This window comes from Balaenoptera acutorostrata, chromosome 13, assembly GCF_949987535.1.
Source record: "Balaenoptera acutorostrata chromosome 13, mBalAcu1.1, whole genome shotgun sequence".
Taxonomy (NCBI): domain Eukaryota; kingdom Metazoa; phylum Chordata; class Mammalia; order Artiodactyla; family Balaenopteridae; genus Balaenoptera; species Balaenoptera acutorostrata.
The window spans coordinates 20,788,859-20,933,037 of record NC_080076.1 but is presented as its reverse complement, the minus strand read 5'-3'; the positions used below and the strand labels follow the sequence as shown (position 1 = coordinate 20,933,037).

Genomic DNA, 144,179 nt, shown 5'->3' with positions numbered 1-144,179 from the left:
GGGCAGGAGTGAAACATTTAGTAGAAAATATGAATATATCTCCCCAATCACTCCCAACTCCCTACTGCCACCAATCCTCACACAGATGCCAGACTGGAGGGAGGTGGGAGAGCCAGGTGGAGCCCAATAAGATGAGACTGGAAAGCAGGTTCGCAATCAGTATCCACAGGGCTCCAGTGGAACAAACCCCATCCATCTCCAGCCCCCGCCCCCAATCCTCACCCTTGTTCTGCATGTTATCCTTCCAGTGTACATCCATCCAGAACTTCCCTGCACCTGCAGCCAACAGAACAACACCTGTGGAGGTGTAGAAGGGAAAGTCTTCCTTCCACCTGAATGTGGGAGGAGCCAGCTCTAGATAGTTTCCAGCAACAGTCAGCTCTAGTTTAATAAAAGGGACAATAAATAGAAGTTAAAGGTAAACTAAATAACCAAGATTGTTGAAGGTAAGACCTGAATGGTCTTTAAGTGTCCTACTGGTTCTAAATTTCAATGACTCTATGAAGCAGTCCCATAATACTTTGCCTTTATCAAGCAAAATGTTTATAAATGAAAGCTTTAACTCTGTTTTCAAATAAATACTTTGAGCGTAATGGATGAGCTGACAAGTCAATGACAGCAAGATTTGAAGTGCCTAACTCCCAAGTCTGGGACCTGTGATTAGTATCTGTCACAGCTTCAACATGAAACAGTTCTTCAAGTGCCCCCAAATTAACAGTAGCAAAGAGGGATGAAGGCAGCCTAGGCCATTCAGTAGTGGGAGGGCTCAGAATGGGAAGGTAAGATGAGTGAGGAATGCTCTGACTCCAAAATATGATTCCATGTATCTAATTCTTCTGTATCTTCTTCCCTCTTACTGTGGTACCTAGATCTCCTTTTGTATTTAAGACAATAAACTGAATATCTCCTCCATCCTTTTTAAAAGCCATTCTCAGACAGACTCTGTTGGTAAGAATATTCTTCATTTACAAGAATATAAGCTCTGCTTTGTGCTAACTCCTCCCACTATTACTGAGAATCAAGCATGATGTCCTGCCTCTCCTTCTGTTCTCTCAGCACCACCTGGAGTCAACTACAGATGATATTTAGAGCCTCCCCAGCCCTTGAATGCCAGAGCCAATTTGGTAACCAAACAGCTCTTATTATGATGAAGCTTTATTAGGTACTATAGACCAGTTAATTCCATCCTTTCTTCCCTGACATTTGCCAGTGCTCCAGTGAAGCTCCAACTAGTGATCCATCTTCCATAGTCTCATCCCTCCATCCCTCATACCGACCTGTGGTTCAAGCCTCTCACTGCCATCCTCCCTTCCTATCTTTTCACTGTGTCCTTTTAAACTCCTATTCCATAATCAATAAATTCATTTATGCCCTCAGTCTCTTTGAAAGACACACAATACACCCTTTGCTTTAATTGAATTCTGACATTTTCCCCAATTTCCACCTCCCTTGAAGATCTCTCAAGTGGAGTCTATTGTTTCTCCCATGCCTACATGATAGAGTCGGCATTCTCCTAGTTGCCTATTTCCAATTCAAGGCCATTACCCATCAGCTTTATGAAAACCCCTCTCATTATTTGATATACATGCTGCTAGAGATTTGTCTTACCTCCAAGATCTATGGTCAATCCCAGCTCCCTCCCAGATTGATAGATTGCTGAATTATGCACAGACCTTTCATTACCTATCTGGCTTTCCACCTTAACTCCTCCACTATCTTGGGAAACATCAAAGGTGTATATGGATGACTTTCTGGAACCTCACAGTTTCTTGAACTTCTCTACTCTAATGACTTTTATCCTCACTCCTCTTTGCTGCACTCCCTCATGACCACACCTTGGATCTTTCAGGATAGAAAAAGAAATATTAAGTAAGAGCTAAATGAAATCCTAAAACTAAACAAATAGTATTTTAAGTCAAAAACTTTTTGGGTGGAATTAAGAGAAGATTGCATGCTATGAGAGAGTCAATGAACTTGATAAAAGGACAACAGAAATTATCAAAACTAAAACACGGAGGGAAAAAAGATTTAAAAATAATGAACACAGCTTCAATGGTCTGTAGAACAAAATTGAGCAGACTAATATATGTATAACTGAAGTCCCAGAGAGAAAGGAGGGACAGGAAATAAATATTTGAAGAAATGTGGATTTAAATTTTTACAAATTTTCTTTAAAATACCAACTCACATATACAATAAACTCAGTAAACTCAAACATGATAAAAACACACACAAAAAATCTCACACTAGGCATATAATAGTCAAACTATTGAAGATCAAAGATAAAGAAAAAAAATCCTTAAAGAAGTCAGAGAAAAAAGATACGCTGCACACACACAGAGAAATAATAATATAAATTATGAACAACTTCTCATCAGAAATAATTGAAGTCAGAGGTAATGGTACAATATTTTTAATGTGTTGAAAGAAAAAAAAACAGTCAACCTAGAACCCTATATCCAGCAAAAATATCCTTCAAAATTAAAGGTTAAATAAAAGTATTTTTCAGATCAACTGAAAGCAAAGAGAATTCATTACTAGCAGATGTACTCTACAAGAAATGCTAAACAAAGTTCTTGAGGTCAAAGTAAAATAATACCATATGGAAATGTTAATATATAGAATGGAATAATTCAGGAGAACTAAAAATTGTAATGATTTTGGCTAAATATATTTTCTTAAATATATTTAAGATTATGGTCTTAATATGTCCTTCTAAAATACAAAGAACATTTTAAAGCAAAAATGATGACATTATAAGGTGAGGTTTATAATATATGAACATGTAAAATATATAAGAACAATATCACAAAGTTCTGGAAGGTATAAATTATCATAAATTTCTTATATAAGTAGTCTAATAAGTAGTCAAGGTAGACCATGATAAGTTAGGGACACATATTGTAATCCCTAGACTAATCACTAAAACATAACCCAAATGGGTATAGCAAAAAAGCCAGCTGAGTGATTGGGAAGAAAGACTAAAAAAATACTCAAATAACCCAAAAGAATAAACAAAGAGTACCTGGGCTAAATAGAAAACAAGTAAGATAAATTCAAATATGTCAATAATCATATTAAATATAAATGCACTAAACACTCCAATTAAAAGGCTGATAACATGAGATTGAAGTTTTTTAGAAGTAACACAGTTATACGCTGTTTTCAAAATATGCATGTAAATGCATGCATGTAAATGTAAAGATATGGACAAGTTGAAAGTAAAATAATGGAAAAACACACCATGTAAACACTAAACATAAAATCTTTCTGTGGCTCCCTTAAGATCACACAAAGTAGACTTCAAGGCAATGAGTATTAACAGAGATAAAGAGGGATATTTCATAATCTTAAAAGAATCAGTTAATCAAGAGAGACATCATTCCTAAATGCATATGCATCAAATAAAAGAATTTCAAGAACTACTAAGAAAAATTTAACAAAACTAAAGCAAGAAATATACAAATCCATTTTACAGAGGTGATTATTTAATTAGCCTAATACAAGCTTAATTTTTATACTTACTGATAAAAGTTTGCCAGTTTCTATGATGTTCTGATACCAAAGTTTCCATAACTCCTTATTATGCAAGTAAAATGCTACAGTATTTAAAATAGAGGGAGAATATGAAAATATTACTAAAGGATGTAGTCTACTCATTGCTTAGGAAAAAGTGATGCCCTTCTCTGTATAAGGTCTCTATTGACCGCACACAGATATAGACTCTGAGCGCTTTAACATGAAAACTGGGTTTAATAAACTACTCTCTGGATTTAAGTTCTTAAAACAAGACCTATGTTATTTTTTAACAATCCCTAAATATAAAATATTTTCACTCTTTGAATTGGAGTCTCTACATAAAACATTTTTAAAATTAGCCTTCTTTTCTTCATTTCCAGAATCTAACACACAATTACCATTGTTTTATACTAGCATATCTTATTTTTACTTTGGAATAATGTATCTTTCAACCCCATTTATTTTATATGATTTGTTAAGAACATCAGTCTCATCAAATTAATTATCGTAGGCAAATGGCTTACCATAAAATTAATGTACTCAGCACCCCCCCACAAGTTAGTTATTATTCAAACTCACCAATTCTTTTTCTTCATGTATAATTAGTTTTAGACATGCAAATGAAGATGATTAAAAGTAAGTAAAGAATGAAGTTATGAAATTGATTCATATGTTCTACTTTTCAGAATCATTATTTCTTAGTCCCTTCAAAGCTGAAAGGACCATTATGCAGGCAGCGCCGTGACAGATGGCAATAGAGACAGCCGAAGGCAAAACTGACTTCAAACTCATCTTTCTAACCTCCTTCCCCCCTTTTTTGGCACTCCTCTTATACTTCTCCTTCCCCTCAGAATCCCGAGTCCTTCCACAAACATTTTTGTTCAATCAAACCACATGTCAACCTTTGAAGAAAAAAGTGATATTCTATAGGCTGAGTCCTGGTAGCACAGAAAGCATCAACTTTCCATTAGGGTAGAGGATCTAGGGAATGGCTACCCTTACTGCTTAAAATTTCACCTTTATAAAGAGCCTAGCTCTTTCCAAACACATTCACAGAGAGATGAATTCCAGTTCCCCAGCTATGCACCAACTATTTGACTGTGACAAGTTATTTAGCTCATCATCTGTAAAATGGTAATATCTTATCTAATTCATCAATGTTTGATTGAAGCCAGTATGAGTTAAATGCTTAGTCAAGAAGAAAACATCATACAGTGGAAAAACTGTATTATACAGCAAAAGAAATTATTATAAAATCCTATTTCTTGAAAAGTTTTTGGTGATAGTTTTGTAACTCAGATTTATACCATTCAACAACTACTAAGAAATTTTCCTGTGGCTTCTCTCTGTCCAGTTTTAGTATAATAGAAGGAATATGAACAGCAGGGTCAGCCAGACCTGGGTTTGAATCTCAACTCTGACTAACCCAAGTTGTCATATTGTAAAACAAGAACAATAATCCCAAACTTCTGAAGTTGTTCCAAGTGTGATGTAAGGTAATGTGCATAAAGTGTCTAGTTAAACAAAGGTCTGGCATATAGTAAGTTCTTAATAAATTGCTTTCAATACTATTTTCATTTATTCTGCTTCACCAACTATAGAGTAGGTAAAAACAAGGATTGTACCTTAGTCTTCTTAAAAAATTTTTGTCTTAGTCTTCTCTAAATACCCCCCTCAGAAACTGGAAAGTTGCCAAGACCACATTTGGCATAAAATAAATTCTAGGAGAAAAATAAATGAAGAAGGAGAGAGAACAAAGACATTTATGTAGCAAACAAATTTGCTCTAAGGTAATAGTAACTGCAATGGGAAAACCTGAGGACAAAAGCTGAGGCAAAAAGAAGAAGATTTACTTTTGGTTCTGACTTAAAAAAAAAAAATGCAACTCATTCAAAAGAAATGAGCTATCAAGCCATGAAAAGACAGGGAGGAAACAAATGCATATGACTAAGCGAAAGAAGCCAATTCAAAAAGGCTACATGTTGTATGATTCCAACTACATGACTGACATTCTTTAAAAGGCAAAACTTTGAAGACAGGACAAAGATCACTGGTTACCAGGGGTTGTCGGGGAGGGAGGGATGAATAAGTGGAGCATAGAGAATTCTTTGGGTAGTAAAACTACTCTGTATGATACCATAATGGTGGATACATGTTATAAATTTGTCCAAACCCATAGAACGTACATCACCAGGAGTAAACTCTAATGTGAACTATGGACTCTGGCTGATAATGATGTGTCAATGTAGGCTCATCCAACTGTAACAAATGTACCACTCTGGTGAGGATGTTGATAACAGGGCAGGCTGTGCATGTGGCGGTAGGGAGTGTATGAAAAATGTCTGTACCTTCCTCTCAATTTTGCTGTGACCCTAAAACTGTTCTAAAAAATAAAGTTTCTTTTTTAACATGCAACTGAAAATTAAATTTCTTGTTATTTTCTTTTATTGTTGTTGATGCAGACATGTAACATCTTCACCAGAGCCTGATACTTTATTTAGATAATTTAAGGCTAATGTTTTCTTCTAACACAACAATCTTGGATAAGCACCAGGTAAAAAATGTTCCCATGCTCTCCTAAATTAATTCTTTGTTCCTGTGGCCTGAGGCAGAATTCTGATTTGGATAAAACTTGGAGCTGACCCCCAGGTGACATTTCCCACCTTGTCAAGATAAATGTCTCATCAGGAAGCCGATGCCTCGGCATGTTGAACCTCTAGGTAGCCATTTAGCAGCGTAAAGTGCCATGAGTGGTGTCCAGAAAAATTATTCTTCTCAAGTGATAAGTTATATAAACCCAGCCTTTACCCCATGATGCCAAAGCCACCCTTAAAATTTTTTTAATAGATCAAATTGTTTATTTGGTGTACTGAGGGACATATCCCTTCCCCTGCCATCCAGAATAATCACTTAACTGAATTTAGCCACCTCTAGGAACATAATTGGACACACTATTTTTGTTTGTAGAAATACTCTTGCTAAACTTACCTGGGAACTTCAAGGAAGGAAATAGGAATTCTATAAATTCCTTGGAAAACATATTCCAGGTTCTTGTGTCTCTAAGTCTACATCAATCCCCCATAAAGTCATTAAGTGACTTGGGTTCATTGAAGGAGTTATCAGAATAATATGAGTTTCCTAAAAATTATCATTGACATGGCTCTCTGAATAGTTCAAGTAAATGACTTTTAAACGCTTATATTATCCTGATATTTACTTCAAAGATGCATCTTGGTTTTTTATATTAGCATCCAGCTTGAATTCATCTTATTGAAATCTGTTTTCTTCTCTTCCTCTCTTTAATAAAACAAGGAAATGCTATTCTCAAACATTTAACTGGGAGGATCACTTTGTATATGATATCAGATTTCTATGGGAGTAGCCAATCAATTCACTTTCCTGTCACTTATAACAGCTGAAGTTTTTAATTTAGGTTGACTTTTTCAGATCCTAAAAATAATTTTTTTTTTCCCCCAGAATTCTTTACCCAAGAATGTCTGTGCTATCTATCATGGACTGCTTTCTAGGGTATTAGAAACAAAACAGCAACACAAACATGCCTAAAGTTGCAGAGCAGTCGTTGTATTCTTCAGCTCAAGAAATTGCTATTAAGGGCTTCCCTGGTGGCGCAGTGGTTAAGAATCCGCCTGCCAATGCAGGGGACACGGGTTTGATCCCTGGCCTGGGAAGATCCCACATGAGCAACCAAGCCCGTGCGCCACAACTACTGAAGCCCACGCGCCTACAGCCCGTGCTCTGCAACAAGAGAAACCACCACAATGAGAAGCCCATGCACCGCAACGAAAAGTAGCCCCAACTTGCTGCAACTAGAGAAAGCTGGTGTGCAGCAACAAAGACCCAACACAGCCAAAAAATAAATTTAAGAAATTAAAAAAAAAAAAAAATCACCTCAGACTCAACTTTTTCAAAATGGAGGTCACTGTACATACTCAATAATGTTTGTTGAATGAATGCACAAAAATGGCAATACTCACACAAAATCGTTATCTGTGCAGGACAGATGAACCCAAAAGAGAGAGAGCAAGTTGTAAGAATCAACTGCTAAAAAAGCAAATCTCTGTGTAAAGAGGAGACATAATAGACTAAATTGAGTGATGTATACACATCTCAGTTGTAATGAGAACAATATAAACTGATAATAAAAATAATGGAGGTAAGGAAAAGGAGAAATGAATGACTGAAAAAGAGACTGTAACTTGAGGAAATAATAATGCCCAACTAAAGATGGAGCAGCTCACTGATATTCATCTGTTGATAATCTAGAGTGAACATCCAAATAATATCAATCAACTAATATCGGCATCCCATACATTGATTACAAATGATTTTCATAATGTTTCATCATCTTAAAAATGAATACATCTTCCTCCTTCCCATTCTCTAACATTTGCGGAACTTGGCACACAAGGCTTGGGGCCAAAAGAAGAAGGTAGCCAGGGAAGGTGATATACCTGTCAAGGTCAAGAGTTTGTTTACATGCAGGGAACTGGACCAAACAAGTAAACATACTGAGAATAGCAGGAGTAAATGTCTCACTGTCAAAGAAGGGAGTTATAAATATAGAAAGGAACAGTCTAGAACAAACCCTCTAGTGTTGGATTAGAATTGGAGGTAGCAAAGTGAAATCGTGGTTTTCAATCTCTACAGAAAGATATAAAAGTAAATATAGGCACCAATATATATATACATAATCTATATACATATTCTGGTGAGTGCTTATGTTTAAATATGACCATCCACCAATCCACATACCTCCCCCTGACACACACACATACACATACGTAATTTATCAATGGATCAGTAGTTTGTTTGTTGGTTGGTTGGTTGGTTGGTTTTTGGCCACACCCTGCAGCTTGCAAGATTCCCTGACCAGGGGTCGAACCAGGCCCCGGCAGTGAAAGCGCCGGGTCCTAACCACTGGGCTGCCAGGGAATTCCCAAGTCGTTTTTAAACTTAAGTGTGCATCATCAGAACCACCTCGAGGGTTTGTTAAAATACAAATTTCTGGGTCCCTCCCCCAGAGTTTCTGATTCAGTAGGTCTGGGGTGGAGCCTGATAAGTTCCTAGGTGATGCTAATGCTTTGGTCTACACTGGTTTACACTTTGAAAACCACCAAATGAATACACACACACACACAGATACACACATATATTTCCAAGCTCTATCCACTAAGAGGTCAAGAAGGAGTGACATCCAAGTTGTAATAAGCATGTCTAGCACCATATCCTGATTTTTAAAGACCATTTTCCACTAAAAGAACCAGGGCCCCTTGAAGAAAAGGCTGGTCCCAGAACTGAGGCAGGGAAAGTACGAGATGCCCCTGGAACATGTTTTTGTGGAAGAAAGTATGGAAGTGCTCTAAGAATGATGGGGTCATGTCAAAAGCGCACAGAAGCCAGCTGAAGGATCTAGGGCAATTTGAGCATCAAAATAAATAATGATAGCAAGTGATTAAAACCCACTGAATAAAATAGGAATGAATGAGTATATACTGATAGAGTTCTACCTCATAGTAGAATCCAAACTAAATACAATCACTTTTTAACTAGCAAGTAACAAAATCCTTATTAATGAAATTTTCAGTAGAGAAACCTGGAAGACATCATCTTAACTGAATGATAAGAGTTAATATCACCAGAAATGTGAGACTGTGTGTCTCCTGAAACAGTGCAGAATACAGCATCATATCTAAAATGTATAATCTCACTCATGAGGAAACATCAGATAAACCCAAATGAGGAAAAGCCTGTGATGTAATTGACCTGTACTCTTTAAAAAAGTAAAAACCACTATAGGTAAGAAAAGACTGAGAAACTGTTCCCAACTGAAGAAGTCTAAAGAGATATTAGAGCTAAATGAAATGTCTAATCCTATATGGGATCCTGGATGTCATTATGACAATTGGAAGAATTTGAATGGGTTTGCTGGATTCTGTGACAGCAATGTATCCATGTAACTTCTGATTTTGATGGCTGTACTGTGATCATACAGGACAGTCTTTGTAGGAAACGCACCCTAAGGTATTTAGGGGTGACAGGCAGCATACTCTCAACGGCTCAAAGAAAAATATGGTAACAGTGTGTATATGCATCTACAGAAAGAGAGCTAGAATGATAAAGCAAATGTGGTAAAATGGCAACAGTTAAGAAACTTAGTGAGGACATGCCAGAGTTACTGGCAACCTTTAAGTAAGTTTGAAACTTTCTAAAAAAGTAAAATAGCTCACAAAATCGTTAGGAACAGAAACTTCAACCTTCAGTTCACTCCAAGCTAGACAGTCCTATTCTTGACCAGATTTTTTTGAAAACCACTTTAAGGCACAGAGTAAGGTTAGCATGTGGTCTTGACATTTCAGGGGGGGTATGAGTTTTAAGCAGAATCCTGATGCTAACTTAATTTCTTTTAATCACGAGCTGATATCTTCATACCTAGATTTATTTTGAGGCAGAACACTAATGGAATTATTGTCATTAACATTTAAATGCTTATGCTTTCCAACTGTGACTCATAATTTGGAAGAAATTTTTCTTTCGCACATTTTCCCCTCATTAACAGTTTAGTTTTGTAGCAGAACAAGAAACATGCGGCATACAGATGGAGAAGTCATCTTCACTGTAGACAGAGAAAGCACCTAATCTTCTCTTATTTTTGGCAATGTGATCATTTAGAATTTTTCTTTCCCTTTGAGGAGAAATAAATGTTTCTGAAAAACAACCCAAAAATGCACACACTGCCAACTCCTGTATATCCTGATGATTTGCTAGTTTTCTCTTAATCATGTAGACAAATTTGTTCATTCTGCTTGCCAAAATATAGTTTTATTATGACTTGTAATGTAGTAACTTTCCTCAGAAAAAATGTTTACAGCCTTACCCAATCATACATCTTTATGCACCAAGCAACAACACAAATCACTGTCTGGGGAGTCACTGCATAAATAGAGATGTTAACACACTGAGTCAAAGATGCAATTGACAAATATTTCTTTGATCCGCCTTTTAGATCCTGCCCTTTTTCTGGTGCCTTCATGTCTGTAGATTACATTTCTGTAAATTTCACATCATGGCATATACTAAGGAATAACATATGCATGTGTATAATTGTAATTCATTGGAATAACATCTCAGCTGAAAGTATTCCTTTTTTCATTGTTTTTGTTTCCATTGTTATTATTATTAAGCTAGTAACATTTACTATTTTCATGACACTTAACACATGCAGAAGCTTCTCTACCCCCAAACATTCTCCTCCTTCTGTGTCCCCAGTCTCAACAAATTTTTCTAGCCACTTGTCCATAGGGAAACTTGGGAGTCATTACACCTTTTCTTTCTTCTTCTCCATCACCATGTCATAAAAGGCTTTTTTCTGTTGGTTCTGGTTCTGTTGGTTCACAATATGTCTCTCAACCAGTCCCTCTTCTTTATTCCCATTGCCCTGACTTTGCACAGACTCATTATCGCGCCCCTACATTAGCCATGCGTTTCCTCTCCCTTCCAGCAGTCTGCCCACCTTCACACTGGTGTCAGATTCGCAGCATTCTAGCGATCCTCTCAGCCCTTACTTAAACCTTTCAAGGACTCCCTTTCTCTACAACCTACACACTCCTTACCTGATCTAATTTGATTTCCATTTCCTTCCCTAATCCTGGTTCTTGCTATGCATAAAACCTTAATGCCCTATACCTTAGACCTCAGCCATAATGAACACCTTGCTTTTCCCAGAATATGTTCTACTTCCATGGCTGTGCTAGTCTCTCTGCAATGAAACCTTTACCCCCTGTCTTAGTCTAGGCTCTATAAAAAAGTACCATAGACCGAATGGCTTATTTTAAAAAACAGAAATTTATTTTTCACAGTTCTGGAAGCTAAAAGTCTGAGATCCAAGTGTCACCACGGTTGGGTTCTAGTGAGGACCCTCTTTGGGGTTGCAGACTTCTGTTTTCTCTTTGCATCCCCACATGACAGAAAGGGGGTGAGAGAACTCGCTGGGGCCCCTTTCATAAGGGCACTAATCCCATTCACAAGAGCCCACCCTCCCAACCTAATCACCTCCCTAAGGCCCCACCTCCTAATATCATCACATTGGGGGTTAGGATTTCAAAATATGAATTTTGGAGAGTACACAAACATTCAGTTCATCGCACCCCTTATCACCAACCCAAGTTCATTTAAACAGTTCTATTATCACATCATCTATTCTACTTTACTGCACATAGAAGGTAATATTGTGTTATCAACACTCTTAAATCCTTAACATCAATAACAGTACCTGGCATATATTAGTCATTCAACACATGTATGCCAAATTAATAAATTCTGGATCTCAAAGCCCAAGCTAGATGTTTTCTAAGTAAAACTCAGGCCAGCTGGGAACATAGACAGTGTCAATGTTAGAGGCACCAGAGATGCTCTACAAAGGACATTCAGCCAGGAGCAAGGACACCCAAAAATAACAGCTGAAAATTTTCAGCTGAGGAACAGAAACCCAGAAATAATAGTCAAGAATTTTCCAGGCAAAAATTCAAATGAGAAAGCAGGTAGGAACAGAAATTAAAATACATGCAAAAGATAGAAGCCACGGGATTGCACCAACCTGGGACAATGCCCTGGACCAACATGCAAGGCACAGACCAAGTATGGGACAGAGCTAAGAACCGTGTGTGGCCGAGAACCAGGAAACTGATAGAAGGAGATGGTCCAAGGGGTCAGAGGCAGCCAAGAGGTCAGGGAGTCTAAATGCAGTGACTTAAACAATCAGTATTTATATAGCTCTCAAGTGAGCTGGTCAGTGATTCAGACTTGTCCCAGCTGGATTAACACCCTTGCCTGGCAGTCAGCTGCAGTTCAGCTATTCCAGGAAGGCCTCTGCTGGGATGACTGGGGTAACTCAGGGCTTCCTCGTGTATCATCCTCCAGCAGTGCTCATGGGGGCAAGGGCGGAGGGTGGGCAGAGAATCAAGACAGCCAATGAAAACACATTACGGACTTTTTCAAGCCTCTGCGCACATACCATTTGCCAAATCCAGTTGCATAACTAAGCTCGGATGGAAGGTGGTGGATTTGGACTCCAGCTCTGTGGTGAGGGGAACTGCAGAGTCACATGGCAGAGGGCACAGATAAAAGCAGGGTGAAGAATTGAGGCCACAAGAGCCAGTGATGACTGTAACAGAAGGTCTGAGCATTTGCAGTGTGCAGGGCACTATTTTAAGCACCACACATCGTCTCTCTAATAATTCTCAGGGCTATTCTATGAGGTAGCATCTACCACCCCATTTTATAGATGAGGAAACTGAGGCTTAGAGAGGGTAAATATAGAGCAGTTAATGGCAGAGCCTAATTTAAACACTGGCATATCTGACTCCAGTGTTTTGTTTTTTTTTTCCCCAATTTGGACTTTAGAGAAAATTACTTAAAGGTAAAAGGCTGATTTAAAATAAAGTTTGAAAAACAATGAAATTTTGTATAAATTCCAATCATAAGCTCTATATTTATAAAAAGATGTTTCACAGCTATTCTTTAATAATATTTGTTCAATAGACCAAACCACTAAACATTATTGTTGAATGTAAATGCATCATCCTATTTGCAAAACCCTTAATGAGAATTCGTGAAAACAATGGTAAACCTAATATAAATACCAATTCTTTTTTTTTTCTTTTTTGCTCTAGAAGCTGGGAACTACTTTGAGTTTTACATTCTTGGCAAATGATGGAAAAGAGCCTGAGAAAAGGAGCTGATATGGTTTTACATGTACAAATTCAAGAAGATACTACAATTTATCTTTTTAAGCGAGATTAGAGCTTCTCAAGGAGCCAGAACACCACTGCATTGAATTTAGAAAACCTTAAGTGGGACAGTCACAAGCCATGCCATTTGTCAACACTGTCCATTACATTTTGCTCATTACCGCAGCACATTTATTACCAACAGTAATAAATCACTGAGAAGTACAGGAAAATCTGGCCTCTGACACAGTCACAGCAGCAAGATTCGGTAAAAGCTTCCATCAAGACAATCCCCACATGGCTAAGAAATTGTAACTCACCTTGCACAACAGTACCCTTCGATTTCCTTTCCATCTCTCTGTTCCTTAGAGCTCGTAACTGGGATTGTACGGCTTAGGTTTGTGCTACTCCCCTCTAGTTTACTAACAAAAGGCTAGGGGAGTTGGAAGAAGAAAACCCTAAGAGTCATGAATTACATGGTCTAGTAAGGAGTGCCTGAGCCAGGAAGGAGCCAGAAGGACTTTCAAGAAAGGGATTCTGCCCTTGGTTCCGTGGTTGGACATCTACTTAGGCAACAGACTGGTTGATATACCCTGCATTTCAGATGGTGAGTCTACTGCAGGGCAATCAGCATCCCCAAGGTTTAGCGGGACCAAGACAGTGTCCCATGGGCAACGTGGATACCTCAGATGGTAATTGGCTTTAGCACTCTTATCATAACTCACCCAAGAGGGTTGCTCATCAGCAAAGAGACCCCATCCAAAAAGTCTGTAGAATAGACCACCAGCCTTGGGAGGTGGGTGTGCTGACTGCATGGATAGCAAAGGACAATCCACAGCCCAATCTCGCAAGATCTCCCTAAATCCCCCAAAGAACTCACGTGTTTGCCCCCCAGGGAGCCAGCACTTGGACATCTGCTGCAGAGAGCACATTGAGCTCCCACACCCAACACAGGGCTGCAACCCACTGCCCAGTTAAGTTTAAAAACTAAACATCCTATTTCCTCCTGCCATCTCCAACCCCCAAGGAGCTAGAGACACAGTAGAGGGAGGAAGACTAGAGCATGTAACAGTCAACTGTGCCCTCTCTCCCCTTTTCAAGTCCTTCAGGACCAAGCCTGGTCCATGCTAGGAGGAGGTGGGGAGACAGACAGTTAAAATGTATTAATATTGTTTTAGATTGGCCTAGACTGGACTGGAGTCATTAATAACTGAAAGTGACTGGAAAGCTATGGGATAAACCTATTATGTCTTAGAGGGATGGAGAAGGGCGATTAGAGCTGAGCATGGATGAAAGCAACGATTGGAGAAAAATAAAACAATTTCATCCCTGTCCCCTTCCTAAATCAGACTTTTTAATTAACTGGTTACTTGTATCTGGGTCTCCATGTTCACCTCTAAAAATTGGAACTTTCCAGTTCTAGCATTCTCTAAGAGCCGAGCTCTTCATGACTGGATTTTTCATGTGACAACAGGATAGTCTGATGCTGTAGACAAGGTGTGAAATAGCCATGTTTCATCTTCCATTTCTGGTTCTGCTATAGTAAACAAACCCACCAAAATTCATATTTGAAACCATCAGAAATGAGTAATGAACATTCACCGGTGTTTCCATCATCATCGCAGACCTCCCTCCCTTACAGTGTGAGGCATTAATTCAGCTGTCAAAACATGATTAACTTTGGTCCTGCTTCAGAATAAAAGTAAGTTTCCTAGTTTCTCTTTCTCTCTCTTCAACCCAATATATGCAGTCAGGCCTGACAGTGACACTTTACAATACTCTATCTAAGTAGCTAATAATGCTTCCTGCATTGAGTTTTTCTTTTGAGGGTGTTTTCAGTTTTCAAGAGAGGCTATAAAGGGCCATTGGTCGCCTACTAATTATTAACAAATCACCTCTGATTTCACTTGTGACTATTTCTGTCTTTATTAAATAGCAAAAGCAGAAACTTTGTTCTAAGTTCTTAGAGGGCTCTAAGGAGCCCTTTCCTTGGTGAGCACGTACAGCTTTTTTGTAAGAGTTTAGCTAATTTAACAATGAATCAAGTTTATGTTCATGGTTGTGATTAAAAGGAAATCCCAAATGAAATTATTTTATAAAGGAAACCATCTCTAGTTTATTTTCTTGCCTATAAACTCTACTTCCCATTCATTAGGCTGCCAAAAAATTAAGTCCAGCTGATTTTTTAACGCTTTGTTATTGGCTGAGCCAAGAAATACCAGCACTTTCACTGCAGAGGGGGCTGTTCTGGAAGCAGGGGTCCCCCCCAGGCTCTGGGGTGGATAAAACAGAGCCCACTGGGAGGATAAGCCTGAGTTGTCTCTGCTTTCCCAAACCTAAAGCCTAAGATCTGACAAGGAGTTCATGGTAGCTTGGAAGACAGAGATCTTTTTAGCAGGCCAACCTCTGAACCAAAAAGAATTGAAAGGCTTAATGAGATTAATGTGAACTTAATGAGACAGGAGTAAGTGACTTAATAGACCAGCATCACATCCGGGGAAGTGTCAGAGCATCATGGGGGCTGTGTCATGGAGGAACTCATAGAGCCTGGGGATGGATGGACCATTGTTTTTACTCAGGTATAGGCAGGCTGTATACTGTGTAGTGTGAAACAATCCAGTTTGTAAAGTGATCTAAGTTTTACTTCTTTAAAATTCCAATCTAAATTATACTTGTTATATAAGTGGACTTTGGTTTACTTCCTACCATTTAAGCAAGTGATAACAGATAGACTCAATACATTTTTATTGAATGAACAGTTCACCCAGCCCTGGACCCTGGGCCAAAAAACTTTTTGCAAGAGTAACTGGGGAAAAAAAGATCTGTGTCCTACCTACTGGAGCTGCTGAGAGCCGGACTCACATATGCTTACCCCCAGCATTCTCTGGGAAGAATTCTCTTAACCACCAAAGGTCAACTCAATCAAGAAATCCATATCGCTCAGGGAGTATCAAACATTTTCCAAACATATAGCAATGGTTGGTAAAATACAAAAAATTTTTAAATGACATAAGCATGGTACTATGTGTATTACTGAAGAAGACTTCAGGTATAGTAGAGGATTAAGAAAGTACTCCAACCTATATATGACTTGCTGTTTAAACTCAAGGGATATCTTTTCATCCAAGGATACCTGATGATGTCAGTTCAAGGTTGTCCTCTGTCTCTTTTTGAGTCTCCCTGGGTCACTCTCAACAGTCACAAGGAAAGTACTGGCACATGATTTAGACCATGTATCTAAATCAATACCATAGGTGATTACCATAGGTGAGACTAAGGTGATTGGAGTCAGGTAGACAGATAGCAGGGGGAAAAAAGGATACTGTGAACACAGAGAGAACCAAGGGGCTATCGTCCCCTTAAAAGTAAAATTGTAAATGAGCAAGGCAACATCCGAGATCCTAAAATTCAACGCAGCTATCTGTTCAATGTACCAGATTACTGCTTCCAGAACTGTGCTTCTCGACCAGCATTCACCACTTGGGGGCACCCTTTTGCTTTGAAACAGGAAAAGCCCCATCAAGTGGCCTTGCACAAACAGTTTTTAGGGAATGTGATTCTTACCTATCCGGCCTGCCCCAAAGACGATGAACCAGTTGGTCTCATAGCTTCTCTCACTTTCCAACCTAGAATGCATCCATACCATGACCATCCAACTCTACCAAAACATGTGCTCTCTAAGCGCTGTTTAAAACCAATTTTTCAAAGCTTTTCATTGATTTTTCAAAATGAACCACAAAGAATAAGCAGTAAACCCATCATTCATCACTGGTGAAGCATATAGGGAGTGTCGCATCTAATTTGGGTGAAAGCCACACTTTAGTGGTGTCTGGCTTGAGTGCCAACAAAATGGAATTGAGTTTTAGTGCTGGAGGGGACACCCTCATTTCACGGGTGAGAAACCTGGGCTCCACGAGGGTAACGGGGCTCAGACAATGAGTGTGTTGCAGACACAGAGCTGGAACTTCGCTGTATCACCACTTACTCCTCAGTCCCTGCCTCCCTTTCAGGCTGGATCCACCTGTTCTCAGGTTAGGGTTACCACTTGTTACTCGAGAAGTTGGTCTGTCTTTTAAGCAAGTCCACCCTGCCCTGCAGTATATGCTGGCAGCTACATTATTGGGTCATCCTCTCCCTCTGCAGCCCATCACCATGCTTCCTTAAGTCTATAGATCGGAGCCTGTAAGGTAAGTGATGAAGGGTCATCTTTGATCTCAGCCCTCACTCCTCACCTGGCCTCACCAGATTTTTCACAACGTTGTGATTTAGCAATACCTTCACGTATTATTCTTTCATTATATCTTGTTTTGACTCTTGGATTCAATGAATAAAACTTTCCTAATTAGGCTCTGATTCCACATGACAGTAGGTTTCCAAGGGTTGTCTCAAATTAACACTCTTCCCAGACTGACCCTGTTTGGGGCTCATTTACCTGATCTTCCTGGCATGGTATTTTTTATTGGCACCCCGCCCAGATCATCTGTACTGGCTGATATGCCCATCCTCCCTGCTGGGAGTTTTAGAAGCAAATGGCTCACTGCTGCCCCCTTCCCTAGATAATTAACCACAAGTAAGAGCCACTTACCCAGGACGGGGGTAGCGGGGGGAGGAAGCCAAAGCCAGAAACTGATTCAGTGAGCACATAGGCCAGGCCATTTACCTCAGGGAGGGACAATTGTGGTGTGTGACTTGATTTTTTTTTTCTTGACCCTCTCTCCCCTCTGTGGACCATGACAAGACTAGACTTTCCCTGAGACCACGTCTTCACTGGGGGCCCCTCCTCTTCCTATCTTGCCCTTCTCCCTCTCTTACAGGTTCTTCTCTGAAGGGTTCTCCCTCATTAAATCCCTCTTATCCAAATCCCCGTCTTGGACTCTGCATCTCAGGAACTCAACATAAGACCCCCGACCTTGCAGGCCGGCTGCTGGCAGGGTCCACACCCCATGTAGTGAACCTTGGAGGGATTCAGATTCCAAATCCATTCTGGGATTTCCTAGCTACCTAAAATTGGCCAAACTATTTAACTTTTGTAAGCTTCAATGTCCTTATCTCTAGAAGGGGATACTAGCAAAGAACTGTTGTGAGAATTAAAAGTTATAATGTTGCTAAAAGTCACCACTTTAAACATGCCTAGGCTAGTGCTGAACATACTTTTAATATGTTAACATTAGTAATAAGAGTAGTTAATGTTTATTGGACATTTATAATACTATGTTCCAAACTCTGTATTAAGCATATTACATTCATTAGTTTATTTACTCTTCACATCAACCCTCTGAGGTAGTTCTGCTATCACCCCCACTGCACAGATGGAAACACTAAGACTGTAACTTGACCAATGCCTCACACTTTGTGACAGAACTCAGATTTGAATCCAAGTACTAGCCTGGCTCCAAAAGATGGCACTGCACATCGCCATCGGTAGCATTACATCTGCTTTCTTGCAGTCACGTCTTCCCTGTCACTTCCATTCTAAGCCCTTCAACTCCTGCTTCCCTTATGACACCCATTCATCCGTAGCATTTCACAATTCAACGCCCGCATACACTTGGTCTCCATCCCCCAACAAAACTTAACACTCCTATGCCATGTTCTGCCACAGCTGATTCTGAGGGTCCCAGGCTCACACAGTTATTACATGACTGAAGACTGAAGACATGTATGTATAGCAAGCTCAGCTAACCTTTGTGCTTTAAACTTGCCCTTCAATGACATCACCCTGAGAAGTACCTCATGTCATAATTGCAGGCATCTTGGTGGGTCAGTGGGAAAAAATATTTGTGAGCAGGAAGTTTATTCCCAGGATCTCATAAATCCTCCCACATGGGTGATTGCCACTTTCTCTCTGTAAAACATTCAGAGCCAAACCCGTGTCTCAGAGGATTACACACCTGATCACTAGGGGATCAGTTTTCCATTAGCCCACCTAGACAGCTCCTATTCAGTCACCACTACCATCAAACACATTATGTTTTTGGCTTTTTTTTTGACAGAAAACATGCTTCTATTTCTAAAAAGCACCAGGGTCAGCTGAAAAGGGGAAAGGGGGAGAGAGAAAGATGGAAAATAAAGATTAGATAAGATCCTCTCTTTTCTAATGTGTCTCATTTTATTTTAGTTCACTTGCACAATTATCTAAATTATGCTTAAGCAGCAAAGCTTCCTTCTTTTGTATTTTCCTTGCAGACTTCTGCATTAGGTAGAGGAAAGAAAGTTTCAGAAAAAGTTCCTCTGAACAAATGAGCCTTTAGATGAAACTTTTCATTAGGCACAAAGCTCACTGAATCTAATCGGAGAGATTCAGACGAGAGTCACACTTGACCTCAGCCCTCCTCCACTGGGGTGGAGAGTAGAAGCTCAGCCTGGCCTTCAATTTCAGAATGTCAATGAAAGCAAAAATGTCCAGAAAACATGCTTACGTGGATTATGCATAATGAAATGGGGCCTTTAAATCTGTTTCTTTTTTCTTTTTTGTCCCCATAGGGAACCCAGAAACTTTCCTTAATAATCAGAAAATATGCTTAGCAATTCAAAAAAGCATTCTGGGATCACATTTCAGATATAATGGCTAAAAACCACAGTGAATAAGCCAGAAAACAAGGGTTGCAAAGTGAAACAAAAGAAATCAGATAATAAAAGTTAATCTCCTTAGATCATTAACTGGAAAAAAACAACAACAACAACAAAAAACCCCGAGAAAAACAAAAAAGCAGACTTACAAAACAGCATACACAGTATCATCTCATTTTGGTTAAAAATTGCATATATGTACATATGCATTTGTTAAGATGTGGGAAAATATATGATATATATGTATGTGTGTATATATAGATATAGGTATAGATATAGCTATAGATAGATATGCATTTTTTTAAGATGTGGGAAAATATATGATAAAATATTACCAGTGATTATATCTGAGGCGTAGAAATATAATTGTTACTGGTTGAATCATTGTGTCCCCCAAAAAGATGTTGGAGTCCTAACCCTCAGGACCTCAGAATGTGACCTTATTTGGAAATAGGGTCTATCCACATGTAATTAGTTAAGAGAAAGTTATACTGGAGGAGGGGGTGTCCTTAATCCAATATACTGCTGTTCTTTTAAGAAGAGGAGAGAGAGAGGGACTTCCCTGGCAGTCCAGTTGTCAAGACTCTGAGCTTCTACTGCAGGGGGCGTGGGTTCCACCCCTGGTCAGGGAACTAAGATCCCTCATGCCATGAGGCTGGGCCAAAAAAAAAAGAAAAAGAGGAGAGAGGCACAGAAGAAAGACATACAGGGAGAATGCCAAGTGATGACAGAGGCAGAGATTAGAGTGATGCAGCTGCAAGTCAAGCAAAGCCAAGGATTAACAAGCAACTACCAGAAACTAGGAAGAGGCCAGGAAGGATTCTCCCCTACAGGTTTCCCTTTGAAATCCTTGTCAAAGGGGCATCCTGCCAACACCTTGATTTTGGACTTTTAGCCTCCAGAACTGTGAGAAAATTAATTTCTGTTGTTTTAATAAAGCAACCCAATGTATGGTACTTTGTTACAGCAGCCCTAAGACACTAATACAGTAATACTTTCCAAACTTTGGCTTATCTGTTAAGTTTTTACTTTCAACAAAGCATACATATTCATTTTGTAAGTTTTAAAAGGTCATTTTAATAAAAGAAGGAAGGAAGGGAAAGGAAAGAAAGGAGGAAGGGAGAAAGGAAGGAAAGATGGTGAGACTGATTTTTTCATTGTTAACCACCTTGGATGAGGCCATGGGGTGTATTTAAATAAAAGAATAATAAAAGTCATGGCTGACCACAGGAGCACTGAGATACCAGCAACACAGTTCATAGGGCTTTTCTCTGCATCCCTTGGTCACACCATTGACTGGTTCGTAATTGTGTCTTGCCCTCCGTTAAATTCTCCCAACTACAGGCTATGTGCCCCTGGTAATGTGCCCCTCCTCTTCCATCAGTCAAGCCCAACCCATTCTCAGTCCCACTGCCCCAGAGCCCTGCTCTCTGTATGCCATCCTTTTATTTATTCATTCATCAGTCATTGATTGAGCACTACTGTGGGCTGGGCAATGGGCTGGAAATGTAAAAGTAAATAAGAGCAGTCCTTGCCTACACAGAGTTCAAAGTCTAGTGGAGCAGAAAGACAAGAAATGGAAAGTTCATTAGCGTGTAGGCAGTGCCTCAATCTGGAGAGCCTTGCAGGGGTCCGGGAGCCTGTGCTGTGAGAGCCGGCAGTAAAGCCCCTTCACCCAGACTTGGGAGGGAGTGGGGAACTAGGGAAGGAGGCAAATTTTGAAGCACATATAAGAACCAGTCCAACAAAAAGAGGAGAGGGACTTTGCAAGCAAAGGAGGAAGCAAGACTGTGCTAATTCAGAAATTTGAGAGCCTCAGGGTCAATCTGGAAAAACCTTGGGATGCAAGTGGGGATTGGGGAGCAATGCTGCTGGGGTAGAAACCAGCACCCCATCGCCATGAGGGGTCAGAGATGCAAGGTGAGAGCTCTGAAAAGAGTGGATATGTGTATATGCATAACTGATTCACTTTGCTGTACACCTGAAACTAACACAACATTGTAAATCAACTATACTCCAATAAAACTCAAAAAAAAAAGATGAGAGCTCCAAACTTGGCTCTTCAGGCTTGGAGAAAACATTGCAGAATGTTAGCAGGACAGGGTTATATGATCAGAGTCATATTTTAGAAAGATTACCGTAGGTATAGTGTGGGGGGTTGTTTGGAAAGGGCAAGAATGCAGGCAGGTAGAATCATTGGGAGGCCAAGGTGAGGACCCTGTATGAAAACACTAGGGAGAGGGGAGGGGAGGATGGGCTGGAAAGGGTACAGGCAGCAGAGTGGATGAGAAGAGTAAATTCTAGAGCCCATCTCAGGCATGAATCCTAGTGCTGCCATATACATGCTGTGTAAAATTGGGAAGTTATTTAACCTATTTGTTGTGCCTCAGTTTTCTCACCTATAAAATGAGAACAATCATAAGATTTACCTCATTGGGTTGTGGTGAATATCAAATGTGTCAATGTAACAGAATAGTGAGAGGGCGTAGGAAGAAGGAGTAGACATGTCAGAAGAGACTGAGTCTGACGTCTTTGCCCTCTGAGGTGTTGCCCTGACATTTAGCAAAACCAATAGGAAATCTCTTATGGATGATGGGGGTTTTCACAAATTCTTTTTGTAGATGGAACTCTCTTGGAACCCCTCAAAAGACACCATGTGGGCAGCCATACTTCTAGTATACATCAGCCCATCTCTACTAGCTAATACTGACTGAGTGCTTACTATGCACCAGGGACTATTCCAAACTATGTACTGTCTTACTGAACCCTCGCAATAATAGCAGGAGGCAGGTCTAATCATCAGCTCCATTTCACAGATGTGGAAACTGAGGCACTGAGATCGAATCTGTTGTGGCTTTCTCTTAAACCATAATGGTAGCTCTCTAGATACATCAGAAAACCAAACTGTGGGGACTTCCCTGGTGGCACAGTGGTTAAGAATCTGCCTGCCAATGCAGGGGACATGGGTTCGAGCCCTGGTCCGGGAAGATCCCACATGCCGCAGTGCAACTAAGCCCGTGCGCCACAACTTCTGAGCCTGTGCTCTAGAGCCCGTGAGCCACAACTACTGAGCCCACATGCCATAACTACTAAAACCCACGTGCCTAGAGCCCGTGCTCTGCAACAAGAGAAGCCACCGCAATGGGAAGCCCGCGCACCGCAACGAAGAGTAGCCCCCGCTTGCCACAGCTAGAGAAAGCCTGCACGCAGCAACGAAGACCCAACGCAGCCATAAAATAATTAATTAATTAATTAATTATTTTTAAAAACGAAAAGAAAACCAAACTGTGTGGTTGCTAAAGCCAACTGTCCAGCGGATGAGGAGAGTCTCCAAGTTCATGAAACCCACCTGGTTTATATAAAAGGTCTGAGGGTTTTATCCGTTAAGAGCAAGGCCCTATCCTCCCTTATTAGAAACGCCTCTTCCTGACTTTGTTCGCTGGCAATTCTTCTCTGGCACTCATTCCTGGCAGCTGATTGAACACATTAAATCAGCCCATAGGAATAAGTCAAACTCTATTAGTCACTCTGTAAAAATGCTATGTCTATTTATTTATTATGAGTTATTCATAAACACCAAGACTAGACTCTATAATTTAATACCAGCTGCAATGATTCCTGAAAGTGGCAAGGTTTTACCAGTACAATCTGATTAATTGACCTGGTCAAACAGAGCTCCAAATCAAGCATAACTTCCCTTTGACAGAAGTACATTCATCTTCATCTAAAGGCAGCCTTCTTGACTCATCAGGGGAGAGCAAAACAGTGCATCACTCAGAACCAATTAACATCATCTGGATAATACGCACGTTCCACTAAAGAAATATTTATAAGCTTCTAATATTTCCTTTATATATATATATATATATATATATATATACATACACACACAAGGAAGTACACACTTTATGATGTCAACTACATAGTGTCTGAAAACACACAAATGTAGTATATGCTGTCAAAAGACAGGACAATGGCCTTTCTTGGTGCGAGGTGGGGAGACCCAACACCTGGGACGGGGCAGGAGAGGGGCCCCTAAGGGACTGGGTGTGTTCTGGGGGCTGGGTTCATGGCTGTGGTCACTCTGTGAATACTCTTCATATGAATACTGTATTTATATATGATATACTTTACTAAAATGTTTGCCAAAAATTAAGAAAAAAAGAAACTCATACTTAAGTAGCAACATAAGCCTGGCATTTAACTAAAAACGATGCTATCTCAACTCTCCCACATTCTTGAGGCATTTAGATGGGCAAGTCACATTAAATTAGCCTTGATTTGCTCACTTGTAAAATGAGAATAATATGTACGTGATAGATGGATTAAATATGACTAAATGTATAAGCAATACATGTATATACATGTTTACATATAAACAATATATATATACACAATTTGTCAACTTGTAACTTGCCATGCAAATTAAGCATTGTTACTATTATTGTTATAATTATTGCACAATCCTTGCTTTCAGCAATAATGCACATCACTCTTCCTGACAAGAGTCTGAGCAGAGAAGTCAACATGTTGATTTTTTAAAATTTTGTACTTGGTTCATCCAAATAGTAGTAAGAGGGTAAAACTAATTAGTTACCACAATTTTGCTGTTGTCTATGAGTCATGAAATCCCATTGTCCCTGAAATTCCCAGGCAGGGCCAGCCTTTTTCCTGGAAAAGTTAGCAGCCTCTTACACAGAATTTTTCAAGACCTTTTCCTCAAGCCTTGAACTAAAATTCAAACATGAGTCATTCCTTTGATTGACAATAGAGAACAACACTGTTCACAAGGCAATCCTTTGGAAGAGAGAATTTAGTAGACCATTCTCATCCATTAACACCTTTTCTTAAATTACTCACTTTTCCAGCCTCTCACCAGGGAAGCAGGGTCCTGGGGGAAGGAAAACAGGAAAGGTGGGTTTATATCTATAGAAGATCAGATGCTCCACCACTGTATGTTGGATGTGTAGGGACAGATATCTTGTCCTTTTAGTTCTTAGGTCACCAGTGTCTAGGGAGCCATATCCAGTTCTGAGGAAGAACACTGTAAACTCCTAGGATATTTTTTCCCAGCAGAAAAAAAAAAATCACACATTTTATGTGACAATTCTTTTCCAAGGTATCTCCAAGAGCTCCCAGGTGATGCCAATGCAAATGGTGCAGGGCCCACACTTTGTGAAACACTGGTCTACTTTAAAGGTGTATAAATGTGTCTGGCATAAATGATTCTGAAAGATCTTAAATCGGTTTGGAGGGAAATAATCTTAGAGACGTTGGTAGGATCTGAACTTCCATTTTAAGGCAACAGTAGATAGTTTCCATCAGTGTCCAGGGGCGCTCCCCAGGACCCAGGAGAAACAGTCAAAATAGCTAAAAGCAAACACAAGCTTGAGGTAGACGCTGAAATGGAAAAGAATTCATTTGCAAGAAGAAATTGCCATCACAGGGACAGTAAATACTTATGTAGCATGACTAGCCCACTAATCCTTTATGTAGACCTACAACCAAGATAAGGCCAAATCTGGAAAAAAAAAAAAAAAAAGCAGTGTATGCTTTCAATATTTAATGTACCAGTCTGGCTTGACACATTCATCTCATACAGTGGAAGCATCAATACTCAAAATCCAGAATCCTCTACATTAAACTACAGTAAGGATATAGCCTTATTCTTGGGACCAGAAATACTCAAAGGCTAAAACCCTCCCAGCTGGACATGTCCAACGTGTGCTGTTAAGACACCACTTTTCTTGTATTTCCACAGACAACTGCCTTCAGATTGTCCCACTCTAAAAAAAAAATTAAAAAAAAAAAGATTGTCTCATTCTTTTCAATGATATGGTAATGCAGTCAAATCATTTACATTCAGCAACATTCATGCCACAAATGATTGTGAATACGTGTCAGGCGTTGAAGAAAACCCCTTAAACTCCCTCCCCTTACTGGGCTTACAGTCTAGAGACTGTAAAAGGGTTTCACGGTCAGGTAAGTACAGTCAATACTGCATCCAAGATCCACTTATCAGAGATTCACAATATTCCCTAGGAGTAAATAAACCTGTATCTCTCTTTTATCACCATGTCTCAATCTCATTAGATGCTTTTAGCATGGAATACACATGAACTCTTCTGGAACCCTGAGAAACAAGTGATATGGATTAAAATAGCTCCAAGAATTAAGGAAAATAAGCCAACAGTAAAAATGGTGACAGAAAGGCTTACACAGAGAAAAATGAGAAGTGCCTGCGTAACTTGGTGAAATTCAGCCTCTGTTCTACTAAATCCTCCAACGTAAACAAGCTTGGAACTGAACTGGCTTCCCAAGGACACGCTTGACCCAAGCCTACCTGCATTATAGAGTAACCATGTCTATCTCTTGGACCTTCTAGAATGAAGCGGGAATCTGGAGGAGGAGGCTTAAAGAGGAAGAGCAGAAGATTCTGCAGATGAATGTGGCCCATTTCAGGATTTCATCTAAAGCTGGTCTGGTGGCCACTGGGCAGCCACTAACACCCAGGATTCCAGGAGCTAACATGCCTCCCACCAAACGGAAGATGCAGAAAATCACATTCTCATCTGGCAAAATCTAGTTTGATTACTTCAAATATGCTGACAAATCTCATAAAAGGATAGAGCTATTCATTCACTGGGAAGAGGTATTTTCTTACTTAGCAGCAATTCCATGATCCCTCATTATTCTACTTTAGAGTTTTTCTGCCTAAAAAAGACCTTAAACACTATCTAGGGCTTCCCTGGTGCTGCAGTGGTTAAGAATCTGCCTGCCAATGCAGGGGACACAAGTTTGAGCCCTGCTCCGGGAAGATCCCACATGCCGCCAGCAACTAAGCCCGTGCACCACAACTACTGAGCCTGTGCTCTAGAGCCAGTGTGCCACAGCTACTGAGCTCGCGTGCCACAACTACTGAGCCTGCGTGCCACAACTACTGAAGCCCGCGCGCCTACAGCTCCCGCTCACTGCAACTAAAGAAAGCCCGTGCACAGCAACGAAGACCCAACACAGTCAAAAATAAAATAAATAATTTTTTTTAAAAAGGAAGCACACACATGCACACACACACATGCACACAATCCAAAGAAATAAATGGAAACCAACTTTATAAAAAAAAAAAAAACACTATCTAGCGCAGTGTTGATAAAACTTGATTGCAACCACCTATGAGTGAAATGAATTCAGTGAGTCTCAACCAGCATTTTGCTCTAAATGAGATAGAATGGAATGAAATGAATTAGAGGATATCAGAGCATCAGACACAGCAGGAGTGATTTTTTTTTGCAAAATTTTAATTTACATTTATATATCTATTCATATATGTATATATGTACAGTTTTATAATATAAAATATATTTCTTACTGTGAGCTGTAACCAGAAATGTTTAACAACCAGTGATGCAGCCTAATGCCCTCATTCTATGTCTAAGTATATTGAAGCCCAGAGAAGTTAAGCAACTTGCCCAAAGACACACAGCTAGAAAAAGCCATACTTAGAATCTAGCAACTCTGACTCCTTGTTCAATATTCTTGGCATTCTGCCAACTAATTTTGTTCAAAAAACAAAATTATACCTCATTTCTACCTTTTAAAATAGAACAATCCTGCCTATAAGGCTTGTTTAAAGATGCCTTTTCAATAACTCTCCACTCATTGCCTTAAACAAAACTCTAAACAAAATAGTAATATTGACCTTCGCTGAGATCTATGCCAGACAAACATGAAGCCTGAGGCAAAACCTGAAGGTGTTTAATGTTTTGCCTTGTAAACTTCCTCACTAAATATGACAGAAGGGAATATAGCTAGAAGCGCTATAAAATTCCTATTAAACAATGTATCTCTTAAGTAGGTACTGCTTACAAAATAAACCATACTGTCCCATTTTCTCCTTTATGATCTAATTTTCTTGTCATCAGAGCTTAGATATTTTTTTCTGAAGAAGAAGGAAAAGATTACTTCAGCAGCAGTAGTGACCTTCCCCCCAACCAATGAGAGCTTGTTATAAACAATAACAATGAGACCCTAAAGTTTTATGATAGCCTTTAAATTTCACAGAACTCTCTCAAGGGCATTGAGTCAGACATAAAACCTGAAAACGTAGTATTTTCAATGAAGCTGCAGATGGGCAAAATTGGTAGAGAAAAGGAGAAAAGTGGATATGGCAGAGGGGAGGGTTTGTTTCTTTTTCTTTAATTCTTTTACAAATAATTATACAAGGAACTTCAAGCCACTCAAATTGAACTCAGAGATGGCAAAAAAAAAAAAATTGTGCTCGTGGTTTTGAAAACAATTCTCTACAATAACTGGCACATAGGAAGATGCTTGCTGACAGATGTTTCAAAGACAACTTTTATTTTTGTTTTGTTTTTCCCCTGGGGCAACTTTGCGAGCCATCATTCTTCTTGAAGGATTTCTCTCCCCTGAGGTGTTCCACATATATGCCATAATAAGAAAGTGAAACAGACGCAATTCAAAATGTATGTAAGGGAGAATGTGGACAGAATAGATTTTATAGTATCCCATGGTACTAGCTTGAGTGATGGGAAGATTTTCCACTGAAATGCCCGAGTCCACTGATTTACGTTATATTCAGAGGAATAAGAATTTCTTAGTATCCATCCTGTACCTAGTTTGTGGGTCCACAGAGCAATTGGGTTAATTAATATGACAGAATGACCTCATATGAATCATTCATTAGGCCCTGACACATCTCCAATGAAGTCAGGTCCTGACTTATCAACATTCACCTTTCACGTATTGGCTTTTAATTCAGCTATTTGCTACTAAGCTCTCGTTTTGCCATTTAAAAAGTGTGCAGTGCTCACAATAACAATCATTGTAATTGTAATATATATTAAATAGTTTCTTTATGTCAGCCATTGTTCTAATTGCTTTACATGTTTTAACTCTAATTTTCACAAGCTGATAAAGTAGATGAGGGTAAGTTCTAAGAAGGCAAAGATTTTTGTCTGTTTTGTTCACTGCTTTATCTCTATCACTGAAAATAGTTGCTGGCATACAGTAGATGCTCAGTAAATGTCCCCTTTAGGGAGCTGAGAAAAGTGAGGTCTAGAGAGGTCTGTTGACCAAGGTTAAACAGGGAGGAAGTAGCAAAGCCCAGACGTAAAATGTGTACCTAATGGCTCGTAGTGTTAGTCAGTGGTGACTTGCTATTCAGTTATTCCTCGTGCTGTATTTTTCAAAACATCCAATTTTTAATTGAATGTTTCTAACTTAAAAGTTCTTTTTATTGAAAAGTTTTAAAATTCTGAAGATATACACAGAAAACAAAAAAAATGTATCCCACTAATTGGATGATAACCACTGATAATGTTTTGGAGTGTTTCAAAATCTCTGATAAATTTCTATGAATGTACTTATGAGATTAAAGGATATGGTCTCCAAAATATGCATTCTGAGTTTGGATATTATATGACCCACCAGTTTTTATGCCCACATAAAAAACAGCAGAGTTAGCCTTGCCCAGATGGAAAAGGTCTGTAGGTGCCAATAATTTGCTAAAAGTGCATTAGATACAACTTTATAACAAGATATTACAATTATATAATATAAAAATATAATGTTACAATGTGTTCTATCTCCTACAAACAGAGCTACCTTCGCCTGTAGTTGGGACTCAAGAGTCTCCCAACAACCATTCATGTGTAGGAGCCCAAAAGTTCAACAACAACCCACCTAACCAGGAAGAAGTGAACTTGGATGGCCAAGTAACTGGGTTCAAGTTACGAGGAAATTAAATCGGTATGAAGATGTTCCCAGAAATCAAGGAAGTGCGTGAGAATGCCTAAAAGAGATAGCCTAAGACAAAATCAGACTGGTGGCCTCCAATTTTCCTTCGTTTCACCACTATCAGGAAAAGTATTTTAGCATATGCTTTTAATATAGGGGGTTTTATTATAACATATATACATGTATCACTGTATTGGTATATTCTAAACCACAGGAAAAATAAATATTTTTAATGTGATGAAATTAATTTAAAAATAAATGTTAATGGGGACTTCCCTGGTGGCGCAGTGGTTAAGAATCCGCCTGCCAATGCAGGGGACACAGGTTCGAGCCCTGGTCCAGGAAGATCTCACATGCCGTGGAATGACTGAGCCCGTGTGCCACAACTACTGAGCCTGCACTCTAGAGCCCACGAGCCACAACTACTGAGCCCATGTGCCACAACTACTGAAGCCTGAGCGCCTAGAGCCCGTGCTCCACAACAAGAGAAGCCACTGCAATGAGAAGCCCATCCACCACAACGAAGAGTAGCCCCCGCTCACCGCAACTAGAGAGAAAGCCGGTGTGCAGCAACGAAGACCCAACACAGCCAAAAATAAATTTTAAAAAAATTTAATTCCTTTAAAAAAATAAAAAATAAATGTTAATGTTATTTTTCCACATACCAATGGATCATTGCACATCCTGGAATATTTTCACTCTCTTATATAGAAACTACTGATGAGTTGACTGAGGCAGTCTATGTTTTTAAGGATTGTACCTGCTTCTTTTCAATTCAGGCCATTTTGCCTTACGGTGGTTTTGCTCATGGTAGTAAATAAAGTCTAATTTTTTTTTTCTGTTCACAGTTTTGCCTGATCCAGATTTTTTTTCACACAAAAGTCAATAAAAGACTGATAATGCCCAAAGTGCTGTGCTTGGTACCATATCACAAAGTCATTTCACGTCATTCCCCTAAACCAAGAGAGATTAAGAAACTTCTCTTTTCAGATGAAAGGATAAAGAAGATGTGGTATATATATAGACAATGGAACACTACTCAGCCATAAAAATGAATGAAATATTGCCATTTGTAGCAACATGGATGGACCTAGAGATTATCATACTAAGTGAAGTAAGTCAGAAAAAGAAAGACAAATACCATACAATATCACTTATATGTGAAATCTAAAATATGACACAAATGAACTTATCTATGAAACAGAAACAGATTCACAGACATAGAAAACAGACTTGTGGTTGCCAAGGGGGAGGAGGGGTGGGGGAGGGATGGATTGGGAGTTTGGGATTAGCAGATGCAAACTATTATATATAAAATGGATAAACAATAAGGTCCCGCTGTATAGCACAGGGAGCTATATTCAATATCCTGTGATAAACCATAATGGAAAAGAATATGAAAAAGAATATATATATATATATATATATATGTTTAACTAAGTCACTTTGCTGTACACCAGAAATTAATACAACATTGCAAATCAACTATACTTCAATTTTTTAAAAAAATGATCACCTCAAAAAAAAAAAAAACAACTTCTCTTTTCACAAATCAAATGAATAAGTAATTAACTGCAGGCATTAATAGGCAATTCAAAAAAGAAATAGAAAAATTAATCAAATCATTAAAAGAATAACCAAAACAATCTTGAGAAAGAACAAAGTTGGAGTACTCATATTTTCCAATTTCAAAACTTCTCCAAAGCTACAGTAATCAAGACAGTGTGGTATGCTAACACATATATATGGAATCTAAAAGAAAAAGAAAAAAAGGTTCTGAAGAACCTAGGAGCAGGACAGGAATAAAGATGCAGACTAGAGAATGGACTTGAGGACACAGGGAGGGGGAAGGGTAAGCTGGGACAAAGTGAAAGAGTGGCATGGACTTATATATACTACCAAATGTAAAATAGATAGCTAGTGGGAAGCAGCCGCATAGCACAGGGAGATCAGGTCGGTGCTTTGTGACCACCTAGAGGGGTGGGATAGGGAGTGTGGGAGGGAGACGCAAGAGGGAGGAGATATGGGGATATATGTATATGTACAGCTGATTCACTTTGTTATAAAGCAGAAACTAACCCACCATTGTAAAGCAATTATACTCCAATAAAGATGTTTTTAAAAAAATGTGGCTGTTTGTTCTTAAAGTCAAAAACAAACAAACAAACCCAGACCTGAATAAAGTGAATGTTCCCAGCAAGTACCACGTCTTCATGGGTCAGCTATTTCCCAAGGAAGAGGAAGAGGACTGCATGTCACGTAATTCCAAGAATCACTAATGCAGAAGCTTTACCTTTTTATTCTTTTCCACTCATGAGAAATCTGGTGCTCCTGGACCATTGCATATGCAGACCTTCCACATTTCACCTCCATTATATTGTATCTTCTTTTGTATTCTGTCCTTCTGAATTCTTCTTGCCACCAACTCTATTTTGAAACCCTATGGGTTATTGGGTATGGTATTTTTAAAGAGAATCTCTACTTGGCTGACACATTTGGGAGAGGGAGTTATTTAATGTTGCATGGGAAACACCTGGGTGCCCATATTTCTGTCCAACAGGAGATCCATTTTCAACTCTACTTCTGATCAGAAAGCTAATTTTTCCATCAACACCAGTGAAATCCTCTTCTTCCAAGCACTAAGTGTAGCTCATGGAAAACACAAGAGCCAATGGCCAAAGCCTTGAGAACAATTGGAGCAGAGGATGAGAAAACTATACGAACAAATAGCTATTATCCCATTCTTGGGATAATAATAATCAATAACCAACAGTTTTGCTGAAAGTAATATTCATCAGGAACAGAGTGGATAAATACTGTAAGTAAAATAATTTGGGGCCTCTTCTTAGAAACAAAAACGTAGTATTTTCAACTAGCTAGGGCCATGATAGAAGCAAGTGAAATCTCTGGTACACAAATATGGAAAAAGTACAGTATAAAAAATACATTAGAGGATAACCAAGATTTATGTAATGGTGGGACAGATGTCCAGATTAGACAAGAACAGGGCCATTTCTCTTTACATTCACTCATCATTTCCTTAAGAGGAAGAATCAGACCACAACCCTACTCTATATCACTTTTAATTGGTTGTCCATAATTATTTTAAGGGTATAGAAAACCTGTGTTGCTTTCATCTCGAAGTATGAGTTCAGTCATTATGAACTAATACATCGTCACAAATTTCTGAATTAAAGACTACCTCCAGATAGCATGAAAAGGGGATATCTGAATATGGTGGACCCAAACGACTATGGCAGTCAGGATTTTTGTACCTGGTGGGGAAGGCACCAGCTACATAAAGAATAATTCTAGAATGTCACCCTCTTCTTAATATGTTACCTTAGCAGGTATTTAATCTAAGAATACTCTTTGCATTTAGTTTGGTACTTAGATGACAACGATGTGATTCTGATTCTTCTTTCTAAGCGAGGCCTAGAGAAAAGAAGTCCTATATTTTAAAACCTGATCTGCCTATGTGAAGAAGCAAGGTTTCCAGCAAGTGGAGTTCTCTTTACTGACTTAAGTGACTTAGTGTACAAGGGGGGGTCAGCCACTGAGATAAACAACAGTCTCAGGAGTAACTGTATAGTCAAAGCATTTCAATGAAACAGCCACAGTTTTCTTCCTCCCCTTCCTCCCCTTCCTCCTCCGCCCCATCTGCCCTCCTCCTCCTCCTCCTTCTTGTCTTTTAGTGATTCCAATGCTTCATAGTTATTAATATTCAAATATAGTCACAATTTCTAAGTCAAATACTAATTTTTAGTATCTGATATTTTAGATGAAACATGTTACTGCTGCCTCCCTGAAAAGAGAGAACCTATCAGTGTTTCACCCACTTTTTATAGACTTTGCTCAGATGTCAAATCCCTGTTCCTTTCTAAAGGTATCAGTAACTGTGCAGGTGATTCCCAAGTCTTTCATGCAACAAGCTTGTGTGAAATACTCCTATGTGCTAGGCCCCAGGTGCATAAAGATGAGAAAAACAAAGTTCCCACCCTCCAAAACTTTTAGGGGAAACCATCAAAAACACAGATTGCACTATAGAAACATAAGTAACATAATAGAGATCTGGACAAAGGCATGAGAACATGGAGGAGTTGATGATCTGAGTGTCTGTTCCAATGTGGTTTACCAGCTGTAGATAACATTCTGGATCCAAGAAACAGTTCTGTGCTGTTGTTCAGTGTTCTTCAGGAATGTATCTGCTTTCCTTTTGCAGGATTTTACTACCAGAGAGGATTACAGGCTCAAACCAAGCATAATACCACTATTACTATTCATCACGCTAAAGGGTCATTTTTCTGGGATTCATCTTTAGGTGTCTTCTCTGCTAATTCAATCCTGGTGAAGTCTTTGACTTCATAGGGATGTGAAGTGATAGATTTATATGAGTTGGTAGATGAATAAAAAGAAGTCATTCCAGGTTATAGACTTAAAGAAATTAGAATGAAATGGAGAAAAGAAATGAAACGGGTGGTCAACAGCTCTTTCAGAAATGTATTAATAAGATGCCCAAAACTACTATCTGTGCAATCATGTCTCAATTTATGTATTACATGCCATCTCAGAAATTGGACTGTGAATCAACATTTGAGTCAAATTCTATTTGAAATGTACCCCAGGGCAATTTAAAGAAATAATTTAGTGTATCTCCTTCTAAAGCAGAGATTCTTAAAATGTGAATAATCACTTCCTCATTTTATGTCTTGTAAGTTGGAGTTTTGTCAAGTTTACTTAATGCAAGGCAAACTGCACATTGCAGTTTATGTAAAAAAAAAAAAATTACTATGAAGGAAATGGCAGCACACTGGCTGACTTTATCTCCATATGCATTCTAGTCACTAGGTTCATGAGATCAGTTGTTCTAGTTTTTAAATCACTTGTACCAGGTAGATGAGTATCCCAGGACAGAGGCAGAATAGGAAGAGGAAAACTGAGTTGCAGACAACAAAGGAAAGGAAAGGAAAGGAAAGGACAGGAGAGGAGAGGAGAGGAGAGGAGAGGAGAGGGGAGGGGAGGGGAGGGGAGGGGAGAGGGGAGGGGAGAGGGGAGGGGAGGGGAGGGGAGAGGGGAGGGGAGAGGAGGGGAGGGGAGGGGAGGGGAGAGGAAGGGAAGGGAAGGGAGAGGAAAGGAGAGGAAAGGGAAGGGAAGGAAAGGGAAGGAAGGGGAAGGAAGGGGAAGGAAGGGGAAGGAAGGGGAAAGAAGGGAAAGGAAGGGAAGGGAAGGGAAGGGAGAAAAAGAAAGGAAGGAAGGAAGGAAGGAAAGAAGGAAGAAGGAAAGAGAGAAAGAAAGGAAGAAAGAAAGAAAGGGAGGGAAGAAGAAGAGGGAGGAAGGAGGGAGGGAGGGAGGAAGAAAGGAAGAAAGAAAGGGAGAGAAAGAGGGAAAGAGGAAGGAAAAAGGGATTATCTAAGCCATCACTTCTCAAAATTTAATGCACACGTGAGTCACCTGTATTTTGTTAAAATGCAGATTCTGATTCAGGGGTCTGGGGTGAGGCACAGAGGTTCTGCTTTCTAACAAGTTTCTGGGTGATGCCAGTGCTGCTAGGCCATGAACCATACTTTAAGTAGCAAGGATCTAAACTGAGTCTCTAAAATAATGGTTAGAAGCATACCTTATACTATGCAGTTTATCAGCAACTTGAACATCCAGGCAAAATGACTTTGAGGTCTTCAAACCATATCAGCGAGGGAAAAAGATCAAGAGAAAAAGGGAACTCACTAAGACAATATTTCCTGTTCCTCATTTTTTTTTTTTTTCTATTGCACTCCCAACCCCACCCTCTCTTTTGCTGGGGAGGGCTTTATTTGAAGCAGGAAGTCAGCTACCATAACATTTTTCAGAGAAGTCCTCATAGTATTTCATAACAGCAATGAAAAGGCAGGGCATTGTGGGGCTGGTCAAAGGTTTTAGCTTTGATCTCACGCAATATCATTTCACTGAGCCACCCAAGCTCAGTCTTCGAGCAAAATTAAGGCAGTGTCTTTTACTCTGGCTCTCTCCCCCTCCTGAGATGTCTCCGGAACAATAGTGCTGTATATGTAAAGTTTTTCCTTTGAACTAAGGCAAAGGGAGTACATAAGCCCCAGAACACCTTTGGGTTCCAAGCACTGTATCAACTTTGAAACTAACTATGAGACTATAGCTCTACATTTTTAGAAACACATATTTACTGAAAAATTGTAGGTATGCTATTGCACCAATTTTTTTTAAAAGCCTTGGCGCAAATAAAAGCTTATAAAGAACTTCCCCTTATCTGGGCCTCAGGATAATTTCTACACCTTGGTTTTCTCAACAGCCAAAGAGAAATACATAATTAGTTGTACTTCACATTGCCATTATAAGGCTTCCATTTCTACATGGTTTAGAGAATTCCCTAAAACCACAAATCAGCCATAACATTCACTATGATTTAACTTCCTACATAGTAGAAGTAAATTGGCAAAAAGGATACTCAAAATCAAAATAGTCCCACTTAGAAATTGCACATAGCTCTTCTCCAAGCTGATGAAAAAAAAATCTTGAAGTAGAAATAAATCAGTATATCAGAATTGTTATTTCAAGTATATATCAGGCAAAACTAGGATATGACAGCAAATGTTCTTGCAAAATGGCATGCCATGCCAATTAGTTCTACATTTATTTCTTCTTAAAATCTCCTGTGATGTATGTTCTATGCTTCAAAGGAAATCTGGGGTAACACAAACCAATTTCTATTGCTAAATACCCTTTCCAGGTCCATAAAACCACTATAAGTGAAAGTAGAAGTAAAACCACCATAAGACTATACATATTCACTTAGGATAGATATCAGTGTTATACATACTAATATACCCTATAGAAGCTTATAAGTATTAAAGATATAGAGAAAGATACAGGAACATAATTTTTACATTACATTTTTTATTAACCTGGTCTTTCTTTATTGCAAAACATACCCTGAGTGTTTCAATAGCTATGACATATCTGCCCTCTGGTGGAAAGATGGGTTTAGCATGTCAGGCACCACTGTTCTGGATCCTGCAACAGAAATTTGCCTGCAACAAGAGGGACATCTTTATTGAACCAGCAGAAGAGTATAATTCCATCCTGACTTGATGTTAAAGACACATCGAGGGGTGTCTTTCAGAATAATCAAGTCAGCTCTGCAGAGATATAGTTACATGAGAAATGGAGAAACCCTGGGTAAGAAAGAGCGAATCCTATGGGAAGCCAACAGACCCTTATACTTGGTTGCATGACAGTGTCCTAGAGTCTGAGGGGAGGAAGAATTTTGAGTACGGCAGGTATCCTTCACTCAGATGGTCCTATGTTAGGGTCTTAGAAAGCTAAGGGCTGCTTACAAAAACTGAAAGATCTATTTTCAGTATTATTTGGGAAGCAGAAGGTAGCCCTGCCTTGGAACCAAGAGGATGCAGCAGAAAGCTAGGGAAAGGATGTCCCCTCACTTCCTCTGTCCATGCAGCATGGCACTGTCACATCGAGGGGGCTGGGCATCAAATGGCTTCAGCAGCATCAGTGCTTTAGCACAAGGCAACGCTGCAGGGCCCTTTGGGGTTGGCACAGCACAACTTCAGGGCCATCAGCAGATGTTGGTACCCAGAGCATCTCCGCCAGCAGCAGCACCGGAACCAAGAGCATCACCTTGGCAGAAAATGTCGGGATGTGTCATCAAAGAGAAGAGACATGAGGATGCCTTGCACAGGCTGAAAAGGATTCTATTCATGAGCAAATGAGATTCTCAGAAGACCCCTAGAAATAACTGGCTGTTGGAGATTTTGAAATTGGAGGAGAGGAAAGAGCCGGAAGAGTAGTATTTACTATTATCATCAGCATCTTTTTAAGCTCAAACTGATGTGGCCTGATAAAGTTACAACAGTCTTGTGTACAGCTGAGAACCTTTAGACGATGTCATGGAATTAGCCTTGTCACGACTCACTGATATTCAACATAAATACTGTTGCTGATAAAAGAACAACAGTTCTGATGAGTGAACGTAGATCAAGAATGAAGGAAACAGAAGAAGGCTGGGAGAAACTAGTTTAGTTAAGGATGGAACAACCCAGCCTTCACAGAGAATAAACCCTAGAGAATCTTTAGTTGTATAAACTTCAAACATGCAAGCAACCTGTCAGCATCTTCACTGTATTTAATTGTTCCCACCACTGGAATTCATGTTTGGTGAGTATATTTCAATAGGGCTTTTCATTCAGGTATCTGATTTCTCCGTTCTGTAAACTCTATCACAATTTCTGTGATACTGGTCCCATAAGTTTCCACCTGTAAATCTTTCCTTGCTACTTCTTAATGTCATTTCCTCCACAGTGCCTGGCACAGATTAAGGGACCAATATGTTTTAAACAAGCACATTTTTATGAGTGAAATACTTTTTAAAACACAGAAGGCAAACCATTTGAAAAACTCCCATAGAAATCAGGTTTACCTTCACCCCTCCTGCTGTTCCATCTATTTCTTTAGAATTAATAGGCCATCAGGAATATCCCAGGAATGGGATGCATCAGCATCACAAGATGCTGAAATTCTCTTCCATAATTCCAGCATTATCCAGGTTTTCTAAAGTAAGCATGTAGTTACTCTTAACATCAAAAGCAAAAGCATTTCAAATTCTCCCAGCTTAATTATTTTCCCCCAAACCATTTCCATCTACTTTTTTATTCTCTGTTAACTTGGGGCCACCACCCTCCCAGTCACCTACTATCCAAACCTCAACTTTCCCTGGATCTTTCCTCTTTCCATTGCTTGCCTCCCCTATGCAAAACAATCTTCAGATTTCATTTGTTTTGTTCCCCTCCACAAAGTCTCTTGCAAACATCTTTCTTCCCATTCCTCTGCCACTCAACATCCTTATGACCTAATCTAGACTCCAGCTCCATCCTGAAAAAACTGCAAAGTTAACCTTAATTTAAATATATATGTATACGCATTTGCTTTGTTTTGAGCTAATCACTCCACTCAAAACTGTCACGGCCTTGAGTAAGACATCCAAATGTTCTAGCCTGACAGCTTGGCTTTCACCTTCCCCTCTGGCTTCTACACCCCACCACTCCACTCCAAGCATCACCACCTTCTGGGAACCCCCTGATCCAGGCAGATGGATCTGCTCTTGGCTCCTTTATACAAACCCTTGGGTCTTCCCTCATTATATTCACGTTCACCCCCTTTTCCACACTTCAACATTTTCTCCTACCTCCTCTCACCGTACCAAATCCTCCTCTTCCTTCAGGTCCTATAACAAGGTGCCCCTCTCCAGAGATTCTGTGACCCCTCACCTCCTAATGCTTGCATTCTCCTCTGAAACTCTGACATTTATAGTTCACGTTAAACATCTGACAGCTTTCCTTAGTGTGACTGTATGTCCCGGTGTGTGTGGGACACTCCTATTTTGCATCTATATTTCTGGTGAAATACTTAATAGCGCCCCCTTTCATGCTCAAAAATGTTTCCGTCCAGATGATAAAACATGATCACCCTACTTATCAACCCAGCTTTGCAAGAATCTTGCCTCCTGAACAGGACTGTCCATGACTCAGTGATGAGAACTTCACCACATTCCTCTGACACCTCTGCACGGGCTGCACATTTGCCCAAAGTAGCAGCTCAAACAGCCCCTGAAAAATCAACTGGTCTTATTTGACAGTGGGCAAGCCAGGAATGCTTATTTTGCTTATCAACAGTCTGCCCAACAGATAATTCTATGGGGAATTACCTACTCTACTCCTCACCACCCTCCCCTACACACACACACACTCACACACACACACACACACTCACAGTCTGGCCAGAGTACATGTCTGAGTTCCTTCCACAGACACTATCTTTACTGTGTGCCTCATTCCAGATGGGTGGGGCTAGGGGCGCCTTTGTGTCTTGCAAAACCCAGAACTTCTAGATTGTAAATATCTTTACTAAGGATTGGTCTGAAATATAATCCTAACAGTTTGTCGCTGATGACACTCATTTCCTGTTTTAGCACATCCACTGCCTCCTTCATTCACAAAACAATTGATGGGCATCTGCCATGTGATAGACACCATGCAAGGTGCTGCGGACTCAAAAAATAAGCAGACGTCCTTCCCTGTAGGAACTTAGGATTTTGGTGGCCGAAAAGACACCCAATCAGGACTCTGCATGGCACGTGCTATTGAGAAATGTATAATATCATATGCTAAGGGGACACAGAGCAGAGAACACCTAATTCTGATTGGTCTACTTGGATGAGTTGGAGAAGGTTTCACAGCAGTGATCTTTGAGCTGGGGGAGCAAACAGAGAATTACGAAGAAAAGCTACACCGGCAGATAGCTGCAAGAACAATGTCCTGCACGAGGAAGAGGAAGGGTAAGCTGGGACGAAGTGAGAGAGTAGCACTGACATATATACACTACCAAATGCAAAATAGCTAGCTAGTGGGAAGCAGCTGCATAGCACAGGGAGATCAGCTCGGTGCTTTGTGACCACCTAGAGGGGTGGGATAGGGAGGGTGGGAGGGAGGCTCAAGAGGGAGGGGATATGGGGATATATGCATACGTATAGCTGATTCACTTTGTTATACAGCAGCAACTAACACACCATTGTAAAGCAATTATACTTCAATAAAGACGTTAAAAAAATGTCCTGGAAACATGAACTAATTCAGTGTATAACGACCATGCCAAGCATGAGGGCTGGATGTGAAGGGGGAAAGGGCAGAAAATATGGCTGAAAATATGGACTGAAGCCAGGCAGAGCCTCAGATAACATGCTCAGAGTTTTGGGCTTTACCTTACAGGCAAAGAGAAACCAGTAAAGGTTTATTAAGTTGGGGAATGGTGTGATTAGATTTATGCTTTCTTGCAGAGAACTCCAGAATTCATATACAAGAGGCTAAGGGCTGCTTTTCTGTAAGGAGAGGTTGGATAAGTATACTTAGAGTGTACGTTTTCAGGGTATGACTGGTTGGGAGCGGTGGTTTAATAAAGAGTATGGAGAAGCTAAAGCCCTTCCCACCAAATAATTACCCATTCTACCCATTTGTCATTTATCATATAGAGTCTTTGTTACTGGGTGGATTTTGAGGGGAAAGCAGTAGTGATGTGGGGAGTAGGAATGGGGTGGGGGGAGATTGAAAAAAAAGAAGAGAAGCTTCTAGCTTGGGCCACTAGATGGATTATGATGCCGTTAACAAAGTTGGAGAATACAGCAGACCCAGATTTGGGAGATATGATGATGAGCTTGGTTTGGGACATGCTGAATTAGAAGCACTTGTAGGCATTCCAGATGGGAAAATCTAATAGGTTATAGAACTATCAGTGTTAGGGGTCAGGGGGAAGATGTGTTCTGGAGACAGAGATTGGGGTGTTTTCAGCATATGAGTACTCACTGGAATTGTGGGAAGGGATGATGTCATCCAGGGAAAGGATGGATATCAAAAGGAAATGGAATCAAGGATTGTAGGAGAGGCACAATTAAGGCAGGCTGAACGGGAGGTATCATCCATCCTGCCTACTTTGATCAACTGGCAGTGTCTGCTTGGAGCCCCGAGAGAGCATGCTAGGGCCACAAACAGGTGCCAGGATGGATTCACAAGGTCGTTAGTGGGGAACGAAGTGGTGGCACCGGTACCATGAGGCTACCATGCCAGGTTTAGGAGGTTGTGAAATGCAAACGTGCAAAAGGCCAACAAGAAAGCACATCGGAAAGAAATGTTCAACACGAGCAAGTGCCCCAGGGAGAGCTAATAGAATTAAGGGCTGAAAAAGGGATGCTGGAATTTGGACCTTTGTGATTTGAGAGTAGTCTCAGTGATGTAGTGGGGGCAGAACTGAAGAAGGTTGTGGAGTAAACGGGAGGAGTTGAAACTACTTCAGTAAGGAGAGACTACGGCTCAAGAAATTCCCAGCATCCTTCACACGCTACAGTGCCTGCCCAGGGATCTCAAGTTCTCCACCGCCACCTGCTGTTTCAGTGTGTCCTGTGCCTGTTTATCATTCTCTCCCGCAACACTTCCACACCATCTCCACTGCGCTCTAAAACTGAAGTATCCTTTGATAACATAACAAAAGAAATTAGGACTTTTCAATGTTGAAAAACAAAGGCCAAAATGACATATGTATACAAAAGGGAACACGCACGCACACACACACACACACACACACATACACGGGTTCTTTTACTACAAGGGAAAAAAGGGGGAGTTAAAGTGAGGTGAAAGGCCAACAGGCTTCTGCCCACCCTGGGGGTGAAGCTTTGAGAGGACAGTGGGCAACCTTCCAGGTTCAAACAGAACAGGTGAAAAGCAACATATTTGAAAACAGCACAAACGGTCCTGAATTTCAAATTAGAGCTGCCTTTGATTGTACATGTTTAAAGTTACATTAAAGGAAAATGGCTATCTGGGAGATTGTTCTGGAGCCAGCCTCGGCAGGAAGTAATGGGACGGGTCCCTCATTAGGATGAAATAGGGACCAAGCTGTGATTGAAATCTCTGGGATTCAGCTCAGCTGCGAGCCTTGGCCATTTTTTACGTTGCACTGACCCCTAGAGGTTCTTCATTTCCTTCAGAACATGCTAGGCGTTTGGCCCAGGGGAAAAGAAATAATAAAGTATGGGAAAATGTTGCTTCGCTTTCTTAGAATCAAAAAGGGTGTGGAGAGTAGCGGTAAAGCAGAGAGCGGGATCTCACTGCCAAGTGCCATCAATTAAAACCGCCTTAATAGGAGCAAACTTCATCAGCGTTATTTCTCATGACCCGAGCGCCAGCGGTTAAGCTTGCTGCTGTATTAGTCAGACAGATTGGAAACAAGCGCTTGCATTTTAAATGTGCAACTTTGATTTCCTGCCCCGTGTAGCAGCTGAGACCCTAGGCCAGCTGCCAACCACCGCAGTCCCTCCAACACAGGGAAGGCAACGGGGAGCTGCGTCCCTGCGTGGAGGCCCCGGGGTGCCTGGGATGCGGCATCACTCGCATCACCCCGTGCCTTGCTTCATTCCTCATCTCGAAGAGAAGGTTGAGTCACGCTAGGTTGAAATACCAGCGCTGCCACGGAGGCTGGGGGCGCGGCGGACGCAAGTTACCGCATTGCCGCCGAGTGGGGGGAAAACAGCTGTGGCGTGTCAGCTTCTCCCAGGAATCTTAATGACACACTTCTGGCAACGGAAATTTTGATTTGTCATACACAGATCACCCAGGGATCTGTCCCCATACACAGGGGGATTGAAGGAAAAGAAGCACATGGAACACTGAGGGAGCTGAGATTCCGAGTCTGCGAGTCTAACTTTGAGGGATGGGCGATTTGGGGGGTGCATTCTAGGGTTGCAGTAAGGAATGAACCCCCCTAGGGGCAGACAGCCCACGTCGATCAGTCTGAAAGGAACAGGGGTTGTACTCTGAAATTCAAATGATCCGCAGTTATGGTCAGGGTCACAAATAGGGACAAAGGAAAAATATAAGGAACTTTGGAAACAGCTCCAAAACCATAGCTCGATCACCCTCTAAACGTCATGTAAAGCCTCCTTATCCTTGAAGCAGCCCAGACCTACCTAAAGGGGTCCTCCCCTTCCAGGACATCTCTGGTTTAAAGCGGCTTTGTTTGCACCTGGTCGTACATCGGGGCTCAGGGCTACCTGATTGGAACTGGAGGATGCTCCCCAAAGGGGTTGCCAACTAACCTGGAGAGGTCATGGCAGTCCATGGGTGAAGCAGCAGAGTGTCCACTCCTCGGTCCTCGATTGTCTTGGTCTGAGCAGGCAAGAGTTCGGATGAGGTTTCCAATCTATTTTCCTCTGGGCAATAATACTCTCACCTACAAGATCACTACCCTAAAGCTCCTTTCCTCAGCGGTGGTAATCGTTAACATCTCAAACAAAGCCAGCCTCTCCAGAGCATACACCTGGGAAGAGGCTGAATTTATTGAAAAATGGTGAGTCTGAGAAATATAACCACAGATAAATCTCTTTATCCCTATGAACTGTGGAAGAAGGAATTTTAAGCCGGTATATACGTAGGTGACTTTTTTTCTTTTTAAAAATGAATACCTGTGGGGGGAGAGGAGATGACTTCTCATGTAGACACTTGATTTGACACCAAAAACAGAAACATAGACGGTAATTAAACAACTCGTGTCTTGTGGCTAAACCAGTTACCCATTTCATGAAAATAACAACTGTTAGTGTCACTATCCTTGACATTATCCATTTGGAATTTCAGGCTGTCTTTACTACTGATAGTCTAATAATTGATCAGGCAGTGATCTGATTTGATGGGTGACTAGCTGAAATAATTGGATTGACAGTTTCCACAGATGAGGAGCTTACACACCATCTTTTGCCCATTAAGATCTCATGCATTTCCTTCAGTAGATCCATAGAGCATCATAATTATTCACAAAATTTTCCAGTGCCCTACTGCAGTTGTCACTCAAAAAGTATGTCCAGAAACCAAGGAAAAGAAATACATAAGTATGCGAGCATTTATCAAATGTATCCACCTTACTGCCAGTCTAAGGGTTCCCACTTTCATATACAAGGAGTCCTGATGCAGTCAGTCCTAAGACTTACAGCACTGATTGTGCCTTCAAATACATCCCTTTTCCCCATGTGTAGCTTGAGTTCTAAAAAAGTATCAGAGCAAGCACTTGCTACCAACTTGTAAGCCTTCATAGTTACGTCTATAATTTCTAAAAAAAAACCTGGGAGAATACCAATCTTCCCAAATTACAAGAAGATGTGATTTATACTTACTTTCCTTTTCAATTGTGTTTTGTTAGTTAAGCACCTTTTGCCCAAGGGAATGAGGCATTTCTAGTTGTCCTCTGGGCTTGGAAGGTAGAAGAAAGTAGAAAATACAGCGGCTAAGTAGGCGGGAAAAGCAAGTGCTAGTTGGCTAACTCCTGTACCCACCCCAGTCCAAGGATGCAATTTCTCCTTTAATTTCATCTTTTGGACTGGAAATGATAGAATGTTGTTGGTTTGCATTCTCGGGAGTTCCCCTGGTGAAATTCAAAACCGGCCCCAGTATGCAGAGGACAAGGAGTGACCATAGGCAGGCCACTCCAGATTGGTAGGTGGCAGGTGTAATAAGCAAGAGAACTTACCTACAAGGCTTGTCTTGAGCCGCTGCAAGATGAGTAACTCTCCACACCTGCCCACCAGAATCTTAAGTTTATATAAAGCCCTTAATGGAGTTCAGTCACATACATGGTCCAGGTGGTCTCAATCAGACATTACTCTCTCAAGACTTGTTCCTTGCAATGGCTGCTGATATGAGAACAGTGGACGGGTGGAACATACACCCCAAGGACAGGGGACGGGGTGAGGAGTCTCTGATGTCATGGTCAGCTAGTGGCCATATCCTCTCTGTGACCTCCTGCAACTGTATTTAAAGAAGCCTAATGCATGGACATATATACACTACCAAATGTAAAATAGATAGCTAGTGGGAAGCAGCCGCATAGCACAGGGAGATCAGCTCGGTGCTTTGTCACCACCTAGAGGGGTGGGATAGGGAGGGTGGGAGGGAGATGCAAGAGGGAGGAGATATGGGAACATATGTATATGTATAGCTGATTCACTTTGTTATACAGCAGCAACTAACACACCATTGTAAAGCAATTATACTCCAATAAAGATGTTAAAAAAAAAAAATATTACCTTCCTCACAGTGTCCCTGTGAGGATTAACTGAGTTCATATGTGGAGCACTTGAAAGAGTGTTGGGTACGTTATAAGGGCTGTACAATGTTGTGTATGCATGTGTTGAATGTGGAGACAAAATGTAGAGTGCTTGTTATTTATGGGAAAGGTATTCTAACAACACCACCCGTATGTCAACCATTAGACCCTAGCATTTTTTGCACTACAAACGCACTAAGAGTCTGATGGATGTGTGCTCATAATGTAGGACACAAGTTTGCTTTATGATTTCAGCATGTTTATGGACCCCAAGTAGTCCATGGGCTCTAGCCTCGCCTTATGCTGAAATCAGGTTTACAGTGAAAACGTGATGGCACAATGAGCATTAAGATATTTTTAAAACTTCACCATCTAAGATGTGGTATCAAGGATGTAGGGAGTTCTGGACTGAACTGTGTCCCCTCCCCCAAATTCATGTCCATATATCTAGTCATAGATCCCGGTACCTCAGAAAGTGACTCATTTGGAGATAGGGTCTTAAAGAGGTAAATGACTTAAAACGAGGTCATTTGAGTTGACCCTAATCCGATCTGACTGGTGTCATTATAAGAAGAAACTGGACTCAGCCATATAGAGAAGGAAAATGATGGGAAGACACAAGGAGAAGATGGCCATGTACAAGTCAAGGAGAGAGGTCTCAGGAGAAATCAAACCTGCTGACAGCTTGATCTTGGACATCTAAGCTCCAGAAATGTGGGAAAATAACATTCTGTCGTTTAAGCCCCCCACTTTGGGGTGCTTTCTTATGGCAGCCCTGGCAAACTAACACACAGGGTAATAGAAACAGTGACAGCATTGGGGTGTGCTGAACAAAAGAGCTGAAAAAGTTGCAAAAAAGAGAGGGAACACTTATTCCTTTACACTTAGATGTGTGAATATGGAAAAGAGGTGAAGAAAAACAGTTGCGATTATGAATTTTACTGAGACCTTGTTTGAAATACTACATCCTTGTTTTGAAATTCTCAAACTGCTATCCCACGCGAGACTCTATGAGACTATCCAAATGAACCAACAATAAATACAAAACCTTTGTATCCGGATGAATTTAATTACGTGGCAAGAGGAAAAGATTCCATAGACAAGTGTATACAAGCATGAATGATGTAGATGCAGGTGTTATATTTCTGATGGGGGAAAACTGTCTCTGTCCTTTGTCAAAACACTAGTCACGTTTGGCCAGAGAGCAGAGATTGAAATCTCCCTGTACAATACTCAAGCTACGGCCATGCATAATTGAGGGTAATGGTAGGGCTGCTACTGCAGGCAGAAAGGACATGAATGTTAGCACCAAATGTTGTTTCTAGGAAAATAAGAGCCCAAGTCTGTGAGCCAGGTTGTTTTTCTCTTTTAGAACAGGTCCTGAAACAAAGCCCTGCATGCCATGGTGATGACTAAAGAGAAGGAAAAGGAAGGGAGAGAAAAAACAAAGAAGGAAGAGCAGCCCCACCATGTAAAGGCTTCCCTTCCATCCAGGCTGGGCAAGAATTGCCTACTAGCTCTGGAAAAGACTCAGGACAAAATTCTGAAAGAATATGGTAAATGGAACCTCAGAAGAGTTCTCTTGGAAACTCAGCACTGACTTTTCAACACGTGCTTCTTGGAGCACATTTCATTGTTAAGTATTTCGTGGACATTGATGCATGAGCTGGCAATGCTCCTCTTAAATTTTCTTGAATAAAAACAATTCAGGAACTAGCTTGCCTACATTTTGTATATGATTTTTAGAAAGAATGTAGCATTCAGGAAATATATTACATTGATGACTTATTCCCAAGAGTACAGAAAGTTTCCCATTTACCCTGCCTGGGTCATTACCTCGGCTTGGCCCATCTGAACCTGAGCTATCTCGACAGCCAGTAAAAAAATGAAGGTAATGAGGCTGCTTCTCCAACCAAAGGCTAGGAGAAGTGAAGCATTAAAGAAATAAAGCATGCCATTTGAGTGAAGATGCAAAATGCTGAAGAAGCAACATTTTCTAAAATATCTAAATGTGACTTCTTTCAACACGGGACTCTTGCTCCTGTTTTCTTGCAGATTTTGACACAGGCTTTTTCTTTACAATTTTCTTTACCATTCCCTGTTTAAAAAAAAAAAAAAAAAAAAAAAAATATATATATATATATATATATATATATATATATATATATATATATATATATATTATTTTCTCACCTTTTCTCATTCTTTTCTCATTCCCAGGTCCACTACTCCACTCAAATATCCCTACTTTCCACTCATTTGAGTTCATGCCATTTCTCTCAGTTCTGGGGTTTTTACAGGAATGTTGCCAAAAAGGTTGTTCTCCCACTTTAACATAATCCATTCCTCTCTAGAATTGGGGCACTCCCTCATGCTGTTCTTCCTGTGAATATGCTAACCCGATCCACAGAGACAGAATGGAGAGGTGAAAATGGTGTCCTGAATGGACTCTGGCACCAGCTGGGTGGCCTTGATGAAGGTCCTCTAAGACTCAGTTTCCTTATCTGCAAAATGGGGATAGTAATGTCTTTCTTGCAGGGGATATTGTGAGTCTAAAATGAGTGTATGCAGACATCTGTCATTATTATATGTTATCTCATAAGCTATTTTCTGGGAGTTCTCCAACTCAGTAAGAACTGATAAGCCTTTTCCATGGAAAGAAAAACAGATTGTAATAGGAAACAGAGTAATGCTTCTCCTGGAAGTGTTCGGTCTGTGTCACTTCCCTCTGTGCCAGCAGAACCACATGGAAGAAGGTCCAGTCACTGCAAAGATCATCTCCCTTCCTTACATGGCATCTGAATGTGATCACAAGGGTGACCCTGGGCTTAGGCCCCATGGATCCTTACCCCCGCTCATTTGTATCTTCATACACAGTTCTAAACATAATTGGATCTTTTGAAGGCCCATCATTGGGTCAAATTGAAAGTTAGTTATTAAGTTCACTAGTCCAGCCTGCCAATTTTCCATTAAACACCACCATAGAGTGTGAAGTCAGAAGTCAGCATTTTTCTTCAGGAATTAACCAAAACCGCCACCAAAACCGTCCAACAACAGAAAGAAACTGGTCACAAGGAAGGAAAGAAATTAAAAACTGAAATTTACAATAAGGGAGATGCTATGGTAACATAAGTTTCATATTTGACAACTGTTGACCAAGATCCATCTGGAAAGTCTGCCTCTTCACGGAGATTCAGGAGGGTCACACACTGATAGATGAGAAAGGCAACACACTCCTTTCCAGCCAGATCAGCTGGATCCACCCTCTGGATCTACCCTCTGGATTAGCAGTATAGGAGATGTTGCAGCCAGAAAGCCCTCCTATCCATGTTTGTTTAGTACTAGAGCAGCCAAAGAAATTCTGATTGCCAAGGGTGAAAGTAGCTAAAACAAGAAAAATGTCACTCAAAATACTTGGTAGGGAAATGTTCAGATGAATATACAGTTAGGATTCCAAAAGAATATCATTAAGGTTATATGATAGTGTTTTTTCTTTTCCTCTTTAGACCCACAATGGCTGTGATTACCAAGCAAACAGCATTCCCATATTATGTTGGGTTAGGCCAGAGGACAAAGAAGGTGTCTAACTTATGTGTTGCATTTGGAGAGTATTTTGTACATTCGTTACTGTATCCAGCACAATCCTGAGCATATATTAAAGTGCAACTCTCTGAAATAAAAAGCAGAATGATTAAAAACAGAGCAATTGTCTCCTATTTGAATTTGACTTACATTGAATTTGGAAGTTCACTATCATAGAATATGATGCTACTCTTTTGTTTGATCCTCTCCACCATAAGATGTGTTAAGATGATCAAGTTTTGATCCTAAAACAAAGTGGAGTAATGTCCTTCAACAGATGAATGGATAACCATGGATAAACAAACATCCACAGCAATAAAAGAATGAACTTTCAATACATGACTTATTCTCAGATGTATCATGCTAGGTGAAAGAAGTCAGTCCTGTAAGGCTACATACTCCATGATTCCATTCATATGACATTCTGGAAAAGGCAAAAGGCTATGGACATGGAGAACAGATCAGTGGTTGACAAGGGTTTGGGGTAGGGAAGTGGTTAACAACAAAGGAATTCGGAAGGGTGATGATGATAGAACATTTCCGTATCAACTATGGTGGTGGACATATGACTTTCTTCCTTTGTCAATATTCACAGGCCTGCACATCAAAAATTTTAGTGTATATAATTTTTAAAATAAATATTTTTTAAAACCAAAATGATATGTAATCCTCTAGGCAAGCAGGAGCACTTTAGAATTCTCTACCCACCCACCCATCCACCAACCCCAATTCACATCTAGAGAGTGACATTTACTTGAAAGGCAAAATAAAATGCTCAGATATATCCACATTTTGACCATATGTATTTTGGACCCCCCAGAGATCATGACTCTATTGTAGAAAGAGTGTGTCAAGACTTGTTCTCCTGTCCTATAACCTCACTTATTGGTTTATCCCTTTTACTAGATTTTTATGACTAGCACCGTAAGATTAGCATCAAGAAGGTTCTAATGTGATATAGATGAAAGGATGGATTTTTTAAAAGGTCTAAAAAATATTGAATTAGGGGTAGGAAAGACCTACGACTTTGTAATTGCTGCAATAATTATTATTGTTAGAGTTTAATGGAGATTATTGCTTTTTCTTTCTAGGAGGTAAAGTGTTTGCATGATTACTCAGTCTGTGGCCTTGTTGTTTATTCCTACACCATTTATTTGCTCCAGATTAAGAAAAAAGAAAGCAATTATGTCTTAAGTATCTTATATAACTTGTGAAGAAAAAGCAACAGAGAGATACTCTTGCTTATTTTACATTACAAGTGCAAGGAAGTATTTCTGTATAATAAGAGCAAAGTTGAAAAATAAGGTTTTAGTGGAATGGCACAAAATGCTAATTGCTCTTCAAGTATGATCACTCTATAGCGTATCTAAATATTAATTTGATTATCACAGATCTTTGCTGAAGGCTCTAGTAATAACCAGGTTAGTATTTGTTATTACTAAAATACTTACCATGAAGTGTGTAGTAAAGAATTTGGCCTTGCCTGGAGAGAAGAGTGGCCATTGCCCTTGGCTTCCGGGAGGTAATCTATGTCATACCTGAAGGGAGTCTCTCTTTTTACGGGAAGGCCTGGTCACAATAGATTTTAGAAGGGGGCTGACCATGCCGCACTGTCTTGGGGGGAGAGGGGCTAGCCACACCAGGAAGAACCAACCGTGTGACTTGGGTAGAGGCTTTGGGTCAAGCAGTATCGTGGAGACAGAGTTTGACCATGTGGGCAATCAATCAATCAGCCATGCCTAGATAGTGAAGCCCCAGTGAAACAATGAACCCTGAAGCTCAGGTGAGCTCTCTGGGTTGGCAATAGCCGGTGCCTTTTATCACGTTGATGCTGGGAAGGTAGTGTGTCCTAACTCAGCAGGGAGAGGACAATGGGGATTTTGCAATTAATGCCAGGTATTAAATTGACGAACTCACCCCCAAATTCACCGCTCACATCCTGGAGGAACTTAACACCTAGTTAAGATGAGAAACATCTGAGGAAGGCGCCATATGCAGTCACATACAGTGTGTCAGACAGAGTCATGCTGTCTGGAAGGGATAGATCGGAGGGAGGGATGCATGAGAAGCACTCCGGAAAGCAACGCGATGTTCTCGGGCTTAAAGACAATGTAGGACTTGGACAATTGTGAGAAAAACAAGCTGGTTTTTACAAAGAAACAAGTAAAACTGAAAGCACAAATGTGGGGAAAGCATGACACAGAAGAATAGTGAGTCGTCTGAAGCAGGTATTGTGGTTGACTCCTAACAGCCATATCACTCCCATATGATTAATCTAAGCCATTTGGGGTAATTCCAACCCCCTTTTTCAGTGACTAGTTTAGGAATGGGCAGGTACCCAAATCCAGCCAGTGAAGTATGGAGGAAAGTGTTTGGGGCTTTTAAAATGCAGACGTAGGAAGAAACAGTCTATCTTCTTCCTCTGGCCACTGTCCTGTCTAAACATGTCATCTGGAACCATCCTGCTACTGAGATGAGGATGTAGCTAATACGTGGAGGGGAGGCCAGAATCAGAAGACTACACAGAAGCAAAGCTGGGGGGCAGCGCTGATGGTCTGCCCTGGGTGTCTGTCCTCCACTAGGCTTGTCTTTAATATACATTTAATATTTAAACCACTTAAGACTGATTTTTCTGTTACTGGTAGCTAGCAGTATGTGACAGACAGAATGGCCCCTTCAAAATGTCCACACTCTAATTCTTAGTAGCATCAAAATATTAGGTTCCGTGGCAAAAGGGATTTTGCAGATGCAGTTAAAGTTGCAGACCTTAAAATAGGAAAAATTATCCTGGATTATCTGGGTGGACTCAGTCTAATCAAATGAGCTCTTAAAAGCAGAGAACTTTCTCTGGCTGGAGTTGGGGACATGAGGCAGAAGGGGAGATGAGAGAGATACAAAGCATAGAATGGATTTGACCCGCTCTTACTGGCTTTAAAGATGAAGGGAGTCATGAGCCAGGGAATGTGGGCAGCCTCTAGAAGTTGAGAATGATCCCTGGCTAACAGTCATCAAGGGGGACCTCAGTCCTATACTGCATGTACCTGAATTCTGTGGACAAGCTGAATGCACCTGGAAGCAGATCTCCCCCAGAGCCTCCAGATAAAATCTCAGACCAGCCAACACCTCCATTTCAACCATAATACTCTGAGCAGGGAACCAGCTTGTCACACTGTGCTGGGATTTCTGACCCACAGAAACTATGAGATGATAAAGAGGTGCTGTTTTAAGTTTCTAAAACTTTGGTAATTTGTTACCCCAGCAGCAGAAAACGAATACACAGTGTCTGAGCTGATTAAGGGGTTTAGTTGGGAGTATCTTCAGGTAAGGTATGTCGACCAAGGGCCAGACGTCATTTGAGGAATACACACCTGGTCCAGAAGGATAGAAGCCCACTGTAAACATGACCGAGAACATCAGATCATCTAAGAGGTATAGGCGAAACATCTGGCAACAATAGGCAAAATGGAATGGAGCTGGAAAAACTAGAGGCAGGGACAGCAGATAGAAGTCACTGCAGGAATCCAGGCAGGGGTTAACAAAAGCATACAAAACCATGAGACTGAGAAGGAAAACTGGGTGGGGCTTCCAGTGACTAATTGAATATGAGTGTTCACAGCTGAGTCTAAAGTTTGGGTCTGTACTAATTAGCAACGGCTGCTGAAGATCTAGGCATCCGATCTTAATTAGGAGCGTAAGTGTGGCACCAGTACATCTGTGAATGGCTGTCGGGTTAGCCAGCCTTCTCTGTGTGCCACACATCACATGGTTAAATAACCAAATAAGAGGTTTCCCTTTTTTGGGACTTCCCTGGTGATGCAGTGGCTAAGACTCTGCACTCCCAATGCATGGGGCCCAGGTTCGATCCCTGATCAGGGAACTAGATCCCACATGCCGCAACTAAGAGTTCTCATGCCGTGACTAAAGATCCTGCGTGCAGCAACGAACCCCGCGTGCTACAACTAAGACCAGGCATAGCCTAAATAAATAAATATTTTTTTTTTAAAAAAAAGAAGTTTCCCTTTTTATTTGAGAATATGAGCCAAGATTTTTATAGATATTTGAACTAATAAGCGAGTGCTAAGTAGACATATTTGTGAGAGTGTACATTTCTTCATTGTCACATTTGTTTCTTCCCCAAATGTCCTCTGCAATATCTCTGTGCCAGGTAGAAATCTCCTGGAGTGCTTTGAGTTATCTCTATTCTTTACCTCTCACCTGTATTTCCTCTTGCCTCTCAATTGGTCTTTAAGGATATGGCAATGGAGCCTATCGGATTTCATTAAAAGAAAAAAAAATTCAGAAGAACAAAGATTGTGACCATTCCTTGAATGAATTTAAAGTTCCAGGAAAGTTGTGCGTGTTTTTGACTCATTGAGTAATACTGCATTTCTCCCCAGTGTTAAGTGTTTTCAGGGTTAGGTGACTAATCCATCCCCTTCTCACAGCAGATTCTGATAAACTAAAATCTGGCTTGCTACAAAGAGCCACAATGTTATTTTTTAAAAAATAACAGTCATAGCCCGTAAGCCCGTGGTTTTCTCATTTACAACATTATACTAAGTGCCTTTATGTTCTGGGGGTGACAGAAGAAAGAAAGGTTTTAAAAGAAGGCATTTATTCCCTTCATAAATAGAACATTCTACCATGCTGCTATTCATATCTTTCCCTTTAAGTTTCCAAATGTTTCTATTTTCACACAACTAGCTATTGTTGGGTCCAAGGCTCTTTAGTGTAAATCATGCTGCGATCAACAAGGCACTCTGACAGCTGGGCACCAACCTCCCACCAACCCCCCAGTTTGGCTCTCTCTTGCTCCAAGAGGTATCTGTCAAGTCAGCAAAATTCAGGATAACTCCCCCCAAAGCAGATTCCAATCCTGAAAAAAATCATTGGGGTGTTTTTTGAGGGAAGGGGTTGGTACCATTTGTGAAATACGGAAACGGTGATATGTATTCCCTACTGAGAATTTTATGGAAGCTCTGGATACTAGCCCAGGAGGAGGGCACATCGCCACAAAACTTGGCACTTGATGCAAGAGGTTGGTGGGCTCCTTGACTCCAGGGTGCATGAACCCCAGATGCGGAGTCCTGCACTGGAGTAGTGGTCTCAAAACTCTTTTAATAGGGCTTCCCTGGTGGCGCAGCGGTTGAGAATCTGCCTGCCAATGCAGGGCACACGGGTTCGAGCCCTGGTCTGGGAGGATCCCACATGCCGCGGAGCAACTGGGCCCGTGAGCCACAACTACTGAGCCTGCGCGTCTGGAGCCTGTGCCCCGCGACAAGAGAGGCCGCGACGGTGAGAGGCCCGCGCACCGCGATGAAGAGGGGCCCCCGCTCGCCGCAACTGGAGAAAGCCCTCGCACAGAAACGAAGACCCAACACAACCAAATATATAATTAATTAATTAATTAACTTTTTTTAAAAAACTCTTTTAATAGTAAGAGTTTAATAACAAACCCTTTTAATAATAACAAGCCCTTTCAAAAACAAAAGTATATGTCCCCAATTTATGGATATTTACTTATAAATCATATACATGTACTACTCTGCTGATGTATTATATCTTTAATTAAATACTCAAAAATTAAAATCTCAAACAGATGAGATGAAAACAAATAATAAAAGGTCAGATACTTTCCTGTAACTGAGCAGGACCCTTTGGGGCCTTCTTGGGACGGATCCCCTCCTCCATATCCTCGGCTGCAGCTCCTCTCTGAAGTATCTAGAAAATAGTATCTGACGCAGATTTCCTGAGTTTTTCAGATGCTAAAACCACCACCAAATGGAAGAAATTAACTACTTGATGATCATAAGCATGTAGCCCCCATACCTACTGGCACCTAAGGATTGATAATGTTAACCCTTTTGACACTGCCCTGTTACCTCACCATCCACAGATCAGAGAATTGTGCACAAGCTGATCACATACCCTGGGACATTGCCAAAAAAAAGGCCATGAAGAACCTAGTGGCAAGACAGGAATAAAGACACAGACCTACTAGAGAATGGACTTGAGGATATGGGGAGGGGGTGGGGTGAGATGTGACAGGGTAAGAGAGTGTCATGGACATATATACACTACCAAATGTAAAATAGATAACTAGTGGGAAGCAGCCGCACAGCACAGGGAGATCAGCTCGGTGCTTTGTGACCACCTAGAGGGGTGGGATGGGGAGGGTGGGAGGGAGGGAGATGCAAGAGGGAAGAGAAATGGGAACATATTGTATATGTATAACTGATTCACTTTGTTATAAAGCAGAAGCTAACACACTATTGTAAGGCAATTATACTTCAATAAAGATGTTTAAAAAAAAAAAAAAAAAGTGCTTTGCTGAAACCCATCAGGGAGTTTGGGTGTTTTGAGCACTAGTTGCCCTAGACTCCTTGTCTAGCACCCTGCAATAAACATTGCACTTTGCCTCACCAAGACCCAGTGTCAGTAGATTGGCTTTACTGCGCTCGGGTGGGCAGACCCAAGTTTGGTTCGGTAACATTCCCACCCCCACTGAATGCCTTTACACAACGCCTAGATGCACGTGCCCCACTTTGCAGCCCCTTCCCCAGGCCCTGCGGTCCAGTTGCATCTTGATGCCACACTTCTCACAGCATCAAGCTCATGAAGCAAAAAATAGAAAGTACTACAGCAGAAAGAAAATGCTAACCCCCTCAGATAAAAATAACTCCCAACGTTCTGCGACTGAGAAGCTGCACCTCTTCTCACCTCTTATAAAAGATTAATCTTAGTAAAGATTTCTCAGCAGAAGAATTCACTGGAAAAGCTTTGACTATTCAGACTGAAAAGAACCAAGTTTCCCATAAAGAGTCACTCTGCCCTGTGTAAGCTTTCAGGCCACAGTCACGCTGTACTTGATAAACCAAACTGTTTTGTTCTCTGTCACAGAGAGAAAGGCAGCTTCAGATGTGAGTGGAGAAGAGTGTTGGAAGGTTGCATGGCGTTCTAGAAACAGAAGCCCTCTGCATGCAAATGCCCCTCTCTGTACCTTACCGGCTTGAGTACGGAAGTCATTAAACCTGTCTGCTTCTTAGATTCCTCAGATCTTAAATGGGGGTAATAGCATGCGTATATGACATGCCTTATATGTAGCTTGAAATTCAAACATGCCATTCATGGAGGTAAACATGCTCTATACATCATAAAATGCTATATAAATGAGAAGAAATAAAAACTTGTGTCCTCCTGTCATAAAAACAAAAGCCAAATAATTGACAGAGTAACTTACATGTGCCCTTCTGGAAAAATCAGTATGCAACTGGAAATTTTAAAGTCCACCCCAGACCCTTTGAGACATGGAGGTTTGATAAGCCACAGCTGCGATTCGCAATCCCATAGCTAATGCTATTCTGACTGATGTGATGACTCCACAGGTGGATTCGGTAGCCACTGAAGTAGATTTCATATAGGGGTCACATATGCATCCCAGCAGTGAAGGCGGGCAGGACAAGGGAGCTAGGACAGTCTTAGTGGAGGTTCGGAGGCTATGGCCTCACGAGGTCAAGTGTGGCCGCCACCTGATTCTGTGGAGAACCCTTCCAGACCTTTCTGTTCACTAGACATGCCAGCAGCATGACTGAGCAATTTGTCTCAGTAACAAATGAAAGCAGTATCACTGGATAAGCTTGAAAGCTTTGGGGCCCTAACCCCAGTCTGAAGCCCCTATGTCTGGGAAACACAGGTCCTAGATGTTCTCCATAGATTAAGTCATTGAAGATAACTTACACAAACATTTTTAAAGCTTCAAAATTTATTGCTGTACATTTTCGCATAGCATTTACTATGGAAATACTAATAGTGCAAATATTTATTTTGGACTTTGTAGCATTTGAGGGATCACAAAGCTTTTTGATATCTTTTGCAATCATTTATGAAGATCTATATTGTCCAACTTATTTTAGAAATTCAAACAAGTCATCTTCTATTCAAAGAGATTACATAATGCTTTCTAGATCTCCTCTCTAGCACAAAAAACTACCCCGGAAGCCGCCAGGGGCATCCCTTTCTGTAATAATACATACGTCTTGCAAGATTTTTCCAACCGCAAGACGCTTTGTTCACTAATTCATTCAACAAGTATTTATTGACAAACTGTTATGTGCCAGGCACAGCGCTAGGCTCTGGGGACATGAGGATGAGAAGATGCAATCTCTGCTTTCACTGTGCTTACAGTCTAAAAGTAGAAACAGACATCCAAACAAATTTACAATACAATACAGTAAAGTGCTTCCGTGGAGGTATTGACAAAGTGCAGTGGGAATTTGGAAGAGGGGAAAAAGAACATCTGCCTGGAGAAACCAGGAACAGCTTCACAGAGGAGGGAGCTGTGACTTGACCAGTGCTCAGGAATTGGCCATGTAGACAGGCAGGCAAAGGGAACGACAGGTGCAAAGACACAGAGGCCCAAGGGGCACTTCAAAGGAGCAGGTGATGTGGTTTTTCTTGAGCCGAAGGTGCAGTGGGGACAGTGGCAGGATGAGCTAGACAAGTAGGCGGGCATCAGATCGTGAAGAGGCTTTTGATCATTCGTCCATTTATTCAACACGCACTTATTGAGTGCTCACTGTGTGCCAAGCACTAGGCTAAGCGCTGGGGTTATAACAGGGAACAAGACAGACACATCCTTGCCCTCACGGAGCTTACATTCTAGTAGATAGACAGACAAAAAGTCAACAAATAAATAAAATACAGATTTAGAAGACTTCTACAAAGGGAATAAACAGAGTGCCAAGGCAGAAAATAAAGTATTGCGGGTATTTATAAAGTGGAGGGTAGTTAGGGTTATCAGCGAATGCCTCTTGGAAGTGACATAAAATGACACCTGCAGAGATAATAGCGAGAGCGCCCGCTCCAACAGGAGCCCTCACTACGCGCCAGGCACTGTGCTAACACTTGACAGACAGTATCTCCTTTAGTCCTCACAACGACTCTATGAGGTAGGTATTATTATTCCTATTTCACTGAGGACGAACAGTCTCAAAGACATTAAGTAACCTGACAAGTCACACAAATGGCAAAACCAGGGTTCAGACACAGGTTCTCTCCATTTCAAAGTGCTCATTAAGCATGATTCTAAACTGCATACACGGAGAAGTGAGGAATTTCAAGCAGGGAAATGATAAGGTCACATTTGCTTCCAGGACCATTCTGATGACTATATGGAGGAGAAAAAGGAGGGATGGAGAGGGAAGGAGAAGGGAAAGGGGACAGGTGAAAAATAAAAGGAAGCCGCTGAAGGAGCAGAGGAGAGGAGAGGAGGCAGTGGTTGCAGGAAAGGAGAAGAGATGTAGATGAAGGTGTGAGAAACGTGGTTAACAATTCTAACAGGATTGATGGGATATTGGAGGCAAGGGGAAGAGTGGCATCTGGGATCACTCCTGGGCTTCTGCCTTGGGCAACTGGATCAGATGATTTGCTTTTACACAAGTCAGGAATGCAAGATGGTGGTAGGTTTGGGGGATAAGACAATGCATTTATTTTTGGACATGTTCCGCGGGTATACTGGGAACACCTGGACTTATGGGATAGTTCCCAGCTAGACACCATGTAACGGCTTTCAAACCTTGTTCTCTACCTGAGCAATGTATATAAGGACAAAAATCAAAGTTTTGTACGTGCATGTTTTTCCTTTTACAAAATTTGTTTATAAAGGCATGTACGTCTTGGTTGGATTGCTTTGTGAAAAGAACATACGATCACCAAGGTGAAGTTACCCCAAGCTTGATTACAAATGAAGACTCGTGACTTTGAGGAGTCTAAGCAAAGCCTTTGGACATTCATTCTAACTAGTCATAATAGCTCTTAAAAAGAAATCAATATTATTTTGACTTCCCACTGCCACCCCAACTGGGACAGTCGGAAGGGCCCAGAGCAGGTACCCTCTGCCACTTGTCTTCCCAGAGTCTGCAAGTATCTCTGCTTATTTGCCAGCAGGATTACTCTGTGGAAACTGGTGGCCTAAAGCCCAGAGATCAAAGTTGCATGTAAATCAGGAATTCCAAGAAGGTGATACCTAGGTAGTTTTGCATAAGGTCCACAGAGACAGCAGCTCAAACCTAGCCAGTCATATTGCTTTCACTATTTTCTTTTCTCTCCCCTCCTCGGAAACCGGAAGGGTGCTGGAGGTAGTGATAAAAAAATGTACAAGTGACATTTAGAGGGGTTTGGTCACGTCCTTGATCGCATCATTCTGCGTCTGATTTTGAAAGAACTCAGAGTTAAGAAGTGCATAAACCCTTCGTACAGAAAGATAACATGTTTGCTCTATTTCTCAAAATGTACTTAAATTTGCTTATAACCACTCCCTCCTTTTTTTGGCATCAGATTACCTTAAGTAGGTTTTGATTTTTAAAACTCATTTCTCAATGCTATGCCAGTTTTAGTAATTAGATATCAAGGAATTTAACTGGTAATGAAGTTAACGTTTGTGGGTTTCAACAGAAAAAAGATGTTAATACTTTGGAGGCCGGCTAGTAATTAGCAAAGTATTACAATCTGGTTCATTAAGCAACTCTGCCCAGAAAAATGCCTCTCTTTGTGGCAAAGGGTCTGACCTGCACCTCTTAACTCTGTAAGCCAGTAGACACTGGAAAATGTAAAATGTTCTAGAAAAACAGACATGGACTTCCAGTAACATCTGAAGCGCACCTGTGTACCTAACTCACGCCCCAGGGAAGAAAATGCCTTATTTTTATAGAACTAACAAAAGTACTCGTTACAGGCAAGGGGAAAAAAATTACCCATGCTACACGACAACTTACAATTCTGGTGAAAGCAGCGCAATTCTCATGATATCCAGAGGCATACTGCAAATGTATGAACTATTTGCTACTACCTCCATTCCAAACCTAAGGCCCAGGGATCACAGTTGAATGTGAACCAGGAATCCTAAGGAGGGGCTATGTATTGTGTGCTCCTTAACAGAAAGAATTCCAATCAGTCTGTGAATAGAATCATTTATTTGTCTTTACAGTGATGATGGAAGAATGTACAGGTGTCCTCTTTCAATAAAGTATAAAAATCTGTTTATATACAGTGAAGTCACAATAAGCTTTCATTGGGAAATTTATTTGGTACTCCTGATCCGTTCATATTAAAATTGCGGGGGAGACGAATATTTCACGTTAAGTGCTACATTTCCAGTAGATTGCACCTGGCATGAAAAGCTCAGCTTCATCTTCAGGGTCCTGCTTGATAGATATTACAAAAGGCTAATTTTAAGTCCTGGGACTCAAAATAAACATCATTTTTGAATAATAGATATATACATCAAAAATACATCTAAAAAGGCATTGGTTAGTGCTATTAAAAAGCTCTATGTGCTCGGGTGCATTTTTTTCTTACAGGCAAAACCCAGTGGAAACGTTTTTGTTCAATTCTAGGAATTTTCTCTTGGGGAAAGTCTGTCGAAAGTTACCTGTAAGAAAAAACAAACAAACTTAAGTAATTCAGTGATTTCTCAGGTGAGGTCAGCAAAACCTGGAAAAGCAGTTAGAGGTCAAATTTCACTTAGAATAGGATCTTTAGAGCCTTGATAGCATTTAGTTACAGCACTTTGTACATAAAAAGTGCTCAACATTTCCCTTCATTGTTTCAAGTGTTTTATTTTGAAAATAACCCTTAATGCTCACTTCATTTTCAAATAAATCATATGTACCCCTTTGTATGCTTATGAAAATATTTTCTATCATTAATTAAATCAGCATAAAAAGAGAAATCACAGGGCATACAAACGAAGAAAACATAATAGACGTAGCCAAATCCAAACATACCTTGAGAAAATTTAGGAAAATTTCTAACAATGATTTATTTTATTTCACAATAATTTATTTTACTTCCCAGAATTTACAGATGACAGAAATGTACTGAAGTTTTATTACTGCTTAACTTGGGTGAAATGGTACTGTGCAATTGGCAATTCAACTATTTATGTATTTGATACTCTAGCTCATTTATAGCTAAATGTTTTAACACCTTCGTTTTTATAGTTATCTTCTTCTTGCAGTCACTCCTGGGCACTCCTCTTGAGTGTAAAATCTTAAGTAACACAGCAAACCTCAACCTGCTATTGATGGTGTGCATGTACACACACACTCACACACACACACGTGCACACACATACACGTGCACACACACACACGCACGCCTGCTCGCCCTGATCAATAACAGCCTCAGCTCTGTCCTCCCTGATGGGCTCCTGTGTTCCAGCAATCTCTGGAGCAGATTCTGGCGGGAGGAACACATGCAGAGGTGGGCTGAAACCACAACTGAGCCCCAGGGGCCGTGTGACTAAGGAAGAAGAGCTGAAATCTCTTCTTGTGACTGCACGAAACTTGGAGTTACACCTCCGCTGACAGCTTCCTAAACTCTGCGCCTGCCAAATATATATATATATATACACATACAAATTAAGGTCCATTTTGCTAATAAGGACCATCAGAAAGAGCATCCATGTCATAATGCGGTGAACAGACCTAAACAGAACCGCATGTTACGGGTTCCATCTCTTAGCAGCCATGTGAACTTGGCCATGTCCCACCTTTACTCAAGCTAAGTCCTACCTATTCCACAGGTTATTATGAACACCTAACTAAGTCATGTGGCAGTGCTCTGGTTTATTAAACACTTTAGGTGTACGTGGGGCTAAATTAGTGATTTAGGTAAATTTAATTTTGATAATTAAGAAGTACATCTAAATCTTCCATAACCTACAAGTCTAATGGCCTGGTCTAATAATACCATTCTCAAGTTTAGAGTATGATACACGTAATGCAGATCTCTCCCTAGCACATGACAAAGTGATGGCTACTCTTTAAGTACATAAAGAGTACTTTAATCCCTCAACTTTAGTTTGTTCGTGCATTAACCACAGGCTCGCTTACATAAATTAGGGTGCTGACCTGACGTCAACCTGCAAAGTAATCTGCAAAGTAAGTGAGGGTCTCGTAAAACCTCAACTACATGACCCTTGATTATTCTAAATTGTTTTCAGGAAAAAAGTCTGAAAAACAACAAAAAGCTCTGGAGAAGAAGAGGGCTTTCCCAGAGTCAGTTCTGATGTGGTGCAGGCGCAATGGTCCAGATTCCCACACTGCACTGAAGTCTCTGGAGAAAAGAAGCACGCTGCAGACTTGCCTCTGAGAGACTTCACACACATTAAGTACGCTCATCAAAGTCCATAAAACACATCCTGATCGGAGTGGAAAACAAGATTCAGGGTCAACACGGCACCTTCCTGTCCTCGACATGGAAAACAAAACACAACCACTTAAAATAGCCCTGAACTCGATTTAAAAGGTTCTGCGTGGTCAGGAAACTGTGTGACCGAACGTTGCTGCGGTCACTGACTATGTAAATGGAAGACACTGTGATTATCACCTGATCTGTGTCACTGTGGCATGGGCCACTCCCTGAATTGAGACAAAGCACGGATGGGAAGGAAAGATTGTGTTAACAATGAATTCATCCCCCCTGCATGCAACACCCTCAGTAGGACCCTCTACCAAACAGGACCCCTCCCATCCACCCAGTGGCCCCAGTAAAACACCTGGAGTCACCCATCCCACTCCCTCACCCTCCCTAACAGTCCGTCACCCGGTCAAGTCGGTTCTACCTCCAAATACATCTCAATTCGGCCTTTTCCTCTTTTTCTCCACATCCGCTGCCGAGACCCTCGTGAAGCCACCATCACCTCTTGCGGGACTACGGCAGCCTCCTAACTGGTCTCCCTGCTTCTAAGCTTTCCTTAGAAAGGACATCCTTTTTCATGCAGCAGCCGTGGGGATCTTGTAAATAAGCACATCTAATCACTTTACGAAGCCTTCAGTCGATTCCCAGTGGTTTTAATGATAAAGCTCAAAATCCTTAACAAGAATCCACAAGGCTCACCATGATCTGATTCATCTCCACACTTTCTAACCCTACCCAGACTTCCTACATTCCAACCATAGTGATCTTTCCCTTGGTCCTGAAAGGAACCGAGTTGTCCCTGCTATTTCTTTTGATGAGAACACGTTTCACCCTGACTTCTCCTGCTCACTCCTACCTGCCTTTCAGGCTCACCGTAAATGCCATGTCCCCAGAGTCTTGTTGGCCCTCACATGGCATTAGCTCCCCTGCCGGCAGCTCTCCCAGCACCTTCATTTTTCCTTTATCGCACTGATCACAGCTGGTGATCATACAGTTATGTGAGCATTTGTTTCATACAACTGTACGGTAAGTTCTGTGGGCGCGGGGACGTCCCCAGGACCCAGCACTGAATGCAAGACTGACTCTCAGGACGAGGTGTGAGGGGCAGAGACAGGGCTCCAAGACCAGCATGGGGTTAGAACTCCCACACCCTCCGCTCGCTCTCCTTCTCGGTCCATCCCTTTCTCTTTCCCTCCTAACACCACCACCCACCGCTCAGTTCTGCCTTCAAAGGACGCAAATAAATAATTGGCTTGGGGGTGGCAGAAAGACATGGCCCCCAAAATGAAGCAGGATAGAAGCTGGGAAGCAAGGTGCCACATAAACCCTTGGGGATTGGAGTGTAATCCTCTACAGAGAATATGTACCCGATGGAACAGAGACTGGGAGACTCCTACGTGAGTTCAGGACAGGATCATAATTTGTATTTTTTAAAGTAAATTATTTATCATACTTTAAAATGTCCTTCTCATTCTCCCTGCATCAAGTCTGTGCTAGAGAGAACAGAAACGGAGGGAAAAAAGGAGGGATTTTTGCCTACTTTGTGACCATAATTTTACAGAGGGGACAAGAGACCCCAGAGAGCTACTGTGGTAGAGGCGACGGCGCCTTCATCTCCCCCAGCCGCTCCTCCCTCCCCGGCAGAGTCCTTTCCTCCTTCTTCTGCTTTTCTCTAGTGACACCTTGGAGACCAGATCCCTTGCAAGTGGCTGCAGGGGTGTGAACATCTTCACATAATGAGAACAAAAGGATGCACACTTATATGGCCCTTAAATATAGAAGGGGCCAAACAACAGCACATGCACAAGATACGCAGAGGAGAAGGCTTTGTAGGCACTGCTGAATCAGGCTACAAGGGCAAAAGCAAGGAAATAAAAGACCTTAAGTTCCACGTCTCTCTGGTGTTGCTTTACCTGATGCTAATCTTAGGCTTCATCTCCACTGTCCATTTCAATGCCCATCTCCTCCGTATCAGCAGCTCGTGACAAGATGTCTGCCATCAGTGCTTCTTCCAATTTCTTACGTACTTGTTGTACTCGCTCTTCCTGTTTCCTTTTTAAAAACAGAGTAAAAAGATACTAATAATTTAGCAAGTATTGGAACAATGAAGCTACCGAAATGGTTTATCTTTACTTCAAAGTCATGAAAATTCCGGAGAAACATACATTTCCTTCTCCTTAGACTTTGCAAAAGTTGCTTCTACCCTCAAAAAACCAAGTCACATGGGGGATGAACTTTGTCCAAAAGAGGGACATTCAGACAGGCAGATAGCCCTCATCTCACAGAGAATTCCGGCAGGAGTAGATTTATTTCAGTGACCTTTTCTACAACTTCACAAACTTCAAATATGTGAAGATTCAGGGTTATTCCTATAAAGGATAATTAGAAATAACTTAAAAGCAGGGAAGGAATACAGAAAATAAAGAAGGAAAAGAGATTTGCTCAGTGAAGCACTGAGAAAGATGGAGGAGGTGGAGGCATGATGAGCTGGGATTTCGTTGGCATTCTCTGGCTGTGTCAGGGGAAAGGTAGTTGGAGTTCTCCCTGGGTTCCCCGGCCTGCTGGGAGCAGGCCATCATGAAGGAACCAAGAGCACATGATCCTGTACACCAAGGACAGGGAATGAAAAGACTCTTGAACCGAGATGAGCTGAGTAGGTTAAGAATACACCACAAGTTTCCCTGTGTCTTGGGGACTCTAAAGGAACCTCAAAAGTGAGAGTTAGTAACACCGAGTCATAAAAAAGTTCAGAACCATTAGGTGAATATTAAAGCACAGGAAGAGAGGCTATTGGTATACAATTCATCTTAAAAAAGCAGGAAAAAACAGAGACTAGCTCCTTGACAGGGCAAGAGAGGGATTCCTAAAACAGTTCTAGCAAATGAAGATGGTAAATAGAAATTCGCATCCAGAACCCAGTGGAGAGGCAATGGTTGAAGACACAAGGGAAGGGACAAGACTGGCTAAGTAAAAGACTTCGAAAAAAGCAAGAAAGGGAGAGAGGCAAAGGCCCAGGTGGAAGGATGAGCCCCTTGATTAGAAAACAGGACGAGTCACCTCCTGAGACCAAAGGAAAGGTGGTTAGGATGGATACAGAATGGGAGACGGAGCAGCCCTGGGACAAATAAGAGATGCAACAAGGAATACTGATGGCTCTACTGAAAGAAGAAGTGATTTTCTCCATCAGTAGTTGAGGAAGACAAATTGTAACAATGCCCCAAACCTGGGAAAGCAGAAGGGTAGAGGAGCAATGTTCCAGAAGACGCCACTAAGATGCCCTGAGTATTCACCCCTTGGGCACTCAACCAGCTGTAAAGTCGTGTTTACTGTAGTCTAGTCCCCACGTCTCTCTATCTCATGAGACTATGTCCAAGGTAGTAAAATTAACATATACTGTGTAAACACAGTAACTTTAGACGTCATCTTTACTAAACTCTAAAAACAGCACAAAGAGATAAAAAGTTTGGACTTCTACCTTTTAAATGAATTTCAAAAAGAGGGGATCTGTCACTGAATTAATCGGGCTCTGCAGCCTCGATCATATTAACAGAAACTGAAGTTCAACCGATTTTCATGCAGTGGAGCAGAGTCACGAAGAACACAATGTTTATTTCTTCTACAGTTAGCCTTGCCTCTGGCTCAGTGACTCCAGCTTTATGATAAACGTCGTATCAGTCTCATGGCAGTCTCTCATGCCTAGTAACAGAGTATGAGAGTCTACACAATTGCCCTAAAGTCACCCCATCAGGAAGACAAAGAAAATGGAAGGAATGGTGCTTCTGGCTAGAGAAGTATATCTGAAACTCTTGACATTGGCCACTGCTTCTCTTTTGTCTTGAGCACTGCTTCCCACATTTATGAAAACTGAAATTAAAGCATCTGCTGGATGTGGTAGGCAGAATTCTAACACAGTCCCCAAGATGTCCCCACCTGCTTACATTGCTAGTATAATTCTCTCCCCTAAGGGCAGGCAGAACTTATGAATATGATTGAGCTATCATTCTCTGATTAGGTTACTAATAACTGACCTTGAGTTAATCAAAAGGGATTATCACAGAGGGCCTGATCTAATAAGAAGAGGCCTTAAAAGGGGCTGGGCCCTTCCAGAAAGAAGCAGGAGAGGGGATGTGAAGGGAGCCATGGGGCAAGGAAATGCTGGCAGCCTTTAACCGCTGCGAACCGCCTCACCCCACAGCCAGCAAGAGAACGGGCGCTTCATTCTTACAACTGCAAAGAAATGAATTCTGCAACAAACTTAGGAGGAGCCCAAGCTCCAGAAGGCCTGCGGTTCCACTGACACTTTGATTTCAGCTTTGTAAGACCCCGGGAAGGGAATCCAGTCATGCCTGTCCCAGACTTCCAACCTACTGAACTGAGAGCTATAAACAGGTATTGTTTTAAGCTGTGAGGTTTGTGAGAACTTGTTACTCAGTATTAGAAAACAAATACACCCGTGGGTGAAAATAGCATCAAGACTGATGAAAATATATATGCTTAATGTTGAGATTCTTAGTTGAAGGTTTAATACAAACAGATTACTGGCTATCCAATTGGAGAAAGGGTAACAATTCCATTTGCAGTCATGTGTTTTGAACCTGTACTAATTCAACAAGACATGTTTGCTTAATAATTTGTTATGACAATGAAATCAAATGGACAATTTGTTAGACAAGTTTACCCTAAAAGGAAAGCATCCAGGTCTGGCTTTGAGACAGCTTCCTCCACTGTCAAAAGATCTGGTGTTGAAGCCGTCAGCATTCCCATGACATCACTCAGAGAACCTCAGTCAACCCCCATAATGACCTAGCGGAATCCCTGCTGATTAACTGGGTACTCATTCCAAGACAGATAGGAACTTGTCTCCTGAGTAATTTCCTTCCTCAAAGGTAAGAATTGTCCAAAGAGCAAGTTGATTCCTTTCCTTGATTTTACATTTTGTTTTTCTTAAAAAAATAACACTGATCGTAAATTCTATGTAATAAAGGCATCTGAATGCAACTTTGCACCATTCTACATCTTTGCAAAAGGAACTACTTTAAAACCCAGGAACGGCTTTCCAATTATAAACCTAGCTAGACTCAGGCATTTAAAAACATTCTCATGCCAACTTTCATGGATTTAGAAAAAAAAATACAAATATAATACATGTTTTTTAATTCAAAAGTACCTTCTGCTGGTTTGGTTTAGGAATAATACTCCAGTACAGCTTTCTGGTTTACATTCAGAGGACAGAAATAGTGAACTGTACACACTGCCCTATATTTAAAGAAAATACAGTATACTACACAATCATTCTAGAGTAATAATACTGAAGTTCATAAATCCCATATAAGAATTTCTTTGTGGTCTTAAATATCTGGAATAGTTTTGTTTCTCCTGAGCAATGGTTTGCTTATACTCCTTGGGCATTATCAATCTGAGCTATATGTCTTCCTTTCAAAATCTGCTGCTAAAAACCTAATTTGTGGCCCAGCCTTAGAAAGAGTGAAAGATGTTAACAGATGCAGTTGTGTCCGCTCCTCATTCCTGGCTCTGTTTCATTGCTTTACGCTTTGCTTTGTCTTTCTTCTCATTTGCTTCTTATCTGGCTTCACTGTGGTGTGTGTGTGTGTGTGTATCTCTCTGTGTGTGTCTGTGCATGTGTGTGTGTGTGTGTGTGTGTGTGTGTGTGTGTGTGTCTCTTTGGAGCCACCTTAAATCTTTACTTGAAACAAGTTGAAGTAGAGATAAATAAATCTCTAAATTGAGCTTAAGTGAGGTAAATATAATCAAGATAAGTAAACTGAATTTTGAAAACACAACCGAACTTAAAGTAGCACGGCAATGATCTGCTACTGCAGACAAACCAATGCAGTCAGCGATCACAGAAGGCATAACTGAATGAAGGGGTTCTTAGAGCAGAAAGGCAGAACCCCAGATTTCATAAGACACTGCAAAAATGATGTGGAGAGAGTACAACTGATCTGTCCTTTGGACATCATCGTGATGATATGCTTATACACAGCACTGCTACCTTTTTCAAGCATGTATTTGTTTTAAACGTTCTCTATCACCTTTCATTAGTTTCACAAAAGCTCTGTAAAAAAAAAAAAAAAGTATAACTTTCTGATTGATTCATCACTTACTAGATATGCCACGGAACCTAACAGGCAGTATAAAATGTAACAAGTGTAAAAGACAAGCTTTTGAAGTCATGTTAAGCTGCCTTACCTAATGTCTTCATCTGTGACAATGAAAGCCTTGCAGAGGGGTTGAGATGTGTTAAGCCAAACAGCGGGGTTCTTTTCCACAGCAGCGGAGACTTGCCCTGTGATCGGTGCAGAGCTTGTGTGCAAAGCACTGGCAACAGCAGATAAAAGGGTCTCATCATTACTACCTGGACCAACTCCTGCAATTAGAAACATATATGAGTTAAAGGAAATTTCTAGATGTGCTGAGCAAACCTTGTGTAACCTAAAACAACTGATATCTTTATATTCATTTGGGATCAGCTATTTAAAACTGACACAAGCCAAAGCAGCAAAGGATAATAGCATATCTATTCAGTTATTATACACCAAAGAACTAACATTAAAGAAACAGTAACAAAACACCTGAGTATTATAATAAAACTTTAACATAACTTAAAAATACATTTTCCAAAGTATTAAACTTTTTAAAAGTTGGCTACATTTCCACAAGCAAGTTCAATTATGTTAATGATCTAAGTCCCTTCTAAGGTCATATTACACTCCAGTATCCCTATTAATGTGTCCCTAGGATCCTGGAATAGTTTCCCCTGTAGCTGTTTAACATTCATTTCTAGCCATATCTCAAAACTTATCTTTTTTGTGTAGGGATTTCAAAGGAAAAGCCAATGCAAGTATGCTGTACCTGCACCTTTAACAGCTTTTTCAAATACCTAACGAAATATCCAAATTAACAGAATTAATAATTGCACACCTTGACTACACGTAGGAGACTGGAACCGTGGCTATTATTTAAGTGCATTGCTTAAAGTCCTAAACTTGTTAAACCAGTTAAAGCAATAATTTCCAAGAGCATAGAGGGATGAGACAATATTCTAACCATGAATTATGAGGATTTCTGAGCAATCCACAATGTATCAAGTTTTAGAAGCCAAAGTTCTAATACTTGAAAAATAATGCTTCTCTACAAGTTGGACTTAACATATGATATGACAAGCACACCAGCAGCTGAGGTCTCCACCCCAGCTCCCACTCACTCCTCTCCCTGGACCAACGGGCATCTGCTCCCACTGCTACTTGCAGCAGCAGTTTGTGGAGGGAGAGACAGAAGGAGAGCTGTTGGCTGCTCTTTTGATAAGAGCATGTGCTGGGGCCAGATGCTGCTTTGAGCAGGAAGCTTGGGACATTCTGTCATTCAGCTGCATTTGGTTCTAAAAGCAGCACATGGGTTAATTTACATGATGTACCCAACTAACCTAAAGCCAAAATGTACACGCAGAAAAACATCTTAAGTAAGACGCTGCCCCGACGCATCCCTGCAACATACAAGCTTTTCAGGTACATTTCCTCTGGGTTTACTAAAACCCAAGAGGTACCTCATCCAGCAAGGTGTACAGTCCCCAAAGCAAAGACTTGTCTCAATCATGTCTGACTCCACTGCACCTAACACAGTGCCTAGCACATAGTAGGTACTGCTCAACTGAACTTGGATAATACCTTGAAGACCTTTAGGTAGTTCCATGGTTTTTATAATTTGTTCAGTTACATCTGATGCACTAAGTCCTTGTAGCCTCTTCTCCCAGAAAAGCTGTAAGGCAAAACATCACTGTTAATAGATACATTCTTGGGACAAGAAAGTAGCGCATCGATGCTGTTGAATAATGAAATTGAAATCATTTCAGTAGTTTCCTAATTTCCCCACTTTTTCCTTACAAAAAGCTAAATGATATTCCAAACATAACTTCAACACATCATAATTCTTTCAAGTTATATTCCTCAAAAACTTTTGTTTTGTTATTCTATGCAAACTATTCACTTGTTACATACAATAGATTGTTATGTGCTATGTACTATATATAGTCCTTTATAAGGTATCTTCCAAAGAGTATAACTTGAATTTTTTAAAGATTCATTTGTCATGAAAATTTAATGTTATAATTTATCAGGAAAGAGAAAAACTATATTATGTAATACCTCTTAATCCAATATTGTTTGGGAAATAACTCCTCCACCTATGTGATTTTTCCAAGACACTGAAGTTTAGCCCTTTAGCATACTTTAAGGGGAAAAGGGACATTTTTTAATGGAAACTTTCCTAAAATGTCTTACATACTTCCTTGCTTTTTAAACAGGATGTGATGTTCATGAGTGACTCTCTTCCTGTTGCACAGAGCCTGGGTCGCCTTAGCCACTCGGGGGCCCCAGGTCATCCTTCTGGTACCAGTGAGCACACTGAAGTCTCTTCACACCCTCTGGGGCTAGTGAGGTACGCAATTGCTTATTCAAACACTAAATGGTCCAGGACAGTTCTGTTTGATTTTATACCCTTCCTATACTTAGTTTTCTCTCCTAGTTGGCTATTACTTCTCACTCATATCATTCATCCATTTGACATGTATTTATTGAGCTCCTACTATGTGCTGTGCTTGTCCTGTGGATGCAACAGTAGATGAGATAGACAGTGTCTTTGTCCTTAAGTCTCATCTCTTTTCTAGTCTGTTTCATATTTACTACAGCCCAAAAAACAGATAAAGGAATTCCTCAGGATTCGATATACCTGTCTTTAACCCTGGATACCCAGGGCCTGTCACGTGGTAAATACTGAAAAAATATTTGTGTGAATGACTGAATGTGGGAGTAAATGGACTCAGAATCAGGAACTTGAGCGACACACAAAACCAAGTTGAGAGCCCAGCTATAGATGTATGACCCTGGACAAGTTCTATAACCTCCGAAGTTTCAATTTCCTCGTCTGTAAAATGTGGCAGCAATGACTATCACAAAAGATTACTGTGGAGATTAAATAAAGCAGTATATGTAAACACCTGTCACAGAGTAGGAATAAGGTTCATTACATTTACTTTTAACAAATTTTGACCACTCTGAGGGCTTTTCAGGCTTATATTCTAACTTCAGGATATATGAAAAGTATCAAATAATCGCCTTCCAGACAAATGAAAAGATACAGTAAAATACTTCTATTTATGGCAGAACAATAATATGTTAGATTATATAATAACCACAATGCTAGCACCAAGAGTAACCTGCTTCACTGTCCTTTGAAGATCTCTGGTATATGGTTAACAGCTCCTTGTATCTCCACACAAATTACATCAGCAGCAGAATATGTGGTCAACACATATGAGGACATGAATATATCAACCGTCATGAGAAAAATAGTTAGGTGAAGGTAATAATTAATGAATGTGATAAATGTCCCAAGAAAGTCTGCCTGCTTTTCCTCTTTGGGGAAATAACAATCATCTATGCTTTGAATATCAAAACTACAGGAAAAAAAAACAAGAAAAACGAAAGTGCAGTTAATTCCTAATGAAAAAGCATACAGAGGGAGTCAGTGAATATGAGATTAGTAAGTGCTTTTATAATAAAATTATATATATATATATATAATCTGTAAAAATAACACTGCCAAAAACCAAGTTTGAAAACCTTGTACAGAGATGATTACCAACAAATTACATCTAAAAATTCCAATTCTAGATAGCAAAAGTTAAATTGTTTACCCTCTATAATTTTTAATGTTTAAATTCCTATTAATTTGAAGGAAAACAAAAATGTAGAAAGAAAAATTTTGCAAAATAAATCTTGGATTGAGAAACAAGTGTACAGCTCTAGATTACAAACCCTGGTACCACTACGTGTCATCTGATAGCCCTCAACTAAATGTGAAGTTGAAATTGAAAGGTTGATGAGCTCTTTATAAATGAAATGCTTATGCCATGAAAATGGAGATACATGTATTTATGAATGTATAAGTGTGTATGTGTGTATTTCTCCCTGCCCCTACCCCACCCCCCCACCCCAAGAAGTAGGGAGGTAGTGGGAAAGTTCAGAGCAGGAAAGGAGGCTAGTTTGAGAAAAGAAAATATTTAACTGGTCAAGGGTACCACTGCCATCCTCTCCATTCTGTCCACCATGCGTTCAAAGCGAACAAACTTGCCTAGGTTCCATGAGGACTGGAGCCATCTTCACGAGCTAGGTGTCTGTTTACACTTCAATACGTCCCTAACTCACTTTCTCTACACCCATCTTCTCCGGGTCCTACTTGTTTTGTTTTGGAGAGGGGGGATTCTTTGTACTTTAAAATATGTTTAAAATTTACACTGGGGGCTTCCCTGGTGGCGCAGTGGTTGAGAATCTGCCTGCTAATGCAGGGGACATGGGTTCGACCCCTGGTCTGGGAAGATCCCACATGCCGCAGAGCGACTAGGCCCGTGAGCTACAACTACTGAGCCTGCGCGTCTGGAGCCTGTGCTCCGCAACAAGAGAGGCCGCGACAGTGAGAGGCCCGCGCACCGCGATGAAGAGTGGCCCCCGCTCGCCGCAACTAGAGAAAGCCCTCGCACAGAAACGAAGACCCAACACAGCCAAAAATAAATAAATTAATTAATTATTTTTTAAAAAAAATTTACACTGAGCAGGCATTATGCTAAGTGAAGGAGTCCCGTCTTTTACATATTGTATGATTGAATTTATATGACATCCTAGAAAAGAAAAAACTATAGGGATGGTTGCCAGGGATTAGGGGTGGAGGGAAGATCTCACTGCAAGGGGTTAGCGCAAGGGAATTCCTTGGGGTGCTGGAATTGTACTCTCTGTTTTTTTTTTATAAACATAAACTTTATCCCGCTGATACAATTACCATTTTTTTTCCCAAGCCAATTGCTCAAGGAATGATCAACATGCACTATCTCCATTCTCCCAGACCCAGTTCAACTTTATTACCCCACCCCCTTTGCCATGAATTTCCATTAAATTTACTGTAAAACTTAAGTCAGCTCCTCTCACCAAGTTCAGTGACTTTTTCTCGGTATCTCTGGTCACTTTATAGCCCTGAATGCTTTGGAGGGGTGCAGGGAAAGGGAGAGGTCTTCCTCTGCCTGAAATTAAAATTTCTGATCTACTCTACTCATTTATGTATTCCATGTGTTTACTAGGTGATTAACTGTGGTCATCTGGAGTTCTTTTTATTGCATTTCCATTAGAAATCTAAAGATAGAAATATCAAAACATGAATCTCCCTAAATTTGTAAGGAGTCCCCCACTAGGATAGCTGTCTTGTCCACCATACTTTCATGAACACTATTGCTTTCATAAATCCTAACCTACCCAATGAAAATCTGATTTCACCTGCCAAATCCAATAGTTTTCATGGCTTAACCTTGCTGCCTTGTGTGAGGTCAAATAATCAATGTAATACTTTTAAGGATCTAACATCTGGAGAAACTCCCTAACGTGCTATCACTCTCAGTTACTACATCCCTTTCTAATCCCCACTAATCAGACCGTCCTCTAATATCATGTTTTCTTTGTCACCCTCCAGTATATAAGAGAACTGGATAGGTCCCATGTGTGCATCACTTTATATTGCCAACGATCTGGGCAATGCCCTATCCAACAAGCCAGTTGATAGAGAAGCACAGGATGGGATTAAAAGTCGTCCAAAACCAAAAAAAGTGCCTAAAATATCACTGACAGGGACAGTGCAGCTTTGGAGAAACCATCTTACTGGAAAGTGGAGCTCATCTCTACACCTTTGCTCCTCACATGAATGTAGGAAATACCTCTATGACATCAGTGGAAGCACAGCTGCAAGTGCTTTATCTATCTTATAGAGTCCCAGAGGACAAGCATGATGATGTGTTATAAAAGCTGCTTCATATGATCAAATCTGTTTCCTGAAAGTAAAACCAACCCAGAATACAACCGTATCATTTTCTTTTTTCAATGGCTGCAGATTTAACTGGGACTTTGGCAGACTCTTTCAACGTGCCTTACAAATGGTATCCAAAGATGAGGACGAGGAAGAAACGGGGATGTCAAACAATTCCTCGTATCAAACACAAACACACATCCCAATTCTGATGTGCTGGGAACTAAGGCTGATCACGTTTATGAGGACTGTCCTCCGTCACCCTGAGCTTAATAATACGTACTCTGAAGGGATTTGTGCTCTTCGGAGGAAGTCAGAACAGAAGGTTTTATTGGAAAAAGGCAGTAGAGAATCAATCCAAATTACAGATACTCTTTTAGTGCCCATTATACACAAAGCATTTTGCTGGGCACCAGGGATAGTTATTAGGATAACTGGCAATCAGGCAATCACTGCCCTCTAGCTGCTTACTGTTTGGTGAAAAACTAGCAAAACTCTATGAGGTAGACTGTAATAATTGCAATAATGAAGATACAAAATTAACTTCAATTTGGGAGAATCTGGAAGGGCTTTTAGGAAGAGGTAGCATTCGAAAAATGTATAAGAATTCTATCGAAGAGGAAAGACTACTCCAAGCCAAGGAAATAGCTTAAGCAAAGGCAGGGGAGTGAGATGGAGAGTATGGGCCAGTATTTCTAAATGTTTTTTATACACAAGAATAACCAGGGCGGCTTATTTTATATGCATGTTCTAAGACCTCAGCCCCAGAGATTCTGTTCAGTAGGTCTGGGGTTAGAGAGCTGGCTTTTATTTTATTTTTTTAACCAGTGTCTTAGGTGATTCTGATGCAGGCCGGGGATCTCAGTTTGAAAAAGGCTGGTCTGGTCTGTGCTGAGAGAACGGCAGTACACACAGAGGGCTGTGTACACTGATCACCGAGACCCCCCGAGTTATTCCTGATTCTACCAGAAGATAAAAAACACATCATGCTATCCTCTCCTCACAGAGAACAGGAGGAAGATATTTGCCTTTCTATTTTTCACTGCAGGAGGACGTGTGTCAAAGTATATTTAAGAGTATAGCAAATTATTTAGGTGTAAACAGAAAAAGGGCTTGCCCGAAGTTCTGTTTATGCCCAGGCATATTCTCTTGGTGGAATAAGAGGAGGAGGAGGAGGAGGAGGACAACTCCCACTTACCCACCAGGCCCTTTCCTTCAGCCTGGCGCTGTACTCAGGGCTTTACATACAGTAATTCGGTTAGTCTTTCCTACAGCATTTTGAAGAAGACATCATTGGTCCCGCCTACAGTAACTCACCAAAGGTGCACAACTAGTCAGCGGTGCGGCTGGAATTAACACTCAGGTCAGTGTGATTAAACAGTCCTGATCTTAACAGTAAAAGCTCTGGAAGAGCATTTACATGCACGGCTCTGTGTTAATAGTAACAGGCCTGAGACCCCTGTAGTCATGAAATCAAAGGCAGATGAAAGATCAGTAACTGCTAAGAAAACTGTCAAGTTGCTCTTAATCCATTCACCTACTAGGTAATGCTGTGTAAACTGCCCACTGTAGGTGACTGGTGCCGACACCTGCCTCCTCCTCATGTAGGATTAAGAGGCCTGGCCGTGTAATGTATTTTGGCTAAAGCTGGCACAGGGTTTCAAGATGATATCAAGGGACATCCCTGGCGGTGCAGTGGCTAAGACTCTGCGCTCCCAATGCAGGGGGCCCGGGTTCGATCCCTGGTCAGGGAACTAGATCCCATATGCATGCCACAACTAGGAGTTCGCATGCCACAACTAAGGAGCTGATGAGCTGCAACTAAGGAGCCCGCCTGCCGCAACTAAGACCCAGTGCATCCAAATAAATAAATAAATATATATATATTTTTTAAATTTTTATTTATCTATCTGTTTATTTATTTATTTTTGGCTGCGTTGGGTCTTTGTTGCTGCACGCGAGCTTTCTCTAGTTGCGGCGAGCGGGGGCTACTCTTCAATGTGGTGCACAGGCTTCTCATTGCAGTGGCTTCTCTTGTTGAGGAGCATGGGCTCTAGGCACGCAGGCTCAGTAGTTGTGGCATGCAGGCTTCAGTAGTTGTGGCTCACGGGCTCTAGAGCACAGGCTCAGTAGTTGTGGCGCACGGGCTTAGTTGCTCCACGGCATGTGGGATCTTCCCAGACCAGGGCTCGAACCCATGTCCCCTGCACTGGAGGAAGGATTCTTAACCACTGCGCCACCAGGGAAGTCCCCAAAATAAATAAATATTAAAAAAAAAAAGATGATACCAAACCATAATGTGGGGTAGCTCACATGATAAAAACCAAAGAATTGGTATAAAATATATTCTCTACAAATTAGCTTTCTTAGAATTAATTGCAAATATCGATGACATTGAACACCACATTTTTTATTTGGTGGATAAAAATTAAAGACAGAAACCCGTACTCCAAGAAAACTCTTTCAGATAAGTCACACTAACAATGGAGTGTTAGCTCCAATGGATGTTTCATAAAACAGGAGAGACGGAGTGATTTACGAAGCTTATAGAATTGGAAGACTTTTGAGTTTTTTCTGTAAGAGTACTATTTTTGGTTACTTATGCGAATATCTATTTCTCATGAACACAAGGAAAAGCATCTAGATCAAATACACATTTTCATCCACCATTATATTTAATTTGAAAAGCACTGTGTAGTGTTTTAAAAGAATTCACTGATTAAAAGAAATTGACCTCCAATGTATGCTCATGACCTCAACTTGAGAGTCAACTGGACAGTAGGAAGATTGAACTTCTGAGTAGCTGAGTGAACGGGACTGGCCTTCAGAGTCAGACCGACCTAGGTTCAAATCCATTCTTTGTCATTCACTAGCTTTATAAACTTAGACAAGTAACATAGCCTGTTTCAGCTTCCTACCCTATGGAATGGGACAATAAAAACAATCTCAAATTGTTATGGACACTACATGAAGAGGTTTTATAAACACTTGAAGATAACCCATAGAGAGCAAATATCAGTATACTACTTAGTTTTACCCACAGCGTCTAGCACACTGTTTATCACACAATAGTACCTAGTAAGTAATTGGTCATCTTATTAAAATTAACAAGTATAAACACAGCAAAAAGAGTTAGCTCTGAAAGGTGCGTATTTACAAAGGAAGACGGAGACGTGCATTCCAGTCTGGTAGTCCCGCCCAGATTTTCAGCGGGGGCACTTTCTTGCTACTCTAAGTATCTTAAAACCCTTCCCCTTCCTTTTCTCATCCAAGCCAGTCTGCGCCCCTCCAGGGCCCAAGGTTGGCTGGGAGAACTCTGGCAAGCAGGAGAGCTACACAGTTTGCAAGGCCCAGTACAAAATGAAAATGTGAGGCTCTTGTTCCGAAAGTTATTAAGACTATTTCATGATGACAGCACAGCATGTGACCAGGCACGGGCCCTAGTAAGGAACTGCTCAGGTCACACGCCCAGGGAGCCAGAGGGATGGTAACTACGTGCCGGGTGGAAAGGAGGAGAGACCAGCAGAGACAGGAGACCCCCGTGCCGTGCAGCAGTACTTAGGGAAACGCTGTGGTATAATCTCACTCTGTGAATTCCTTAAAAGTAGCAGGGCAACAGAAAATTGTTCTGGCCGGATCTATGCAATAACAAAGGAAACTTCCCCTCGCTCCGCGTCAAAACAGTCCAAGGATTTCTCTTCCCTCTTGCCACTCCTCATTTGGAAGACTGGAGCGAGGACCCCTGCCAAAGCCTCTGTGAGTGAGCTGTACGGTAGGCAGAAGGGAAGCCCAGAGAAAGAGGAAATCATAATGGGGAAGAAGGACAGAAGCCGAAAGAGGGATGAGAATTTTGTTCTATTTAAAGGACAGTGGATAACATGGAAGCTTTTCATTAAGATTTCCTGAAACTGTAATTTTCTTGTTATTTTTACTCCATCTATTTCCATCTTGTGATGATAGTAGAGCCCTCAGAGAAACCTCAAAAGGCTATAAGCTTGTTTCAAGAACAGAAGGCAGAAAAGAAACTGGAAACAAACGACAGTTCTGTTCCTCAGTGAAGCAAGAAGGCAAAAAACTCAAACCAGTAGCAGTAGCCTAGCGCCGAGTTTCTCAATCTTGGCATTATTGACGTTTCAAGTTGGATAATTCTTGGTTCTCAATGTTTAGCGACATCCTTGGTCTACACCCACTAGATACGAGTAGCACCACCCCAGTTGTGACAGCCAAAATGTCTCTGGACACTGCCAAATTTCCCCAGGTATTTGGGGTCGGGGCGGGAGGACAAAATCAGGTCTGGCTAAGAACCAGGGGTCCAGAGAAAGAGAAAGGGGAGAGGAGACAGGAGGTTTACAGTGGCAGGGGCCCAGATCTCAGAGCTGAGACAGAAGGGAGACCCTTCCCTGGCATATGCATCACCACACCAGCCCTTCTCGACTTTCAGAGAGTCTCTATCCCAGCTCTCCATTCCCGGGCCTTACCAGAACCACACTAAGTGGCCTGGAGCTGTCTGCCTCTTTTGTCACTGCCAGACAGCCAGGGGGTGAGTACGAGAAAGCAGAAGTGGGAGAAACGCTTCTTACCTTAAGACCTGAAATTGAACACACTTCCTGATAGAAACATGGTTATAAACAGTAATTATTTTTAGTAATTCAGACACACTTTAGATTTAATTGTCTTTTATAGGCTGGTCTAGGACACTAGAACCATTTATAATATCATTTCTATTGGAAGATGTGGGGTTCCAAATGACTGAAACACGACATTTTATATCCCAACCTGTAAGCTGAAAAGCATCTGTGTGTACAGATTTTAGAGGGAGTTCTCTGTTATTACCACAGCATCAGAGACCACATGTATGTGCAAAGATGTCACTGACTACTGAGAAAAACACAGCTCCATTCAGAATGACTTTAGGTGTTCAAATACAGGTATGGTAACAAAATAGAACCATGGGTTGATCTTGAACATTTTAACTTCCACAAATTCTTAGTATGTAGCTATCAGTAGGGTCTGGCCAATATTAAATTAAAAGCCCAGGGAAAAAGCATCCCGCCAAACTGAGCCATACAAAAACTTAAAACTTAGATCTTCATATAATTTTCATATCTTGTCTTAAATTACATCTTCCCTTCCCTTTTGAAATGATAATCTCCATTAGAAAAAATCAAACTGACTATATAGAACACACTGAGATTTCAATAGTGAAACTAAATTCATCTAAAACTGCGATATATCCAAACCCCAGATTTCTTGAGCTTTCCTCCCTGCCCCACAGATGGCCCCTGGACCATTTCACCCTTCCTTTACTTTTCTCCTGTCTCAGAGGACTAAGTACCCTGCTGTCTTTCTAAGAGCTTCTCTACAGTGATGCTTGGTCATATCTTCTCCTGCCTCCTTCTGATCCTGCCCATCGATTTACAATATCCTCCTCTCACACTTTCCATTTTACCCCTTCCTCTCCTTGGGCTTCTTCCCCTGAAGTGACAGATACACTGGAACATGGCTAACATAAAAAGTGTCCTTATTTAACTACATCTCCTTCAAACCATCTGTCTTCCTCCTTCCACTAGGAGAGAAACTTTCTTGTTTCCTCACCTTCCATTCATTCTTTCCTTCTAACCTCGACTCTGCTCCTACTATTATATTAGCACTGACCTGCCCAAGGTCACAGTAACCTTCTAATTACCAAATCCAATTCCTGATTCAAGCCTCCTTTGCCCTGCTTCACTGTTGCCACTGCCTGCTGTCAGAAGACTTATGAAAGTCTGCCTTTTATGATGCTTCTCTGTATGTTTCTGTATTTTCTATTACTGTTAGGCAACAAATTAAGACTTCTAACAGTAATTGTCAAAGAAATAAGACTATAAGCAATTTTTCTAATAAAAACAAATATTTAAAATGTATGAGATGAAATATACCAGGACTTTCCTGGTGGCGCAGTGGTTAAGACTTCGCATTCCCAATGCAGGGGGCACAGGTTCAATCCCTGGTAAGGGAACTAGATCCCACATGCATGCCACAACTAAGAGTTCACATGCCACAACTAAGAGTTCGCACTCCAGAACTAAGGAGCCCACCCGTGTGCCGCAACTAAGGAGCCAGTGAGCCACACCTAAGGAGCCCTTGAGCTGCAACTAAGGAGCCTGCCTGACGCAACTAAGATCTGGCGCAACCAAATAAATAAATAAATAAATATTAAAAACAAAACAGAACAAAACAAAATAATTATCAACATTTAAAAACAAAAGATGTAATATACCTTTTAAAGTATTTGGGCACAGAAGTGTTAATACTTTGTAAAGTAGAAGAACCAAAAGTTACCTTTAAAATTTAACCATTTTATGAATTTTAACTTGCACAGTCTTGATCTCTGTCAAAAGCATGATGCGAGACACTCAAATTTCATGGGATGAATTTGTGGCTAAGTAGAGGGAATACAGGGTAACAGGAAAACCACTGGTTTGGAAGTTTAATGCTTTGGTCCTGACTCAACCATTAAATAGATGTGCTGTCTTAGGGAAGTCACTTAATCGCCTTTGGATGTATCTTCACTAGTAAAACTAGAAATACTAATAACTGCATTATCTACCTCTGAAGATAAACACTGATAAAAAATGAGGAAGGGCTTCCCTGGTGGCGCAGTGGTTGGGAGTCTGCCTGCCGATGCGGGGGGTCACGGGTTTGGGCCCTGGTCTGGGAGGATCCTGCATGCCACGAAGCGACTGGGCCCGTGAGCCACAATTGCTGAGCCTGCGCGTCTGGAGCCTGTGCTCCGCAACAAGAGAGGCCGCGATGGTGAGAGGCCCGCGCACCGCGGTGAGGAGTGGTCCCCACTTGCCGCAGCTATAGAGGGCCCTCGCACAGAAACGAAGACTCAAAACAGTCATGAATAAATAAATAAATAAATAAATAAAAGAACGTGAATTTCTTTAAAAAAAAAAAAATGAGGAAGTTCTTTGAAAACATAAAAATTTCATTGTATTGTTTAGAACATTTTCCAATGTTAGGATTCCATAAATTCAATGAATATCTTATTCACTTTTCTAAGGCTTTTGCTAAATCGAATCAAAGAACAAAGGATCTTGTCATGTATTTGTAGACTAAACCAAACCCCAAAAAATGTACACTTTATATTCAGTGATTCATGAAAAGCTAAATATGCAAGACACTGGGTTAGGGCTACACAGAAGAACAATGTTTCCTGCCCAGAAGGAATTTGCTTTCCAGTTTATAAACTGCTCTATTTCAAATCAACCCCATATGATATCTGAGTTGCTAGTTTTGGTCAGCAAAAACAACTTAACTTAAATACCATGGCCTGCAAACATCAAAAGACAAACATGAGCTACCCTTTTATTTTGGGGGAGTGGGCTAGGAAGAAAGGGCTAGATAATGACAAGAAAATTATTACGTAAATCAAGGAAAAGCTTGACTCATGTGGTTGTGCAAACTACAGTGAGATCGTTTGTTAAGGCAAAAGATAACAATGTGGGCTGGAGAGGATGGAAGGATGAAGCAAGAGGCAGTAGAGCTGAGGAGGATGGAGGTGCAGTAACCGCCCGCTGCAGCTGCTCGTCTGAACTCTGTCATGAACGCCACTTCACTTACACAAGTGGGTAGGTAATACTTGCCAAGTACCTGAAAAGGTACTGTTACCCTAAGATAACCATGGAATAAGAATACTTGCTCATGAGGCCTATAAGTTTTTCATGTGCTACTCCCACAGGAAAAGTGGTAACAATTTTCTTATCAATATGTAAGTCCATATAAGGATGTAGCTATGTTCCTTTATTTCTTGTATATCATATTTCCACACAGTTGAAATTATTTGTTCAGTGTTTGTTTTCCTTATTAGATTGGAAGTTTTATAAGGAGAGGATGCATGACTGATTTGTGTGTTTGTACAGCACCTGTAATAGAAGCAACAATATACTCTGTTTAATAAATGAATTAATGATTTCAAAACCCACTTAAGTGCAAGAACTTTAATCTCTGATAGAGAGCTATCACTAGTTGTTTATCAGAAGAGAGGCCCTTCAGAAGAGCTTCCCTGAAACTAATTTCAATAGTATAAAGTAATTCCTCATTGTTATAGTGGGACATTAATAGATACTATTTCCTTTTTAATATCAATAAATCAAGAAATAGACGTACATACGTACTATTTAAAACATGACATTGAGCAACGACTAGAACTAAAATCAGGTTACAAATCCTCAAAATTATCAGAAGTATGAATTTAAGTGGAAAACCCAGACCTCAGAACAAAAATATTAATACCAGAAAATGACAATAAAATATTAAAAACAGTATATAAATAGAATGATAGAATCAAGACCAAACATATCTATAAAATCAATAAATGTAATGGTCAACTCGGCTATAAAAGAAAAAACGACCCTCAGATCAGATAGAAAAAAAAAAAAATCAACTGTATGTTTCATGGAAAAAAAAAAATTTCTAAAAATAAAGGGACTCAAAAAATAAAAAATAAAAAAAAATAAAGGGACTCAAAAAGCTAACAATAAAGAGTAAAGAAATAGAAAGCAAATATAGACAATGAGAAAACAAAGGCTCCAATATTACTAGAAAATTACTTCAAGGCAGTAAGTGTCAAATAAGACAAAGCTTAACCCATTATAATTAACTAACTTCCATAAAATAAATATTATCTTAATAAATTTGATGATAAAATTGGAGTTTGGTTTTCCACGGGGAAATGTGCATGTATAGACTGAGTTCAAAACTTGTTAAGAAAGCTCTCCCCAATACTTCATTCCACCTTTCACCTAGATACTACCAACATCAGAGAAAAGAGTGTATCACAGATACTACAAACATTAAAAATATTACTAGAAAATATTATGAACATCCTTATATCATTAACTTGAAAATTATGAAATGCACAAATTCCTAGAAAAACATGTTCTCAAAGTTGGTATAGGAACTATGAATATTCATCCATGTACTCATTAAATAAATTGAATCTGCAATTTCAAGGCCTCCCACTTAAAAACAACAACAACAACAAATTAGGCTGAGATGACTTCACAATTAAGTCTTCCCAACATTTAAAGAAAAGTACCAGTCTTCCACAAATTCTTCCAGAGAATATTAAAAGAGAGATCACCTCCCAGCTTATTTTACAAGGTCAGTAAAACCTTGATACTAAAGCTTGAGAAGAAAATTATGAGAAAAGAAAAATGCACATCAATCTCTCTTGTGACTATAAATACAAAAAATCCTAAACAAAATAACACCAAATCTAAACAGTGATAACACAACATGACCACACTGAGCTTAATCCAGGAATTCAAGGTATGTTTAAAGGTTTTTCCATTTAAAAAAATCAAGCCTTGCAATTTACCACATCAACCAATCACTGTAATTCACCCTATTAACAGAAAAGAGATCATTATATCATTTAACTAGGTAGGGAAAATAATTTGATAAAATTCAATACCCATTCATGAAAAATATTCTTAGTAAACTAGGAATATAGTGAATTTCCTTAATTTGACAAAGGGTATTTACCAAAAAACCTACAGCAAGCATCATATTTAATGGAGAATGATTAAAAACGTTCCCTGGTATTACAATAACAGACAAGGATGTCTGCTATCACTTTTATTCAAGATCATATTAGCATTCCAAGCCAGTGAAATAAGACAAGGAAAAAAAAAAATCAAAGGTTTAAGGATTGGCAAGGAAGAAATAAAACTCTCGTTTGCAGATGATATGTTTGTTCATGTGCAAAGTTGGAGAGACTCACTATCTAATAAGTGAATTCAGGAAGATAACTGAATACGTAGTCAATATACAAAATTCAGCTTATTTCTTCATATTAGCAACAGATAACTAGAAAAAATTTAAATGTAATCAGAATAGCATCAAAAAACATCAAATATCTAGAAATCAATTAAAGATGTAAGATGTCTAGACTGAAAACTATAAAATCTTAATGGTGGGATATACAAGGTTAGTGAATTTTAAGACTTAATATTGTAAAAATGTTAATTCTCCCCCAAATTGATCTATTGATTTAAATCCTGGCAGGTTTTGAAGAAGACTGGACAAGCTGAGTCTAAAGTGTATGTGGGGGACTTCCCTGGTGGTCCAGTGGTTAAGACTTCACCTTCCAATGCAGGGGGTATGGGTTTGATCCCTGGTCAGGGAGCTAAGATCCCACATGCCTCGTGGCCAAAAAAAACCAGAACATAAAACAGAAGCAATATTGTAACAAATTCAATAAAGACTTTAAAAATGGTCCACATCAAAAAAAAAAAAAAAACCTTTAAATAAATGAATAAACAAATAAAATAAAATGTATGTGGAAATGCCAACAGCCAAGACTAACCAAGATAATCTTGAATGAAGAATAAGAAAGCTGGAAAACTTACACTACCAGACATCAAGACTTTTTATAAAACTACAGCAATTAAAAAGAGTGCAGTATTGAGAAACAACAAACAGACCAATGAAATAAAACAGAGTGTAGAAACAGATTCACATGTACAAATAGGGCAAAGGAGCAGAACAGACCAAAAACAGACTTTCACACTTACACATTTCATTTATGACAGAGGTGACAACACAAAGCAACAGAAAAAGAATGGTCTTTCAGTAAATGGTGCTGGGTCAACTGGATATCCATACGGGAAAAAATAAGTCTACCTCACATCATACACAAAAGTCAATTCCAGATGGATCATAGACCCAAATGCAAAAGTAAAACAAAGCTTTCAGAAGATGACATGGGGAATATATTGATAACCTTGGGGTAAGCAAAAATTTCTTAAACACGTCACAGAAATAAAAGGAAATAAAAGGAAGAGACTGATAAGTATATCCTTTACTTTTTGTAAATCATCATTGAAGTATTACATACAGGAAAGTGTAAAAAAAACATAAGTATACAGCTCACTGGAGTTTCATAAAGTAAACACTCATGTAACTACCATGCAGATCAAGAAATAGAATATCACTAGCACCCAAGAAGCCCCCACCCCACACTCTCCCAGTCTCTATCCCACCTCCCAACTCTCTTAAAATTATGAACTTACATTTACCAAAAAACGCCATTAAGGAAGTGGAAAAGGTAAGTCACAAACTGGAAGAAGATATGTGTGATAGATATATCTGACAAAGTACTGATACTCAGAATATACAAAGAACTCCCACAAGTCAATGAAAAAAAGATAAACAACATAACAGAACAATACATAAAAGAGTAGGCACTTCAAAAGAAAGGATATCTATGCAGCCAATAGACATACAAACAGTGCACAGTATCATTAAACACCAAGGAAATGCAAGTTAAAACTGTTAACAAATACACCTAAACACATACCAGAATGTTCAAAATTTTAAAGACTGATAATACCAAGTGCTGACAAGAATTTGAAGCAACTGCACACTGCTGGTAGAAGGGTAACTTTGTATAATCACTTTGGAAAACTATATGGTAGCATCTAATAAAGCTGAACATATGCATACTCTATGACCCAGCACTCCTCTATAAGCTCAAAACCAAAAACACATACTGGAATATTCACTGAAGAATATCCATAATAGCCAACAAGAAAGACAGAAACTAAAATAACAGCAACAGAATAGTCAATGCAGGGAACAGAGAAAAAACAAATATCATACAAATAAAAAATTTCCCTATAATTAATAGATTCAGAGAAGAAAGAGTAGAGGTTGTATCCATAAAACAAGAACAGCAAAATTTTATATACAAAAGCCAAGAAACAGCTGCTGGAAATTAAAAATATGATCACCAAAATCAAAAAATCAAAAAAAGGACTAAAAGTAAAATCAAGAAAATATCCCAGAAAGTAAAACAACAACAATAATAAGACGGAAAATACAGAAGTAGAAATAGTAGAAAAAGTAGAAATAGATGGCTAATACACAACTCACACAAAGAGAATGGAAAGTTAGGGGATTCAGGAGAAAATGGGAAAAAATGACACAGGAAAATTTCCCACGCAAAGGATAGTAGTCACGTCTATCACCTACTAAGTGCCTGGTGAATGAAAAAAGGCCTACAGGCACATATCAGTGAATTTTTTAAAATCATAAATATACTGAACTTTTTAAGAGAGAAAAAAGAAGACCATAAAAGAGGAACAGAGATTGAGCATGGCACTGAACTTCTCTTTGGCAACTCTAAAGCTAGAGAACAATGAAGCAATGCCTTCAAAACTTCAGGGAAAATGGTTCTTAATCTAAGATTTCATACCCAGACAAACTGGGTTGTGTCCAGCTGGAATAAAGTTTATTTCCAATGTGCAGGTTCTCAACTTTACGTCCCATTTTATTTTATTAGAAAGCTACTAGAGGATTTGTTACAAACTGAAGGCATCTACTGAGACAGAGGAAGACAGAACTCCAGAAAACAAACTCTCCACACAGAAGCACAGTAAAGAAAATCCTCAGAGCTACAGCTATACAGCAAGGCCAGAGAATGCATTCAGACTGAAGAGGAGCAGAGGTGATTCCAGGAAAGACACAAGAAGGAACCCCACGGATTTCAGCATAAGGAAAGTATTATTGATGGGCATGTAGCAGAAACAAGCATGAGGAAAGATTAACTCTGTTATAAAGAAAACTTAGCATACAATTCCTAAGACTGACAACAATAAAGAATTCTGATGCTGATGATAAGACATTACTTGCCATAACCATGAATAACTTTCAGTCATAGTAATGTAAACCCTGACTATTTAACCTATTTAACTAAAAATATGGTATAACTATGTTGGGAGCATGAAGCAGAGAGAGAACTATGTACTCATGTACCATTGTGGGAAGTCAAGAAATAATGTCTAAAATTAATAAATAAAGAAATAGGATAATAAGTTTATTATTCAGAAATATAGAGGTAATTATAAAGGGAAGTGACCAGAATTGAGATTAAATGCTTCTGGAAATGGAACTAAAAGACACAAAAAGTAGGAAACTACTGTTTTGAAACACAAGTTTTTAAGCATTGATTTTTTTTTTCATCTATATTCCTACGTTTCTTAGAGAAATACAAAAATCTCAAAAAATGCCATGGACCTCCCCATATCAGTGAAATATTTTTAAGTGATCTAGAGAAATATATGATGATTAAAGGTCACTATGAATGAAAAACCTATGGATTCATTATTTTTTTTTAAAAAAGTCACATATCATCTTTCAGCTGCAACTCTTACCCCCATAAAACTGACAAGTCACCAAACCGGTTTTCTCTATAGGGCTCCAACCCATCATACTTTACCTGGATCTTTTACTTTCCACAACTGCTTTAAGAGTATACATTTTCTAATACTTATATTCATATTTTATTATTTAAAAAACATTTCCACATTCCAGTCAACGACATTGTTTTCCCAGTTACGTTAAATTTTAAAACTCTCCTCATAGGCATAGCTAATTCATAGATAAATTTTGTCAATTATTTTATGACCAGCATGAAACCAATCTTATCATCTATGCCCTAGCTTCCTATACTTTCTTCAACGGTCTCCTGGCCTTAAGTCAGTTATCATATTACATACAAGAGCCAGATTAAAACCTCTGTCTAGGGACTTCCCTGGTGGCACAGTGGTTAAGAATCTGCCTGCCAATGCAGGGGACATGGGTTCGAGCCCAGGTTCAGGAAGATCCCACATGCCACGGAGCAACTAAGCCCGTGCACCACAACTACTGAGCCTGTGCTCTAGAGCCCACGTGCCACAACTATGGAAGCCCATGCGCCTAGAGCCTGCGCTCTGCAACAAGAGAAGCTACCACAATGAGAAGCCCAGCACCGAAACCAAGAGTAGCCCCCGCTCACCGCAACTAGAAAAAGCCCGTGCGCAGCAACGAAGACCCAAAGCAGTCAAAAATTAAATAAATAAATAAATAAATAAATTTAAACCTCTGTCTAGAATGTCCTCCCCATACTTCTCTTCTTTCAAAGACCATATATTCTCTCACTCCTCTGCTTTTTGTTTTCATTGCATTTACCATGCCATGACACATTATATATGTATTTATCTGTTGTCTCTCTCCCTATCACTCTAGAAAGTAAGTTCCATGAGAGCAGGGACTTGGTTTTGCTCACTGCAGTATTCCCACCACTTAGAAACGTGCCTGCCACAAGTTGAGGGCTCAATTTATGATTTTTGAATTAAAAAAAAATTCATTCATTCATTAATGCGACAAATATGTGTTAAGCACTGACGTAATGGAGACACTGTGGATAAAGCAATGAACAACCAATACAGTTATGATCAGAAAAGGCGAAAGGAGAAGCGCTAAGGAGGGTCTCTAAACCTAGACTTCATGAATCAGGTTTCTTGAACAGATGAAGTGATATCTAAGTTCAGACTTGAGGGATGAGTAGGAAATAGCTAATTAAAGTGGGAAAGAAAGCAGCAGGAAATATGATCAGGGAATGCAAGGGCAGGGTGCAGAGGGGGAGATGAATAGCACATTCATAAATCTGCAGTTTCACATGATTCAGTTGTAGAACAAGGGACGAATGTGAGGCCAGAGAGATACACAAAAGCCAAATCATGAAGGACTTTGTAAGTTATGTTAAGTGTTTTGACTTTAAAAGTCATGTTTAGGGGGCTTCCCTGGTGGCGCAGTGGTTGAGAATCTGCCTGCTGATGCAGGGGACACGGGTTCGAGCCCTGGTCTGGGAAGATCCCACGTGCCACGGAGCAGCTGGGCCCGTGAGCCACAACTACCGAGCCTGCGCATCTGGAGCCTGTGCTCCGCAACAAGAGAGGCCGCGATGGTGAGAGGCCCGCACATCGCGATGAGGAGTGGCCCCCGCTTGCCACAACTAGAGAAAGCCCTCACACAGAAATGAAGACCCAACACAGCCAAAAAATAATTAATTAATTAATTTTTTAAAAAAAGTCATGTTTAGTTTTTTTTTACCTACAAACTAACACGAATCATTAAAATGTTTTCAGCAGAATAACACTATTAGATCATTATGTCAAACAGATCTTCAGGATGCAATATGAAGAAAGAATTGAAGAAAATAAGAGAAGAAGCAGAGAGATGAAATGAGAGTTACTTGGTAGAGAGATGGAGCAAGTGAATATTTAGGAGGTAGAGTCAACAGGACTCGTTGGCTAATTAGATTTGGGGGTAAGAGATGGGAAGAGTCAAGGGTGATGCTCACTTTCTGGCTTAGGCGGCCAAGTGGGCAGTGGTATATACAGTGAGATAAAGCATACAGAAGAAAGAGCTGGTTTGAAAGGAATGATGATGAAGTTTGGGAAGATGAATTAGAGATACTGGTGAGACTTCCAAGCAAACGATGTTAGTAGATTGAGTGATACAAACAACTGAAGCTCAGGATAAAGATGTAAATTTGGAAATCAGTAACATATAGATGATAACTGAAGCCATGACAATGAGTGAAATCATCCATGGAGGGTTTACATCCAGAGAAGAATGCACAGTATTCCCCAGGAAACCCCACTGTTTTGAAAGATAGACACAGAAAGAACATAGGATGGGGACTGAGAAAAAACAAAGAAGGAGGAAAACCAAGAGAGTACAGTGTCACAGAATAAAAGACAGTATTTCAGAAGGCAGGAGTAGTCAAGAGTGCCTAATACTAAAACAGGTCAAGTAATGTAAGGGCTGAAGTTTGCTCAACCAATTTAATTAGGGTCATCAATAATCTTGATGAGAACAGTTCAAGTGGCATAGTGAGAACAAAAGCAGTATTTCAGAGATATAAAAATTAAAGAGGTAAAGTAGATAGTAAATACACACAACTCCCAAGAAGTTTGACTGTAAAGGGAAAAGAAAGAAAATGAATTCTAAAGGAGACACAGAGTAAAATAAATAAATTTTTAAGATAGGGAAGATTTGAATATATTTAAATGCTTTGGGGAAGAAGCCAGTTTAGAAAGAAGTTGAAGATGAAAGGTAGTTGACATAATCCATTGAGTGAGCTGTCTGAGAAGGTAACAGGGAATGTATCTGGGAAGCACAGATACTGGTATTAGCTTTAGGTCACAAGATATGGTCAAGTTCAGTTCAGAGGGGTAATAAAAAAGCTACTCCCTTGTTCAAATTCTTTAATCACTTCTCATTTGCAAATGTACACACAAATGCCTTAGTCTGTTCAACTTCATGAATATTCAAATAAGTGCAAATTTAAAATGAAATACAGTTTTTATATAATGAATTACCAAGAAGAAGAAATATTGATAATAATACCATAGAAGGTAAGCTGAAACTGAATTGTACATAATTTGTCAATAGACTTTTAATTTGGTACAAGTCTTTGGAAATCAACTTGCCAGTACGTATCAAAAATCATAAATATTCATACTAATTATATTTCTGGGAATCTAGCCCAAGGAAATACTGAAAAATATAGGAAGGAACTTACATACATAAGGATACTCACTTGAGTACTACCTATAATGGTGAAAAATTGGAAATAATATGGAAATGATAAAGTAAATTGTATGCTAGTACAATGCACAGTTTTTGGAATAATATACAGTTAATTATAAAATTATAGCACACAAATTATATAAAACATGGATTAAATGTGTATAATACAATGTTAGGTGAAATGTTTTAAAGTATGTATATATACATGGCATCTTTCCAACATCACCCAGAATAATGCTTTTAAATAATACTGGACAACATACCATCTATTTCTTCTGCCCAGGCAGCCAATTTATCTGTCTAGAGACAAGGAATATAATATCCTCCATGGAACTCTGTGCTTTAGCTTATCTATTTCTCAATCATAAAAGCATTATACTAAAGACTAAACTAGAAATAATAGTCAGGGGTCAGGAAGAAGTAAATGTGAAAATGCCCGGAATGAACAGCAATTTTCAGGATTATAATAACTGAATAATAAAATATTTTATAAACTTTTCACACACAATGTCTTTAAAGTGCACATTTTTAAAATCTATCTTTCACCTAGAAAGTTTCTTCTAACATGTAAAAATAGTCACTCTCGATTATCAAAAAGATGAGATTTACGTGCTGGCAAGGATGTAGAGAAAAGGGAACCCTCATGCACTATTGGTAAGAATGTAAATCGGCACAGCCATGATGGAAAACATTTGAAGGTTCCTCAAGAAATTAGAAATAGAACTACCATATGATCCAGCAATCCCACTTCTGGCTATATATCCAAAGGAAACGAAATCAACATCTCAAAGAGATATCTGCACCCCCATATTCACTGCATCTTTATTCACAATAACCAAGTTATGGAAACAAACTAAGTGTCCATCGATGGATGAACGGATAATGTGTGTGTGTGTGTGTGTGTGTGTGTGTATATATATATATATATGTATGTATATACACACACACAATGGAATATTATCATCCATAAAAAAGAAAGAAATCCTGCCATTTGTGATAACATAGATGAAACTTGAGGTCATTATGCTAAGTGAAATAAGTCAAACAGAGAAAGCAAACACTGTGTGATCTGGCTTATATGTGGAATCTCAAAAAACCAAACTCACAGAAACACAGAGTAGAATGGTGATTGCCAGGGGCTGAAGGTGGGGAAAATGGGGAGATGTTGATCAAAACGTACAAACTTCCAGTTATAAGATGAATAAGTTCTGGGGATCTAATGTACAGCATGGTGACTACAGTTAACAATACTGTATTATACACCTGAAAGTTGTTAAGAGAGATCTTAAATGTTCTCACAATCACCACCACAACAAAAAAATGGTAATTATGTAAGGTGATAGACGTATTAACTAACTTTTTTCTGGTAATCATTTTGCAATGTATACATGTATCAAATCGTCACATTGTACACCTTAAACTTACACGATGTTATATGTCAATTACATCTCAATAAAGCTGGAAAAAAATCATTTAAAAAAAAGACATTTCTGGAAGGGAGTAAAGGAAAGTTTCATATCCTTTGAACAAAGAATTAGCTAACAAAATAAAAGGGAAAAAATCTAGGATCAAATGGAAGATTTAAATCCACTTCTTCGGTGATTTAAATGTTTACTTTTGGGTAAAAAAAAGAATATTCTGTAAGAAATGTAATTAATATTCAAAGACTATCAGAAACACCTAAGCCTATAGGCTTTAATTAAAAGGAAGAAGTAATGGCTCAAAAGATGACGTTTCTTTGATTTGAGGATAAAAAAAGAGAAAAAGCAAGAGACCATAAAGTGTCAAAGATGACAGCATGAAAGAAACAGATATATGAGTTCTTCATATATTGAAAGAAGGAAGCTAGGAAAGACACCCTTAAGAGCAAAATCACTATTCAATTAGATTAAAAAGAATTTGGGGCATGTTTTACATATCTGGCCAAATAAGGATATTTCAATGATCTTACTGTTTGGGATAAGAGTCTTATAATTGGTAGAATTCCCTCCACCCCAGTCAAGATTTCTTTTTAATCTAATGACAAGACAAGTACATGTGAAATATGCCGATAGTACATATAAAACTGGCTGGCTACTTACCCTATCATAACCAGATCTTACAAATGCCATCTCTACCTTATAATTTTAATTGTAGGCAGAAATCACTGCTGAATTCTGTTTAATGCACTTTTGTTTACATACCCTAATTTGCCCTTTTAAAACTAAGGCATTTTCAAGGAGTCAATACATTAGAATTTCATAATTTATATATTTTATAGAACTCAAATTAGACTGCCATAGAGACAGAACTAGGCATATGATGTTTGTTATATAAAAACAGAATTATGAATTTCTATGATTGCTTCACATCTAAACTAATCACTTCAAACCAATTCAAGGTAAAAGATCTAAAAATCAAATCCTAGTTCTAGGTCTCAAAATTCAACACTCCGAAAGGAATTAAAATACCATCTTATTAAAAGAATGTGATACAGTTAAGATAAAAACATATCTGCAGGAACCTCAAAAAAATAGAAACTTCATTATCTAATTTATTTACTCTATGATCAAAATAGCTTCTCCAAATGAAATATTTGGCCAGTTATATTACTAATCTAGTTCAATGAAGCTATGCAAAAGGTAGCAAAATTGGAAGAATCATTTTTGCCTATGTATTTTATACCCACTATCTCCTCAACAATAATAGCTCACTAGCAGTCATCTGCCATATGTATGCCAAAATATAATTAAATCAACATCTTTCCTTTACTTAAAAACCTGAATCTAAACTGGAATAGTCAGGATGACAGATCATGATTTCAAAAAACATTAATACCAAAGTTGTCTCTATACTATTTTCCTGCATTTACTCAATGCACAGTCCTGTATTTTGAAATCCTGTTAGTGAGACAGTAGTCAAATATTATCTCAATTCTTACATTCAGGATAAAGAAGGGGGAGAGACAACTAATGTCTTAGTGTAATCAAAAACATCCAGCAAAAATTGTCAGGTGACAAGAGGATGATGTGAAAAACAGTGCAAACATTTGGAGAAGTAACCTCCAAAATAATTTTAACACTTCCTGTCTCTGAAAGCTAGAAGGAAGATAAAAACCCTCAAAAGATCTGGGTTAAAATGACGTAAGTGGGTTTTTTTTGGTGGGGGCAGGAGATGATTTAGCTTTTTTGACATATTCTTTTCACTTGAGAACAGTCTCATAAACGTTAATTAAAGAAGGAAAACTTACAACTACTCAACATACCAAAAAATAAGAAGCAACTAATCTGGTTACTTCAGCTTTAAAAATCTAGGTTGCCAATATCTCTACAACCAGATAAACACCCAGTAAATATAATTATTACTGTTTTTAAAATCTGTGACTGAACTTAAGTGCAGAAAACAATTAAATTCTTGTTAAAATGACCATAATTTGCTACTCGGTTTGTCTTTAACCAAAATATTTGTTCACAGACTATATTGAGAATGATTTGACAAGGAAAAGATGAGGATAAAATTTATGAAACACTATCTGTTCTCAATGAGACAACTCAAATTTTTAATATGGAACTAATATTATTAGTTATTCCACTTTATCTTTCGGGCTCTTTGAAGCAAACTGTCTTACCCAATTACATACTTTCAAATGTTTCAATTAATAAAAATCTTTACAAGGAAACGATTTTAAAATCACCAAAAAGCCAAAGGACAAGATGTTCAAGACTTTAGACAGTATCTAAGAAAGAACACAATCAGGGAGTGGCTTTGTCAAGGTGGGCAAAGTTCAGAATGGCAGAATTCCTTCCCTGTTGGAATGAATATACTAAAACTGCCGGTGGTTTGGTGGCTACCACTGGGTGCAGTAGTAAAACGGAAGGGAAAAGCCTGGCACAGAAAGCTGAATGGCCCAAAGAAAACCTAAGTGGTGACAAGAGCCTAAAGGCACATGCAGGTACGCATCTTTTATATTGGATGTGATACACTTACATGGCCCCTGTTGAATCTCTTGGGGACCAACAGTAAAGCAAGTTTAGAACTTCAAATCTTGAGACATCTATAGCAAGATGCTGATCCAATGTGGCTCCAAATATCTTCTGTTTTCCTGGCTCACCTGAAGAGGAAAAAACACTACAGAGGATGTGGGAACTGAATTTCTTTATGTAGTTTCTTCTAGAGCAACTGTCTGAAAGTTTTGGCCCAATCCTTTTTGAAGTCTGGAGATGAGACACTTGAGGGACTAGCGAAAAACCAAATTCAAATGAAAAGGTGGAGTGAGACATCTAAAAGGGGAATACGAGAGCAAAAGATACTGGTCGTAGGTAAATCAGTGTGTCTAATCCTTAAGTGGGAGGAGGCAGAGAAAGGAGAGAAAAAATGCACCGAGGTTTCTCCCTCCGCTCCCTCACCCCAATTGCTACTAAAATTTCACAAGGTACCTAAACTTTTTGACCGCAATTAGGGAGTGAGTGAGCAAGACCACTTGGAAAGTTTAAGCGTTTTGTCAAGTCTCCCTCCTCTGGCTAAGTGGCATTATTAAGCAGCAGGGAGGCCTTTCAGATAATACTTTTTTTCTAAGAAAAGATTCTGGTGGAATACAGCTTGAAACAATAAAGAAAGAGAAAAATAAATGCAATTTATACAAAAATGGAAGTCACAGGACAATATACCATATTGACAAAGTTTATTTACTGCTGTTTTTCCAAAGGGGAGGGACTGCTTTCATGTAATAAGAAATCAGAACAAAAAGTCATTTCCAAATAATAGAAAATATTTTTAAACTAAGCAACACAAACTGCATGCTTCATCCCCTTAGGAAATATTATCCCTGGAAAGATAATCTTTAAAAAACTAAGAAGAGCAGAACCAAGTCTGATGTACACTACCACACAAAAGCATAAAAGTGGAGTCCATAAAATTAATTTGATTTTTTTAATTAACTTAATTTTTTTCTTAAAACATTTTACCTAAATGTTATCTTATCAGAGTTATTCTCCAGCATTCATGTAATAGCCTAGGATATAAAACAATTTTCTTTCCAGATATATTCCATTTTAACCAGAGTTTACTTGAACTATATCTGGTAAAGATACCAGAATTTTCTGAAAAATAAGATTGGAGAACCAATTAGATCCTTACCTGACGTGGCTGTTCATTCATTCGTTGTGGATCTGATTTCACTTTATTACTAGGATGATTTGTGACTTTGGTTACCGGTTGTTTGAAAATTGATGCTGTTTGTCTAATTGGCAATGTTGTATTCAAGTCTGGTTTACCCTGTGGATACAAGTGTGTTTTAATTAATAAATATTATATATAAATACAATTAGATGAATTTTTATTAATTCAATATGTATTACTTTAATTTGGATTATTCCAAACTTCTCAATCTCAGCATTTTAAATACTCTGAAGTATACTTTAATCACTTTATTATGTAAGACTTATGCAAAGTTTTCTCATAATAAAAAGCTTTCTGTATTCTTTTAAATGTAAGAAAATTCTCTATATTAAAATTCATAATAAATTTGATTAGCAAGATACTAGGAACTTTTAGGTGAACAAATATGTTTAAGGTTAGGTTACACAAAAGGAAGGAGGGTTTTCAGGACAATAATCGGAAAGCAGTCATTTCTACATTCTGAGAATGGAGGAAACTAATAGCGTACTTGGCCATCAAAATATAAATAACCAAAAAAAAAATATATATATATATATAAATAACCTCATGAGCTGTCAGGGGGCCAGGCTTACATAAAACCACAAAGGTTAACCTTCCCTTTTATATTAAAAAAAAAGATAATTAGAAATGAAAGTTGTAATTCCACAAACAGAGCTCAATTTAGAAAAATGTAATAAAATAAGGAAATATTCTTTATCTTTAATATTTTATAGCACATTTAATGCTTTTTAAAAGTAAACTTAAAATTGAAGTTTCAGAAGGGCAAGCAACATACTTATATACTTTTAATCCACCAGTAAAAAAATTAAGATATGTTCTAATGAAAAGCAAATGTGGCACAGAATTGCTATTGAGCTCATTTGAAATACTCTAACATCAGGTGGGGGCAGAGGCGAGGAAAAAGAGGAAGAAAAAGAACAAAATGTGATTTAATCACTGTGTATTCTGATTCTGGCAAAAACCATAAAGGGTCAAATATACCTGAAAGCAATATACCTCAGATAATTTTGGTATAGAAGTATACTTGATAAATCATCTACAGGATATTCAATTAACTTTTATCTTTATAACTATCTCCAAATAAAAATTATATCAACTTTGAGACTCCAGAACAGCAGTTCTCAACCTTGAGCATGCATCAGAGTCACCCAGAGGGCTGATTAAAACTCAGATTATTGGGCCTCGCTCCCAGAAATTCTGACTCAGGAGGTCTGAGGTAGGACCTGGGAAACTGCATTTCTATTAAGGTCCAGGTGATGCTGATGCTGGTCCAGGGACCACACTTGGACAACTACTGCTCTACAACAAAGACTGCAAGTTGGTGGCGGGGAGATCAGGTCTAACCCATAGATGTGTTTTGTTCAGTTTTTAGTTTCTTTAGTAAATTAAGCCAACATCTACAAGTAAAATTCACAAAAAATGCAGAATTCTAGCTTCTCTTAAAAACTCAAAGATCTAGAAATACTGGACTGATGTGGCCAAAGCAGGCCATTATCGATTAGTAATGGCTGCCACTAGAGGTGTCAAGGTTTGTTCTTTTGCAAAAGTCTTCAATTCACATTTGCAAAGCTGTCTGAGCCCTACAGGTACTGAGTTTGTGATCTCTGCTTAAAGAATATCAGGATGACTAGAAAGGTAAATTAATCTGATCATTATTACAATTACAGTATTATTTGGACTCACTATTAAATATGTCTCTACCCCCAGCCCCAAACACACACACACACACACACACACACACACACACACACACACACTGATCTTCTGTACCTACTGGGCATGCTTGTCATTTCTTGCACTCAATTTTCTCCCCATGTATGTGCTTACCTTTAAGAGACATATTCATCTTTAATAACTCTAATATTATTTCTCAGGCATTTCACTTTCTTATCTTTATGGTTTTCCAAAAAACTTAGAGGTGTGGAAACTTGACCAACAGGCTGCAAAATAACCATTTAGGACGCCATCTCTGAAAAGTGTGAGGCCCAGAAATGTGTATTTTTTAAAAGCTCTCCTGGTAATTCTGGTAATTCTGTGATGCACAGGTTTGGATCCCTCTGATTTATGACATCTAGAGCATTCTGAGGCCCTAAGTGAAGCCATCCAACCTATCACATAGTCAATATTCAATCCTAAAGAAGCTTAACACATAAATGCTTATGAAGAACTAGTTATAATTAACTAATTAGTTATAATTAGTATCTTCCACTAACAATACCTTGTTTGGTTTTTAATGTTTTTGTTCTTGAATAAAGAACAATAAACTCTGCTGGTATTAGAACAAAGATGGCATCAGTAGACAAAGAAGTATATAACAACTATTTGTATGAGCAAACACAGTCGAGCCTGTAAGATTCTCATGGTTACACAGGCTAGTCTAAACTATTCAAAACTATAAAATCCTGAATCCACACAGATTGGAAGGAAGCACGGAACATGTAAAACGACCTGTGCTACAACAGTTAGATTGATATTTTTTTCATTAACTTATGTTCAGGGTGCAATTAATAAAAATTTATTTACTGGCTAAAAGTATTCAAAATACACCATTAACTTCCATTGTCTGACAATGAAACAATCCATTTCCCAGTGGCATGGAATGAGATTATTCAAGAGTGTGCTGCCTTGCTCTTCTGTTGATCTTATTTTGGTTTTTATTATTTTTTCTTTTTTAAACTGGCCTGGAAGCTCTGAAGACAGAAAGAATTTTTTACTAATTACTTTTGTATTCTACAGCAGTATCGTGTAGAATAATCTGAGAAGCTGGACGAACTGGTTTTCCCAGAAACTGCCACAAAAACAGTAAATTTTATTACCATTCTCCCCTGAGGACTGTCAAAGAGTCACTGTTAATTCACGCCCAGTTGTTGTGTGAGTTTTTCTAAATAGCTACCAATGAACTTAGGAGTTATAAAGCAAACACTTTTTTTATGGGACAAGTTAAAGCTATTCATGTATCTGAAATCTTCCCTTTCAATACAAGAAAAAGTAAAATACAAGTTCTTTATATTATAAAACTAAACTGACAAACACCCACAATCTAATAAAGTTTCCAACCTTTGATAAATCTTCTCAGTATACAGGCTAGTGCTCAAATCAAAATTTAATGTATTTTATAATAATGTGTATATTAAGCTGGAAGTATTCAAATAACTCAAATAACTGTTGAGGGTTTATTCTATCCCCCTGGGATGAATACAAAAATAAATCTTTTAAAAAAATTTTTAAACTTTTACTTCATCTCTTTCCCATAAATATCTGAGATGGCTCTTAAAACTCACAAAGGACAAATATGCAATAAAAATTAATTTTAAAATTAATTTTTAAAAATCAAGGAGAAAACCAATTTCCTTTTGAAAAGGTTAACAGTGATTGATACTAGAGCTGAGCATCAAATGTGGATGTGAACTTTCTAGGGGTGTGGATGAAAAAAGAAATATTAAATTACATAGATATCACACTCAGAAGGGAGGAAGCATACCAATTAAGGGGGAAAACAAAAGCTGTCCTGGTATTAAACCTAGAAAAAAAATTAAAGACACTTAACATCACAACAAATATTTACCAGATTTCAAATGCTTTTTCTTTTTCCAATGACCTTCCATAAAAGCCAAGAACATATTTAAAGGACAACTCAGTGAAGATGATTCTGAAAAGGACTAAACCAGTGTGGTCGGATTACTGCGTAAACTTTCAGTGATCTAACGTGATTAAGGCTAGAAAAGAGGATAACTAAAGAGGTGATGCAGAGCATGTTTCATAAACCCGTCGTTTTCAAATACTGTTTCATTCCTACCCCTAAAAATTTTTTGCAAATATATATACCCCGCCTACATTTTGACGTATTTCACATTTTAATGTAAAGAGTTGGGGAGCGGGGGTGGGGGATGAATTGGGAGATTGGGATTGACATGTATACACTAATATGTATAAAATAGATGACTAATAAGAACCTGCTGTATAAAAAATAAATAAAATTAAATTAAAAAAAAAGAGTTGGGGAGGATGAGCTTACTAAGGTATTTTAAATACTGACACTTTAATAATAAACTGTTACATCATGTTAAAATGTATCTAACAGAATCTAAATATACCCACCATCAGCCATGTATACATAAACAAAATCTTCAATAGTAATACATTTATTATACTCCTTTTTCCCTTTGAACTAACAATTCCATTCCCAGAATTATTTCTTATTTTAAACTTGAAAACCTTTAATTAATCATTTATACATCATAAAGTTATTTTTTTAACTTTCTGTGACCTTAAAGTTCTTAGTGATAAAAAAAAATTTTTTGTCTGGTTTATTACAATTATTAGTATATAACTGACCAAAAACAGTAAATTATACATTTTAATAAATAATTATTAAACATGAGATAAAACTATACATGAAAATAATTTTTTATTTAAAAATTAAGTCCATAGCCTTAGATGAGTAGTCCTAACTGCTAGAATAAGATTTAATATCGATTCTATTCCTATTTTTCATTTTTTGATAGATATAACACTAAGAAACCTTGTTCGCATAAATGAATAAATAGTTTTAGTCTGTCAATTTTTTGGACTTCTTTTGAGTTATATGTCAAAATATCACATAGTGAACCATCAAAAATTTCAATAATTGACATCTACATTAAGTCCTCTGTAAATTTTATTGCGGGCAAAGAACTGTACTAGTAGAAAGACTTGACAATTGCCAAGTCATTCATTTTCTCAGTATCAACACCAATATTTCAAACTGTCCCTTTATTGGAGGTCAAACATTTTATACCATGGTAAAATTGCACACAAGCGAGAAGAGTACTACTCTTCTATAAAATGGGAGAGAGTTGACTATGGAAGGGGAACTGGGGAAAAAAGAACCTGTACCTCTATCTCAGGCACATTCTCAGAACCTAAGGATACAGAAATAATTCCTTTAAAACCACCCATGCTGTGTATACCATATTAAGCCTCCACATAGCATAGTTTGAACAGCAGGAACTTAAACTATATATTCTAAATACCACTTTTCTCAGCCTAGCTTTGAAACAGTATGATAGTTCAGAACTGTACATATTCTATAACAAGCGCCTAGGGGATTCATTTTATCTTTAAAATGCATGCAAATTTTGCATTTTATTTTAGAAATTAGCCATGTTTGTTTTAATGTAAAACTGTTGCTCTCCTACCCAGAATGCTTCAACAAAACTGGATACCTCCAATGGAATACTACTCAGCCATAAAAGAATGAAATTTTGCCATTTGCAGCAACATGGATGGACCTGGAGGGCATTACGCTATGTGAAATAAGTCAGACAGAGAAAGACAAATACTGTATGATATCACTTGTATGTGGAATCTAAAAAATACAACTAGTGAATATAATAAGAAAGAAGCAGACTCACAGATACAGAGAACAAACTAGTGGTTACCAATGGGGAGAGGGAAGGGGGGAGGGGCAATATAGGGGTAGGGGACTAAGAGGTACAAACTATTAGGTATAAAATAAGCTACAAGGATATACTGTACAACATGGTAAATATAGCCAATATTTTATAATGGCTATAAATGGAGTAACCTTCAAAAACTGTGAATCATATATTATACACCTGTAACATATAATATTGTACAGCAACTATACTTCAATTTAAAAAAACAACAAAAACAAAAGGAAAAAAAAGAAAATTAATCATTTAAGTATCATTTTAATTTTGTGGCTCTGCATATCCCCAAGAGATAGTCATGCCCCAATTTGAGAAGCAAAGACTTTATTTTTCTAAGGTCACTTTCCTCATCTGTAAATGAGGGTAAATACAATAACTATTCATAAGATTCTTATAAAGATCAAACAAGATAATTCATGTATGATAATGAAAGCTCATGCAGCTTTCATTCAGTCACTGAACAAACACTGAGTGCCTACTATCTGCCAGGTACTGACCGCACGCTGGGTATAGTATCACTCACAAAACACCAAAATCCTCAGAGCTTACATTCTCAGGGTAGGGATAAGACGACAATTAACAAAATAGGTGTAGAGTTTATAGTCATGTTGGCACATAAATTCTGAAGAAATAGGAGCTATTTTTATTATCAGCACTAACATGTTATTGAACATGCTACTAAAATTTAGAAACTTGACCTATTAAGCTTTCCCATAAGGAAAGCGATCTGCTGCTTCACACAAAGAGGAGCCTGAGTGGTATCTTCAGGTCGAAACAAGATTATCCTCAAAACTTAATTTCGGATTTTCTCCAGAATATGCACAGTAGCCAACAGCTAATGCGTTTCCACAAAAATCAAAAGCCATCAATGCAAGGTGCTTTACAATCCTTCAGTTTTTTATATAATTCACACACCATAAAGTTCACCATTTTCAAGTATACAACTCAGTGGGTTTTAGTAGATTCAGAAGGTTGTGCAAGCTTCATAGGTTTCTGCAAAAAGTAAAGAAAAATGTATCTGGGATCTACGATTTTGTACTGAAAATCCACTTCATGTAATATCCTAAATGAGGAATAAGATATTACCTTTTTAAGGAGATCAATGGAATATTTAAAAAAATAATGAAATGGGTATACTGTATTTTGAGCTCATTAAAAAAGGACATATACTTGTAGTTAACTGAAGAAGTGGAGGTTTGAAATTCATCATTGAAATCAAGTTTTGAAGAGTTTTGTTTGAAAAAATAACTTCTTGGAGATTTAGTTAATATGGGGTCATAAAAGGACAGATGGCAAAAGATTAATGAGTTTCAACCAGAACAGCTCTACTCAAACTAAGGCATCAACTGCATGGAATTCATTATCTCCTTTACATCTGTGTTGGCACTAGCTGAGTACACATCCCTAGAATTATGGAAACAGTCACCCAAATCATTTTCTGTAGGGCTTCATTCTCTCGTTGACCTAGAGTCTACAAAGTCAGGTAACTCTTCAAGACCTATAAAACTTGGTGAAATTCACTCAATTGTTGACAGAAAACCAGGCATCCAAAATAAATCTTGACAAAACCATACCATGGGCACCTATGTCCCCATATCTACCTTCATTATTAGCACAAAGGCCAAGCCAGACCCTCCCAAAGGGTCTACTGTACCTTGCTACCTTTGAAGTACTAACTCATAACATGCTAAACCTGCTCTCATACTGAAGAGTATACTCTCATCAGCAAGTCTATCTGCTAACATGGCTAAAGTTCTCCTGTTCACTTTTTGCTTCCTAGCAATCTTTATACAATCCATACCTAAATACCTATCTCAAATTAGCCAAAAAATGGACCAGTGCTGTTAGTTGTTAATAACTTGTTCATTATCTTCATTCATCATCTAAAGATAAATAAATATCCTTTATTTATTTATTAAGGATATTTCTGCATATGAGAAAATCAGAAGTTCTCTGGAATACTAAATACAGTTGACCTTTGAACGAGGTGGGAGTTTAGGCGTCAACCCTCCACACAAATGAAAATCAGCATCTAACTTATAGTCAGCCCTCTGGATCCCTGGTCCTGCATCCATGGATTCAACCAACTGCTGATCGTGTAGTACTGCAGTATTTACTATGGAAAATAATCTGCATATAAGTGGATGCATGCAGTTCAAATGTGTTGTTCAAAGGTCAACTGTAGTTCTAGTGTCTCTTGCTACAACTTACTCTTTCTTTATTCATTAAACGACCACTGTCCAAGGCATCATCATCCAAGCCTGGGTAAATAGCCTCCTGCTGTAACTGGCCCCCAGCTCCCACTTCTGCACCTCTACAGTACATTCTCCACACAGCAGCCAGAGAGCATATTGCTCCCTACACAAAGTCCACAAATAAGCATTCCATACCACTCCTTATGGTGGCTTCCCAAGTCCTGTCATTAGGTTTGTCTTCTTCCTTGACCTCACCAAGTACCCCTCTCCCACTCACTAACCTCCCACCACGCTGGCCTACTTCCTGCCCTCATATGCTAAATGTATCCGGCCTTAAGGATTCTGCACTGGCTACTCCCTCTGGTTGGAACACTTTGCCCTCCGGTTTTTATAGAGCTGACTCCTTCTCATTCAGACCTTGGCCAAAAATCACGCCCTCCAAAAAGCTTTCCTGATCACTCAGCCTACAATAGCCACCTAGTCGATCTCAACCATTCTTACTTAATTTACTGTGTAGCGTTTAATACTTAAATTGTGTATTAGTTTGTCATACCACTAGAATAATAAGCTCCACAAACATATAACCTTCCTCTACTATATTTCCAGAATCTGGAATAATGTCTGAGCACACAGAATGTGCTAAAAATTTTTCTGTGGAATAAATGATGCATAAAATGTCTGTTACATGTAAGGTCTTGTGTTATGCAGCCCTTACTCTTGAATACTCTCATTGTCAGCCTGAAACGTACCCATGTTACGGAAGTGGAAATTATTAACTCAACATGGTCTATAATATCCATGTCAAAATTATTAAGCATAGTCATCTGTATTATATACCTCAAGATTACCAATGTAAAATAATCCCCAGACTTGTTCCATTTCTTAGTATTTAACACGAAGTTATGCTTATAGATACACAGCCAGTCCTACACAAACATGCCATGGGAAAATAAATCCTCAGATGGTGTTTTTGGCAAAGTCACTGTCAATTATAGTGATGTTATACCATGAAATCATGGGAAATAAAGAGTACAAAAAATGTATAACTCAGCAGACTGCCAACATGAGATTAAGACAACAAAACAAACTATGTACATTGGCAGAAAGCATGCCATATTGCTCCTAGAGAGCCACAGTTTAGGAAAAATGTTCTTCATTATGGATCTGAAAACTTGGATCATCTCACTACAACTTACTGGCCATAACAACTTTTCATCTGTATAGTAAAATAACCTAAAATTTAGCAGTGGTCTAGACAAAGGAGACTGGTATGGAGATTAAAACCTTGGGCCAAAGTGCAAGGTCTATAGGATGTCAACAGGTAAGTTATAGAGATGAGACAGGTGATCTCTTGGTTGTTACACCAACTCAAAGTTGGTTTAAGTTTAATTGATAAGAATAATAGGACTACCCTGGTGGCGCAGTGGTTAAGAATCCGCCTGCCAATGCAGGGGGCACGGGTTCGATCCCTGGTCCGGGAAGATCCCACATGCCGCGGAGCAACTAAGCCTGTGCGCCACAACTACTGGGCCTGCGCTCTAGAGCCCACGAGCCACAACCACTGAGCCTGCATGCTGCAACTACTGAGGCCCGCACGCCTAGAGCCTGTGCTCTGCAGCCAGAGAAGCCACCACAATGAGAAGCCCACTCTCCGCAACTAGACAAAGCCCTCGCGCAGCAACGAAGACCCAACACAGCCAAAAAAAAAAAAGAAGAAGAATATTAACTTGGAGGTGAGCAGAGCTACTCAACTTGAATCCTAAAAAGTTTAGTGAGAATTCAGCCTGCCCCAAACGGTAAAACTATTCTCTCTTAGGGAGGTAAGCAAAGGTATTTAAGGAGCCCATACTCTGCTGAGTAGTCCTGTAGCAGATCATTCATGTAGGAGGCTGAGAACTAAGGCAGGAATAAAGCCAGTTCTTTTGGGGCTCAGAGTTCCCGACAGGTCCTACCTGCCTAAGAAAGTTCTTCTGAGTTCATTTGTAATAGTTATCTGGCAGAGGTACACATACCTCCTTTCTAAAAAGTCAGGACAATAATATTTCAAATGTTTGTATATTCTGCTCTAGCAATTATCAAAATTAATCCCATCACACCCCACATTCTATCTTCATAATAACCAAACGGCCAAGTCCCCCAGATCATAGGTCATCCATCACCCAGTAATCATCTCCAAAATATTCTGTACATCCACGCCATAGTTCAGTGGCTCTCAAACTTTTTTGACTTCAACTAAGAGTAGAAATATGTATTTTACATCACGACTTAGTATACACAAGGGTGTGTATCACAGAAGTCACCTAAAATACTTATCCTTGCTAAATGGGATGGACACTATTTTCTATCTTATTGCATTTCATATCTTAAAAATTCCAGTCCTGAACAATTACATTGACTTAACCATCTGACGTTTGAAAACCAACCCTCCACCTTACCCATCCCACCCCCCAGTCCTTGCACTGTACACTCGAGTGACTGATCCGCAGTCTCTCCTATACCCTCAATATTTTCTTTAAACATTCTCTCAAGTTGCTGGGCTTACTGAAACTTGGCTGTCCCTCAAAGTTCCCTAAAGTTCTTTCAAATTTAAAGAGAAAGAGTTTCTTCTCTCTTTCTCTCTCTCTTACAACTACATATCTAAGGGGCCAGGAAGTGGTAATTTCCTCCTTTCTCCCCATTTTTCTCAAATCATCTATTTTTCCTCCTCCAAAAACAGGAGCTCCTCTGAAGCTCATAGGATCTGACTATACTATGGTCTACCCTTTCTCCCTGCTTTCTCCTTATTCACTAAAGACTTTAGTTTCTGTTCCATGTTTTCCTCTCCATCCCAACTCTTGTCCTCATTCTTAAAGGCCTCAGTACCCATGTGGATAATCCACCCAACATCCTGAGTCCTTTGACCTATTTGTCTACCCAACCTCACCCACCTAACATTATAGGCACAGGCTTGTCAACACTAGTAACTACACCATCTCCAATATCTCAATCAAGCATCCAACTCTCCAATTTCTACTTCCTATCCTTGTAACTCACTGAGGACTGCCCTCTGCATTCTCTGAACCCATCAATATTTCCCATCCATTGACTGACCATATTTCTTACTCTTCCATAACCTCTTTCACATTCCTCCCTACCCAGTATAGATTCCATGGTCCATCATCGTTATTACACGGCAAATATGCTTAACTTTCTTGACCTCTGTGGTTTTTCCACTTGTGCTATAGACCCCATTCTTATCCTTTCCACAATCTTTAAAATGGGAGATTACCCAAGTCAGCATCCCTTTCATCTACTATCTAGTGATTCTCCTTCCTAGCCAAGAAAATTTATTGAAAGAATTGTCCATGCTGACAATTTTAACTCTCATTCACTTTCAGCCCAATCCAATCTAGCTTCGCTTCCCACTGAAACTACTGCTATCTATCAAGGTTATTAATAACCTTCAGGCTGCCAAACTCAATGGAAATTTCTGTCTTCCTCCATTCAAACTTCCAGCAACAATCAATGTAACAGACCACTCTCTTTTTTGAAACTTTCTCCTCTTCTATGTCTCTACTACCTTACTAGCCATTCTTTCACAATCCACTTTGCTGATTCCTTCTACTCTATCCCAAATTTAATTACCAGACTTTCTCAGAGCTTTGTTCTGGATCCTTCTATCTATCTACCTATCTATAAACTCTAGTCCCATTACTTGGAATACTACTTACGTGCTAATGACTTTCCAGCTCAGACCTCTCAATTAGTATACACACATGACACGACATCTCCATTTGGATGTTTAATAAGCATCTCAAACTCTGCATGTTCGAAGTTGAATTTATTGTATTCACCCATATAAATTCTTTCCTAAGGCAATCTCAGTAGATGGCAATCCAATCCACCCAGTCACTCAATTTATCTAAAATCTAAGGCCTCACACTTTGAGTCTTCTCTGTCATCTTTCACAACCAATTCATTAGTAAATTCTGTCAATTCTATATTCAAAACGGAACTAGGATCTATTCACTTCTATCACCACATATGTCTAGGCCATCGCCATTCCTCATTGTACCATTGTTAACAGCTACTCGCTCCTCACTTCCGCTTTTGTCAATTTCATTTCAAATTAACAGAAACCTGTACTCAAGAGTGGCCCACACTTAAGTGAGATGCCAGTAATCCCCTGTAAGGACTTCAAGGCCTAGAAATGCTGGATTCATCAGCTGTATTCTACTCTCTCCTCCTTCCACCCCCAACTATATCCAACAGAGAGAGACCAAAAGACACTCTGTTCAGCAAGGGCTTAACACAATGATGAAAAAAGCACCAGCATCTTTGGGAAACATTTTACTTTCCCGATAGGCCAGGAATGTTGATGTAAGGAATGAGGTCTCTGTTTTCAGTCTGGATGGAAAGATTCTAGGAAGGGAGAAGCCAAGGGGTACGTCTTACCACAATACCAGGAGTTGGTAATCAGACTGATCCTACCACAGGGCCCTTTAGTGCTGGTTAATTGACAATGGGGTCCCTAGGACAGAAATAAATCACCCCTCTAAGGTGCTACTTCAGTAACTGAAAAATTCCTAATCAGTTAAACAAATGCCTAATTTGAGCTACAGCAAATGAGCTGGTCTTTAACATCTTCCGCCAAAGCCTTGCTCCCTCTTCCTGTCTGTAAAATAGTAGTTATTAACTTTTTCGGCTACAGTCTCCTTTGAGAAGTTGATGAAGATAGACTTTCTCCTTAAAAAATTCATAACAGGGGCTTCCCTGGTGGCGCAGTGGTTAAGAATCTGCCTGCCAATGCAGGGGACATGGGTTCGAGCCCTGGTCCGGGAAGGTCCCACATGCCACGAAGCGACTAAACCCGTGCACCACAACTACTGAGCCTGCGCTCTAGAGCCCGTGAGCCACAACTACTGAAGCCCGCAAGCCTAGAGCCCATGCTCTGCAACAAGAGAAGCCACCGCAGTGAAAAGCCTGTGCACCGCAACAAAGAGTAGTCACCACTCACTGCAACTACAGAAAGCCCGCGTGCAGCAACAAAGACCCGACGCAGTCAAAAATAAATTAATTAATTAATTTAAAAAAATTCATAACAGAAAGTATTACACACATTTCAAAGGTTCCTGGAGAGCATCCTGAAACGTGGGCTCTCAGGTTAGACACCTCCCTAACTCTACTGGTTCCTGCCAAGTTGGCCTCTTTCAACTTTTACAGGAAAAATAACAATAATAATAATGTCCCTTCATGGTGCATTCTCTTCTGAATATTGTCCTCTTTCCTCCACCTCTCATTCAAGCTTCACAAGAGTAGTCTAACCATTTTATGGGGAGATGTAGAAATGCACATACGCGTACGTGTTTGTAAATGCATAGAAGCTCTGAAAGGACATACCAAAAAAAAAAAAAAAAAAAACTGGTTAACAACAGTTTCCTCTAGGGAAGAGGCTGAGCTTAAGAGACTGAAAGAGGAGAGAGATGTTTCTCATTGAATATCCTTTCTACCATGTGTGCAAATCCTAATCAAATAATATCAAATAAATTTTTTTTAAACTTTTAAAACAGCAGGCTACATTTTTGCTTCTAATTTCTCATTTCCCAGAAACTTTCTGGCATTCTAAATATGACTTCTGGTCTTTCTATCCCTCCAAAGCTGGTTATATCAGTCACCAGGTGACTTCTAATTTGAAAATCCAATGAATATTACAAAGTCTTTATCCTCCTTGGTCCCTCCATGGCATCCAACAAAAAAATCTTTCCTAGGCTTTTATAACACCACATTCTCTTCATTCTCCTACTACCTTTCTGGAAGTTCCTTCTTACTCCCCACACAACTAATTTATTCACAGCCTACAGTGTGACAAGATACTTTTCTGTTTGCCCCTATGTTGGGCGATCTCAATATGTTTTAGCAAACCACTAGGACAGGAGTTCTCAAAGTGTGACCTGGGGAACCCTGGCGGTCCACAATTTCTTTTCAGACCTCCAAGAAACAAAAGTATTTTAACTCAATCTTCCTCACCAACTCCCTCCCCAAATCTGCTCTTCTTGTCCTATTTCCTATGCCCCAAGTAACTCAAGCCAGAATTGTAGCTAGCATCAACAATTCCTTCTCTCTACAATCATCAGGTACTCATATCCACTAATTTCTCTTGACTGAGTCTCACACCTTTTCATACCTCCTAATACAGCATTAATTCAAGCCATCATTATTTCTCTGGACTAAAACAACTCAAACTGCTCTCTCTACTTCCAGTCTCCCCTTTTCCCAAATCGCACCTACTCGATATTCACCTATCCAATACCCAATCTGACTTCCACCATTAACACCAGCTCACTTAAGTTTCTCAACTTGCACAAATATTGCTCCCAAGATATATGAGCTCTCTACAAGACTTTGTTATTATTTTGTTGAAGGTAATTAAAGCAAACACCTGCTAGATGGTTTGATTAAGTACTTAGGACACAACCATACAGAATCCAATGCTGTGTTTATAATCACAATAGCATACTACCATAAACCAAGGTAATTCATGAGAAAATAACGGCAGACTTATACAATTAATTCCTTCAAGAGAACATAATGCTCTTTATTTCCAAATGTATCAAATTTGTGAAATGTGATGAAAGAACTGAGTCTTTCCAAGGTATTAGCAGAATTGACAAGTCAGGCTAAAATATAATTTGTTCCATACCATATTCATATTGTGAGCAAGCTGTAAAATATATGCCACATTAATGTTAGGGAACTTGAATTTTATTAGTTTTGTAGATTTAATTCATAAACATTTATTTCAGTGTTGTTAAGAGCTAGAAACACAAGGAATTCAGTTTAATATTTACACATCTGAAACATTAAAATAAATTTCTAGCAAGAAAACCAAGCTACTCAAGTTCCTTAAACATATCCTGCACTGAGAAACACCGTACTCTTCTTTATCCAATCTTAAGACTGTTCTCTAATTTTTAAAGAAATGTATCTTTTTAAGAAATTAACTTCCTTCATAAAATGTTGAGGATTGTATCTCTAAAACACTAAAACATCTCCTCTTTGAAAAAGCAAAGCCTGCATAAATACCTAGACAATATTCAGCTTTCGAAGCAAAAGTTGTATTGAGAGGCATAGCTCTAGAACTGTGCAGTCCAATATGGTAGCCACTAGGCACATGTGGCTACTTAAACTTTAAATAAAACTAAAAGTTCAGTTATTCAATCACACCAGCCACATTTCAAGTACTCAACAGCCACATGTAGCTGGTGGCTAAAACATCTCCATCATCACAGAAACTGCCATTGACAGTGCTGCTCTACTACTTCTCCCTCTGAGTAAGCTTTGAGAAAGCTGCTCATGACGTCAAATATCAGCTCTAGGTTGATGACTTCCAAATCTTTCTCTAGTCTTTTTCCATTAACCTAATGGAATATCTTTAGTAACATACTCGATATTTCAATTCTACTTTATCAGCTGAAGAGACGGAAGTTGCGGCTGGAAATAATCAAGGCAGTGGCAAGAAAATCAATAAGGTACAATGTAATCAAGAATGGAACAGATTTTCAGGGTAAGGTTAAGACTGAGTTTGCGACAAACGGGAATAGGTACTGCAAAAACCTTAGTATCAATCGAAAGATAATTTCCACTCCATTGTACCCACCAATCTCAAAAGAATTAAAAACCATTTTGCAAAGATCTTCAAAAGATATTTTTCCAAACATACCTGAAGATATTCACCCAGTAAATTCCCCTTTGATATAAAAGATACATTAAAATCACAGTTTATAATCAGTCAATATAAACTACAATTTAGCCTGTTTCAAAGTTTATTTTGTTCATTACATTTCTAATTCTTTAAAGATAGGAGTCTTTAAAAAAATTTCACTCCTAGGTATACAATGGAAGAAAAAGAAAGCACTAATTTGAAAAGATACATGCACCCCAATGTTCACAGCAGCATTATTTACAATAGCCAAGATATGGAAGCAACCTAAGCATCCATCAACAGATGAATGGACAAAGAAGATGTGATATATAAAGATATACATATAGATAGATACACACACACACACACACACACACACACACACACACACCCCTGAATACTACTCAGCCATAAAAAAAGAATGAAATTTTGCCATTTGCAACAATATGGATGGACCTGGAGGGTATTATGCTAAGTGAAATAAGTCAGACAGAGAAAGACAAATACTGTATGTTATCATTTACATGTGGAATCTAAAAAATAAAACAAACCAGTGAATACTAAGAAATAATAATACAATTAATAAAGCACTTCAGCCAGGTTCACAACTACATAGCAAAACACTACCTCAGATTCCTGTTTATCACTTTAAATCTCTCAATTTTCTCTATACTGTATTATTATAAAAAAAATACCTAATATAGTTATTATTAATTACCCACAAACATGTTTTCTGCTTAATAGAGATATTTAATGTTGGTGTTACTCCAAAAGAGAGCGTACTTAAAAAAAAAAGGAAAAACTCCATCTTCTGTCTATTCAACTAAAATAAAATCAGATACAAAAATAAATCAGGCCCCCCAAAATTCAGACAGAGAGCTTCAGAAAACAATGATAATAAAAGGCATTTCCAAAATATGTATGGTATATTAATTTATTCAGTAAACATTTATGACCACTATAAACTTCTGGAATGAGGTGAATAATACACAAACATTCAGCAAACATTTATTAGGTACCTACCGTATGCTAGGTTTTGGACTAAATATACCAAAACAAAACAAAAGACATGGACCCTGCCCTCACGGAGCTCACAGTCTAGCTGAAGCCGACAAACAATCACAAATACAACGGCCAAGCACCAGGGAGGCATTATGGAAGGAAGGACTGGTTCTGCCTGGAGGATGCAGAGCGGCTTCACAGGGACGAGACAATGGAGCTGGGCCTTGGATGAGGAGCAGTTCACCAGATGGAGGGGGAGGGGGAAGCACATTCCAAGCAGAGGAAACAGCACATGAGCAAGCAGAATCTTGAAAGCACATGCCACGGTGCAGGATGACGAGCGGTCCAGCGCAGCTAGCGCGGAAAGGTGCACACAAACTAAAGAGACGAATTAGTTTTAGGTTTTTAGTGAATCATAACTACCAGGAAGTATATCTTCATATTACACTTAGCGCAGCTTAACTGTGATTCTGGTAACAACAGAGTAGTTTGAAAGCATTCCATTCATTTCATAAATATTTAAGCCCCTTCAAAAGACATCCAGCACTGTTCAGAGTTTTAAAAAGGCAGTTTCAGAAAAATAAATCGTAATTTTCCTCCGTACATTTAAGCAGCAAAATAAGCCCAGAATAAAGACTTTCTTAAGCTGAAATCACCCAGCTTCGCCTCTACACACTCAAGGTCCCAAACTGAGCACCCCCGACTCCTACCACTACCTCATATCCTCCTTAACACCTTCAGAACCATCAACCCACAGTAACACCATAGTTAAGCGATACGGAGGCAATTCCAGCCTTCCCTTCCCGCTCTGCCTCTGAACATGGTACTTGCCGATGCCCCTTGGGAAACCATGCCAGGTAACTAACGCAGTATGTGAGGAAACAGTGCATTCTCACCCCACACCATTTTTTGGAAATCAAACTATTGTTTAAAAAAAAAAAAAAAAAAGACAACTGTTAAGCTAAATTCTGAAAAAAAGAGGGATATGAAGCAGAGACCCCATATTCTCCAGGAAAAGTGAAAGGTGAGGAGGAAGAGAGCTTGGGTCAGAAAAGCTTCCTACACTGGCCACCAGGCAACACTGTTCACTGAGGTAGCTCGCTGCTTAGGAAGCTACAACGGGAACAGGAAAGGAACTTGCTAGGTAATTTCACATAAATTCCTGTTTACTCCTCACAACAACTAAAGGAAAGATCTTGTTACCTTAATTTTACAAATGAGAAAGCTGAGGCCATCAGAGGTTAATAAAGTTGCCCATGACTGCCTGAGCTGGTAAGTGGCAGAGCCAGTACATCAAAACATGCCCGCCCCACTCCATACGCCACCACCCCGGTTCCTCAAGTGAACGCAGCACTCCCAAGGGGCACGCAGGGCTACATCGGCCAAATACCTAGAAAGAAAAGCCCTTCCTTTTCCCTCCACCATTTTCATGGTCAGTGTGAGACAACGGTGGTGGCAACACACATACATGTGTCTCTCTGAAATTTAGAGGGAAAAAAACTGGAAAAAAAAAAAAAGGTTATCTAAGATTAGTTGTTTCGGGGCCACAGGGAGGTGGGGAGCTTTCTCTGTAAAGATACTGGGTGCTTTAATACAATTAAATTAGCATCAGAATTCAAATGCTACTCATTTAAATTCCTGTACAATAAACCATCAACTAAGCAACCCAGTAAAAGTAAGAGCTAGTGGAACGATCTCCAATTACAGTATTAGAATGAGAATATTATTCCTAAAGGTCACTATCCTCAACATCATCAAAAACTCAAAATAAAAACTGCTCTTTCTCAAATCCTAATCCTGAAAATTAACAGGTAAATATAAACTATGTGGTAGGTAAGGATACTTGCGCCACAATAAAATTTTGCCTCTTTCTGGGCAACAGGAGCTATTTTAAGAGGGGGAATAAAGGAGACAATTAATATCAACAAAGAAATCTTTTGTAAATAGTCCCAATGGGTCAAAAGTGTGATGTATGTTGGCCTAGAGAGATACTGAAATGTTGTTTTCAACTGTGCACAATTTTACTTAGGCTATCTCTCTGTAAGCCAACTACCAGAAAATTAATCAGATATATAAGTCAAAATGCTTTGGAGGGGGAGGAGAAAAAAAAACTGGGACATTCAGACAACCAAAATTCCAGTGACATAGTACAATGTAAGATACTTCTGGGAGAGCTTTTGGAATAGCACTCATTTGCTATAAGTAAATTAACCAACCTTATTTTGATTGAGAGGATCATTCCGCAGTCTCTGTTTGTTCTTCTGTAATTTACTAGGCATCATCTTTCCAGTTCTGAAGTCAAAACTGCTGAGGTCAACAGTATTTCCCAGGTACCTTGCCAACTGAGGTTTGCTTCTGAACTTCTTACCACTTGGACTAGAAGAAAGATAATATTAATTGTACAAAAGACAACAATATTTACCCTAGATCACTACATAAACCTTTTCTTCATGCCTTCTTTTCTGCTCCCAATTATTATCACATCACGATTTTTTTTTAAACATCTTTATTGAAGTATAATTGCTTCACAATGGTGTGTTAGTTCCTGCTTTATAACAAAATGAATCAGCTCTACATATACATATATCCCCATATCTTCTCCCTCTTGCGTCTCCCTCCCACCCTCCCTATCCCATCCCTCTAGGTGGTCACAAACCACTGAGCTGATCTCCCTGTGCTATGCGGCTGCTTCCCACTAGCTATCTATTTTACATTTGGTAGTGTATATATGTCCATGACACTCTCTCACCCTGTCACATCTCACCCCTCCCCCTCCCCATATCCTCATACAGAGTGAAGTAAGTCAGAAAGAGAAAAACAAATACAGTATGCTAACACATATATATGGAATCTAAGGAAAAAAAGAAAAAAAAAAGGTCATGAAGAACCTAGTGGCAAGATGGGAATAAAGACACAGACCCACATCACGATTTTACATATTTTTTTTCAAATAAATATTAGAAGTTTTAGAGGAACTTAATTAGAACTTTTTATCCCCTGTAAAAAGAGATAATGTGTCACCTAATATAATACTCCACTAGGTACACCCCTGGAGCACATAACAGATGTGAATGCCGATTATCCCACTGGGCACTCACCCAGCAACCATTAACAGAATCCCAACCCAAACAGCATGCACAACACAATGTGCACACTGCAAACGTCTTCAATCTTACACATTTTCCAAATTGATGTTTGAATTTTTTTTTTCTGTATTACATATACACAATGCCAACAATAATCACAAAGAACTTCAAAACAAATTGTTCTGAAGTCAACAACTCTTGTTAACGACACATTTACACAACACTTGGAACCCATATAATCTTTGCGCTACCGATTTGAACTCATAACATTCACAACAGAAAAAAAAAAATTGTTGAATTTTTGACAATATTTAAATGCTTCCTAATGTTACTGAAAGGAGAAAACTAAGGCAAACATTTGCAAATGTGTTTGTATGATGCTGACATGACTTTTGTTAGCCTAACTCTCATCTGAGAGAAGGGTATCAAGAATAACTTACTTCCTGTAAGAAAAACTGTCGAAGCTGGAAAATGACAGAAGTGCTGGAATTATATAGAGGGCTAAACTAAACTAGTGTTTCCTAAAAAAATTTGTCCCATATTGCACTGAAACGTAAGAAAAATTTTATATGAAGAATACCCCAAAGTCTCATCTAATAAATTTTCTGAAGCAAATGTGCTAGAATAAACTGCAGTGGGATATGTTACCAGAAGAGAATTGTGAGAATTCTCAAATACTTCTCAAAGAAGCCAACATGTCATATTGAGAACTTAACCTTGCACCAACTGACTACAGTAAAAGAAAAATAATTCAACAGGAAGACAAAAGAGAAAAGGCTGGAAAACCAAGTAATTTACATTTCCCTGGAACAGCAAAACTTCTCTCTGGGTCAAGTCCAAATCAACACACCCCAGTCTGTCACAAACTCCATGGTATTCTGCCACCACAGACTTCAACACAACTGAAGATCGTATCAACATTCTTTTTCCACAATCACATGACGTAGGTATTCCTGAAACACAATTCAAGGTATAGAATTCAGCCTACAGATGAAGATAACAGCCAGTTAAGACCAGAATATAACAGAATAGAAAGAAGCAAACAACAACCAGAACACAGCAGAGGAAAGAATATAGAATTATGTATAAACAAACCTCAACTCCCATTCTAATCCAGATTTCCAAATATGCTCAGTATCACAAAATAAAATAGCACGTAACCCTCAATACTGTTTAAAACCTGAATCATTTCTGCTCACTGCAAACTTCCACCCCCAAACCTGATCTTCTTGTGTTGCCCTCTACTGTAGCATCATTGTCTACTTAGCAACTAAGCTTCAAGCTAGAAGGCCAAACACAATGTTCAGTGCTCCATCCCTCAGCCCACACATCCAATCCCAAGTTCTAAATGTTCAGAGGCTCCCCAATGCTGACAAAATAGTTTTGCCTCCTTAATAGAACATCAAAAACCTTCCATCTGTTCAGGGTTTTTTTTTCCTGACTTTTTCCCACCAGCCTTGAACACGCCTCACGTTCTAAACTCAGTGTCACCAAAACATGCCATGTACCTTTGACTTCCAGTCATGTCTTTCCAGGTGGAAGGATGAGCATAAGCAATATCCTGTCTATCATAAAACTATTAAATCCTCCAAGCCCAGCTAAAATGTCACTGCATCTATGAAGTTGTCTGTGATTCTGCAAGCCCACTTAGAAATAATTCTACTATCCCTCAATTCTACTTCATTACAATTCTAAACATTCCCTTGATTAGTAAACAACCAAAGATTACGATGTCCCTTATTAAAACCCTCAAACATAACATATATAGGCTAGTACTGAACAAAGTAACTTCTGAGAGCAAAAAAAAAACCCTCTCAGTTGAATAGTTAAGAACATGGTTTTCATTTGCAGACACAATGGAACAGAAAAGCCTATGCTTATATAAAACTTACACTGTCTGGAATTTAAAAACTGAACTGGAAAATATTTTCATGATTAATCTTATACTACATAAGAAATGAAGTATTACTAAAAAACCCAAGTTAATGAAAAACTGGTAAAGAGTACCCTGTTATTATATCACTTATATAATTACGAATAATTTTAATTAAGCTAAAATAGGTATATAGTCCTTATAATCAGATATTCCAGTTACTGGTAAATAAGATTCTGATAAACTACTTGATATACAGACACAAGCATCTGTAATGCACAGCTACAAGTACTGGTCATACACACTGTTGCCTTCAGAACGTGCTACAAGCCATTTTCTTCTCCATAACTGCTATAGCTTGTGCTTGGTGCTTGAAGGAAAGTCAACCTGGCTGCCCCAGGGGATTTTAAGACCAGGGACCTTCCTCTGCAGGAGATGAAGGCAAGCATATTAGAAAGGCAAGGCCCATGGGAATGGTTAAGCAGAAATTCTGTCCGTAGGGACCATTGCACAACGGCAAAATGACTCTGGAAGTGGCCGAGGAAGTCAGTGCTAGATAAACAAAACGACTGTATGTCACTAAAGTGACTAAGTTATCATCTGTCTGCCCTCTAAGATGGCTGCTGTTAAGTAACAGTCTCAGACATACCAGGACTTAATGTGACTAAGCTTTTATTCTAAAAGCATCAAATTGTAACTTAGGGAAATTATTTTTTTTTAAACTCTAGTAGACTAGTGAAGGATATTAGTCACTTTCAGTTTTCTCTGCCCAAAGCGATTACTTCTAATCCTGGTAATGAAATACTAATATTTCACTTTCAACCACAAAAAATTTCCCTACCAACTGCCCCCTTGGTCTGCCTATCCTGAGCCAACCTGTGATCTCACCTTTAACTTGTCCTCCCCACTAAATACCCTGAAGAAAAGTAACTATTAAATGAAAATCAAAAGCATGAGTTACATTTTTCCGGTTCATATTAGAACATTTCATCACTTGAACTATGTCTTTGCTTGCCTTCATTTTGATTAAGCTGTTTAAAGCAACTTTTTTCTTTTTAATTGAAGTATTGTTGATTTAAAGCACTTTTTAAACCTAACTCTACCTTAGAGGTTTCTAACTATAGATTATCAAACAGAAATAAATTTTATTTGGCATCTGACTTTCAAATCTAAAAAAACTTTATTGAGATACCAGAAAGACTTAAATAACGGTCACCTTAACTTAGTAGTATTCCCATTATGTCACTCTATAAACTCATCTGTAAACAGCATTACTGGAGCTAGACAACTGTAATATGCCCTGCCAGTCTATGACATGAAAATTAACTCTCTGAAGACTGCTGCTTGCATGTGAAACTGCACTCTGAAAATGAGTAGTAGAGCAAACGTATTTTTTCATGTTACTTTGGTAGAATGGATAATCATGATGTCTAGTCAAACCATTATGAGGAGACCAGAGGTCTGAGCAAACACAAGTATACCTTCAAACCAGTTTCTAACAGGATGAACTGTGGGGGTGGCGGCAACCAGAGTGGAAGAAGATGGACTGGCCTATCAGCAGGAAGGAGCATCGTGGACGGCAGATGCTTAGGTCTACGGCTCAAGAGCAAGTTCTAACACGCATGGCTCTCCAACAACATCAGGAAGTGCTTTGCGGCGAATAATAAAAATTCTAGAAGCTACAGCACTGGGTAAGTTTGAGAATAAAGAAACATCAACTTTCTATTTTTTCTATCCCTCTAAGTGTTAAAGTTTACTTGTTACTTACAAGAGTGTTAAGTATTGAAAGAAAGATTTCTCTAACTTTAAATAACAATTGTCTCCAGAAATCAAATTTTAGCTGAGACTAAAAATCTGAAATTAAAATTATCTTTTTGTACCTTAGTACAGTCAGAAAACTGCCAAACCAATTAATTCGAAGAAATATATACCAATTTTTTCAAAACTACATGACATACACACAGGAAAATCCATCTAAAGGTCAGCTCCCAGTCCCCCTTAACTCCTTTCCTCCCAAACATTAAATGTAGGCCTTTCCTAAAATGAACATCCTCAGCCCTCCTCTATAGTTTGTCCCAGGCAGAATTTATCTACTCTTATCTTATCTTACTTAATATCTCCCATCTCCAATCAATTACAAAATCCAGTTCCTTCATAATCACCTTTGAATCCATCCTTCCTTTCCATTTCCATTGCCACTGCCTAAATCAAGTCTTTATCACCTCAAGTCTCAATCACCACAATAGGCTGATTTTCTATTTGCTAGCCTCTTTGCATCCTAAACTAGCCAGACTGCTCTTCCTCAAACACCACTATTACCAAAGTTCCAGTTTAAATGCCTTCAACGGACTTCAACCCATTAACAAAAGGGAGCCAAACATTTTAGCCCTGCATTTGTGATTCTCTGTCATCTAGTCTTCTCTTAACCTTTCAACCCTATTTTCCACTCCTCTTACCCAGTGACTCCTGCCATATTGGTTTATTCAAGTCTATTCTGAATCAACAGGCTGAATGATTTCCCTCTTCAGCCCTATGCAAACCATGTATTTTACTTGGTCCAGCATGCGTGTCTCCACCCCCCAATCCCCAAGAGCCCAGAAACACTAATCCACCTTATACCTCTTCCACAAAGCCTTAACAGAACAAAGTAACAGGAATTACATAAATAATCATGAATTACGTAAATAATCATGAACCGCCTGTTGGCATCTCTTGCAGTCTAGTTTGAAATACTGAGTTCTGTATGGCTGTAAAACTTCTACAAGTTCAAATCTTATCTTCACAAATAGCATACTGAAGTATAATTATTTATGAATGAAATGATAGGACGTCAAATGTGCTTCAAAATAATGAAGGCTGAGTCAGGGTAGTAGATGTGGGTATGGAAGAAATAAGGCTGTCAACTGTTGAACTGGACACTTGGTAGTTCTTTATATAATTCTACTTTTGTATATATGTCTGAAATGTTCTATAATAAAATGCTTAAAATATAAACATTAAAGTATGCAAGCTATTTTCCCATGAAAACTGAAAAGTAGTTTTTTAAAAATATGAAGAGTTTGGGCAAGTAACTTGGAGCATGAAAGAATTTCCTTAGCAGCTGGGGTGGGGGCTGGGGTGGAGAATTATTTTTAAAGTATCAACAAGAAAAAAAAATGTATTTACAATTTGGCTACTGATAAGATATGACAGCATTCCACCTTTTTCGTCGACTTAAATGTTTAAGGAATCACCACACAATTTTAAATGGTATGAAAGACCTTTAGTAGAATTCAAATTCTGTGCCAATCATCCTTATTCCATAAACTAGCATTTATTTAACAAAAATTATATGCAAAGAGTATACTATTGGTAGCAAATTCTATTATCTCTATATCATGGTTATAAATATGGTTAAAAAGTCACGGTGATCCACTAAAAAATAAAAAATAAATGAACATAGAATTCTACCTAATCTCATCCCACTGCCACAAGCACTCACCTTCTGAAAAAGCAAAAACACTGGTTATTTTGGTTGAATTGGGGACTGAACACTGTTATGGAAATGTCAGAAATTAAGCATGTCTGGAAATTATTTCAAAATATAATGGGAGAGGTGGGAAGGGGACTGGATATTGATGAAACGAGACTGGCCAGGAGTCGATAATTGTTAAAACTGGTAGACAAGTACATGAGGAATTCATTACACTTTTCTAACTACTTTTGTTTTTGCATATGTTTGAACTTTCCCATAATAAAAAAATATACATATAGATAGATAAGAACACCCAAAAAACAAACTATATTTCTTAAAAAGAGGTTAGGGGTCTCTGGAAAAGACCTTTTTAAAGAAATGCATACGTCACTGCACACATGTTAAAAAGAATTTTAATTTCATTCATCCTTGCTTTAATCTATGGATTCCTCCAGTATGAAAAGAACTATGAAAGAACATACACACGTACACACACATGTGTTGGGGTGTGTGTATGTGTATATGTGTGTGCACAGACAACTATATTCAGAAAACAGAATGGAAGACAATGTGTCAAAATATTAACAGTGATTTTAGAACTATGTAAGGATTGTCATTTCTCTTTATATACTCTTCTGTATTTTCCCAATTTTCCACACTGAGCATGGGTTATTTTTATAATCAGGGGAAAAATGGAATATTTTTTAAACCTCTGATGAACTTGTATAACCTAAGCTCTACCCTAAACACATTTCAAAATACAAAATATTGCAAATCCTCACATAATTAACAAGCACATGCTTCTATTTACGCTGGGTAATTAAGTGAAGAGAAAGGAACAAAGATTTTACTGATTTATTGACCATCTACTACACGCCGAATGCCTTACATGTATTTTCATTTAATCTCACAAAATTCCATGAAGTAGGATTCCTACCCCTGATTTACAGTTGAGAAATCGGAAGCTTACAGAAGTTTAAAAATCTGTCCAAGTTAAAACAGTAAAGCAAGATTCAAGATTCAAGTCCCAATCTTCTGACTTAAAGTCCCTATTTTTATTCTAAACCAGTGCTATGCAAGTATAGTTTATGCACAGACTTACTTCAAACAAGGTCTTCAAATAAGTACAGAAATGGAGAGAAAGCATTTAGAAACTGCTATGGCAATATGACATGGTAAATTTATGACTTGTAGCATCTAACAATAAAAAGTTGCAATGTGTATTTCATATGTCCACTTTTGTATTATATTGCCCACTTCTGCTAGGGGCCTCCAGGAAAGATCTTTCTTTTTTAAAGAGATGCATACATCACTGCATACATGTTAAAAAGAATTCTAAGGACATTCATTTTTGCTTTAATCTATGGATTCTTTCAGTATAAAAAGAAGAGGAGGGCTTCCCAGGTGGTGCAGTGGTTAAGAATCTGCCTGCCAAGGCAAGGGACACGGGTTCGTGCCCTGGTCCGGGAAGATCCCACATGCGGTGGAGCAACTAAGCCTGTGCGTCACAACTACTGAGCCTGCACTCTAGAGCCTGCAAGCCACAACTACTGAGCCTGCGTGCTGCAACTACTGAAGCCTGCGCGCCTAGAGCCCATGCTCCGCAAAAGAAGGCATCGCAATGAGAAGCCCGCGCACCACAACGAAGAGTAGCCCCCGTTCGCCGCAACTAGAGAAAAGCCCGAGTGCAGCAACGTAGACCCGGCACAGCCAAAAAATAAAAAAAAAAAAGAAGAGGAAAAGAATACCAAGATACAGTAGTCAAAAATCATCAAGAGGATGATGTTCTTCTTCCTCACATTTGTAAATCACTAATAATTGTTCCTGACAAATGCTAAGTGTTCAATTTTTAAGATCTAATTTTAAATTATATTTACTATCATTTGCATTTACACACTGCTTATGTAGCTAAGTTCCCAAACAAATGAGTTTGAATTTATACTCTAATAAGATAAGGCAAGATCATAAGATCCACATATATTATTCAAATTTCACCCTATTTCATACTTCTCCTTCCTTGAGAAGTTTTAGTTTTTAGAAGTTCTGACAAAATTAAGTAAAACTTCATTTTTCAATTTGCCTAGTCATTTCTTAGTGGAAATGGCAAACAACAATAAAAGATCAACAGACAAGAGCTGCAAGTAATACCTATCAAGTCAAACAGTAAATCCATGAAATAAGAGTTGATGACTTATTTCTAATTCATCATGCTGGGCTAAGAAATCTCAAATACAAGCTAAACATTATGAATCTCTATTCGTCCCACTATAAAGTGTAAAACAAAAACAAACCAAAAAAAATCATCATCAACTTCACAAATCATCTGCTTCTGTTCCACTAATTAAAGTTAAATTATGAAAAATTAAATTGTGACTCTGTATCTCACAAATGAAATTTTAAAGCAGTTTGAAAAAAATCATACATCAGTTTCTGTTGGAGATTATTTTTAGAATGTACATGTATCAGTTCCTTTTGAGCTATGTATTTCCTCTACTACAGGTATTATGCATGTTCTGGCAGGTGAGACTTTGCATGTCAGACTCTAAAAATCGGATGTAGGACAGATGGCAATGTTGCAACCTAACAGAAATCCCTCTAGCACATCACAAAAAGATGTGATGGTACAGTTGAGAAAAGAATTATCAGAGCACAATTTCCACCACACCTATGACTTTTATTTCTGGATTCAGGCTTCAATCAGGCATTATCAAGAAGAGACTAAAAGCAAGTTAAACTTTCAATTACGCAATAAGTATTTAATAAATACTGTATTTTGTTCCTTTCTCCAACTAAAGGGATTTTTTTTAAATTGGTCTGTAGGATACATTTCAACTGTATCTCAACTCTGAAAGAAACATATAAAGCTTTTCCCAGGAACCATATAAAACTATCTCATAAGCTGCATTTAGCCTGCAAGTTACAATGTGATTTCTTCTATTTAAGTGAAAGCTTTTAAAATGAAGAAGATCTATATAGCTTGCTCCTTGGCGAATGTGTTGCCTATCTGAATATCTGATAAATAAGAGGGGCAACCCTAGGATAAACAAGAAAAAGAGAAAGAGAAATATTTCTGAACAAAATGGTCACTTCTGTTACCCAGGAAAAAAACTGCTTTAATTATGTTAATTTACCACAATCTTTCCATTTTTTTTTCCGCTTCAATATTACATAGAACTAACTGGAAGATCATCTTTTGGTACAATAGCTTCACTGCGAAATAGGATTTAAAATGTACCCCTTGTCAACTTCAGGATGCAAGCATAATAGTAAATAATTACATTATTTTAGTGGTACACCAAGTTTAATAAAGTAGATTAGGCAAGAGATGTTGCAATATTTCAGAATATAACTAGAGATCTCTATGTGAGGCAGCAGCAGAGCAGGGTAGCTAAGAGTTGTGGGGTTAAACCACCTGCCTCAGGATTCTAACTCTGCACCTACTAGCAGTACAACCTCAAGCCTATTACCTAACTTCCCTGTCCTAACGCCCCACCTATAAAATGGAGATAATTGTACAGTACAACATCACAGGTAATATAAAGCAAAGGCTAAGAGGTCATTCAAGCCCTGTTTTACAAAATGTTACGTGCCATGTATCGAACACTTATTTAGTATCTGTGTGTTCAGCACTGTGTCTGGGGGGAGGAAGACAGCTATGTGAGAAAGCCACAGGTTCTAGGGACATGAACAACAGAGTAATACAGGAGACACCACGTTTCACTACACAGGGATGACCAGAAAGAAAATATTATGGAGAAAGACAGTTTACTGAACGTCAGCGAGACTTAAGAACTGTGACCCTTGCAACTATACTCCAATAAAAATTATAAAAAAAAAAAAAAGAACTGTGACCCTAGGTCCACTGAGCTAGTTTTTTCCAACAACGACTACAAGGGAGAGTCTATTATTTTTAAACCAAAAAAAAAAAAAAGAGGGAAAGAGCCTAGCTGAACTTTGACATCCTCAATGATTCAGAATTCATGCCCTCAAAGACCATACCAGCCTTTCATAACAAATGAGATACGCCTACAGACTCTTTTAAACCTATTTATATGTTCAGTCCATACAACTTGAGTTATTTAATGAACTGTTTTCCTTAGTCCTTAAACATATCCAAAGCTTTAAGGCATCTACATATTTATTTTGGTGTTCTGGAACTGAATCCTTATAGCACTATGCGGTATAGGTACAATCATAGCCGCTTTACAAACAGAGAAACCACAGCACTGGGAAGTGTAAATGACATGCTCAAGGCTGCACCATTGGTAAATGCAGAGGTAGAATACCAGTTCCAGACCTTAACCCCCTGTGCCCTGCTGCTTTCCCTGGAGACTCCTACTTTTATCATCTCACTCATGATTTAAAGCCCTCAATTATATTGCCTCTGAGTCCTCTTCTTTCCAGATCAAGGTGGAATCTCTTTAGTCTCTCATCATGCATCTGCTCCTTAATGATTATTTTAATTGTTCTCTGGTTCCATTTTATCTTTTCAGAGAAGTGATCAGGTGTGAATGCATCATAATTTGATAAAAGAGTCAAAAATGGTTACTATTATGTTTCCAATACCCAACCAGATGACATTTTATGGCAGCAGCTGTAGCAGTTTACCATGACTCCCAGGCCTTTAACCCAGTTATAACCAGAAGTCTAGAACCCAACAAGACATCGATAGAGAGCTCACACCAAGGTTAAGCATAGACTTGATTTTAAAAAAGGCATAAGACAGCTACTAAAGGTTCCTCTGCAGAGGAAAACAATATTTCAAAAATATCAATCTGCAAGTGCAAGAACCAAAAACTAGAAATGACAGGAGTCAAGTAGACCGGTAAGAAAAGTATTGTTCAAATAATGGGCTCATGTGATGGCAATGAACTTTTTCAGAAACTCTACCAATGGATCCAACGCTTGATGAAACCACACCCTTTTAAAAAACAAACTTTGGATGATCATATACAAACTGTCACAGTACTATCAGTAATCCTGACAGAAGGCATAATTATATTGCTTAACTAGCAACCAGAGGCATACCTTCCTATTAGAACTTGGCAATCTCAGGAAACAGCAAAAAAAGAAAAAAATTCTACGAAAATTTGAGGCTTTCTCAATGAGCTTAATTTAAGTCCAATTAATAACTGTAAGACACACCCTGCGTTAACAGGCACAGATTTGTTTAAATTAATCTTCCCATGGGCAAGCTAAATCAGGAGTTGGCATTATTAGAATCTATGTGCACACAACTGTGTGCAGGTGTTCACATTACCAACGGAAGAGTTGACTCTTAACCCACCTATTAACAGATATGGCTAGTATTTTGTGAGCTACTGGTTTTTAATGAGTGGCAGGTATACGGGGATGCTAATATTCAAAGCAGTGACACTGCGGATTGAAAAATAGTGTGTTCACCTCTAATATAAGTAGGTGACTTCCAGCATTCATCACTGAAAGCAGAAGTCAAAGTCAGAGTAACTACTATATCACAAGTATCACATCACACTCTATGTGTTCTCCTGTCCCAGAATGTAACCTCTCAGAATGAAATCGAGACTGGATGTTACAATCTTGTAGAGTAACTAAGCTTTGTAGGTAGACAACAAACAATAGACAACACTCCCTCCAGCCCTGAACTAAGCACATGTGGCACAAATCTGTTCAATGTGTCTTTTCATTTGGCATAAACAAGTAAAAAGCAAATCATGTTGCACTGTCTCATAAAAAGGCTTTAAGGGACTTCCCTGGTGGCTCAGTGGTTAAGAATCTGCCTGCCAACTCAGGGGACACAGGTTCAAGGCCTGGTCCGGGAAGATCCCACATGCTGCGGAAAGCCTGTGCGCCACAAACACTGAGCCTGCACTCTAGATCCCGCGAGCCACAACTACCGAGCCCTCGTGCCACAACTACTGAAGCCTGAGCGCCTAGAGCCCGTGCTCCGCAACAAGGGAAGCCACTACACTGAGAAGCACACGCACCGCAATGAAGAGTAGCCCCCGCTCGCCACAACCAGAGAAAGCTGGCGCGCAGCAACGAAGACCCAGTGCAGCCAATAATAAAATAAATAAATAAATTTATTTTTTAAAAAAGACTTTAGTTTTATAAATTAAATAAATTTTTTAAAAACACTTTAGGGCTTTCCGGGTGGCGCAGTGGTTGAGAATCTGCCTGCCAATGCAGGGGACACGGGTTCGAGCCCTGGTCTGGGAAGATCCCACATGCCACGGAGCAACTGGGCCCGTGAGCCACAATTACTGAGCCTGCGCGTCTGGAGCCTGTGCTCCGCAACAAGAGAGGCCGCGATGGTGAGAGGCCCGCGCACCGCGATGAAGAGTGGTCCCCACTTGCCACAACTAGAGAAAGCCCTCGCACAGAAACGAAGACCCAACACAGTCACAAATAAATAAATAAATAAATAGAAGAACGTGAATTTCTTAAAAAAAAAAAAAAAAAGACTTTAATTTTATGAATTTATTTATTAAATAAATTTATTAAAAGGCTTCAATTTTATAAATTTATTTATTAAATAAATTTATTTTAAAAACTTTAATTTTATAAATTTATTTTATTACTGGCTGCATTGGGTCTTTGTTGCTGCACGCAGACTACTCTTCATTGCGGTGCGCGGGCTTCTCATTGCAGTGGTTTCCCTTGTTGCGGAGCACAGGCTCTAGGCGCACAGGCTTCAGTAGCTGTGGCTCGTAAGCTCTAGAGGGCAGGCTCAGTAGCTGTGGCACACAGGCTTAGTTGCTCCGCTGCATGTGGGATCTTCCTGCAGCAGGGCTCAAACCCGTGTCGCCTGCACTGGCAGGTGGACTCTTAACCACTGCGCCACCAGGGAAGCCCCAGACTTTAATTTTATAGAGTAATTATTACTATACTGGTTTGTGATTCTTCACAGGATGAATTTGTTTAGAAAGTTTTAGATTGATTATATCAGTTTTTCTACCATAAAATAATCTATTGAGCTTGTATAGAAAAGTTAACATCGAAAATTTACAACACATTAAAAAAAAAGGTGACCACACATCAGAATGAGCGCTACAGCAATCTGCCTTTTTAAAATAACTTTTCCAGGTACTGCAAGAAAAGCAACAAAAAAGCTTTGCAGTAACCAAAAGTAAGTTCGAACAAATACATCATACCAAAACCAAACAAACCATATCCCAGGAGAAATGCCACAGGGAGTGAAATTCAAAGTTGAAGATGCTCTATTGAGAATAGACTAGTCACTTATTCCTCAAGGAGTTCAATCCCAGACACAGAATGTTCTTGTCAAATATAACTGGCTAAAAGACATCAATACAGAGTTTACATAAAGAAGGTTATGCATACTACTTGCTTAAAAAGGAAACAGAAAGAGCTGTTAACGAAAGAATATGCAAAAATGAACAATTGTGAAAAGCACTAAATGAAACAAGTGAACTTGAGAGTAACCATTTGTTCCACAATAACTTTCTTAGTATTACTGAAATAAACTTAATATGTAATGATGGGGAAATACAAAACAAGATTATCACCTTTGTATGTTTAAAATATGTTTTCTAATTATCATTTAAGATTGCAAAATGAGTGGTCTCAGATTAAGTGACAAAATAAGTTCTAATGCAACACCACTTTCATTTTATTTTTTTTTTACTTCAATAGGTGAAATAACTTCACTGAAACTACTCTTCCATATATTTGAGCAACTATCAGGAATATGTTCATATTTACATGTTATACCAGTAGTGATCACATTCTTGTGTGTATGTATATATGTACATACTCATATACACATATACATGTATTTTTTTAACCTCAAATCTATTTAAGAATATTTTCAATTCATAAACATTGTATTTTGTGTGTGTGTGTGTATATATATATATATACTTTTACCCAGGGGTAATGTATTAAACCTACTTGATGTTGGAAAAAAGGAAATCCTTCCTACCATACTCCAATGGCTAAATGGCAAACAACAACTACTCCAACACGCATATATCGTCCCTGAAAATGATTCAATTAGCCCACAAACATGGCCCTCCAAGCCACTGAGTAAAACATGTTTATATTTATATTCTCTTCGAGAAATGGGACTGTTTATAAGAAAAGTTAGTAAATTTGTTGTTAAGAAAATTCCATTGGTATCAATAGCCAAAGACACTTCCCTGAGCTTACTGGGTCGGACAGCATGACCACAGGATTCACCATCAAACTGAAAACCTGTTATCATTCAGACCAAGTTTTCTCAATCCAGCACTTGTGACACTTGGGGCCAGATAATCCTTTGTTGTGAGGGCTGTCCTGTGTATCGTAGAATGTTTAGCAGCATCTCTGGCCTCTACCCGCCAGATGCCAGTAGCACCCCCTTCCAAGGTGTGATAACCAAAAATGTCCCCAGACATTACCAAGTATTCCCTGGAGGACAAATTTTGGTCTAGGAGTCTAACAATGTACTACAGTGTTCCGTTTCAAAAGGGAGTAAATTCTGCAACACCAAGAAACTACAGGCATTCCAAGTGGCTACTTCATAAGAAACTTTCGTGGATCCCACAAAGCAACTGAAACCTTGTTACTGTAGATACCTCATTCTTCCACATGTGCATGATTAAACACTCTTGTGATGATGAATCTGGGACAGGAGCCAACAGTGACTGGTTTTATAGTTTCGATGAATTACACCTTCTTTTAACCCTTCAGAGGAATAATCATCCCTGCCAGAGTAACCCTTCTTTCCGCAAACCATTTTCTCCAACACTTTACCCATAAGAGGCCCTCCTATGGGCTCTCACCATTCAGACATTGTGACTGTCACTGCACTGGGGTCAACTCTCACCCAAGGGCTCGGGCACTTTCTACTACCAGGCCAGTCTGTCTCTGCCACTCCTCTCTGGCCCCTGCTCTCCTCTTGACATCCCCTAACAGGTCAGCTCTCGACCCTTGACCCCGGCCTGACCCTGCCGCCCCCTCCCCGCCCCCAAGGCGGTACCTGAAGTAGTAGACATCGCTCTTGCCGGCACTGAGCCCAGATTTTCGGATCACTTCCTCCTTCTTCCATCCGGGGGGGAGGGCCGGGCAGTCCATCCTCTTCCCGCTCTCCGTGGCCCGGGGTCCCCTGGGCCCCGGTCCCGCGCTCCCCGACGGGAAAGGGACCGGCTCCCGCCGGGGGGCGCCGCCGCCACCGCTGCCGCCGCAGCCGCCGCCGTCGCCGCCAAGGCCGCTGCCGCCACTCTGGGGACGGCCGCGGCCCCGGCCCCGGCCCCGTCCCCGTCCCCGGCCACGGCCCCGGCCCCGGCCACGGCCACAGACGCCGCCGCCCCGGCCCGCCTGCTTCCACCGCCCCCGGCCACGGCCGCCGCCCCGAGCGCCTTCCCTGCGCACGCCGCTCACCGGGGACGGGGCGAGCGCGCAGCCCTGGCCCCCCTGCTCTATGGCGGAGTCGCCGCCAGCGCCGCTGCCGCCCGCCGCGCTCTCCCCCTCCTCCTGCTCCGGGCAGCAGCGGCCTCCCCCCGGGTGCGCGCGCATCCAGCCCCCTCCCCAGCCGGCGCTGCGCTTCTTCCGTAACCGAGCCCTTGGAATCCCGGAGACCCGCCCCGCCCGCAGCGCGGCGCGCGGGGGACGCGCGCAAGCATCATAGAGCGGGCGCGCACAGAGAGGCCCTCCCGACCGGGGCGTGGCCCCAGCCACCGCCTCTTAGGTCCTCCAAGCGGTCAGGGCGGCCATCTTGTCTCCGCCTCCTCGAGGACACGCCCCCCAGCCCCACCCGCTCCGCCCCCGGCCGCGCCCTTCCGGCCCCCACCCCCACGAGGCGCGCGATTTGGGCCCAGAGTCACTTGTAGAGAAATGTCAGGACTGCGGTTAATTTGTTTCAAACTGGGTTAACCTCTCTCACTGTATGATTTTACCTACGTTTGCTTCCCAATTAAAGAGGAACAAACAAAATGTATCTCATATTTTATGTTTACTATATAAATATGAGACTATTCATTTAACGGCGTGGAAGATACCCCCTTTCCTGCCTCGACATCGTAGCTTGCCAGGGAGCTCAGATTGATGGATTGAGTCGAAGTGTCCCCATAGAGGAGTATCACTATCCTCCAGAGTCTGGCTTCCGGCCCTTAGGGACCCTGGATTGATTATTCTCTAAGAACTTTGTAAGGCTACAGGAAGGTAAGCGACAACTTGGAAAGTTCCCTCCAGTTCTACAGGTTTTACCGCTAAATTCCCCATAAAATGACCAGAATTCCTGAATCCACCTAGAATTTACCAAATTTCTCAGGATCTTTTCTTAATTTGTACTTCCTTGTCTAATGACCTTTGACAAATATCAATGGCCTTTGACTTGGTAAATACACATTTATGTTGAAAGACCAATTTAACCCACTGCCACCAGCCTTTAGGAATCTGGATGGAATTCACTTGGACCTGCCAACTCATTGTTCAGGAGTGATTTTTAAAGAATAATACCAAATTGATTAAGAAAACTGATTGCCATTTCGGAGGAGCACAGTTTCTGTATCTTTGTTTAACCTTTTGAAATTAAAGATGATATATTATGGGCTTCCCTGGTGGCGCAGTGGTTGAGAATCTGCCTGCTAATGCAGGGGACACGGGTTCGAGCCCTGGTCTGGGAAGATCCCACATGCCACGGAGCAGCTGGGCCCGTGAGCCACAATTGCTGAGCCTGCGCGTCTGGAGCCTGTGCCCCGCGACGGGAGGGGCCGCGATAGAGAAAGGCCCGCGCACCGCGATGAAGAGCGGTCCCCGCACCGCGATGAAGAGTGGCCCCCGCTTGCCGCAACTGGAGAAAGCCCTCGCACGAACCGAAGACCCAACACAGCCAAAAAAATAAATAAATAAATAAATAAAATCAAGTAAAACTAAAAAAAAAAAAAAAAAAAAGATGATATATTATGAAATGTTTGGAATACTGAAAATAGTGTTCAATTATCTTCAGTTTTTGGACACGTGGGACCTAAAAGTTGAGGGCCAAGTTTAATGGATAGAAAATATTGATTAATATAAAATAATGGAAAATCTAAATTTATTTGATTTGCCTTTGCAGCATATTCAAACACCAGCTCAAACACACAAACTTGTCTATCTCTGAGCTTGATCTTAGACTTCTTTTAATGTCCTTGAGTTGAGATACGCTAAGCTATAGCTTCCTCCATGAAATCTGTCTAGAAATGTGTCTAGCAAAGAGTTGGAAAGTCAAGTTCTCAGGAGAGAGGTCAGTGCTGGAGACATGCATTTAGAAGTCATCTTGTGAAAGTGACAATTGAAGGAAACCCTGCAAGTAAATAAGATCGCCAAGGAAGAGTATGCATGGTAAAATAATTAATTAATTAATTAATTAAAATCTTAAAAATAATAGTAAAAAAAAGAAAGAGGAACCAAGAACTGAATCTTAAGGAACACCTACATTTAAGGCTCAGGTGAAGGAGTAAAAGTCAGAGAATTATGAAATCAAAGTTTGGATAACAGGGAATTCCCTGCCGGTCCAGAGATTAGGACTCCATGCGTCCACTGCTGGGGACCCAGGTTCAATCCCAGGTCCGGGAACTAAGATCCCACAAGCCACACGGTTCGCAAAAAAAAAACAAAAAAAACAAAAAACAGAAAAAAACAACCTCTGTAAGAGGAAGGGCTTTGATAGTCACACCTAATTAAAAACGAAAGGATAAATGTGAGCAAAAAATCTCAGTAGAAATGGTAGTTGAGATAAGAGATGGGAAAAGATATATTTTGGAAATTTTTACCTTTCCATGCTGTGTCTAACAAGGCTATAGATCAAATGATGTAATGGATATAAAAGCATGTTCAAAAGAATAAATCACTATCATTTTAAGGTAATTACTTTGACTTCTATTAACAGATTCTATATGCTAAATCCCACTAGACATAGTGGAATGTTCCCTCTGTTAAGAAAAATCTCATTTAGAGCATTTCAAAAGCTTTTCTGGTCACATTTGAATTTTTCTGTTGTGATACCATAAACCAAAGTATAAAAACAAACAAACAAAAAACATTTATTCTCCCACTAAAAGAAGAAAATAGTGTAATTAAGTAAACATTAAATTCTCACAGGGATTAGATTGACACCTAAAAGTATTGAGGATAAATGCTAAATACCTAAGAGATAGGTCCTTTTGTTTCCCTTAAAATACTGGACAAATAATAACCCTTTTCTAATTCTGAGAAAATGCATTTTGTATCACTCCTCGAAGAATAGCAACATTGTTTTTCTCAGGCAGGACAGCTGTGACCAAACTTTTCAATTTTATCTCTCTTACAGTGGAAAAGGTCTTGCTGGCTTCACCTAATGGAAAAAGTGAAAGACAACAAGAGAGAATTATGTATGAAATCTGGCCCATTAAGCAAACAATAGAGATTTAACCACCTCTGATCTCTTACTCCCAGGTGTAAAAGCAGGTGCTGAGACACCAACTGTCACCCCTGGAAGACTACCTATTCTTTAAAATATTTTCGCTTTGTTATTTCCAGGGAAAGCTGAGTTTAAGCCACTACAGAAAATGCAGTTTTCAAGAAAAATAGGTGTCAGTTTGGATTTGTATTAAGAAAAATAGAACAAATTCAGGGAATGAAACTTAAAAGAACGTGAAGTAGTGGCCGGTTTTTAGATCTGTATATTTATTAACAAGTACATAACCTGCATTTGAATTTTCGAGTGTGATAAGATACTAAGTAAATGAAGGATTTAAATGTTGGAAATTCTTCTTGTTTCTAATGAGCATATTTGCATCAAGTGATAACAGGGGCATAACTTTCCCTCTCTTAACAGAGTCCAAGCAGTATGGTCAGAATTCATCAAGACATTAAATAAGAGTGAGGGCATAGCCAAAAACCATTTTCCAGCTCTAATTAGCAGGTTTTATGATTCACTGAGTTGGCCCAACTACCATTCACCTAATTCCCAACTAAAACAAAATGCTGCTGGCATGGCATGTCAGGAAACCAAATGACACTTTCAAGTATATGCAGTATAAATAAAGTTTTTTTTGCTTTTTTTTTTTTTTTTTTACCTGCCACTTGGAATGACTCCAGAGGAATCTTACACTGCATAGTTCAAACTAAAGAGAGAAGAGTTAATTACTTGAAAGGCAAGAGAAAACAAGGAAAGGTAAGTTTTGTACCAAGGGAAATTATTTCAGAAGATAGTATCTGGTATTTTTAAAATTTTCTGCTGATTGTTACATTAGCCATAGGTATGTGGCTGGTATTAAGTGTTTAGGATTAAGGGGCGGAGAGATGCTTATTTGATTTAACATCCTAAAAAATAGAAAACACAGTACTAGGAGTAGAAAGAAAACCACATTTAGGTTTCAGAGTCCTAAGATACCACTTAACACGCCAAACAGTGGGATTTTTTAACTTAATTCTGGCTACAAAACACCAGAATGCTCAAGCCCAAGTTCCCAAAGGGTGGCAGCCGCAAACCTCAGGCAACTTGCCTACACTGCTCACCCCAAGCTCGGGAAACGTGCTCGTGCCCACGTCGCCAAGGGTCTCAGGCTCTGCCGGCCAAAGTCCCAGGCCAAGGCTCAAACCAAGGCCAAGCCAACTGCAGCTGTGTCTCCAGCTCAGGCTCAGGCTCCCAAAGATGCCCAGGCCCTCACAAAGGCTCCAGAGTAGAGGCCTTTGTGAGGACAGAATGTCTTGATGAATTCTGCCAATGTGAGGACAGAAGGACCGGTGTGACCCCTGGGCTGCACGGGGCTGGTGTCCTCCTGTGCTATTTGTACAAATAAACCTGAGGCAGGATCTGTCAAAAACAAAAACAAAAAACAAAAACCCACCAGAATGCTAGGACACGTGATCCAGAGAAATAAGGGCTGACAATGGCTACTGTTCACAAGAAGTGGAGGAGGAGTAACTGAATAAATCGGAAAACGCATCTTGCCAGGAGATTTCATGCTGTTGAGTGGCCTTCCCAATGTCTCACATATGTCTCAGATGTAGCAGAGCTAGGGCTAGACCCCAGTCCTCCTGACTCCCAAGCTTAGAGCTGTGTCTGCTTAGCTGCTTTCAAACTGCCCCATTGTCTCTGGTTTTCTCACCCTTGAACTTGTTCCTGCTTCAGAGTGGAAAAAGCTCCTTTGCTTCTGCCCCCATCCCCACCCCAGCACCTGTCTTTGGCTAATTCCTATTTATCCCTTAGGTCTCACCTTAGACATCACTTCCCCCAAGGAGCCTTTTCTGACCTCCCCTAACCCTCCTCTCCTGCACCCCCCTGGGTTGTGTGCTGTATGTCACACTATCCTTAGGTATTTCCCCCATCCATTTATTGTACTTTATTGTAATTTGTTATTTGTCTTTCTTCCCCTACCAGCCTAGAAGGCCATTCTTCATGTTCACCATAGCATCCCCAGTACCTATGACTGGGCTTGCCTGGAACATGGGAGAGGTTATTAGATATTTGATGAATAAATCAAATTAACGCATTTTGTAAAAACTGTGCACTCTCAAAATAATGGGCAGCATATTTTATTCTCAGTGGAAGTATATAATCACATGGATTATGTGAAATCAAAGTATTAACAGCTGTTCTTATCTTAGAAAATGTGAATAGGTTTCCATGTCCCAAGAGTTATTTAACAATAAATTTGACTTAATTAAAAATGAGGCTTAAATTTATTTTACAAACATGTTTAATTATAAAACAATTATAAGATTTTTTAGGGTAGTCTCTCCTACATGAACTGAAAGTAACTATTCATCAGTTCCCCAAAAATTTTGAGGAATATGTATCATAAAAGAATCACAAAATAAGAGTCTACTTCTAAACAACCATTCCTGAATTGGTATATTTATCTACATTTGTTTCTCCTCTTTGACTTCGAATAACTTGACTCCTCCTAATAGTCTGAAATTATATGCACACATATATTTCAAAGTCTTTTTGTTTATTTTGGAATCTTTTACAAAGTTCTGAGTGTTTTTTGTTTGTTTGTTTGTTTTTGAGTTGCTAATTTCTGCCTTACCCCTAATCTGTGGTACTTTTTAGCATAGCTTAAAAAAACTAAGAGCAAGCCCATGATTTGGCCTTTTGATTCCATTCTGAAATATTTTCAGATTTTATATCCCAACCTTTCAACTACCTCGACTCCCCAACAAGTTAATCACAATTGTACAGACAATCTTGAGTCCTCATATTGCTTATCTCCAAGCATCTATTATTAACGTCACATATTCTTCTGCACAGCCTGGAAGTCTGTCCTCTGAGATGGAAGGTGGGAATAGCAGTGATCCAGTAGCTGTCTGTCACCATCTGTGGCAGACACATTGGTTGGTCTAATGCAACACCCACTACCAATCTCCCTTGCCTGCCTCTATTATAAAGACTAAAAAAAATCTAAGTACTAGCTATCCCAGTGTAGTTTAAATGAGAACAGGGAAGAACTGGCAGTGGTTCTGAGAAAGTCTTTACTTCTCTATTAAAGCAAAACAAAAACATGATTGGCACTACCCTCGTCCCTTTGTCCCTGCCTTAAACACGGACATGATCTCTGAAGCCTTGACAGCCACTTGCAACTGTGAAGCAAAGAACAGAAAGATAAACGGCAGACATCCTAAGAACAGTGGAGCCAGAGGATGAAGCCTGAATGGCCTGATTGAGCGGCTGAACCAAATCGTGCAAAACTCTTTATCGCCAGACCTTTGTGTTATTTGAGAAACTAGACCATGTTTGGATTAAACCACTTTTGGGTTTTTGGATAACTGAAATAGAAAGCATTCTTTACTGAGATATGGTTCCTACCCTCAATGAAGTGTGTGTATCTTGCTGGAAATTGGGCAGCTCCCAAGCTTACGATCGCTGGGTAAGAGATCGCAAAGGGTAAGGGAGAGAGTCAGGGAGAAGGGAAGAGAGAAAGCAAAGGAGAATGGTTGGTAGGCTTTGCCCCTAACAGTAGCAGACCAAGAAAGGCCCCCCTTTCATACTGTGATAGAAGGAAAAGCATTCCAAGAGATCCCCTCTACTTCGGCTCTAATTTTTATCCCCTTGCTTCACACAATGACAGGTCCAGCTCCAGAGAGTATCTGGAGTTCAAGTTATCTTTGAACTTGATCATTTCATTGCAACTGTCATCTGAGCCCTGAGTAGAGTAATAAGTATGGGGAGGGAGAGCCTGGGCAGTGTTTCTACAGCTGAAAATTCCATTTCAAGAAAATCTTTTGTTTAAAAAAAAAAAATCCCTCACGTAAGAATAAACACCTGGTGTCTGAGTCACGCCACCTTATTTCACTGCCCAAGATTGATCTAGTTGGTAACAGTGCTATTTTGAATGACATTGACTAATGACAAAGGGAGGGACAGATGCCAGCTTAATATGTGAACGATGAGGTTGTGCCATATGAAAGCCAAATAACTTCAGGCCACGTCGAATAAAAAGTTTTGCTCTCTTTCAATCAGAGAAAAGCGGTGGGAAAGCTTGTTACTTGACGAATACAGTGGTGTTCATAGGCCAAAACCCAAACTATCTGACTAGTGGCAATCGGCGCCATGTTCACTTGAAATCAGTAATTTGGCTTCAGGGAGGGGGAACGGGCTTTGGAGGGTTTGGGAATCATCCACAATAGTAAACTGAGTTAATTTGATAATTTTACTTATATTTAACTTATAAATTTGTTCATTTTTAATTACATAAGAACCGTAAGCATAATGAGGTTAAAACAAGTTTCATATTTTTACATATTTAAGTAACATCAGAACAATAATTTAACTCAACACAGGGAGGGGAGGGTCCTCAAGAATTTTTTCCTTGTAAAACAAATACGTGTATTTCTCAAGGTTAAGGAAAAGGGCCCTAATTTGCAGTCTCCTGGTCATATCCTTTCTTCCTAAGCAAAGAGATTTCTGAGAAATTGATATTCGTCTCTGGTGACCCCCTACTTCTTGAAATTCTTTCCTTCCTTGACTTATGAGACATCATACTCTTCTGTTCTCATTCTATCACTTTCCACTTGCCTGTGGTATAGCTTCTTTCTTGAATAGTTCCTTAGATAACGGTATTCTTCGAGGTCCTTCTTTAGGTGACTTGTCTTCTCATTCTACATGCTCTCCCTTGGCAATGTCACCTACTCACCAGATTTAGCCACAGGAGCTGACCCCTGCCCTCTGATGCCGACATGGCTTAGGCAGCAATGGCAAGATCATCCTACTATAGATACCGGATAGCAGTTTTCCAGGTGAAAAGGGAATCACACTCATTGGCTTCTGGTGAGGCCTTGAGGGGCCCAAAGCCTGGAACCCCTCTATCACTCTTGAGTAGTGAATCTAATAAAGAAATAAGAAAAGGAATAAGAAAGATAATGTCTAAAATAACTCCTTTCTCACTGAGAAAAGCTTGACCAGAGGACAGAGCATAGTGTGACAGCTGAATGGGCTTGACACTGAACCCCAAAATTTAATAGACTAACCTGCCTGGTTAGGACTAGACTATATAGGGGCTCTCCCTCCACCCCCATGGGCTTGGTTTTTAATTTTAGTCTTTATAACCTGGCCAAGAATAATCAAGAACAAATGGGCTGGACAGGCATCAAAATGCCAGAGAGGAAGAGAAGAGAGAAAGTGGCTGAGCGACAAAGATTCTGCTTTTTCCCAAATTCACTGTTTATCTCTTCGGGGAATTGGGGCAAGAGACCAGGAGTGTTTAGGGAAAACAAAACAAAGCAAAAGCAGCTCTCTCTTTAAAAACAAGAGTAGAAAAGAGACATTCCCTTCTAGTAGCAGTATCATTTGTGAGCACTGAAAAGTGTTCCTTTAAATGTTTTTAAATCATATGTTAAAGTTTCTTTTTTCTAAGAAGTTTGGAAAATATTCAAATGATTTAACCCTAGACTTAGAATAATAACTAATAATAAGATCTGAGTGGTCTAATAGCATAGAAGGACAAGATACTGCTATAATATTATGGTAAAGTGAAGCAAGTTGTGATATTTCACTGGGTTGTATATTGCAGGGGTGGGAGGAACACAGGAGAAGTCAGTAATGTGACTGGAAAGAAATATAATTTTATTCGGGTCTAGTTTTTGCCTAACCTTGCTTTATCATGGAACTGATAAGGGAATAATCTCTGAACATATTTTGAAATGTAGGTCTCCTGTGACCATCATGAGAATGTGAATTTTCTTTGCCAGAGAAACATTATTTTAGAGTATAAGCTACTTAATCATTCAAGATACACCTGAGTAAGAGGGGAGGGTTGCAGGCACAACTTTTTGCATGTCCCCTACTGAGATCATTGGATTGTAGAAATAAGAGAGATAATAGGATGTCAAATTTTAATATTTCTTTCACTCATTGGTACTTTGGTGTTGACCTTGTCTTCATAACCCAAGGCAGGCCATGCCAAATGTCATTGTTACCCCCACAGAAGCAGCACGATGCCCAGACTACAGACTTCTTTTCCTTGAACTAATGTTATATCATCGCGAGATTCCTCAGCACAACAGCCTGTACTTAACTCACTCCCAAATACTTCCTTCACTATCATTTAGATCAGACCACCCCCATTCTTAGGTTCTTAGGGTACCTTCTCACTGTATCTTAATCAGATCAAGTCCTTCAACCGATTACATTTCAAATGCTTCACCAAGCTGGCCGAAGCACCTTTACTTGGTTTTCCCTTATCCTGTTTCTTCCACTCTTTATATAAGATGGATTTTTCTCAGAAGATGTTATTTAACTCTTCAGCACTTACCCCCAGGTCTTTTTCTTGGGACATAAATGCCCTGCTTTCTGTGTATTGTACTATTTCTTTATTTGTTGAAGACATTCTTAAAATCTCTCCTGTCCATGTACATAGAGCTTCCAAACAACTTTCTCATGTTTTACGCACTAATATGGGCATTCTAGGATCCCCAGACATTTCAGGAAAACTTTACATGGAAAAACATAGTAAAAAACAGTAGAAAAAAAATAATTTTGGAAGAAACAGAGCAATGAGAAGAACTGAATAAACTTAAACAAAATTCTAATTAATATACTCAGAGATTAACATATTCAGAAGATGTTTCACGATGAACAAGATGATATTAAAAAGGAACAATCAGAGAATAAGAAAGAGCTCTTAAAAATGTAACTATGATAGCAAAATTTAAAAATCAATAGAAGTATTAGAAAATTAAGAAAATACCCCAGAAAAAAGATTGAAAAAAACCTAGGAATTCCAATATCTGACCAATAAATGTATCAGAAATAAAGAATAGAAAAAACAAAGAGGAGTAAATTATCAAAAAAAAATTTAAGGAATATTCTAGGGCATGAGTCTCCAGATTGATAGGCCCGCTGAGACCCCAGCATAATAAAGGAAAACACAAATTCTCCCCTAGATATAGCATCATGAGATTTCAGAACATCATAGTTAAAGGAGAGATCCTGAACTTCCAGAGAGAAAAAAATTCACATACGAAGCATTGACAATAACAACACTATTGAACTCTGGAGAATTCACATACAAAGAGCTGGCAGTAAGAATACCACTGAACTTCTCAACAACACTTAAAGCTACAAGGCAAAGAAATGATGCCTTAAATTTTTTTTTTTTTAAGGTTTTTATTTATTTATTTATTTATTTAATTTATGGCTGTGTTGGGTCTTCATTTCTGTGCGAGGGCTTTCTCTAGTTGCGGCAAGTGGGGGCCAATCTTCATCGCGGTGCGCGGGCCTCTCATTATCGCGGCCTCTCTTGTTGCGGAGCACAGACTCCAGATGCGCAGGCTCAGTAATTGTGGCTCACGGGCCTAGTTGCTCCGCGGCATGTGGGATCTTCCCAGACCAGGGCTCGAACCCGTGTCCCCTGCATTGGCAGGCAGATTCTCAACCACTGCGCCACCAGGGAAGCCCCTTAAATTTTTTAAAAAAAGTTATTTTTAAACTAGAATTTTATACTCCATCAACAATCAATCTCAGAACTGCAAGGTAGGTCTCACAAGTGAATCTTCTAAGGGGTCTTTCCCAGGAGGCTGCTAAAAGATGATTTTTACCAAAACATGGGGGTGAAACAAGATTAAGGAAGATGGGGGGATCCAGGAAAGGGCGATTCCAATAACACCGGAGAGAGGCAAAGGAATGCCCAGGGTGATGGGGAAAAGAGCTCCTAAGAGATGTGCAGTAGGCCCAGGGAGCAATATTTGGGAGAAAAGGACAAAGGTTATATGAGGCAAATTTCTAGAAAAAAAAAAAGAGGACCATTTATCTATGCTGATGCCTATGCAGAAAATTATAGCAGAAAGCTCTTGGAGGGACTTCCCTGGTGGCGCAGTGGTTAAGAATCCACCTACCAATGCAGGGGACACAGGTTCGAGCCCTGGTCTGGGAAGATCCCACATGCCACGGAGCAACTAAGCCCGTGCGCCACAACTTCTGAGCCCATGTGCCACAACTACTGAAGCCTGCGCGCCTACAGCCCGTACTCCACAACAAGAGAAGCCACTGCAGTGAGAAGCCCGCGCACTGCAACGAAGAGTAGCCCCCGCTCACCACAACTAGAGAAAACCCCACGGGCAACAATGAAGACCCGATGCAGCCAAAAATTAATTAATTAATTAATTAATTTTTAAAAAAAAGAAAGCTCTTGGAGACTGCAGGGAAGAAAATCAATGATAATTACATAGAACACTAAGAAAATTTTTAAAAGAGGTAATCATTAACTTCAGGGGAAAAAAAGAAATGAAATATACTCATGGTCATAATATTGTGATATTATGTAATAAGTAATAATATTTGAGTGATTTAACCAAATATTGAGAAGGTGAATGTACACTAGAGAAAGCAGCTAATAAAACAGAAATGTGTTGCCTCTGGAGGATGGGACAGAGGATTAGAGAGATGGAGCAGAGTATTGCATATTTTCTTTATATACTTCTTAGTATTATTTAACTTTTTGAACTATGTGCATGTATGATTTTGGTAAAATATAACAATTTAAAAAATTGTAATGTGACTTCCTTTTGGTACCTTCGCTCACCACCTCACGAATACGAAGGATCATTACCATTTTTTTCCTGGGTGTTTATTACACACCAGTCCTTGTGCTGGATACTTCCCGTGCATTATATTTAATCTTCGCAACACCGTGCAAAGTAAATAGCATTATCTCCAGGTTACACATGAGGAAACTAAGGCACTGAGCAGTTAAATTACCCATCAGGATTTACCTAACTGGTAAATAATAAAGCTAGAGTGTAGCCATCTGGTTTCAAAACCTAGGCTCTTTGAATTACATATTGTGGTGAAATACAGCTTTACCTTTGATTATATGATTTTAATTTTTGTGCACGTGGCACGTGTTACATAAAGCCCTGCATGGCTTTTACGTAGGGGGCGAGGGATCAGTGTTGTCCGTTATGCTGTCACTCCTTAAGCTGACATTTTCAGCAAGCAGCATACTTTTCTTTCTCAGGTTTCTAGTGTATCATTTTTGATAAATCTTCATATTGTTTCTTCTTTAGCTAATTTGAGTTTCAGAGATTGCTCTCAGCTCTAACTCTGAGCTTAAAGAAATTTTTAGCACTGAACGATAGACCTGAACTGTTGACAGTGTTCCTCTGTAAGTCGGATTGCTTGGTGTAAGGAGAAGAAAAGTGTTAGTTGAAGAAGTGGGATGTGTCTAGAAAGTCAAGAGTTTCTGTAGGGTCACTGACTACAGAGCCAAATATTAGTATATAGTAGCAGCCTCAGGAGCAAGAGAGAGCAAAGCTTGCTCTCTTGATGAGGGTTATATCCTCATTCCCTTCCCTTATTCATCTCCATCTGTTCATCAGGAAGTAATTATTCCAATATAGGGGTTTCATGACAGTAAAAATGTATGAAAATATTAATGTCAAAAAGTTCAGTGGGAAATATTTTTCTTTAAAAGATGTGAAACACAGAAATGTTTACAAACTTTTCTAAACATGTAACTTGTCTACAGTAATTATATATGAGAAAGATATTTTTAGAATCTTAGTTAACAATAAAAAGAAGATAGGGTTATAAATTGATTTTTTTTTAGTATCTAAACTTAAGTCAGAAAGAAATGGTTTTCCAGTTGTATACTTTTTGTTTACACTAAAATAACATTTGAACATCCATGGTGGATTTGCTGTTAGCCCCTACAACTTATAGAATACTGTAATTAACTGATTCTAAAATATAAATAGCACTGGAGGATGCATAAGGGAAAAAAATCCCAAACTAAATTACATTTTGGAGAGAAATGGAGAATTAGTGGATGCCTGAAAATATGAGAAGAGAAATGTGTACTTATTTTAGCAAACATCTCCTGCAAATTTTTCAAAGTCTATGATTATACAAATCATGACCTAATCACAAAGGGGAAAAAAATTAAACAACTAGTGAAACCACAAAACAGAAAAATGATAAATTATGCAGTTTTTAAAATAAATAGAAAAGTATATGGTTACCATATAGATGAGAGGTAGTTTTATTTAACATCGTGTTATATTTGGAAAAAATAAACCAAAGCCTTTTAAAAACAGTGCTCCCTGAGAAGTACTTTAGGGGTTGCCCAAACGCATCATTTCTTAAAAGTCCAAGTATGTAGTTTTTTGTGTACCTTTTATTTTAAAACAATCTCAATCTTACAAAAAAATTTAAAGAACGTTTTTCCTGACCATTTGTAACTAGACTGCGAACATGATGTCTTATCACCCCAAATACTTTAATGTGTAATTCTTACAAACAAGGACATTCTCCTCCAAAACAATCGCAGTAAAACCATTCAATCAATCGAAATTAACATTTATATATATCATGATCCTCAGACCCCATTCAAGTTCCGCCAGTTGTCCTAACAATATTCTTTATAGCAAAAGAATCTTGTTCAGAATCATAACAGTGCATTTGGATGTCATGTCTTTTTAGTCTCCTTCAATTGTGGAACAATTCTTCAGTCTTTCGTTGATTTTCATGACCTTGAAGCTTTTGGAGATTACAGGTTGGTTATTTTGTAGAACGTCCTTCAGTTTGGGTTTGTCTGATGTTTCCTTGTGATTAAATGCAGGTAATGTGCGACTTTGGCAGGAACACCACAGAAGCGATGCTGTGTTCTCATTACATCCTATCAGCAGACACAGGATTTCTATTTGTCCCATTACTGGTCATGTTAACTTTGATCACCTGATGGTGGTGTCTAGCAAGCTCCTCCACTGTAAGGTTACATTTTTTACTTTTGTAATTTGTACGTATTTTAGTATATAGCCTAAAAAAGTTTTAATCATGGTAAAACACACTAGAATATGTTATAAATCAACTTTTAACACCTTGGAGGCCATTTCAAGTTGCTGGCTTAACTCACGTTTGCATAGAGCCTAGCCTGTTGCTTACTATCTTTCTCAGGTTCTTACAATATAATTTTGAGTGATTCTTTATAGCGTTTTCTCTTTAGCTGAGCTGAGTTTTCTGAGCTAATCTGAAATCACTCTCAGCTATATCTCTGAGCTTAAAGAATTTTTAACACTGAGTGACAGCCCTGAAGTGCTCACAGTATTTATTTGCCTGGGAATAAAGCATCTGTATTCATTTTTCTATTGCAGGATAACAAATTACCACAAATTTCACCTTTTAAAACAACACATATTTATTATCACACAGTTTCCACGGATCAGGAATCTGGGCATTGTTTTCCGGGTCCTCTGATTTTGAGAATATTCCAGGCATTGACTAGGGCCAGGGTCTCAATCCGAAGCCCAGTCTTCTTTCAAGCCCACGTGCTTGTTGGCAGTATTCATTCCTTGTAGCCATAGTACTCACAGTGGCCTATTTCTTCAAGATCCACAAAAGGGTCTCTGGCTTCTGCTTCTGATCTCAGGACCCTCTTTGAAAGGGTTCACCTGGTAAGGTCAGGCTACAAGGATAATCTCCCTTTTGATTAGCTCAGTGTAAACTAATCAGGCACGTTAATTACACCTTGCAAAACCTCTTCACCTTTGCCATCCAGATTAGATGCTTGAGCCTCTTGCACTGCTTCCCTGGCGACTGAGTTT

The 144,179-nt window shown here is 39.4% G+C and overlaps 1 protein-coding gene across 1 annotated transcript; it reads right to left on the bottom strand.

Annotated features, from left to right (window-relative positions):
- Positions 1–59,795: 59,795 nt before the first annotated feature.
- MBD2 (methyl-CpG binding domain protein 2) lies at positions 59,796–129,822 on the bottom strand. The gene is made up of 7 exons (XM_028168991.2): positions 129,157–129,822; positions 113,998–114,157; positions 95,430–95,567; positions 69,728–69,818; positions 68,253–68,430; positions 63,956–64,094; positions 59,796–60,270 (listed from the first exon to the last, which is right to left on the bottom strand). Exons 1-6 carry the CDS (start codon positions 129,690–129,692, stop codon positions 63,968–63,970), a joined length of 1,230 nt encoding a protein of 409 aa, XP_028024792.2. The 5' UTR covers positions 129,693–129,822; the 3' UTR covers positions 59,796–60,270; positions 63,956–63,967.
- Between the last annotated feature and the right edge of the window lie 14,357 nt (positions 129,823–144,179).

Bases quoted from the DNA above. Each gene is read 5' to 3' on its own strand.
- MBD2 (XM_028168991.2), bottom strand. From the start codon at position 129,692: ATGCGCGCGCACCCGGGGGGAGGCCGCTGCTGCCCGGAGCAGGAGGAG. The intron at 69,819-95,429 runs GTAAGGATCTAA...TTTGCCTTACAG, and splicing joins TGAATGAACAGCCACGTCAG to CTTTTCTGGGAGAAGAGGCT. The intron at 68,431-69,727 runs GTATTATCCAAG...TTCTAATTGCAG, and splicing joins ACTACCTAAAGGTCTTCAAG to GAGTTGGTCCAGGTAGTAAT.